Source organism: Mesoplodon mirus, assembly GCF_964341445.2.
Source record: "Mesoplodon mirus genome assembly, chromosome: 7".
Taxonomy (NCBI): domain Eukaryota; kingdom Metazoa; phylum Chordata; class Mammalia; order Artiodactyla; family Ziphiidae; genus Mesoplodon; species Mesoplodon mirus.
In genome coordinates, this window is record NC_138983.1 from 100,490,342 (window position 1) to 100,634,520 (window position 144,179).

Genomic DNA, 144,179 nt, shown 5'->3' on the forward strand with positions numbered 1-144,179 from the left:
TTCTTAACCACTGTGCCAGTAGGGAAGCCCCCTCTTAGGGTTTTGATGATTCGATTATTTAATACCCAGGGAACTCCAGGAACAGTGCTTGACTGTAAATTGCTTTAAAAGTGATTACTTTTTTAAAACATGCTTTTGAATCTGCAATTATGCAATTCAGGTATGCTAAGCAGGTTCGTTAATAGGACTTCCTGCTATAAAGAAACCCACAAAAAAAAATAGAATTTTTCTTTCTTGGTCGTAACTTCTTATTTCTGACTTACTATGTTATATGCATATGCCTTTTATGGTGGGCTGCCACAAATTTATGTTGGAAAGAGTGGAATTTAAATAAATCTTTGCAAATTTGATAGATTTTGATCATTCATTTCACTGGCATGGTATGATATGACCAGTAGCAGACTAAAATCTGAGTTCACTTCTGCCTCTGCCCCTAAATCCTGATGAGACCAATAGCTGGAAAGGCTTTTGGATATTATACTATGAATTAGTTATAATATTGACTCTGTTTGCTTAGGAAACCCTGGAGGAGTGCCTAAAGCAGTTAAAGGAGGTAAGAGTAATAAGACTGAAGGCTGATAGACGAGTCAGTGAGGTAAACACGTTTCATCTGCTTTTGAGAGTGTTTTGGTTTTATTTCGATTTGATTTTAAGCCATATACACATATTTTGTAAGCTTTAGAACTGTAATATGTTGCAAATTGGTGGTATCATATGGACTTTTGCATGTACTGGTATTTAGTGATCATATGATCTATATTCCAGAAAGCATGTTTTTAAAGATGTGAAAATCTGGTTTTGTGTATGTGTGTGTGTTTGTGTGTGCTTTTATATGACATTAGCTTATTTCCTGTTCATGATTCTTTGATTCAAGAAGGCACCTTCTGTGCATGTATTGTATATACAGTAACATAAAAGACATGATGAGACTCTCCTGGCAATGAATTAGGAAAGTGAATCATTGAAATAAATTTAAGATATTGGAAAACTTCTAAGAATGCAATGAAAGATAAAAATATATACTATGAGAATTACATTAGGTAATGTGCATGAAAGCAGGGCATAATCTAAAAAGTACTATCTAAATATAATTTATCACAGGGTGAGTGTAGGGAGGAATTTTTGAAAGTGCATCCATTGGATTGGCAGACACTCATTCAATAAATGTTGAGCACCTGCTCATGTAAGGCAAAAGGGGCATCATGAACATTAACGGCCTTTCTGAGAAATACGAGAGTTGAGCTTACAGGGGGTTTTAAGTGCGTAGATGATGAGCAGAAGGGGAAGAGTGCACGGGGGTGAATATGTTGAAGAAGCCAAAGAAAATATTGGTGATCGTACATTTAATAAATTGGGTTGGGTATGATTTAGGACTTTTAAACGTAAGCATTAGATATTTTACTCACTAAAGTTAATTCTTAACATTCAGCAGAGTTGTAATATGTTTTGTTCAAATCAGATTCTATAACTCACTTTCTAATTTAAGGGAAACTTAAAGCAGGTCATTTTCTAATGTGGAATGAGGCTCCATTATGAATTGAACCAGTTAGAAATGTGATCTTTTGTGAAAGATCATTAATAAAACGATAGCTTGGGTTTATTTATATACCACCTAAGTGTTATATAGGAAACTTTGTTGGGTGCCTGTGAGTTTTGGTTATTATGTGATAAGGTCTCTGTCTTTACTGGCGGAGGGTTACATTAATTATAAATTAATTACATTTTGAGTGTTTTAGTTTTGTTCCTTGAAACTAGGCAAGACTACTTTTTGTTTGTTTGTTTGTTGTTTTGGGGGGTTTTTTTTTGCGGTATGTGAGCCTCTCACTGTTGTGGCCTCTCCTGTTGCGGAGCACAGACTCCGGACGCACAGGCTCAGCGGCCATGGCTCACGGGCCCAGCCGCTACGCAGCATGTGGGATCTTCCCGGACTGGGGCACGAACCCGTGTCCCCTGCATCGGCAGGCGGACTCGCAACCACTGCGCCACCAGGGAAGCCCAAGGCAAGACTACTTTTGATGACAATGAGAAAAAATCATGTCAGACGTTTTCAGTCTTCTTGTATAGCTGGAACATGAAAATGCCCAGTTAAGAAACACAACTTTCTCTTTGTCTGAAGCCCTTCATGCCCACTCATTGACAAGCATGATCCTGGATGATGAAGGTGTTTTGGGCAGCACTGAGAATTCTCTTCAGAAGTTCCATGCTTTCCTGGTTCTCCTTAAAGATGCTGGGTTAGTTCATTTCTCTTCCTGGCATTCTTCTCTTTGCGACTCTAATGGTAGTTTGCTGAGGAACTGGAGCAATTTTCATCACTTACGTGGCTATATTTAGCCAAATTTAGTGTAATTATAGGTAATATAGTTGACGTTTTAAAATGAGGAATTAAATTTTTTAAGAAATGCAAATAGGGAGGCCTGCTTTGGTAGAGTGGGGAGCCCATTATAAAAGAGTAACCTGTAGACAGAGTAATTAGTAGGTATAGTTGTTTTGTAAAGACTAAATTAAAGGCAGTTTTCATTGAAAATATTCGGGAATGCATAAGAATTTTCCTATCTTTCACTTCTTTTGCTTGTTTGATAAGTTTGAATTAAAGTTATCTTTGCCTTAGACATAAAAATGATTATTAATCTGCAGGGGAGATATAGGTCAGTGGTTCTCAACCGGGAGCAATTTTGCTGAAAGAGGGAAGTGGAGATTGATAGTTGGTTGATGGAGTGGTGTTTTGTCAGTGAATGAATTGGTGTTGGTGTTGGGAAGGAAGGAACAAACACATTCTTGGAAACTGGAGGAAAGGTGGTAAAGAAGTGTGGGAATGGAGGTGTGACAGGCAGTGGACAGGGTGCACGGTACATATTGAAGCTGCTAGTGAGACAGTGGGATGTCTCCTAGAGGATGAATCTGGAAAGGGCTGAGGATTTGGGGGAGAGAGAGGCTTGTAGTCTGGAGTAGGATGTTGGCTTTTAAGATTTTAGAAGTAAGGCTTCCCTGGTGGCGGGGTGGTTGAGAGTCCGCCTGCCGATGCAGGGGCTAAGGGTTCGTGCCCCGGTCTGGGAGGATCCCGCATGGCGCGGAGCGGCTGGGCCTGTGGCCATGGCCGCTGAGCCTGCGCGTCCGGAGCCTGTGCTCCGCAACGGGAGAGGCCACAGGAGTGAGAGGCCCGCGTACCGGAGGAAAAAAAAAAAAAAAAAAAGATTTTAGAAGTATTTCATGATTGTAGGTCTGGGGAAATCTAAACTGCTCTTCTGTGATTATAATAACCTTTGTCTTTTCTCCTTTCCTCCTCTCGTCTAGGCTTGGGCAGTTGGCCACAATGGCTGGTATAGATCAGTCATATTTTCATTTACTAGGTCGTCCCCAGGTGAATTCTACTGTTAGTAGTCCACCTAAAGAAGAAAAGAAGGCACTTGAAGAGGAAAAATCAGAATCAAAGCAGAGTGCCCCATAACAAATGCAAAATATCCAAGTAAATGGACAGAACAGCACTTAATGATTCTAAGAGTGATTAGCAAAAAGGAAATGACCAAGTCAGGGAGAAAACAATAATGATCAGTCTCTAATAGTTCACATGCTCGGGAGCTAGAAGACTCTGGAGTCCTTTCCAAATCTGAGATTAGTAAATGTGTGCCCATTTCATGATACTGTACTTTTGTAAATAAGGAGACTGGAAGTTCTTTAGAAAATTTATGAGTTAAAGCAAACGATCCTTAATGAAGAAAGAAGACATTAGAGAAAATATTCCAGATTTTAAATTGTATAAATGTCTATTCTGTTCATATTTTATCTAGGTTTCTATTTGTATGCAGTCAGCTTACGATGAAGGAACACTAATGAAGGTACACATACTGATATAATTTTTAAAATAAGTAATCCAGACATAGCTAATAGGTAACATATTAGAGTGAATCACCTGGTTATGGGAATGGGAGGGGAAAACCTGTCAGCTTTTCCTCTAGCCTTACTTGGAGCCCCCATCAGCCAATCTCAGAGTGGCCTTGGGAACTGACAGCTTGAGAACACAGTCTGGTCACAAACTATATACGGTTTACATGTGCCTGGAGGATAGCAAAGAAATTAATTATCTTACAGAATAGGGTTTTATTTTTAGCGAGGGAAAGGAAATGGGTAATAACTACCCCAATCACCAAAGTCTGAAAACGTAGCGGACATAGCCTTGGATATAGCTAGGTTAAGCTGAGAATCACTTGGCAAGATATAATTACAAAAAAAACTGGCTCTGAAATCTTCTGATTAATCAATTGACTGTGTTAATAATAAGATTACAGAGTAACATTGAAGTTTTGAACTCTACTTTTTAATGGTTGGCTTTGTTCATCACTGAATTTTTGTCTTGTCTTTTGTCTTCCCCTCCACTTTCCGAAAATTACAGGTGATGCTAGGATTCCTTTGCCTCTCGACTCCTTCCGTGTCCCAGCGTCTACTCAGGAGGCCTTAGAAACTTCCAAAGACAACCTGGGGGTGCCAGTCACAGAGCAGCGGCAGGAGTCTTTTGAAGATTTCATTGCTAGAACATGTTCTCCTTCAGCAGATGTCATTTCTGGAACTGGAAGTCAAAGAAAAGAAGAGGAATTATCTAGAAATAGCAGGTCTTCTTCAGAGAAAATGAGCAAAGCAGGTGAATAGACCAAAAACTACTCTGCTAAGAAACAACCTGGGAAGGACCTGCATTCCTGCTCTGACTCACCTGTAAAGCAGAAAAGCAAAGGAATTGGGCAAAATAATTCTTTGGTTAATAAACCAATTAAAAGTGAGTCTTCGAAAAAACACATTTCTGTTAAGAAAGAGAGTAGAATAGTGACTGTTTCATCAAAGACAACTAAAAGTAAACTCAGTCTACTAGAACAGTCTGAAAGTGATACTCTTGGATCTGATTGTGAATTTCAAGAAAGCATCCATACTCTATCACGCCTAACATAGGTCTAAATCTTTTAAAATTATGTTTTTGCCTTCAAATTTTCATAAATTACTTATGTTTTTATTATAGCATATGGTGTTTTCAGTTACTTGACTGGAAGCCATTAGAGAAAGATTTTTTTATCTATACTTTTTTATTATAATGAAAGTTTGGGTGTACTTTTCCTTGTAACACTTTGCACCATTCATTCAGCTAGTGTTTACTGAGGGCTTCATATGTACAGTACTTTTCTGGGTGCTGTTGCTTTCAGCAGTGAACAAAATAAAGCCTTTACTCTCCTGGAACTAGCACTCTGTGGTGGGAGAAAACATAAACAACAAAGCAGGCTAAGGGTTAAAAAGAGATGGGAATAATGAATAGTTTTACCATTTGGTTAAACATCAAACTATTATAAATCACACGGCCAGAAGCCATTGACATATTTTAATTCATAATAACCAGAGAGCCTCAAACATTTACCAAGGCACTTAACCGTGTTTATGGATTACAGCAATGCTCTGAGGTAGGGAACTCTTACCATCCCCATTTTATAGATGAACAGTCTGAGGAGACATTATGTGGGTTGCCCAGAATTACACAGCTATAAGTAAGTGGGAAGTTGCAATGTGACCCGAACCCATGCTCTTTTTTTTTTTTTAATGTATGGACTTTATTATCTTTCATTTGTTTCTGATTTATGTGAATTTTTTCTTTAAAGATTTTTTCTGATGTCAACCATTTTTAAAGTGTTTATTGCATTTGTTACAGTATTGCTTCTGTTTTATATTTTGGTTTTTTGGCCTCAAGGCATGTGGGATCTTAGCTCCCCGACCAGGGATTGAACCCTCACCCCCTCCATTGGAAGGCGAAGTCTTAACCACTGGACCACCAGGGAAGTTCCCCTTATGTGACCATTTTTCTGGCATTTTTTTTTAATTTTATTTTTTATTGACATACACTTGAATTACAGTGTTGTGTTAATTACTGCTATACAGGAAAGTGACTCAGTTACACATTGATGTACATTCTTTTTCATATTCTTTTCCATTACGGTTTATCACAGGATATAGAATATAGTTCCCTGTGCTCTACAGTAGGACCTTTTTGGGGTTTTTTTAAATACATGCACTTTTTAAAAATAAATGTATGTATGTATGTATGTATGTATTTATTTTTGGCTGTGTTTGGCCTTTGTTGCTTCACGCGGGCTTCCTCTATTTGAGGGGCACATGCTTCTCATTGTGGTGGCTTCTCTTGTTGCAGAGCACGGGCTCTAGGTGCCTGGACTTCAGTAGTTGTGACATCCGGCTTAGTTGCTCTCTGGCATGTGGGATCTTCCCGGACCAGGGCTTGAACCCATGTCCCCTGCATTGGCAGGCATATGCTTAACCACTGCGCCACCAGGGAAGTCGCATGTAGGACCTTTTTGTTTCTCCATCCTGTATATACACCAGTTTGCATCTGCTGATCCCAAACTCCCAATCCAACCCTCTCCCACCCCCTCCTCCTTGGCAACCGCCAGTCTATTCTCTATGTCCTTGGCTATGTTTCTGTTCACACACAGGCTGTAACCAGGCTCTTAATTACTTTGTTATCCTGTTTCCTTGTTAAGAGAAGAAGGGTTTAAGGAAGGCACTGAGAGAAGCCAGTGACCACTAGAAGTGCAAAAACAGTGGGGCTGTCAGAAAGCACACCTGTCTCCTCCCCCATCTGAGCAGAATTTTTAAACGGCAGAGTATGTAAGAGTATGTGATGACACATCTCTGGATTAAATGATGTCTCCCTGGTAAAACATGTACAGATAAGTCTTTAGTTCAATCAGAGTGAAAGGTGAGATCAGAGAAAAGCTGGAGTGTCAGATTTCTGGTAGAAGGTCCTGCCTGATTGTTACTAAGAGGGCTACTACAGTACTAGTTAGTTCCTTAGTCATGGGTTGAGTGTTAGAGGAGTGAAACAACGAGCAAGATGTAGTGTTGGCCCTTTAGCAGTGGAGTGAGAGGGGAAGACGCACAGCAGATGTCTCATCCTGCACGTGACCTGCTGTGACGGGCATATTCAGGGCGTTTAGTCAGTGTTTGTGGAAGAAGAGGGGGAGCCGTGAGGCAAAGAAAAGTCATCAAAAGAGGCAGTCCCTAAGCTAAGTCTTAAAGGACTCATGAGAAACTGGTGAGTCAGCCGGTGAAAGGCAAGGATACTCAAGGCAGAGTGGACAGCGGAAGTCCAGAGCCGTGAGTGTGCGAGGGGTGTGTCACAGAGCCACAGGCACAGGCTCTGGAGGATCAGTGCAGTGTCCCCAGGCAGCGGCAAGTGCCCCTAAAGGAGGCAGCGAGGAGGAGGAGAGCGGGTCTTAACCACCCATGTGTGTGGAGCTGGTTTCCTCAGAAAATAGCTAAGAATGGAAGGGACAAGTTCAGGTGGCATTTTAGACCACTGACGTCAGTATGGATGAGGAATCTGAAGAAGCCTGGAGATAATTATGCCAGACTCTTCTGAGGAGCAGTGCTTTATATTTTCAAGTGGGATTTTCATGCTGCCACCTCCTCTCCTGTCCCTACTGAAAGGTTTATAGGCCGGCAGAAGGGAGAACCTGGCTTAAGTAAAGTTAATCAGGTTCCTTTACTGTACAGCTTTTCGGGGCTGCTGTAGGCTAATGTTCATTCTGGATCGTCACAGCAGGCGTATGGTACACAGCCATCCTCAAAGCTATTTGAGTCTAGAGTCCTTTTTTAATAGAATGTCTAACAACTGGTTCCACCAAACAGCAATTTCGTAACTTTTAGACCAGGTAACGGCAAGAAGAAAGGGGTCTGAAATAAGGTATAGATGAAGGGAGGAAATAAGTTCTAATTGTATTTAGGAAATTACCAGCAAGACTTGACCTTGGGAAGTAAGGAAGAAGTAGGAGGCGGAGGCTGAACCCCCATCTGTGTGACTAAGGTTGGGTGGTGGTATCATTGAGTTTGGAAATAGGGGATAAAGAACTGAAGTGGGGAAAAGACTTTAGTTCTGGACATGTAGAATTTGAAAGCACCTGTAGAATTCCGAAGACAAACTGGTAGATAACTGGACATGCACGTGAAGACATGGAAAGATAAAAATTTGAATGTCATCAGCACATAGCAGCCATTAAAATCATGAAAATGGATGAGATTTCAGAGAATTGTGAGTACTGACAACGTTTAAGTAATAAGCAGAGAAAGAATTCTGGGAAGGAGAGAGGTGATAGAGTTTCAAGAAGGAGGAAGTAGATGACAGTGTCATCCTTCAGAGAATGTAAGTGTCCATTGGATTTGGGCAGTTAGGTCCCCAGTGACCTTAGAGCAGTGCAGTGAAGTGGTGGACGAAAAGCCAGATGGCAATAAACTGAGGGTGTAGGGCTGCCTGTCGGGGCCAGGCGGGGCTAGTGAGGACAGTGGGAATAGGCTACTCTCAAGGAGTTTGGATGAAAAGAGAAAATAATTAGCAAAAAAGAATTTTTTAGAATGAGAAGGACTTCTATTTTATATGTTGAAATGAAGGAACCAATAAAGGAGATCCTGAAGATGTAGACAATAATTTAGAGAATTGGGGAAACATGGACATATGAATAAGAAAAAAAAAACCTTGCACAGTATATAAAAATCACTTGTATCCTTCGAGCTGGATGGATACTGGTAAGTTTGGGAGGAAATAAAGGTAAGAAGAGATAGAAGTTAAAGAAGTTTATACTGATAGCCTCAGTTTTCTTTGACACAGATTTTTCAGAGACACATATATACGCATACATAATTACCGTTTGAAAATTCTTTCATAGTTACATGTTTTATTAATCACGTCTGAGAAAAGTCACTGATTTTCATTTTGTACAGCATTATCTTGTAAGGACAAGATACAGTGACAACTTCCATGCTTTTTGCATATCAGAGCTGACACTGAAAGTATCTGCATAATTGAATTTTCACTTCTTATTTGTAATAAGTTTATCCTTAGGAGGATACTTTCATAGTGTTTGATCACAGATGAGTTTGGGCATTGCTATCACTCAATCATGTTAAGCATCTGTCAGGTTCTCTCCTATACTATATATTAATTTTTTGTCCCTTAAGCAAATATTTATTGGCGGCCTGTGGGAGTAAGATACACCTAGGTCCTCTTTGCTTGGTATATTCACAAAAGCCTCTGAAACTAAATTTCCAAGTCAGGCCATACTAAGGCCTGGCATAATAAGTTTTCATTGTTAACAGTTTTTTTGTGTTTGTGGGGGTTTTTTGTTTTTATTTTTTTGAAGCAAGGATAAGACACTGTCTTAACTCAGTAGTTGTCCATTCATTAATAAGTCAAAGAAGACATTGATGAAGCATGGTGTTTTGAATATCCTTTCCACAGAATAGGTAATGGGCCATCCTGAAACTCTGGTGAGATGCTTATCATTTTCAGATTTTGGAGTGGCTGAGAAAACCCTATTACACCTTGAATTATCACTAGAAACATGAATTCAGCCAAATAAAAACAGTGCCTCTGCCTACTGAGGTGGTCAATTTCCATCTCAACAAAAGTGACCATTTCTCCTTTAGATTAAAATCAAGAAAATCCCCTCTGTCCAGGATGCAATAATGGGGTGCACGAAAGAGGAAAACTGGAGCTATTCCCTCTTTACACCTGAACAGTGAATTCATTCTGATATCAAATATTTGTTATGATTCTGTTATGACCAGGTGCTTTATTGTTTAGAGATCAAGTTACTGTTCATTCTTGGTAAGTAAGAAAAATCCACGTTTTAGGACTCTGAATAGTAACTTTATATATATTATATATATATATATTAAAAATAAATATGTATATTATATGTAATATATATTCCACCTATTCAACAAAATTGTAACTTTCATCATCTCTTACGAATGATGAACTGTATTCACTCTTTGGAAAGGGCTTATAGGGAATTAAAGTCTCCATATACTTTTTATATAAGACCGTGGAAACCAAATTCTCAACTGGGAGCAAACTTAGGTTTTGCTATGAAGGCTTATGCTTGCCTGGCCTTAGAGTGGTAGGCCAGGAACTCAAGTTTTTTTCCTCTAAGTTACTTTCATTGATGCCACCCTGAAAAAATTTGGAGGGAGTATTTTTGAAATAGCTTTATCTCAGTAACCCTTTAAAAATGCTTCAGGGTATGGGGAACATAACTGTCAAAATGTTCAAGCAACTCTTGTTGATTTAAGTGTAACTGATCAGGAGCAATACAGGAAGGAGCTGGGTACAAAAGACAAAAGGCGTGAGGCTATTTCATGTATTGTTTTTGGCTTATTGTCCAAAACAGAGAAAGTCTCATACACTGGCGCAGCCAAGGTCCCCTACTGTTCTCTCCTTTTAGTAGAAATAAAAGAGAGCTCGTTTCTCAATAGCAGCATTCTATCCTTAAGTGAGTACACAGTGATATTCTGATGGTCTCTGGAGCAGAGAATAATTCCGTGGCAGCTCTGACCTCCAGTCACCGGGTCCTCTGTAACTTAGTCTTTCATGGCCAAGGACTATACTCATTATTTCGATTTATATTTAGCATCTCAAAATGGAAAGGATTCCATGGACAACAAAGCAGGAAGTGATTTCATGAAGTGTTTTAGTATGGATAAAACAATAAACTATAAAAATACAAATCATCAGTAAAGCTTTTTCTTTCCAGAGAACTATATTCAGAAATTAATGTAAGCCTCTAAGGTGCGCATGTGTGTTTTTTCACCCATGATCATGTCTGTATGTGTGTGCATTCCACTGCTACAGGAGACATGCACAATGATATCAGATTTGTACTGGTTTCTCCCAAGAACTGTGTGCTCGCAGGGTTCGTTCAGGAAGGTGAGTGCCCTACCACCACATCACAGTCATATCTCATCACCTTCGGCAGGAATAGTTTAAACTTTAACCTCATATGCAGGCTTATTAAATTAGTATTACTCATCAGAACTTGCTTACTAATAAAACAAGCTGAATTAGCCACTGCAGAATCATATTTGGAAATTCAATGAAAATTTTACATTTTTAATAAAGGCCCAGAAATATTATTTCAGAGCAGGTGGTACAGAAAACTGGTCAAATTTGACATTCATTCATCACTGAAGTGTGGAACGTGACAGGTGAAAATTGATATTGATTTCTTTCCTCTAATATTTGGAAGAGTTCTAACAGGTAAATCAAATGAGATAACAAGACATATCAAGTCTCACTCATTTCTATGATCACATCCTCCCCACATATCACTCCTTCGCCTGCCATGTTTTGAATAATTCAATGCCCATAGTCTTTCCAGTCCAGTGTATTATAAGACACACTCAAGCTGGGTTTCAATCATATCAGACTGAAAGCTGAACATTTTAGGAAGGATTATTTAAAACCAAATGCGTCTTGAGCCCAACAGCCTTTGAAACCAAACAATCCTGGGAGTTCAGTTGGATTCAGAAAATTCAGTAATCCTATTTGATGTATGTTAACTGTATCAATATTAACAACCTTCTGCTGGATTTCAGCACTGATTTGAGAGCTGAGTTACTACTGGTCTTGTATTTTACCTAGTTGTGAAAGCACTGAGAGAGTTGTTCTTGGGTTGAACTTGACCCGCCTCTGGGAATGCTCTCTGTTCTATCCATCTTGAAAAGCTTTATTCAAGTGCATTTCTCGGCCTTCCTTCTCTTCCCTTGCACCCCTTGGGAAAACGAAAGATGCTCAAATATAGATGTGAACACGGCAGGTGCTCTGCTTGGCAATGGTGTCTTTCAGCTTCCCAATAAAAAATTATATTGCTGACCACCCATTTGACTGAAAAGTGACGCATTTTACTGACAGATATCTGGATTGAGATGCCAAAAGAAATAGGTCATTTCAAATTTCCTTTTTAAGTCATAGCTTTGTGTTGCCACACTACTTGTTCAAAACTTAGATCATGAAGGTTCCTTCCTATGACCTGCGAATAATTAAAATGTTCTTCAACAGGCTCTATGAAAAGCAAGCAGAGGGGCTTCCCTGGTGGCACAGTGGTTGGGAGTCCGCCTGCCGATGCAGGGGACACGGGTTCGTGCCCCGGTCCGGGAGGATCCCACATGCCGCGGAGCGGCTGGGTCCGTGGGCCATGGCCGCTGGGCCCGCGCGTCCGGAGCCTGTGCTCCGCAACGGGAGAGGCCGCAGCAGTGAGAGGCCCGCGTACCGCAGCAACAACAACAAAAAAATAAAATAAAATAAAGCAAGCAGAATATTCCTAATTATCAATCTTTCTCTTGAGTCATATAGTTCTTGTAATTTCAAGGAAGAGAAACTCAAATGGAAAGTGTTACAATAGCCAAGCATACCAGCACTATTATCTAACCATTCAGCAATTTTCTCTGCCAAGTCACTCTGAACCTTAGACTACTGAGGATGTCTTCTTAATTAATTTTTAAAATTCTCCTCTTTTGAGTTAAAAATGGTCACAATTTTATAAGTAAAATTAAAGAAAAATACCAAATAGAACATCTGAGATGTTTCCATTAGGCATTATATATATATACATAAATTTAATAGATATACATATATAAATGCACTGGGATACATCTCCATCTTCTGTGTCAGTCGGACATAGGTCCATTTTCTTAGGAATAGGGAACTCCTTTCACAATGGAAGTGAGGAAATTGGCAAATGTACACCATATAAGTACTTTTGGATGGTAGTGACCAAGTTCTCAAAACACACACACACACACACACACACTAAAGAATATCAGAACACTTAACATTTCAAAGACACAGGAAGAGAAATGCAAGTTTCCCCTAGAAAGCCTTTTGTTTTTTTGAAGTCAGAATTCTGAAAAGACGTTTTTATCAAGCCAGCTTTTTCTAACTTAACTGCATATGCAATAAAAGAGTCCTATCTTAGTCATTTTTAGGGCAAGATTTTCTTTAAGTACCAAGAAAGTAAGCACTTGTAAATGTAAATTTTGTATGTACATAAACCTGGCCAGGATATCCGTTGGAAGCTGGAAATCTGTTGTTGTTCCTTTTCCTTTTGTATTGAAAGCTAAGTTCCCCATTCTGAATTCAGTTTGTGAAGATCACTTTTATTTTGACAAACTCTATTAAAGTAGCCAATTCAAGGAAGACACGTTAGTCTTCCACCTAATTACCCAGTCCAACTTTTACTCAGTGTCTTTCACCTGAGCAAAGTCTCCCCAGTCTTCCAACTGAGGATAAACCACGCAGTGTCTAAACTGAGCAAGATCTTCCCAGTGTCTTTTAAGTGAGGCTAACCCACTTGAGCAAAAGTCTTCCCAGTGTTTTTCTACCGAGGTTAAACTCTCAGTGTTTAAACTGAGTAAAAATCTTCCCAGTGTCTTTCACTGAGGATGACCCAGGTACTTCTTCTTGAAACCAAGTTTCAAGGATAACCTACTACTCAAGAGAAGAGTTTAACACCACTGAATAAAACTTAGGATCATCAACCAAAACTGGAGATCCAAGAACCAGGAGATACTCACCCAAATTCGTCTGGACTCTCGGAGAAAGCGGACAGGCCCAAGAAGCCTCTGCTGGTGCCAGGACTCTGGATCCTCATAGAGTTCAGGCAAAGAAGAAAAGTCTGCTCTGGGCCCCTTCATTGGTTGCCAAGACTGCTGACTGAAAAATATGCACAACCCAAAAGGAGAATTATGTTTTATTTGGCAGATTTTCTGAGGACTTAAGCCCAGAACACAGCCTGTCAGATCACTCTGAGGAACTGCTCAGAAGACCTAAGGGAGCAGTCAAGAAAAACCAGGTAGTCAGAACATCAAAAGATTACTATTAATTAAAGAAAACTAGACGTCTCAAGTTAAGGACTTTAGCATTTTTCTATGTATGAGAAGATGAAAGAATCTGGGCTCCGTGAAATCATTCCTTTGATATGCACCTTAACTCTAGAACCAGTACCCTGTTTTTCTCCATCCCGAATCCCCTCAAGGTGCACAGTTGAGGGTTCCTGCTTTGACGTCTGACTTGATGACTGCAACATCCTTTGTCTACTGATATGGCAGGGAACATTTTTCATCCACGGGTAAGAAATTGAGAAAATTAACATAATTCAAGATATAAAACCATTACAATACTAAAAATTCCCAAATGTCAAACAAACATAAGTACCCTTGACCTGTAAAATGGAAGATGCCAAAGAAGGGAAAAAAAGAAACAATAAAGAAAATGTAGAAAATAAAGCATAAAATAAGATGGCAGAAATCAATAACAGTAGAACAATAATTAAATAAATCAAGGTAAATGTTATCATAAGATTTTTAAATTTCAAAAAAAAAAACCCCATCAAACAAAACATATTGAAAATAAAGTAATAGAGAAAATTTAGAGAGCAAATATGAATGCAAGGAAGACCTGTTAGGTAGTTAGTCAGACATTAGCAGCAAGGAGGTGACAGTGGTGAGAAAGACAAGAAGAAGAAATTGAGTCACACCCAGCCATCTGGGGACTCTCCCTTGACTCCACCCAGAACGGGAGAAACTATGGTCGGGTGGTGGGCAGCTTATCCTGTTAAAGAGAGGCACAGTAACACAAGGGGACTTCTCCAGGCTGTGCATGCCCAGACCAGACAGGCGTATAACCTATAGTAAATCCAAACTCATTATACCATAATTACAATAAATTACATGTGGTTTTGCCCCTCCCCCCACCCAGTAGGCATTTCTTGGGGATTCAAGGATGAGAGCATGCGCAGCAGAAAACTTGTTCCATAGCTCAGGACTGTCAATCAAATAATGATCCTTGTCACTCACCCTCACCTCTCTGCAAAATGCTCCTTAAAAGCGCTCGTAAGCCTTTATAGGAATGCTGCTTTCAATTTGCAGAAACAGTACACCCATCCCGCCCCACCCCGAGAGTGTACCTTTGCTTCGATATACTTTGCTTTGGGCTTGCTTCACTTCGCTGAAATAGCCTGTTCTCAGAAACAGCCTGCTCTTTCTCTCTCCTTCTCTCTCTCCCTCTCTGAGAGTGTACCTATGCTTAACTAAACTTTGCTTTCTGCTTAAGCTTAACATGGGAGTTTGCGATCCTTTGCTTACTATCATGGAACCAAGATAGCTGGTCCAGGCCTTCCACTGACCTCCTCGGTTGAAGCTATTTTGTTACAAAGCATGTCCACATGGTGACAGACCTAAGTCTAAATTTTGATAAAAGGTGGAATTAAGGTGAGACTATCATATGGGAGGAAAAGACTGTAGGAAAAATAGTAGATGTAGGAGATATGTTTGTGAAAGTGCACATTCATGGCAATATAGCCAAATAAACTCACATGCCCACGTTCCCACTAAAACTGTATAAAATTATGACCAACAAGCAGAGAATACACATTATTTTAAAGCCCTCATGGGGCATTAAGACATATTTACCATGTGAATCCTTCAGTGAATCTTGTGTTACTGCTAAGGGGTAGGAAGTGGTGTCATAAGGGAGTTTTGTGTAAGACTCAAAGCTCCCTTTCTATATGGTTCAGGCTGGACTTGAAGCTTCAGGGGCCTGGGAGGATGGGGCAGGAAAGGCAAGGCACACTCAGAAAAGAGAATACATACATAACACACTAGGGATATCTGAAGAGGCTGCTCAAGACCTGGCTCAGCCCCAAGGGTTTGACCCCTAGTCCTACTCTTCACCCTACAGCCCTTTAGGGTCAGGACCTTGGCTCACCCTAACCCATTCCTAGCTTCCGGGTATAGAATGAGTGCACATATCTGAATGTTAGTGTTCTCTCAAAATTTACATGTTGAAATCCTACCTCTTAAAGATAGGAGGCCGGGCCATGCAAAAGTGCTTATGAGCTTTCATGAATGGCATTAGTGCCTTATAAAAGAGACTCCAGAGATATCTCTAGCCTCCTCCCATCATATGAGGATACAGAGAGAAGGCTCCAGCTGTGAACCAAGAAGAGAGCTCTCACTATGAGGTGGCCATACTGGTGACTTGATCTTGGGCTTCCCAGCCTCCAGAACTGTGATAATAAATGTCTGTTGTCTTTAATCTACCCAGTCTATGGTATATTGTTAGAGCAGCCCTAATGGATTAAGACCACATACTTCAAAATTTATCTGGAGAGTGGGGACTGTCTTATCATTGCAAACTAAGAAGTTGGGTTGAGACAACATATGAAAGATTTTTTTAAGTAGAAAATTATGGATTATTGGATTTGAAAGTACTAGATTGGTTAAGGAAAATGAGTACGTGTGTGTGTGCGTGTTTGCAGTGTGTCCCAAAAGTTTTTGTGCAGTTTAAAGATTTACTAACTCCAGAGTTATAAACACTACAAATTTACAGAAATATCATTTGAAGGTTTAACTGTTACCAGATGCAAGTCTGTGTGCCTGATGCACAGTGAGGCTAAATACTGAAACATCAGAGTTTGGAGCAGAGAAAGGTTTACACAGTGCCATGCAAGAAGACACGTGGCTCATGCCCAGGAAAAACCCCAAACTCCCTGAAGGCTTTCAGCAAAGCCTTTTTAAAGGCAAGGTGAGGGAGGGGCATGGCTAATTGTTGCAAATATCTTGGTGTTGGATCCTTTGTTCTAGCAGCTGGCCAGATGGGTCAGATCCTGGTCAGGTCACGTGTTCCTGTAAACCTCCAACAAAACAATTATTATTTTCTGTTCTGCAACTTTTTATCTCCAGGAATGGGCTCTTAAAAGTCAGAGCCTTAGAAATAGGCAATCCTGTATATTTCAGGCTCTAGGCAACATTGTTTTACAAAAAGTGCAGAGCCAGCCTGGGTCACAGGGATGGACAGAGTTACCTCAGGCAACAAAGCATAAAGATTAAAGTAAAAAAGATCTGATGTGGAGTCAGATTTGTTCTTCCCTATTATATAACTATTTATAATTCTTTCATACTTATGAATTTTGAAAAATAAATTATTTTAATTTTTGTGTGTAGTTCCCTCTGATAGAAAATGAGGCAAAACATACACTATTCAAAATTCACAAAACTAAATAAGTGTAAAAGAAATTCAAGTTCTATCCCTGGGTTTACACAAGACACAAACATGACGTGGGAAAGTTGGAGCTGAGGACAAAGGAAATCCTGAGTAAAAATGTCTGTGAAACAGCCAGTCTTCCAGGGTCAGCTTAAGATGTTCAAGAGTTATCAAGTTGGTGGGCCTCAAGTAAAGGTCTCTAATGGATGAAGGAACCAGGTTCCAGATGGAATGAACAGAAAATTGACTAAGGTCTCTCTGACAGGATGAGAGTAGTTGGAAGGAGGGATCTGGAAGCCCCAGGAGGGTGCAGGTGTCTGTGGGTCTGGATGGGAAGGAGGGGCAGTGATTCAGCCTCTTTCTCTTATTGCCCCTCCCCCACACTCAGGAGCCCTCTGTGACAAGGCCACAGCTCTGTGATGCAGGCCTGGGGTTCTGCCATCAAGTGAACTCCCAGTGCTCTGTTGCCTGAGGGCAGCAATGCAGTTCAGAAGATGGAGAATCTCTTTTCTTTGAAAAACACGGTTGCTATCTGGCTGAGATCCAGCCCAACTTCCTGGGTGATTGATATCATCCTTGGGTTCCTGTGTGGACTGGGGCTCTTCCTAATGTTACTCCCCTGCTTCCAGAGTAATCCATTCTTAGCACCACCTAGGAAACATAGAAACATCAGGAAGGTAAGAAACCTTTGGCTTAATCCCAGCAGAGATTATCTCTTTTTTTCTTATTCTTATTTCCACTTTTCTAAACCACCTAGAGAGACTCCTGAGATGGGAACTCTCAGAAAAGTAGAGAACATCACCCTTCTAGGGAAAAGCCAGGCCAGAGAGGGGTTAGAGTGGGCATGAGGATTTCTAGCCTAAGATCGTAGACCAGGAGTTCAGGTATGGTAGAGGGCTCCAGGGCAAGTCCCCAATGCAGTGACTAATGGTTAAGGACTGGATTACTAAGAGTTCAATCTCTGCAGGAAGGCTGACCCCTGAGCCCTGGTTCACCAGCCACCTTCCCACAGCGGGTGTCTCAAGTGAGACCTTCCTCTGTGTTGGGGCTGATCTAAGGGCAATGCTGAGCCCCTGAGAGCCTGAGAGAAGAGGCTGGAGTGGAGGTCTGGCCTTGGGAAGCAGAATCCTATCTGACAAAGCTCACGTGGGCATTTAGGTCTGAGAATGTGTGTGTTTCTTGATCAGAGGAACAGTGACAGAAGAAATCTATGGTGATTAAAACTTAAAAAATCCTTCTTGGGCTACCCTGGTGGTGCAGTGGTTGAGAGTCCGCCTGCCAATGCAGGGGACGTGGGTTCGTGCCCCGGTCCGGGAGGATCCCACATGCCGCGGCGCGGCTGGGCCCATGAGCCATGGCCGCTGGGCCTGTGCGTCCGGAGCCTGTGCTCCGCAACGGGAGAGGCCACAACAGTGAGAGGCCCGCGTACCGCAAAAAAAAAAAAAAAAAAAAAAAATCCTTCTTTGCACTCTTCAAAGAAGAAAAACTGAAAATATTTTTATCCACTTTACAAATAAGTAAAAGGGGAAAAAACCCCACAGAGTTTTAGTTAAATGTAGAAAGTCATGTTGTTCATGAACACAGCTTGCCTAGATAGATGACAGTGAGAGTTGGGTGTTAGCCCCTCATTTTTTCTTCTCTCTCAGCATCAAGTAGAGCTGAAGGGGAGGAGCAGGAGTAGGAAGAAAAGTGGATCTTTGAAAGGTGAGCCTTTGCCATTCAGTCCTGCGTGCCCCCGAGAGTTAGCTTCCATCTCTCCTAATCCTGAGGGCCCAGCTTCACGGTCTCTGAGGATGCCAGTGGCAGAGCTTATTCTTCAGGAAACAGAGCCTTGGGAAGGCTCGTTGGAAGGAGATCAGAGCCCAGATACTTCCCAAAAATTTGTGCTTAGAATGAAGCCATGAGGACCTAGAAATGGGGTGTGTGGACTGTGGTGGACCATTGGTGCCTGGGTTGGGAAGTGGGACCTCCAAGTCCAACTGTGGACAAGTTGTTTAACTTTGCTCAGATTCCTCTGTGTGATGACCACTGACCTTTCTCCCCTACACGGCAGTTGTAAGGGCTACAGGGGTTAATTAACGTGAAGGCACTTTGCAAAGGACAAACCCTTTTCAAGTGAGACTTAGCATCACTGTCAGGGACATGTGGCCTTGGACACTGATACTTGGGCTCCAGAGTCTAATCCTCCAAAGATTTCCCTTAAAGGGCCATTGCACTCAGCCTCCTGAAAGACTCTTAGGCCTCTGCCTTCACCACCATGACCCAGTCTCCTGATTTCCAGCTTGCAGAGATTGCCTGGAAGAACTGGAGGGGACTCACAACCTGGTTTCACTTCTGCAAAGGTAAAGAATCTTTCCCCTTCTCTCCTGGGTCGTCCTTCCTCCCAGAGCCTATAATGTGACCCCAGCCCTGGGAGGGGGAGCCATGGGAGGGCGTGGCTAAAGCCCTAGGGTGAGGGAGAGCAGGAGCATTATGAAGTCAGTGTGGGGGCAGAGGAGGGTTCTTGGGCTGCAGGTGCCCACCCCTGCCTGTCCTATCCAGCCATCCTGGCCCCATCTGCTCTCCTATAGCTGCCTGGGGAGGCTTCCTGGCAAGGGCAACTTTCATCAGCTCTCATGTCAAGACCCTCCTAGTGAGACGTGCAAAGCAGTGCCTGCTGGAGCCTGTGGAAGATACTGCTTGAAGGGTTGGGAACCCTGCATGAACACCTCCTGTAGGGTTTCCTTCCTTGATCCAGACACTCGAGAAGTGCTGGAAGCACACATTAGAAGGTTTTGGGTAAAGCACAGGTGGACCCTCCCCCTCAAGGTCCTCAAGCCCATAAATCTCTTGAAGCGGAAAAAGCTCCAACCCTCCACCGTTCTGCAGTTTGCCTCTTCCCCTTCAGCCACCTGTGTGTCTGGGTCCCACTCAACAGTCAAGTGTGCTGAGTTCCTGGAGAAACCTCCTCAGGCTCATTCAGGAGAGAAGGTGATAACAGAAGAGTCAGTTCCTACCCTGAAGAGGCCTCTCCTTGTCCCCTCAACTGTGTGTAAGGAAATCCAGAGTGCCCTGGGAGCGATTCCATCTGCTGACTACCATGGGCCCTCAAAGGCTTCTCTGACTGGACAGGAGGGCAGGCCACCTTCTCAGTCCCTCACACTCAGCCTTGTGGGCAGAACCTGGAAGAGTGAGACTGTGGAATGGGTCAAGAGGGACAGCCTAGAGCCAGGTCCAAGTTCAGCAATGGTCAGGAATGAGCCAACAGAGGAGAGTGGTGGTCAGGCCTCAGGAGACCCCTGCCATAGGGTAACAGTGATGGAGGTGAACTTAGGATCCCAATCTTTGAGAGGTGAAGAGGCCAGGGAGGCTGTGGAGGCCAAGGAGTCTCCTGCTCTTCAACCACAGTCTAGTGTTATCTTGGAAACCAAAGTGTTGACAAAATCCCAAACCACAAATGTACATATGAGGAGTTTAGAGGTGCCAGGGGCCAGTAAACGTTTCCTACTACCTAGAATGTCTGTTTTCCAACATCCAGGTGAGCCATGCCTTAACATGGGGGTTGCCAGTGAGTTTAACTCCAAAGTAAAGATACAGTCAGACAACCAGCTTCAGGACTTTCCCAAACACATGTTCCTTGCTGCAGACAACTTGGCTTCTCAGGTGCCTCAGTGCCATCCCCAGAGAGTCCCCACCAGAGACAGGTTAGCTTCCCAGGAGACAAGTGGCCTTATGGAAGCCCAAAGGAGCAACCTAGGGCAGCAGGAGCCCAAAACTTCAAAACTCCAAGACTCATGGAAGAGCCAGAGCAAGATGATTGCCCCTACTTACAAAAGAGAGGACTGTAGGAGGCATAAACCAGGCGAGCATGAAGAAAGGTTTAAAGAATTAGGGACCTCTCAAGCTGGAAGTATGAGCCACCCTGCCCAGGTCAGGGGAATAACAGACTCTATTGGGAGCAGATGTCTCCAGCTCATGCCAGAGAAGAAACATAGCCCTCCAGAAAGCCTCTTCAGAAAAAGGATGAGGCTATTTTTAAAGTGGATTTTCCCCAATAAAAAAGTCAATGGTCAAGATGCTCTGCAAAAATTCAAGCCCATATCAGCCACTGCCCAGAGTCACGGATCAGTCAAAAGCAGATCAATCTTGAAGAGTGAGACTGCTGAGGGTCAGGCACTCATGACAGCTGTTGGACAGATCCCAGAAGAAAAAAGAGCAATTCACCATGGACTTCATGCCACAAAGTTAAATGAACACAAACTGGAATTCCAAGTCCCAGTATGTGGGTGTTTCTGCTGCCATAGGCTTACCTCCTACCCAGAGCAACGGAGAATGATGGGTTATACAGCCTGCAGTCATAAAGCCACCTCCAAGGGCCAGAGTTGTTCTTTCAGGGAAAGGGAAGTCAGACACCAACATAGTTTGAAAAGTGTAAGGTTCGACGATGAGCAGCTGGGCCTAAGGTGCCTCCCATCCTTGCCCCCCAAGAAGAGTTTGTTTCCAGTTAGTACCTGCCAGTATGGGCCAAGGATTCCAGGTGCCCCAGCCCGCCATCAACACTGTCCAAGGCATTGTCATCTTTGGGGAGGTGTCTTGCCTGGTCGACAGTAAAATCCTTCTTTAGTCTTCCCTTTAGTAGGAAGACATGTCTCCAAGTAAACATTCAGTCCATGTAGAGAGAATGATTTTCTCCTTAGCACGTCCAAGGTATTTAATGTTCCCCAATACATGTATATATATATATATATATTTTTTTTTTTTTCTAATAAAAGCAGAGTGTAATGGCTGCTGCCTGTGCTGTGCACTTTGTCTTCTAGAAGAGGGGGGCATGGAGGGAGGTGGACAGTAGCATCACAAGCTTGCTCCTTGTCTCGTGTCCCTTCATTGCACCTTATGATACTGTCATTACACAGACCAAAATTACTCTAACAATGAGACGGGAAAAACCTATGCAACCCACACCCAAGGATCTGGTTCAACCAGTCTTTCTCCTCCTTCTATGCTACTTTGAACTTTATGCAACTGTAGTGGATAGGTTTACACGATAGGGCCGGACATTCCAATTCAGGCTCCAGGAAGTGTCAGAGCCAAGTGGATGGAAGTTTGGGGGGAATAGAGTATGGGCTCTGAGTTCAGAAACAGGAGAAATCTTGCCCCTGGATCTCTTGGTAGGGAATATACAACATCTGCTCTTAAGAGTTCCTTCTCTCTCTGATGAAGGTTGGGATTGAGGTATGCCCTATGAACCCCTTTTAGCTTAGCCATAATAAAAATGTACAGCATCACCCTCCCCCACCTCTGTTTTTCCTACACTTTAGAGCAGCAGCAAGGATGGCATTTCCAGCTCTGTGTGTGTAGGTGGGGGGAGTATCAGGGAGGCTGCTGAGGGCTGTGTTGAGTCCAGTCCCATATAAATGAATGGCTGCGTTCATGGGTCACCTACCTTCCACTCTATGTTAACCCCAGAGAAGGAGTTTTGGATGAATGGAATAGGGGTGTGACTGTGGGTAGTAACTATCTGATGGTCAAACACTGTGAATTTAGGGTGGGATGTAGGTGTAGAAAAATCATTGGATCCAAGGAAGGAGGCAAAGTGGTACCAGATTCCCATAAATTGCAGTTCTGAAAGAACAGCCCCCTGACATACAACCACCATCTAAAGGCCTAAAGGGGAGGAAAAGTTAAGGGTCCAGTAGCTCACCATGGCCCCACGCCAGGGTCTCTACTCTATTCCAACTCTAAGATCACAGACCTAGAGAAACCACCTTTAGGTCAAAACAGAAGGTCAAACTTAGAGAAGTAAAGCAAATCAGGGAAGGTGAATCTCTTAATACTATATTTAATAAGCTTACACATCATCACCTCTTGACTTTTAGAAAGGATAACTTAACAATAGGTGTAAAAGCCAGGACTAGGGAACTTGGGATGTGACTCCTAGTCTGGTGACCTTCACATAAACACATGGCCCAAGGACTGCTCCAGGGGAGAGGTGGGGACTGGCTTGTGATTGTGTAGTAAGCCTTGCCTGTCTCCCAGTCCTTGATCACCCCAGAGCCTGGCAGGTGAAGAAGCAATCAGACAGGATTCGTGGTGGTGTGGAGGTGACCTGTGCAAAGTGGATGGGGCAGGGTGCAATCCAGGAGTGTTCCACTGATCTGCTTCTGGCACAGCTTTTCTTGTCTCCTGACCCCCGTCCATATGGAAAAGCAGGGAGATGAGGAAGAATTTCTCTAGAGTGATTTGGTATTTTCTGCCATGTGCAGGGCGCATGGTGGACACAGCTCCAGGTGGTGTCTTTCTCATTGTGGAGATTTCGGTTCCAGCTGATGCCCCTGATCCAGATGACAACAGAAATGGACCCCATCCCCCATACCGGTCAGGTCCCTCAACACGTGGAAATGCTGTGACCTGGGGTGGAGGGGGCAGAGTGAGCACAGGACTGCTCACACCCCTGGTTTCTCCCTGGAGCCAGGCCCTACCTCTGGGCCCCGATTCCCAAGGCAGCCTCCAGAATGGGCAGAGCAGTGAGAGTGAAGCCAGGACTTGTGGGAGGGGTCGGTACCCAGAGGAGAGAGTTGACAGGGCTGGGACCTGAGCCTGGCTGCTGCTGGGTCCTCTCAGGGGCACCCAGAAGTGAGTTCTGGGAATATGGGGAAGCTGGACTTGGACCCCCCTGGCTCCTGCTGGGAGAGTGCCACAGACAGGTGATGCTGATGGAACAGCAAGAAAACAGAAAGAAGCAAGTCCCTTTGCCCTTCTCTTGCTGCTCCGTCTTCCATAAGGTACAGTAAGACAAGAAATTGAGAGACCAAAAGAAAAAAAGAAATGGAGAGACCCAGAGACAATACACAAAGACTTCACGGACACACCTCTCGAGAGACTTCTCACGCAAACACCTTTCTCAGAGATCACATACTGAGACCTCACACAGGGACCTCATGTTGCTTCACAGACCCTCAGACAGAAACCTAGCACAGATTTAACAGATTTCCCAGAGATACCTTCCAAAGGGACCTCATACAGAGACTTCACACAGAGATCTCACCCAGAGACAACACACAGAGACCTCACATCTATTCTTCAGTATCCATTGACAAGTTTTTCTTAGTGAATATGAAACCACTTAGCAAACTGGCAGCATGATAAATATATTATCAGTTGTGCCCCTCTGAGATCCACCAGACACTCACTGTCAGCATTACTCTAAAGGGGGAAATGTTGGAGAAGTTTTGTTCTTTTGGAATGTCACTGCCTCTGAACAAAAGAATTATACATTCCAAATGTAGATTTTCAAATTTCATTCTTAGGTGTTCATTAGCTTGAAGATCACATATTACATTATTTTATTTTTATTTATTTTAGAGGAATGAAGAAAATAATGTTTATTTCTTAGAAATGCATGTAGTACTCTATTTTTTTATTTTAAAAGATTTTTATTGGAGTATAGTTGAGTTACAAATTTGTGTTAGTTTCAGGTGTACAGCAAAGGGAGCCAGTTATACATATACATATGTCCACTTTTTTTTTTTTTTTTTTTTTATAAATTTATTTATTTATTTGGCTGTGTTGGGTCTTCATTTCTGTGTGAGGGCTTTCTCTAGTTGCGGCGAGCGGGGGCCACTCTTCATCGCGGTGCGCTGGCCTCTCACTGTCGTGGCCTCTCTTGTTGCGGAGCACAGGCTCTAGACGCGCAGGCTCAGTAGCTGTGGCTCACAGGCCCAGTTGCTCCACGGCATGTGGGATCCTCCCAGACCAGGGCTCGAACCCGTGTCCCCTGCATTGGCAGGCAGATTCTCAACCACTGCGCCACCAGGGAAGCCCTGTCCACTTTTTTTAAAGATTCTTTTCCCACAGAGGCCATTACAGAGTATTGAGTAGAGTTCCCCGTGCTATACAGTAGGTTATTATTACCTATTTTGTATATAGTAGTGTGTATATGTCAATCCCAATCTCCCAATTTATCCTTCCCCCCTTATCATCTCCTGGTAACCATAAGTTTTCATTTGTACTCTTTTTTTAGGAGAATCACAAATTTTAAGCACAGCTAAAACACTGTCAGTCTCCAGTGAGAGAAAATATTTGTCCAGTTTAGTTATCATCCAGTCAAATGGTATCTGGCACATTTTTTACTTTATTGAGGACAGAACTTAAACTTGAGATGGCTTACTTGTTTCCTTTGGAAACATAAGAAAAACCTGCAACAAAGGTACTCTAGGAATGAAATAAACCAAGAAAGAAGCATCCGGACTCACATTCACTTCCCAGAGGGCTGTGTAACTAGCACGTTATTTTGCACATAATAGCTTGCATCAGGTTTGTGGGGTTTGCTTTAGTTTTTAACAGGCCAATAATCATGTGAGGATTTTTCACAAGTCAAATTTCTGGTTTTAAATTTTACATTCTGGCAAAATTATGCTTCTGAATATTATTTTATTTCTTAAAATGTGGTAATGCCCTAAAATGATATTACACAATCATAACGTTCAGCTAACATACTTAAAAAGATGGGCTATTAAGGATTCATTCTTCAATAATTCTATGAAATGCACATTTTCTAAGACATGCAGTTAGGATCCATTTTATATTCATTATAGGGTTAACACATTGCTTTAAAAAGTTTTGAAAGATTATAAAATATATGACTTAGCCTATGCTTGACATTATACATGTTACCTCATAAAATTACTGAGGGAAGGATATCTTAATATCTGAATTGAAGGTAGTGTACATTTAATCTACATTTGGCTTATAACAATGAATAATGAAAGGCTTTCATTTATTATATAGCTCACACTTTCCAAAGGGTACACTTCTAAAAGACTACTGATTTCTCATTGCTAATAAGCAACCTATTGTCCTTGCCTTGGTAAAATCTATTTTAATGACAGCTGGTTCTCTCCCAGATTATCCATTGGTATTACAGTGCCACGGTCTTTTAAGAGGAGCAGGGCTGACACGAGGACTCTTTGGGCTTATTTCTACAAGAAATTTAGTTTTTCTATTCTCCTAATTAAAAAATGTATAATTATTAATTTTTCACTTTCTTATGTCGTTGAATCAGAAAACAATGGACTATGGTCATGTATGTCATCTAATACTCTATCAGATCACTTTTTTTAAAATAGTGCAGCTTACTCAGGTAAGTTTACTGATCAGAACAAAATGGAATCAATTAGGAAAAAGTTCATACAGGAAAATATCCTTTTCAAAGTTGACTATTTTAACACAGTTAAATAAGCGATTATTTTTTAATCCTTTGAGTTAAAATTGTTCAGGGTGGCCAAGAAAGTCTGGAAACATGAAAAATGTCCATAAAAGCACTTTATTACTATAATACATTGAATGTGTTGCTCCTCATTATTAATTCACAGTTCATTAAGCTGGGCAAAATTACAACGAACAATGTGCATTAAAGCAAAATTCCCATCAATCATTTTCCATCTGTCATACATTCTGTCAGATGATTTGTGTGTCTAATTTTCATGGAAAAACTTGTACCTTTACTCCAGAATAAGAAATCAAGGGGGATCAATCTATTAAAAAGATATTAATATTCCCAGACTCTGTGGCCTTCAGTATTTTCTTTTTAAGAAGATTCACCTAGTGCAAATCTTATAAATATTTTTACCATTTAATATGCCCAGACAAAATGGATACAAAAATTAGATAAAAGAGAAAACAACAAAAACAGATCCCCTTTGTTTCCAAAACATTTGATGTTTACATCAAAATATTTTGTTGAAAATGAAGTGATTTTTAATCTATAGTTAAAAGACACTATAATGATATTTAGAACATATTACAGATCCGGATTTTTACAAATAGATTTTTATTTAAAACAGGTCTCACACTGATATCAATAAACCAGGCACTCTAGAACAAAATGTGGAGAGATGGCAATTATGAGATGACTTCTTAATACTCCAAGGGAAAAAGATTTTTTCCAAAGTAGTCCATCTACAATATTAACCCTTAAGATCTACTCCCCTTGATAGGTTTCAATATTATTTTCTCTTTTATACACATTGACTTTATAATTAACTCCTACAGGAGGACATTTCTGGAAATGTTCCCAGATATCTACAGCCACACTTTCGGTCATGATCACACCATGGAAAAAGTAGGGAACATCCAGATCCTGATGATCCAGGGGTTTCATAATTACCCCTTTGAGGTCAGTCAGAATCATCATCATTCCCAGAACAGGGTCGGTCTTTACATTTGTGCCCCGAGACATGCAGATTGTAACACTACCCACCCAAAGGCAAGTTGTCTTCCTTACTCAGGTTTGCAGGGGCACCACTCACTGTGGTAGCTAGAAGAGTCCGTTGCCCCCAGCCCGGACCTGCATTCTGTACTCTCCACACACACATCGTACCACAGATATACCAGTGGTGCTGATGAAACTTCCAGAAAGCTATAAAATAATGCATGCCAGGCACGGTAGATGAGGATTCAGAAAATGCTAACATCTTCTCTAGGAAATAAAGGTGACATACCTATGTGGCTTTAAGCATTTTTGTGCATTAGCTGGCCCCCGGGATCTGGGAAAAAGCATCTGATTTTAAAGTTTCTCAGCCTCATTCTCTGCAGTGAAATCTGAAGCTCTTCCTTCCTTCTCTGAGTCCAGAAGCTGGAACTGATACAGTCTGCTCTCTGTGATTTGTCTCTACCATTTGTTTCCAGTGACCACTTCAACTCAGATATCTCTCAATTCAGGGATCACTCCTAAACTTCAGGACGAAGGTCACTGCCCTTTTTATTCCCACCACAATTTTATGCTAGTAACCCTTTACCGTGTCAATAAACTTATTTTGTAGAATGTGCCCCCTGGACTCCACCTGGTAAATCTGTTTTTTGGGCAAATCATTTGTTACTTAGCTAAACAAATTTTATAAAATCATATTTCATAAAATTGTATTTTATAAAATGTTACTTTCTTATTTTATAAAATTGGTAAATCCAGGGATTTAGGCTTAATTATTATTTTTAAAAATGTTGGTACTCATTTTGCCAATTTTTCTCTTTTTACATATATCAGAAAATATGTTAAGAACTCAACTGTGAAGATACCACTATTTTTATTTTTTCTCACTTTTTGTACACAGGAAACAAGAAAGTTTGTTCCTTGGAAAACATCAGTCCTAAGAACGTACTAAGTTAAAGCTTAGCATGTTAGATCTCCGAGTAGCCTTGTCTTTTTTTTTTTTTTTCTTTTCGGTACGCAGGCCTCTCACTGTTGTGGCCTCTCCCGTTGCAGAGCACAGGCTCCGGACACGCAGGCTCAGCGGTCATGGCTCATGGCTCCAGCCGCTCCGCGGCATGTGGGATCTTCCCGGACCAGGGCACGAACCCGTGTCCCCTGCATCGGCAGGCGGACTCTCAACCACTGCGTCACCAGGGACGCCCAACCTTGTCTTTTTTTTAATGATGCTTTTTTCTGAATTGGTTAAAAAAAAAAGAAAAAAGCCTTAAGGCTTAGGAACAGAAGCAAATTGAGAATTAAAATCCAAATCATTCAAATGAAGTTTGTCAGAACAGTTTGTGTGTGGAGAGGACAGCTTCTAGGCACTTCAGAGAAACCAGCAGGACAGAATTGAGAATAGCCAGCACCTTACAGGGCTTCTCACAGAAATGCTTTAATGCAAAGAGGTGACTGGATTTCACAGCGAGACCAGGGAGAGGATGCAGAGATAATTAAATCACATTCAAGCACCTGTTTACCTGGGAGGTAAGTTCCTTCATATTGTGGTCAGATGCTGTTTAGGGGGACACTGGTGCAGGGGAGGTGTTGGGAGGATGAACTCTTTTCTGAGTGATTTTGCAAGTGTGAAAATTCATCCAACAGAGATGCTAGAAAAATTTGCTCCTAGTAGCGAGCATCCAACATGATATTTTGGGACAAAAATGTGTATTTGGAAGAATTTTTCACAAAAGAGCAGTGATGGGAGGAAAAGATTCATATGGGCCTGGCTAGTAATATTCTTCCTTCACAATTTTCTTGTGGGTTCCTGAGGCCTGTTGTGACTGCTTGGAGACCTGGTCCCCAAGCAATGGCCCTCTTTGTCATACTCAGGGTAACCCAGGAAGTTGCTTGTCTGAAGCAGAAAAGGTTCTCCCTTCCACTCATGTCCTCTTGCTGATCAGATGAACACATGGCATCATCTACAGCTGAGAGGTGTTTGTTAACTACCTTTGTTTCATAGGACACAACTCATATATACTCTACAGTAATGTTTATCACTGTCTTTTATAATCTCAAGGTAAGAAGTAATCAGTGTTAAAATCATTCTACTGGAATAACAAAGCACATGATTTTTTTTCCCCTAATAGTGATTGTATTTGTTTGCTAGGGCTGCCATAACAAAAGACCACACTGGCTACTAGGTGGCTAAAACAACAAAATATATTTTCTCATAGTTCTAGAGGCTAGAAGTCCAAGATCAAAGTATCAAGTTTAGTTTCTTTGAGGTCTCTCTCCTTTGATGGCTACCTTCTCGCTGTGTCCTCACATGGTTGCCCCTCAGTCTGTGTTCTAATATTCCCCCCTTATAAAGATACAAGTCATATTGGATTAGAGTCCATCCATATGATCATTTTACCTTAATTTTCTCTTCCAAAGCAGTATTTCCAAGTAGAAGTTAAGCTTACTGGACAAGCAATCAGGTATTTAATAAGAGGCATTGCTATGGAGACAAAAAAAAAAAAGGTTAATAATTGAGGCAAATTTCATATCAGTTTTTGAGTTCTGAGGGTAGACAGTTGAGAAGATCTCTAAATGTCAGGGTTAAAGCATCTTTTGTAGTTTGAATGTCCATCAGATGTTCAGGTAAACTTTCTGAGTGGTCCATATAGCAACAGGAACGAAGAAGACTGTCTAAACATGAGCTGCTGTGGAGATTTCTCTGAAGTTTATATTAAGATATCTACCTTCAGTATGCAGGACTTCAGAAAAAAAGGCAGTTTTAGTTTCAATTATTCCAAGTCAAAAGGGTGGGAGAAAATTTGGAAACATTAGTTTGGAGAGTTGTAGTCAGGTAGTGGAGGAAACTAGAAAAATTCAGGATACAGCCCAGTTTTCAGGTAATTAACAAAACTTCAAGGAAAATTAATAGCACTAGAATCTAATATCCACAATATGTATTTTGGTTTCTATCGAAAGATAATTTTTCTCTCTAAAATCACCCTCATTTCTATCAAAGATAGCCAAATTAAGACAAATTTGTTTGCAAAATAAGTCTAGATTCAATAAACTTGGTCTTATTTATATAAGTATAGCAAGGATTGTGACTGACCATATAGGCTTATTTTTTATTTTTATTTTTTGCTTTTATTAAGAGAATTTATTGCCTCTCTCTCCTCCCAATAGCTCAAACATGAAGAAGCAACATCAGAGGAAGACAGATAAATGACTCTTTGAGTTTGTCCTGCTTGGCATTGGTGAAGGAAGAGGCAGCTTTCTCAAAGTTTTTATCTGCTTAATTGGATGTAGTAGAGAAAGGGAACAAGGAAAGTCAGAGGATAAGTGAACAGGCTCTGCACCTACCAAGGATGTGTTATCCTCCTAATCATCCCAGTAGGAATATTCCATTCATGTTCTTTGATCTGATCCTTGCATTGGAAGACACTTCTTTTTTAATCTCTCTTTTTTTTAATTTAAATTTTAATTTTATATTGAAGTATAGTTGATTTACAATGTTGAATTAGTTTCAGGTGTACAGCAAAATGATTCAGTTATATATATACACATATCCATTCTTTTTCAGATTCTTTTGCCATATAGGTTATTACAGAATATTGAGTAGAGTTCCCTTTGCTATACAGTAGGGTCTTGTTGATTATCTATTTTATATATAGTAGTGTGTATATGTGAATCCAAACTCCTAATTTATCCCTCCCCATACCTTTTCCCTTTAGTAACCATAAGTTTGTTTTTTAAGTCTGTGAGTCTGTTTCTCTTTTGTAATTAAGTTCATTTGTATCATTTTTTCAGATTCCACAGATAAGTGATATCATATGATATTTGTCTTTCTCTGAATGACTTCACTTAGTATGATAATCTCTATGTCAATTCATGTTACTGCAAATGGCATTATTTCATTCATTTTTATGGCTGAGTAATATTCCATTGTATATATGTACCACATCTTCTTTATCCATTCATCTGTCAATGGACGTTTAAATTGCTTTCATATCCTGGTTATTGTGAATAGTGCTGCACTGAACACTGGGGTGCATGTATCTTTTGGAAGTATAATTTTCTCCAGATACATGCCTAAGAGTAGGATTGCTGGATCATATGGTAGTTCTATTTTTTAGTTTTTTAAGGAATCCCATAATATTCTCCATAGTGGTTGAACCAATTTACATTCCCACCAACAGTGTAGGAGGACTCCTTTTCTCCACACCCTCTCCAACATTTTTGTGGTCTACAGTTTGTAGACGTTTTGATGATGGTTACTCTGACTGGTGTGAGGTGATACCTCATTGTAGTTTTGATTTGCATTTCTCTAATAATTAGCGAGGTTGAGCAGATTTTCATGTGCTTTTTGCCCATCAGTATGTCTTCTTTGGAGAAATGTCTGTTTAGATCTTCTGTCCATTTTTTGATTGGGTTGTTTGCTTTTTTGATATTGAGCTGCATGAGCTATTTGTATACTTTGGAGATTATTCCATTGTCAGTCTCATCATTTGCAAATATTTTCTCCCATTCTGTAGGTTGTCTTTTTGTTTTGTTTATGGTTTCCTTTGCTCTGCAAAAGCTTTTAAGTTTTATTAGGTCCCATTTGTTTATTTTAGTTTTTGTTTTCTTTCCTCTAGGAGGTGGATCCAAAAAGATATTGCTGCTGTGAAAGAGTGTTCTGCCTGGATTTTCCTCTAAGAGTTTTATAATATCCAGTCTTACACTTAGGTCTTTAATGCATTTTGAGTTTATTTTTGTCTGTGGTGTTAGAAAATTGTTCTAATTTCATTTTTTTACATGTAGCTGTCCAGTTTTCCCAGTACCACTTATTGGAGAGACTGTCTTTTCTCCATTGTATAGTCCTGCCTCCTTTGTCATAGATTAATTGACCATAGTTGTGTGGGTTTATTTCTGGGCTTTCTATTCTGTTCCATTGATCTATATTTCTGTTTTTGTGCAAGTACCATACTGATTACTGTAGCTTTGTAATATAGTCTGAAGACAGTGAGCCTGATTCCTCCAGCTCCATTTTTGCTTTCATAGTATGCTTTGGCTATTTGGGGGTTTGTGTTTCTATACAAATTTTAAATTTTTCTGTTCCAGTTCTGTGAAAAATGCCATTGGTGGGGGCTTCCCTGGTGGTCCGGTGGCTGGGACTTCACCTTCCAATGAGGAGGATGCAGGTTCGATCCCTGGTCAGGGAGTTGGGATCCCACATGCAATGCAACCAAAAAAAAAAAACCAAAAAAAACAAAAACAAAAACATAAAACAGAAGCAATATTGTAACAAATTCAATAAAGACTTTAAAAATGGTCCACATGAAAAAAATCTTAAAAAAAGAATTCCACTGGTAATTTAATAGGGATTGCATTGAATCTGTAGATTGCCTTAAGTAGTATAGTCATTTTGACAGTATTGATTCTTCCAATCCAAGCACATGGTCTGTCTCTCCATCTGTTTGTGTCACTTTCGATTTCTTTCATCAGCATCTTAGAGTTTTCAGAGTACAGGTCTTTTGTCTCCTTAGGTAGATTTATTCATAGGTATTTTTTCTTTTTGATGTGATGGTAAATGGGATTCCTTCCATAATTTCTCTTTCTGATCTTTTGTTTTTAGTGTATAGGAACGAAAGAGATTTCTGTGTATTAATTTTGTATTCTGTGACTTTACTGAATTCATTGATGTGGTGTATCACACTGATTGATATGAGCCTGTGAGCCATGGCCGCTGAGCCTGCGCGTCCGGAGCCTGTGCTCCGCAACGGGAGAGGCCACAACAGTGAGAGGCCCGCGTACCACGAAAAAAAAATCATAAAATGGGGCTTTCCTGGTGGCACAGTGTTTAAGAATCTGCCTGCCAGTGCAGGGGACATGGGTTCAAGCCCTGGTCCAGGAAGATCCCACATGCCGCAGAGCAACTAAGCCCACGTGCCACAACTACTGAGCCTGCGTTCTAGAGCCATTGAGCCACAACTACTAAAGCCCACGAGCCACAACTACTGAAGCCCATGCACCTAGAGCCCATGCTCTACAACAAGAGAAGCCACTGCAGTGAGAAGCCCATGCACCACAACAAAGAGTAGCTGCCATTTGCTGCAACTAGAGAAAGCCCACACACAGCAACAAAGACCCAATGCAGCCAAAAATAAATAAAATAAATAAATTTATTTTTAAAATCATAAAATATCATAACCATCTTCTTTAGTTTACTTAGTCCCATGTAATTAATTCTTGTTTTGGTTGATCTTTTGTTAGAAGTTTTATGAAACCATCAATTTCTCCATTAGGGTTTTGTAAATTCTTACTCAGTTCAGTGTAATGATTTGAAATTCATCAGAAACTTGTGTTCTAGAATACTTGTTAGATCCTTTTCCATGAATTTCTCTGAACATGAAACACATTTTCAGGAAGCTTTTGTCAAAGCATCTGAGTAAAACCATTGTCTAAGTAATAAAAGACAAATATCCATTACTAAAAATTTGATTCATTCTAATGGAATTGACAAGAAAATTTATCTCTGTGACACAAAACATTTAAGATAATAACTAGAATTATGACTGATAACATTATACTAGGACATATCCAATTTTAGGAATTTCATATACTTTCGAGAACATTTATATTAATAACATTCACCCTTATGATATAACCTAGAGTTTATGATCATTTATTTAGCAATGCTTCCCATGTAAGTAACATACCAAATAAGCCTAATGAGTTTCATAGCTCTCTTTTCTAATAAGATAAAACAAATCTTTTAAGGTGTTCCAAGGGGCCTCTGGAAAACCTGAACGTTATTTCCAGGTCAATAAAACTTCATTTAGAATTTGACTTGGGGGAAAATCTACTTTTTCAAAAATAAAAATGTTTTAAAACACTTTGTCAAATATGATCATATGTTACTGTGAATTAATATTTAGTTATCAATTTAATCAAAGTGACAAAGATTCACATGTAAATACAGATAGTTAAATAGTGTAAAAAGACAGCTCTTTTAATATTGAAAGCACTCAGTTTTTCTTCAAAATTATCAAAGATTCATAAAGACGAAATGTACAATATTTGTTTTGCTAGACAGATTAAATTGAATGTAAAAAAAAGTCTTTGTTTACAATTTCTCATTAAGAGCAGACCAATAATTAAGAAAATTTTGCAAAAAGAGAGAAAAAACAAATTTTAATTTTCTACCAGCTTACTTTGGATATTAAAACTCAATCACTTTATTAAATTCATTCCAATTTTAGACCTGACTACACATAAAATTCCTTTCTAAAGATTCCTTTTTAACAAACCTCTTACAACTTTCTCTGTCCATTTTGATTTGTCCCTTGTTCTCTTTCCCATTTAGAAGTTACCAGCTTTAGGACAAAAATCACTTAACAAAGTTTTTACATTAACAAAAACATCTCCATACCTTACACTTTTTCTTACCCCAAAATATATTCTAATTTCCTTATAATTCCTAGTAGCTTTAACCACATCTATTATTTACAATTCTTAATCCTTTGAAGCTTTAATTTTTTTGTAAAGATAAAGTTAAAAATTATGAACTGTGTAAGTATTTTGTGGCTTGGCAAACTTATAAATACATTTCATAATTTCTAGAAACATATTCTACTTCATAGTACAAGCTTTTAATGAAGCACAAGACATGTTTACTAATAGAACCAAACATATTTAGTGTGTAATAAGAGGTCAAAAGTAGGTAAACTTAGACTCGTTCAGCAATTAATATTTCAGTATTTTGTCTTAGTTGGAAATGATCTAGACATTCAATTCATTTAATTTAACTTAGCAAAACTCTAAGGGTACAATTTATCAAAGACATTTAGAAAACTATTTAAGTTGACATAGCAAAAACAATTATTGCTAAAAAAAGTTTACCTAAAAGAATTCTTATCTTATGTCTATTTAATTAATTTGTTCTTAACAATCACTCAGATTACTCATGACAATTTCATAAGATGTTAAAGTAGTGTTAGCCATCATCTTAAATTATTATTATTATTACTTTTTTCTGAGAAATTTTGTAAAAGAGATAACATGAGCTTATTTGACTTTTAGTAAAACTACATAGCATAAAGCTATTATACTTAATGCTGATAACTCTTAAGATATGTCTGTATTAATTAAACCATTAAACCTGAACTAGATTTTACTTACCAAAAATTATCCTAGATCATGTGAATTTGAAAAATATTTGTATTCGTTTTTGTTATATTTTTGAGAATTTTTATATTGCTTGTTGGAATAAATTAAGTTTACTCACTCAGATAGCTACAGCCTTTTATTATTTATGGAGAAGACTTTTAAGTCTTCTTGCCCTTTAAGTGTACTTGCCCTTGATAAACAATTCTAAGGAGACTGTGATTTAGAGTTTGAGCAAGAGAGGGTTTTTCTGGTGGTTTTTGTTTAAAAAAAAACCTCTTTCCTTTTTTTCTTTAAATTTTAGTTTCAGGTTCTAACAATTGAGATAATCTGGGCTCAGTCTCAGGCAATGTGGCTGTGTTTACATTTCAAAGACATGGTAAGATTTATAAGTTTAAGGGACAGAGAAAAAAGTGTAAATTTTCTTCTGTGAGTTTTGGAGTGTATTTTTCTATTATCATAAGTTTCAGGGTAATTATTATTTTAAAAACTTTTTCTTCTTAAGTACAGGACAATTTTGCTCCAATTATCCTCAACTTTTATAATATCTACAAGAATTTGAGAGGAATAGGTTTCAGGGTTGGTGAAGATAAATGGGCCTTGACTTGTTCCTAAGTTGCATTTCTGGTTTTGTAGAGATTTGGAAGACAAAGATAATTGTTTCTATTAGCTCTTGAATATTGGCTTCCAACTGATCTTTTCCTAATTATTTGTAGGAGGGCCTAAGGAATTGCTGAGGAGATGGGGCAATTTTTAAAATTTTTCTTAAAAAGGGGAATTCATGTTGGATCTTTAATTTCTGTTATTTCATCTTAATAACGATTCCCTAAGGCTAGCTGTTATACATGATTTTTCCTTTCAATTTGATCCTTCCATAAATATCAATATGACAGCTGTTTATGATGAGAGCTCTCAAAAAGGGAATCTTTTAAATACAGCAAATTTAAAGGATCCATCATCTGGCCATTGAGGAGTAAGACCTTTCATTAATTTCAAATAGTGACTCAAATCAGTAAGCCTTTTTATGGAACGACCCAGAGGTAACTTTTCAGGCTTAGAATAAATCCTTACCATGGATGAAATAAGCATACTTTCAGATGGAGAGGGCACGGATGATATAGCCCCTATAATGTGAAAATTCATTTCCAAGGATAATCTAAGAAAGCAAAGGCCTTCATTGCACAGGCAGTAAGGGTGGTATAATGCAAACTGTGTCCCTGGTCTCTCCTGGGAATTTGAGGCACCTCTGATCCCAAACCTACTAATCTGTGACATCAGGCACATGCTGCTGGAATGGGACTTTTCCAACACTAACAAGGCAATGAAGGTTGAAACAACAAAGGCCCCTTATGGACTGGGTCCCCTTAGGACAAACTCCTCTGACAGCTGGCACAACAAGACTAGAGTGTGCTGTTTATGACTTTGTGTCTCAGAACCCCAGTCGATTCAACTGGTTACCAGATGCACCCCAGTAAATACACCATCCAGATGGTGGAGACCAGAGAGAATATTCTCACTGGACAAAAAGTCAAACTCTCAGGACACAGAAAAATACAGAAGGAAAAATCTCATCCAGTTTTTATATAGAGGACTGACAGCAAAGTTTGTCTTAATAGGCACTGGACTGGAGAGAACTGGTAACTCACCAGTCTGTGAGGCTATCTCAAACAGCAGGCTTATAGGGCCTATGCCTGTATTCTGCCCTATGGTTCTTTCTTCTTATGAAACATGACTCAGGAGACAGAGACAAAGAAAAACAGTGACTGTCTCTGGGAGGAAAGGATTAAGAAAAACTGAGACGAGATTACTCGTTTCCAAAAACCAGATTTTCTATGTCACAAGGATCTTGCTCCATAAGTATTTTCTTCTGCTAATCTAAATTTAGAGATAGAGAAAAGGAGACTCTTAAGCACTTTCCCTCCCACCAGACCTTACAGGCCTGGGAAGTTGAGGAGAGAAGAAATTTTACCTTCTGCTGGCCTTTGTCATGTGTCCTAGGATCTCTCAGCTGCAGCAGTCTTGTGGTGGGAAGCAGGGTTTAGCCAGCCTCCTGGTTGTCTTGTCAGCTGTTGAGGAGGAAGAAATGTCCCTGCCAACCTTCTTGAGTTAAAGAAGTAACAAGGTTTATACAGCCTTCTTGACCCTGCATTCCCTATCTCTGGTGCTAATGATGTCTTTCTACCTCCTGGTACAGGGAGGGCACCATTCACATGAGATATTAATTTCCTGCTTTCATGGAGACAGATAGGAAGGTCAGTGTGTCTCTCTTGCATCAGTCATTTCTTCAGTAACTTTAATTCAAAGTAATATTCCACTGAGGCATATTTTGGAGCATCCTGCCCTGGGCACCAACAAAGTCAAATGGTTTAGAGAGAAAGCAAGTCCCTTTGTCAGCACTGACCTGTGCTCATGGTGATTGTTATTCCATCTCCACAATACCACTGGGCTGGGTGCTCAAGAAACAGAGCTGTGAAAACATGGCTCCTGTCTCTTATAATTTATAGTACCAATGTTTCAAAGAAAAAATTTTATTTAGTGCCTCCTTTGTGTTAGACAATAATGCTGGTATATTTTCAAGATATACAAATAATAGAAAGAGACATGTATGGTACTTGAATTGTAGTGAGACATTAAAAATTCCCCCCCCCAAAAAATCTTTTTCTTTATACTTATAAGGAAAAAAAATGTAGATTCATTTTGGATAAGATAAAGAAAATTTATGAAGTGATAAATCTAACCTGAGAAAGTAGAAAAGAACACAGTACACAGGCTCTGAGCATTCTACTCACAGAAAATATTGTCCTGTTCTTTTGCAATATGGACTTGTTCCCCTGTCCCTATGTCTGTCTCTTCCCCTCTCTGTTTCTGCCCCTCTTCTCTCTCTCCCTCACACATACACACATTCACCCCCCTACAAAAAAACCCATTGACTAAATGCTAATTGGCAGACACTGTGCTCAAACTGAGGCTACAGTGGTGAGTTAAAAACAGAGATAATTTTTCCATCCTCATCAAACGTATATTCCAAGATGGAGAAAGTGAATACTAACCAAAGAGTCACACAACCATAATATTGCAACCACAACGAACAACCATAACCGCTGAGTTAAGCTAAGCAAGCCACTATTGTCAGCTTTCTCTCAACCCTCAGTAGAGTGTGTTCCACTTAAAGGCCTTGAGTAAGTCACTATTCTGTTGAGAAAATCCAGGACATTTCTCAGTCTTCCACATCTGAAATTATGCAGTTTGGAATGTCAGGAACAAGAGTGAGGGGAAAGGTCATTCAGAACTGCAACTAACCAGTTTCTCTCTTTCTGACTGCTGCAATAACCTCCTGGTCTATCCTGTGTTTACTCCCATTCCTCTGGCCTGTTCACAGAGCTGCCAAAGTGGTCCCTTAAAATTTAAGCCCGATTGTGCCACTCTATACTCAAAATCATCCAGTGAATTCAATTTAATTACAATAAATCCAAAGTTCTCACCAAGGCCTCAAAGTCCTTTTTGATCTGTTCTCCCCTTCTCCCATGTCTCTCTTGGCCTCATTCCTACCACTCTCCCCCTTGTTTTCTGTAATCCAGCCAAACTTGCTTCTTCTCCAGCTTTTACTAAAACACTACTTAGTAGACAAACAATTTAATTTAAATTGGGCAAAAAATTTAATAAGACACTTAACCAAAGAAGATACAGGAATGGTAAATAAGCAACATTTAAAAATGTTCAGCATTATCAGTCATCAAAGAAAAATTAAAACCACAATGCAAATAACTTCACATCTACTAGAATGACTAAAATTAAAAAGATTGATAGCATCAAATGTTAGTAAGGATGGAGAACAACCAGAAGTCTCATACATTCCTGAAGAAAATGTGAAATGATGTACTACTTTGGAAAACAGTTCGGCATTAATACAACCCCCTAATTTCACCCCCTAGGAATTTAAATTAGAAAAATATGTCCACACAAAATTTGTACATGAACGTTCATAGAAACAACTTTATTCATGATTGTGAAACTGAGTAGGATCCTGTGGGGCCTTCCCAGTGACAGACTCCCAGTGTTCCCTGCTTCTTGTTTGTAGAACAAAGCTTTAGTCTCCTAGGCCTCCCTTGATTTCCAGAGAGCAGTTAATGATTACAGAACTGACAAAATTCAGAAACAAAGGAAAAGCAGTCAAGCAAGAAAAGTAACAATAGATTGAAAAACAGTGTTGTCTATATCCCTTTCTCCTCAAGGGATATAGATAACAGTCTGACACATATCCTTGATGTGGTGCTCCAAGGACAATGGTGCTTCAAGGACAAAGGACAACCCTTTCTGAAAAAGTGTCAGCGTTACACCCCTTATCAGACCCTTAATTGCCCTCCCCACCATGTTGTGATGGTTATGAAATTCCTGAGCCCAGCTGGGAGATGAGACCTGTCCCAAATAAGAAAAGGCATCTTCCCTGTCCCACTGCCACCCTATAGAAGGAAAGTATATGTGCCTCGACCAATTAGTAAACGAAATTTTCACCTTGGAGCATTCCTTTGTTTTCTGGCTATAAAAACTGATCAATAGCACATGTTTGGCGTCCACTCCCCCAGACTACTAGGAAGTCAGCCTGCTGTTCTGGCAGAGATACTTTCCTCTAATAAAGTCTATCTTCTTTACATTCTGCCTTGTGCCTGGAAATTCTTTTCCAACCCACGTATGGACCACGACACTTGAGCGTTTTTTGTAGACACTAAGGCTCTCCACCTGATGGAGGATTTGACTACATGCTGATCACAAGCATGTAGGTCCCAGACTGGTTGGAACAAGAAGGCTGATGATTAAGGTTCCCAAAATATCACCCTGTCACCTCTCCACCAACTAATCAAAAGAATGTCCATGAACTGATAATTCACCCTGAGACCCTCACTCCTAATGTTGTCTTTAGAAACACTTGCCCAAAAGTCTTCAGGGAGTTTGGGTCTTTTGAGCATTAGCTGCTTGTTATCCTTGCTTCGCATCCTGCAAATAAACACTGTACTTTCCTTCACCACAACTGGTATCAGTAGATTGGCTTTGCTCTGCATTGGGTGAGTGAATCTGTGTTTGGTTTGGCAATAATTTGGGCAACCATGAAGGGGCCACCATCCCTAGTGGGCATCTCAACCATAGCACACTGGCCCCTGACCAGTGGCAGCTCATGGATACTACTCAGCAGCTGCTTGAGCACCTTTGTCTCAGAGATGGCCCTGAACACTTGCCACTGACCAGGCATCATTGGCCCATGGCACTTTTGATTTCTGTGGTAAAGGGAAAAAGACACATGCTTTGCTGGTTGAGATTTCTCTAGTAAGTAGTGGAACTAGTGTGTGATAATACCAGGGTATTCATTCTCTTAGCCATTTGGGTCTGTCAGTGGCTAACCATTTGGTGGGATTTTCCCTTTTGGGCTGAGGAGTTTGAAACCCTGAGAGACTACATTTGTTTGTTTGTTTGAGATTTTAAGATTACCAGCCATAAACAACTGAGAATGGGTAATCAGAGCTCTGTTTCATCTTATATTCCCTACGGTGTATTTTGCAGAATCGGGAAATTCTTAGCTCTTAGTTTCATGGGCTCGTACCCATGAAAAGGAGAAGGTGATATTTTTCTAAAATCATGTGGTCACAGTATTCTTTAGGCTCTGGAGAATAATGACCCAGATGGGGCACTTTTTGACATTCTAAAACTTGTTTTTGCGAATGAAAAAGATGGCTTGTTAAAAGTATCTCTTCACTATTCTGACCAGAAGGAAACAAATCTTACTAGGAGGAACTTACATTTTTCCCCCTGTGCCTTTGAAATGTAAATGTTCTACCCTGGGCTCTAATGTACTCTCACTCACTCTTGTCTATACCATCGCCAATTCCTGAGACTGAGGGGGGAAAAAAAGGGAGAAGAGTCCTTTTTAAACTCAGGCAGGAAAACTGTGAGATCTCTGTTTGTCTGGAATGTATGTATGTCCATGTGTACATTATAAATATATCTCTTTTCCTTTGGATGGTATTATCAAAGTTAGTTTGTAAATGAGCTCTATTTAATTGACTTAAAGGAAATTAAGCACTTACAGAAATTCTCAGAAATATAAAAGAAACTAACTTGAATGAATTTCAGATTCATGTGATCTGAAAAATATTCAATATTAAATTTGGGATAATGGCTGACTTGGTCTAATGTCTCATAAAGTTTTCTTGGGTAATCTAAACATAATTTTTGAGAACAAGTGAATAAAATAGAGGTAAATGAGACAAGAGTTTTTAGGTGAACTCTGGGAATAATTATGTTTTAGGAATGCCTACTTAAAAATAGCTTTTCTGGACGTTTTAGTCACTTGAAATTTTAGAGTTTAACTAAATTAAGCTAAATGATGAGAATTCATTGAATATCGAGGTCTTTTCCAAATAAAATAATATACTGAAATATTAATTACTAAACATTGGCTTCCTTTTACAGAGAAAGTAAAGATATTTAAGACTATTAATAAATATGTTTGGTGTCACACTGAGACATTTTCCATAAGAAAGCACATATTTTTAGAAATTATAAATAGCATTTATTTATAAATTTGCCAATCTACAGAATGCTAATGTAAAGAACAGCTCATAATTGCTTACTTCTTAATTTTCACTAGGAATTTAGGTTTTTAAGACTTGAGAATTCTAATTAAATATGTAATTAAAGCCACTAGAAATAAGGAGAACATTTTAGTATACAGGGTAATAGGATGTGTGTTTTCATTAAAAGAAGGTATGAAGAATAGGAATTTATTTTGTTAAAGAAAAAGGAAGTAATTTTCTCTTAAAGTTGGTTATTTCTAAATAGGAAATAAAATAAAGGGCAAGTTAATATGAATATAGAAAGTTGTAGATTTCTGGGGAAAAAGTAATCTTTAGAAAGAAATTTTATGTGTTGTCAGGACTCACTAAGATTAGAATGAATTTAATTGAGTAAATGAATTTTAAGATTAAAAGTAAAGTGGTACAAAAACTTAAATTTTTTTTCTCTCTCTGTTAAGAGAAAAAAGTTTTCTTGGAATATTGATTTGCTTTTGATTACAGATGGTAAATTTTCTTTACCTTTTAAATAATCTGTTATAACTTTCTGTACTTGCTTTTAAAATCTTTCATTGTAACTTTAGTTAAATGGATAAGCATTGTTTCACAGTGATCTGTAATCCTATTTGACCAAGTGTCTTGAAACTTTTTAACATTTTGGATAAATTTCTCAAGGATAGAATCCTAATTAAAGATATTTTGACCTCTAGATAGCTTTGGGATGTTTCAGAGGACCCCTAAGTCATCTCAAAGAGAGATATTAAACTAATTAGGATTATTTGGTATGTTATGGGAGGCACTGTCAATTGATTAGGGATAAATGTATCTCCAACCTTCTTAGGTTATACATTTAGATTATACTAAATATCATTAATATAGATATTCTTAAGTTATATGAAATTAAATAAAATTTCTAAAATTTGAATATGTCAAATTTGTATGTTACAGAAGTAAACAAAAATTTTTTTGTCAATTGCATTTTAACCAGCTCTTTAACTGTGTCTTTTTAAGTCTTTTTATCATTCATAGATGCTTTTGCAAAAATGCTTCATCTTCAGGAAGATTCATACTAAAGACTTTCTGACAAGTGCAGGTTTCTGATAACTTTCAAATCATACCATTGAATTGGGTAAGAAATTAAAGAATTCTAATGGAAATCCCGATGGTTTCATAAAGGTTAAGGCTGCAAACTGTAAACAGCTCAAATGTTCATCATCAAGTGAATGAGTAATTCACATCAGCAATAAAGGGGAATGAAATATTAATATACATAACATGGATGAATCTCAAAACATGCTGAGTGAAAGAAAACAGGAACCAAATACACACTGTTAGATTCTATTTATGTAAATTTGAGAATGGGAAAACTATAGTCACTGAAAGCAAATCATCATATCACTTTTGTAGGAAGGTGAGGATTGACCACAAAGGAGCCTAAGGAAACTTTCTGGGTAATGGACATTTTCTGTATCATGATTGTGGTAGTGATTACACAACTGTATATATTTGTCAAAATTTATCTAACTGTGCTGTACACTTAACATGAGTGCTATCAGTTGTATGTAAATTGTACCCCAGTAGGGGTGATTAAAAGGAAATATATATTATGTATGACATATAAATATATGTTTACATATATTACATATACATCATGACAATAGAATAAAACATGTTCTTAGTGATTAAATTGCCATTTAGCCAACATCCAGAATGCCAAACATCCTTATTTTTTTCTTGTTTTTCCTTTCTCTAACCTTTCAAAAAGCATCATTTTTAATAGTCACATCAACATTGCTGATTAGATTTGCAGTAATTTGAAAACACAGAAGACATTCCTTTTAAAAATATAAACAAAAGCTTCTTTCATCTGCTCTCTAGATCTTTTTATTCTTATACCACATTCTTTACACCAGTTGACCAACTGAGTTAGGCACTCATTTACTTTTTCACAAATCTTTGTTGTGTTTCTGCTAGTTCTGCATTAGGGACTATTAAGGAGGAAAACCACTGACACAAAATGGTTTCATTTGTGCTGAAGCCCACGATACCACGCATATATTTAATACCTAACCTACTTGCAATTTCGACCTTCACCAGAAATGTTATCTTAATTCTGAAATCTGGAATCTTCTGGTCAGCACCAATGTGGTAATCTATCACAGGGGCCCTCTCCATCTCCCCCAACCCAAGAAGAAGAGGCAATCTGCAAGATAAAACTCAAGGCTTCCCTTCCCTACAAAGAGAAGATAGTACTGGTCCCAAATAACCTTTTTTTCTTTTGCTAATGACTTTCTTGCCCACCCTCCTTTCTATAAAAACCTTCCACTCTGTGTAACTTCTCAAAGTGCTCTTCTATTTACTAGATGAGATGCTGCCCAATTCATAAAGCATCAAATAAGGCCAATCAGATTTTCAAATTTACTCAGTTGAATTTTGTTTTTTAACAAGACATGACCTTAAACAAGATAAACATTGCCCCTGTTTTCATCTCAGGTGGCCTCAGCCTGCAGCTGCTTGAAGCAGGATTTGGGTTCCTGGCCAGAGATTGAAGTCAGGCCGGGGCAGTGAAAGCACTAAATCCTAGCCACTAGACCACCAGGGACTAGTGGCCAGTGACAAGGTCCTGGCCTGTCTGCTGTGTAGAAATGAATTTCCACAGAGATGGAAAGTAGTGAAACAAGTAAAGTGTTTATTAGGAGGACAAAGAATACATGTGGATAGACACATGGGCGGGCTCAGAGAGAGAGTTGCGCTCGCAGGGTAGTTTGAATCACTTTTATGGGGAATTTCTTCCAGGTTTCCTTTGACCAATCATCTTGCTTTGCCTGGTTCTGAGTCCATATTTGGTATACCTCAGGGTCCTCCCGTGTTCATGTGCATCTCTTAGCCAAGATGGATGCTAGCGAAGAGGCCTATGGGTAGTTGACATCACTTACTATGGGGTGGTGCCCTCTCCCTTTTTGACCTCCAAGGAACCCTTCTGCACATGTGTCGCTGGGAAGGTCTCCTTGACTACGAGAATGAGGAACATCTAGTCTTTTATCTCTTATCTGGGCAGGGCACAGCCTCCTTTCTCGATTGCCCTGTTATTGATATTTTGGAGTTTCTGTCCAGAGGGAATGAACTCCTGCTGCTTACCCTGGGGCCCATCTATCTCCTGCCTCACTTTCACAGAACTCACAATCTGCTGTGAGAGACAGTCAGAATATGAGCACACACACACACAAATAATTTTAAAGCCCGATAGATTTGAAGTCAATAGAAAAGACATTGAGGGTCTCCCTGGTGGCACAGTGGTTAAGAATCCGCCTGGCAGTGCAGGGGACACGGGTTCAAGCCCTGGTCCAGGAAGATCCCACATGTCGTGGAGCAACTAAGTCCGCGAGCCACAACTACTGAGCCCGCATGTTGCAACTACTGAAGCCCATGAGCCTAGAGCCCGTGCTGCGCAACAAGAGGAGCCACCACAATGAGAAGCCCTCACACCGCAACGAACAGAATCCCCTGCTTGCCGCAACTAGAGAAAGCCCACGCGCAGCAACGAAAACCCAATGCAGCCATAAATAAATAAATAAATAAATAATAAATATAAAAAAAAAAGAAAAGACATTGAAAAAGAAATGGGCCTCCTTTTGATAAGGAAGTCAGAGGTTTCTCTGTAACTTCTTTTGAGAACAATAAGCCATGTCTTTTCCTTCTTCTACATTTTCTCTCCCCACTGCTGACCCCAACAAAATGCTGAAGACAGAATTTGCACTCAATAGATTACCTTTTAAATTGATGTAAAAGTATAAAGTATATTTATGTGCATTAAAGTATGGAAGGGCATACATTTGGAGCATAAAAGCTCAGTACCTGCTGGAAATATCACATAATTGATGAATATAAAACTAATTATATAATAGGGAAATTAAAAAGAAATTTCAGGCTGTGTAGAGACTAAATTAAGAGAACAATATCATATATAATAGCTGAATATTTTGGCATTTGAAATTGGAATTTAAAAAATAGATAAGAGAGGAAGAAATAGGAGTCTTAATTAATAACTGAAGGACAAAGGGGGGATAGGTACCTTATTTAGCTTATTTCTGCCTTTTTAGTTGCAGAAAATATCAGTTTTGAAACCAGATATGGTTGCCATGTATTAGTTCTGCACAAAGTGCTAGGATGAGTTTCCCCACACCCACAGTTTGGGGATAGTGTTTACTCATAACTCATCTTTCATGCATTTGCCTAAATTCTTGTGGAATACAGCTGGACTTGCAGCTCATAAATGTGACCTTTGGATGTGTTTTAAACACTACTGAACTCCATTTTAATTTTACATAGTAAAGCCTCTGGGCTCTATTTACTCTTTCATTATATAACATTCATTTATCTTATGAAAAACGCTGTGATTCACTGTTGGTCTAGCTTTTTTTTTTTCACTTATTTGGATGATTTTTAGAATCCAAACTGTATTGTTATTTATCTTGGAAAACAGAAACACTTTCGGGAGTCAGTTCTCTGAGTCCCAAACCCCTCACCTGACACCCTCTTGTGGTGCTGTGCCCTGGGGGGAGGATACAGCAGGATCTGCAGGTGGAGAGGCCTAGAGAGCTGAGGGTATTATGTGTCTGGTTTATCGCCAAGATCAGTCAAGCCCCAAATTATAGTGTTGAGGGAGAAATTTTTCACGTAATGAGGTATGGGGAAGTCATTTAGGCTTATACATGGTTCAGTGTAAACTTTGTGTGAACTGAAAGAGCCTGTCAAGCACACAGAGCCCATCTGCTTTAACCATTAAGGAAAAGAAATGCCTGATTCAAAAAGAAGGATAAGTGACTCCCTTCTTACGATGCCCATGTTCACACCCTCTCGAAGACGAGGCTCCTTTCCCACGTGCCAGGATCCCACTGTCTCACTAGACAGGTCCTCAATCTGTCTCTTTTGAAATCTTCAAGGAATAGACCCCTGTCATGTTGGATGTATGTTCTTTGTTCTGATAAAGTACAAGACTACCATGCTTCAGTGGAGAAGCTCCTTAGAGCCTTTTGAGGGGCTGCCTCCCAGATTATAGCCCTCAGCTTGGCTCAAATAAAACTATTTTCTGTTCCTATTATAAATTCTTTATTATTTCCCTCCACAGTGTGTTATTCCTTATGAAGTCCAGCTGTTCTAGGCTGACACCAAGCCACCCTGAAGCAGCCATCGTGTCTTCATTGCCTCTTTCTCACATCTGGGTCCTTGAAGGTTGCTGAGATCACACTTGCTTGTCTGTGTCCATGGAACCCAGGGCAGAGCCCAGGTCCTCCCACCAGGGCCCTGGATTCTGGTACCAAACCCAGGAGAAGGTGTGCTCTAGTTATATCAGCCTCACCTGGCACCAAGGCCAAGATCGTCATGTGTTTTTTCCCAGACTTCTTCTGTGGGAAAGGGTTTTGGGACGTTTTGTTTTCCCTAGTTCACCCTAGAGAGATGCAAGGAGGAAGTCTGATGCAGACTTTCCAGCTTACAAACATCTGAGGGCTGTGTCTCAGGTCAGGATCAATGTTCCCTTTTCCATGGGCATTCAAGTCAGTGAGGCAGCCTGACTTGAGGGCCAGGACTCTGCCTCTGTAGTCCTGGAGGTGATGGCTGAGGGCTGGGGACAGGGGCGCTGCGGTTCTGCCCAAGGGGAATTAAAGGCCAGAAAGCCCTGGTTTCTGCAGGAGTCTGATCATCGCCTGGAATGTATGCCAGTTAACATATAATTTCTTTATCCTATTTATTCATTATTGTTATTTCTCATTGTACTTTGGGACTCAATTTTTTATTGTTATAGAAATCCAATGTTTTCAAAGATTCTCCCTCAAGGATTCTACTGTTAACATTTTTCATTAAGAGAAATGCCTGTCTATTCCAATCTTTCTTTCCCTCCATTATTTACTGTGTCTTTTCTAGGTCTTGTCCTTGTCTCCTGGGCCACAGTCAGTAATGTCTCCACTTATGTATTCTGAGTGTGTGATCATTTGGTCCAAGGGATTCTGCTGAATGAAGTATAAATTCTGATATCTTTCTCTTGCAAACTTTCAAAACCTACAAATAAAATGAAGATATGGGCAATACAAAATGAAAATATGATTTTCCATTCTTATTAATATCTATCTCTATATTTCAATAGAATTCAATTATTGGCCCCTGGTGACTATATTTTTCAAAAGAATTCCCTAAATAATTACCAGGAATTCACTACTCCAATGTAATGTAGAAGATATTCTTAGTGTATTCTTCAAATTCATGTTGATGGAATGCTCAAGTTCCCTATATCAAATTGAGCTCCTATATTCCCTCTGAATAATAAAACTAAGATATGTTTGCTAAAGATTGTTGAAAAACAACATTTTAGCTTGACATGGACAGTACAAATACAGTATCACTAAGGGTGAAAATTTAGTATATGTCCTGTGGACTACCAATTTCATGTTCCACAATCACAATCGAACCATTTAAATACAGAATTATTTCCTAATTCTCTATTATATAAATCTCATTATAAATAACAAGCATTTTAAAAGCTTTAAATTTTTAACTATAGCTCATAAATTTGTACCTTTTCTCCTCTATCAACAAAAATTGACTTTCATGGTTAACTCAGTTAAAAAATAAAACAGCACAATAGGAAAGAAGTAAAATATCTCCATTGCCTACAATATATAATAATATATATAAATATGCTGATGACAAAAACGTGGGTCTGCTCTCCCACGTGCAGTAAAGCAAATCTACTGACACCAGGTTATGGTGAAGGAAAGTGCAGCGTTTATTGCAGGTGCCAGGCAGGGAGTTCAGGTCAGCTAGTGCTCAAAACCCCTGAACCCCCTTTCCTGATGGGTTTCATGAAAGCATTTTTAAATACCAGGTGAGAGAGGGGAATCACAGGGTATGTGATCAGCTCCTGCACAATTCTTTGGTTGATGTGAGGTAACAGAGCAGTGTCACAGGGGTTAACGTTATCAATCCTCAGGCTCCAGTAAAAGATCTCCTACTTAAAACAGCTTTAAAAGTTAATAAAAATAAACACTAACTGAGTAGAGGGCAGGTGTCCTCAACTTCAGAACAGCGTAAAGTCAGCAAATATCACAGCTGGTACACCCCTCGAAGAGACTGATCTGGACTGGTTGCAAGTTTTAAGAAAACACATTTGGGTAAAATTAACTCTGCACTTAAAAAAACTGACTCACAGGTTTTAGGTTTTCTAAATGCTCTAAAAGTACTTATTTTTCCTTTCCAAGAAGGGACTTTCAACCTCCCCCAAAGTAAAAGGGCAGTGCCTCTTGGATTGCTTTCTCTCACTGAACACACCGAAGAAAAATTGCATCATGTTGGTGTCTATCTGAACAATGTGCTCAGGGCTCTCCCTGAGTCATTGCATGGTTCTCATTTGCACGTGGGAGCCAATGGGTCTAAGTGCAGGCCACCACAAGACGTGCCACTATGGCATGTGGATTATTTTGAGCTGAAAACAATCAAGGCCCAAGATTCAGGAAGAGCCTTTGAAATTCCCCCTTATTGCCTAAAATAATTTAAGACAGGAGGCCTGTCCCAGGAAGAAGCTATCACTAGAGATAAATGTGGTATAATATTAGGTGTGGTAGAACAGGAGGAACATTGAAAAGCCCATTTGATCAAAATCCTCTCTGTGGGGCTTCCCTGGTGGTGCAGTGGTTGAGAGCCCGCCTGCCGATGCCGGGGACACGGGTTCGTGTCCCGGTCCGGGAAGATCCCACGTGCCGCGGAGCGGCTGGGCCCATGAGCCAGGGCTGCTGGGCCTGTGCGTCCGGAGCCTGTGCTCCGCAACGGGAGAGGCCACAACAGTGAGAGGCACGTGTACCACAAAAAAAAAATTCTCTCTGTGTCTCATTGTCTTTGGATGGATCAGCAAACATTTGCTTACCAAACATTAACTCTTTTTAACTTCCTGTGAATTACCTTACTTCCCCTTGAAATTTCAGACCCATACCTCCTTCTGATGCCGAAATTTGGTCTCTGTGCACTGGTATGGAATCGAATTCGGGGGCAGAGTTTGGGTGAAGTAGAAAAGAATAGGTTTATTGTGTTGCCAGGCAAAGGGGGACACAGCAGGCTAATGCCCTCAAAACTATGTGTCCCAACCTGGGGGGATTTGGTGAGGAGTTTTATAGCAATGGTTCAAAGTCAGGGTTGCTGATAAGGATTATGGTGTGTTCAGGGCCTGCAATCCTTTAATCTGCCCTCAGGTGGTCTCCTGATGAGCTTCTATGCTTCTCAAGGTTATCAAACCGTGACCTTCTCTCTACAATGAAGGATGCTTCATCAAGTAGTTAACATCTTCCATTTGTTGGGGGTTTTAGTTCTGTAGAAGAGCTCAGTTATTGGTATATGTTTCCCTTGAGGCAGAACCAGGATCTTGTCCCAAAGCTGCACTATTGTTTCTTGGCAGTTCCTCCCTTGTCTCTGCAGCCCCTCCCTTCCCTGATTAGCAACTATTTGACCCTACCCTTTGGAATTCAGGGAAGGTTGTGGAGGCTGAAGCCTAGTCCCTGCAAACAAGAAATGGGGGACACAGAAAGACTTTAGTGCCCAGGAGCCCCACAGGGTCCTGCTCAGTTTCACTTCTCTTTAGTCAAGAATATATATATGTCACCTTGTCTTGCTGTCTTTGGAATTCTTCATACTTATGTGAATTCCCCATGTGCACATAATAATTTAATTTTCTCTTGTTAATCTGCCTTATGTCATTTTCATTGCCAGCCAAAGAGCTAATGTTACCCCAAAACCTGGGTTTGCCTCTTGGTGGGTGTCAAGCTGAAAGGCACAACATAAACAAAGATTGGGAGAAGAAAGGATTTGTTACTTGCAGCAAGTAAAGAGAACACCGGGGGTCTTTCCCAAAGCAGTGTCTTCCTGAACAGCAAAATTGGGGAATTTTTAAGCTAAGGGTATATGCATATTCATGAAGGGGTTTGGGTGGTCCACAGAGTCCAAGCTTTAGTGGACTGAAGTCACGAGGGTCAGAAAAGGTCAATATCATCATTCCTTATGTTCCCAGTTGATCAGGCTAATCTTTACCATTGAAAGAGAACTGGGAGTCTTTACAATTATCTTTGTTATTGTTACTTCTTTTACCTGAAAACAGTCCTTTGATTCTGCATTATTTTGTTCCCTTAAGATCATTAATTACTGAGACCCTTTCAACGGCAAGCATCCTGGCCAGGCTTACGTTGCAAAATGGCTTAGGCCAAAAATGACTCCTAGATATACATATTATTAAACTTTTGTTTTATTTTCTCCTGTTAATCAGTCTCACGTCAATTTAATTCTTAGACCAGCTAAAAGTGTTACCTGAAACACTTCTTTTGTTGAGCCAAAAGACACAACCAAGCCAAAGGGCAGGAGAAGGAAGGCTTTATTACTTGCAGCAAGTAAGGAGAACACCAGGGATTTTCCCAAAACGGTGGCTCCTTGAACAGCCAAATTGGGAAAGTTTTAAACTGTCAACTGAAAAAAAAAAAGCACAAACTGAGAGTTGTGAGTTAAGTTTTATTTGGGGCAAAATGAGGACTATAGCCAAGGAAACAGCCTCTCAGATAGCTCTGAGGAACTGCTCGAAAGAGTTAGGGGGAAGGTCAGCATGTATGTGATTTTGGTGAAGGGGGACACATGGAATAAGGGACACATTTTGGCAGAAATTTGCTGCTAGTCACAAAATGGTGGCTGCTAGTCACAAGGAGCAGATGTCTCCATGAATGATTTTAGTGCTTTTCTAGATATGAGAAGATAAAAGAAACTGGGCTCATAAAATCTTCTGAAACTATCTAACTATCTGAAGGCCTGTTCTGCCGGGTTTTCCCAGAGCATAGACTGCCTCATTCCTGATCTCTGTCCTGAATTCCATTCAGGGTGTGTTGAAGGTTGTGAAACAAAATTTATATTTTATGGCAAGACAAGAGAAATTTAAACATAAATTCTTCTCTGCCCTTTGGTCTCCTCTCTCCCCACACTGTGCATTGTGCATCTGCATTATACATTGACCAAACCTCCCCCATAGGCAGGGACACTTGCTCAACCATAAAGAGCAACATTCTCCTAACATCAACAAGACAACTCCCTCCTTAAGAGATAACATTTCTTCTTGACCTTGTAAGGGGTTACATGACCAGCAGGATGGCACTTAGATCTGAATTATGTAAACGTTCAATAACATGTCATTTGATGTACAGCCCTCGGTCTCAAAAAAAACTTATACACCTCCCTGGGTTTCTAATGGGCAGAACAGCTTTCAGAGTTTTCTGAGATGCTCTTCCCAGGTTATAATCCTCAAATTTGGCTCAAAGAAAAATTTCCAGTTCTCTTTTCGATCAAGTGATTACTTTTTTGTCAAGGTCAGAGACTACAGTGGCTAGTGACTTCATTCTTATAGAACCAGATGGTAAGGGACCATTTTATTTCACAAGATCATTAATTACTGAGACCTGTTCAAGAGCAAGCATCATGACCAGGCTGAGATCACAAATGATTTAGGCTTAAAATGGCTTCTCTTATGTCAAAAAGTTATATTTGATTCTTTTTCTTTGGGGACCCCCTGCTCCATTTGCCTACAGAAGGGCAGAGGAAAAGTTCTTCCTCTCTGACAGTCTTCATGACTGCCTGGAGAAACAATGATGGACTCAGGAGTTCTTCTCAGCCTCGATGTGCACAGAAATCTTTATGCCTATGGTAAAGGGGCATGGAAAGGAGAGGGTTCTCAATGTGTAGAAGTTCAGATGCTTTCAAAGGCAGGCAATGTGCCCTGCACTATAATGCCTGTTGGGCAGGAAGAAAGTTTCCTGTACCCTTCTAGATTTTTCTGGTTAGTCTAGGAATTAAATTGACATGAGACAGATTAAGATTAACAGGAGAAAATCAAACAAAATTTAATAATATGTATACATGGAAGAGACCCAGGAGAACTCAGTAAATCTCCCAAATGGCTGAAATCCTCACCTTAAATACCACTTTCAACTAAAGACAAACATGTTGGGTGTAGTGGTTTGGGACTTCAAAGGGGAGGAAGGCAATTCTTCCCCGGCCCTCATACCTGAGGTCACCATACCTCAAGGGGAAATTCAGCTTGCACTGCAACTTCAACTAAAGAACAGTTCTTCGTGTAACACTGCCGGATACTGGAAGATACACTGGCCCCTCGGCCGACCGAAGGCATTCCTTCATTGAGGCCGTTCGCTAGTCGCAGAACACCCTGCTTTAAAAAGTTGATTCAGTTTAGGGCACAGTGGGTAGCTTGTGTCTCTTTTACTTGTTAGAAAACACACGTATTTAGGCTGCGTGTCAATCTACACATGGCGTCTATAGCGAAAAGCCTGGTTTTCCCATTTTGAAAGCTCCATTCTTGCAGCCAGAAAAAACCTGAAAAACACTGTTGTTGCCGTGTTTCTAGTCCCTGCAGGCATGGCTCTGAGAAAAAAAAGAGTTTTCTCGAAAGAAAGAGGGTGCTTCCAGGTCCTGGGTGGCAGCTCTTCCTGCCCTGCTCTAGAGCTAAGGGGAATCTCAACGGGGGCCCTAGCCTCAACGTAAGGTCTTGATTTGGCATCCAGAAGGGTAGGCGTGAAGCAGGTTCCCTGAGGCCTTAGTCGCAGTTCTGCATTCGTTTAATGGCAGTAAGTGTCTAGAGACTCGTGGCCCCGTCGCGTCAGCGCCAGTTTCAGGACAAGAACTCTGAGGACCCGCCGGTTCCCCTGGGCTTGCTGGGCCACACTCAGACCCGTAGGCCCTTCAGGGTGCCCCAGGGTAGGCCGAGGGAAGGGTAACACACTGCAGTCTACCTTGGGGGAGCTAGATGTTGATGTTCCAACTACCGGGTTTGTTTTTTTTTTTGCAAAAACCCCTAAATATCCTGTGCCCTCCCTTACCTCTTCAGAACAGTCCCTCAGAGCTATCTGAGAGGCTGTCTCCTGACTTAAGTCCTCAGTATGTCCTCCAAATAAAACATAATTCTCAACTTTTAGGTTGTGCATTTTTTTTCAGTCAACATTTAATTGTATGGCTCATGTAGGTACTATGCCTACATGTAATGGGATGAGCTGTAAATTATTAAAACTAGATAAATTCTGTCAGCTCTACCACTAGCTGAGATCAGGCTTTCTTCTCTGGATACTTCTGTCATAGACCTTGGCAGATATGGGGTCTGTGTTGGTCTTAAAATTCTTCTTAGAATTGTGGGGACTCATTCATTCTTTCAACAAATTTTACTGCTTATATTCTATGTGTCAGTTACAGTGCTGGGTCTTGAAATACAGAAGTCAACACATGAAAATACAAGGATAAAACACATTTTCTACCATATTAACTTTTTTCATTCATTAATTCATCCTTAAGTCATTCAACACGCATCTTCTTATTGAATACTGATGAGGGATCAAATGCTATGCTAAACACTGAGTATATAACTGCAAATGAGATGGACAGGCCCTGATTTTGATGTCACTACTATCTTTTGTTGTGCCATATAGTGGGACAGCTTCATTATTCCCTTTACCGTAAGTTTTGGTTTTTTTGCGCTACGCGGGCCTCTCACTGTTGTGGCCTCTCCCGTTGCGGAGCACAGGCTCTGGACGCGCAGGCTCAGCGGCCATGGCTCATGGGCCCAGCCGCTCCGTGGTATGTGGGATCTTCCCAGACGGGGGCACGGACCCGTGTCCCCTGCATCGGCAGGCAGACTCTCAACCACTGCGCCACCAGGGAAGCCCTACCCTAAGTTTTTATCACAAATTGCTAATGAAAATAAAACTGTTAGTGGAGTTTCAACATGCATAGGTAAATGAGAACACAGAACTCCCCTTTCGCGTGCCCCATTCTCCTCCTTCTAACTCCCTATGTGAACTCACTTTGTGCCAAGACCAAGATGTGCCCCAATAAGAACCAAGCTGATTTCCTCACACTCACAGGGGCTATTGCTCACTTAGAAGACTTGATGCTTAAGTTTGATAAGCAACTAGAAGACCATGGAGACAACCTATAAAAATGATTTGTCTTGGGAGAAAATACTACAAAGGGTTAATGTGCTGTTCCACATGTCTAACCTCCTGGGATTAAACCACAGGCACCAAGGTCACCAAGGGTACTTGGCAACAATGAGCTAAAAATGAAAAGAAAAGCATCATACTGTTATTGTATTCATCTTCCCCCAAGGCACTCTCTGATAAACACCACAACCACTAAGGGAATTGAGAACAGCTTCCTTGTGGGGCAGGTTATATATGCATCTTTTTCCAAGAAGTTAAATCATATGCAGCTATCAGCACACCTTACTTAAGGTGATTGCAATGTATGAGATTAAATGTTCCTACCTGATTGGAAAACTTCTTGTCCTCAATTCATTGGCTATACTGGATTATTTTTCTTGGGTCAGACCTTCAGACTTCTACCAGAAATCGTTCCTTTGGGGAAACCAGGCCTTCCCAGAAACTCAGGAAACTGAAATGGAGACAGAAAGAGAGAAGGAAATTATTTGGACATATAGACCTCAATTGTTTGGTTTTAAGTAAACGTCCCAGCAAACATCTTCTAAATGGTATAATAACTTGAGGGAAATTCACAGTTTATAAGTTTGTGTACTCATAAACTGAACATATTATGATAAGAGTACAGGTTGCATTTTGTGTCTTCAACTCAAGCAAAGACTTCAAAGAAGTCCCAGTTATCCTTTGTTCATTAAGACACAAAGAAAGGGCAAAAAGGGCAAGTTTCTAAGTCTTTTTCTTTAAAATTTACTTCCTTTCTTCAGTCTTCATCAAGATCTTCAGGAAATTAACTTTACTAAAGTTAATTATTCATAAAATAAACATAGGAACCTGCAGAAGACTATTTCAAAGAGACCTGTAATGTACAATATTCATTGCATACATGCACCATGAGCTTGTCTTTTCTAGCACTGGCATACACAAAACTCTGTGTGTGTGTGCACATGTGTGTCTTTTTTTTGTGATGGAGCCATAGGGAGAAAATAAATCTATTGGCTGCAATTCAGTGATGTAGAAAGATTTAAGGGTAAAGGAAAAGGCTACATCAAGTGAAGCAATAAAGTCATGAGGTTGTGCTTCCATAATAATAACAATAGCAGTCTTCTGTAACCAAGGGAGCAGGCTCCTCAAATTATAGTCACACCTGTTAGACCATCTGCCCATAAATTTCACACTATCATTAATGGAAAACAAATGGCACTGTCTCTCCTTCCCTTTATCCATTGGCTATTCTCATATAAATGATTTTTCTCTTCAAGGTCGTGCTCTTTCCTATCTGTTTAAAAATATTAGGATTTAGGAGGGGTGATACATAATGTGCCATGCCTTGGTACTTGTACCAGTGATGGCTCTGTAAGGAGCACTGGATTGTTAGGAGGCTATAAATTGAATTCCCCTAGAAGCAGAACCTGAGGCAATAATTTGAATGCAAACTGTTCATCTGGGAGGTGCTTCCAGAAGACTCAGAAGTGGAGTGGGAATTGAGAATGGAGGCACGGAAGGAAGCCAACAGAGGTGCATTACTGAATAAATTACTCCTGCAGGAAACTGCTGCCAGTACTTCAGGGGAGTTCTGTGAAACTCTATAGAACATGTCTCAGAGTTATCCCAAGAATTGGTGAGAAACTTGAAGTACTTATCTTCCAGTCCCCTCTGTCCTTGGTTGAAAGCTACACCCAGATATATTAACTCCTGTACATTTCTGGCCTGCCCTAAGGTGGATAATTGCAGGTGGTAGCATGAGTCTATCAGCATATACTGGAATGATGAGTGCTGGGGAGATATGAGTGGAGCATTGAAACCATCTAATACAGTCGGGGCAGGAGATAATAATTATTGGCTTGCAAGTCCAAATGGGTAACCTTAAATTCCTGGGTTAATGGTTTTACTTTGAGGTATTTAAGCATGATGTATGAGTAAAAATTTCCTCTATTAAATCAAGTTGAAGATCCTAAGTCCCTAATCTTCTGGAAAACTGTGGGTATCTTTTTAACAGATTTTTGAAAAGTAACATGATTAAGATTTCAAACTGACCATCCATTCATTCATTCATTCACTCATTCAACAAACATTTATTGAACACCTAAAGTATGCCGTGGGTTAAAGTAGGCACCAGTGTTACTGTTACTAAAATCATTATCGTGCCACCTAGAAGTCAATGTATTGTGACACTCAAATAAGAAAATCCATAGTTACCGTAAAAATTATTACAGAGTGATATAGGAAGACACGGTAAGACCTTAATTCATGCTGTGGACAGTAGTATATGGGGGATATCAGTAGGGCTTCCTGTAGAAGGCAATTGAAATGGATATGTAACATGAAGGAAGGGTGAATTTTTGAGGAAAAGAGAAGATAAATTCATGTTTGCCAGAAAATGAATGGTTAAGGATCAGTCCAGAAAGGAGTTCCATTCATAATCAGTATAAGAAATGTCACTGGGGCTTCCCTGATGGCGAAGCGGTTGAGAGTCCGCCTGCCGACGCTGGGGACACGGGTTCGTGCCCCAGTCCGGGAAGATCCCACATGCCGCGGAGCGGCTGGGCCCGTGAGCCACGGCCGCTGAGCCTGCGCGTCCGGAGCCTGTGCTCCGCAACGGGAGAGGCCACAACAGGGAGAGGCCCGCGTACCGCAAAAAAAAAAAAAAGAAAGAAATGCTCACTGGAGTGTAAGAAAAGAAGACAATGGAGAGGGTGGTAGAAGCCAGACCATGAATGGTCCATGTATGTATACTAAGTGCTATGGTCTAGTCTTTGTGTTCCCCTCCAAATTTATACGTTGAAATCTTAATTTCCGGAGGTCATAGTAGTAGTAGGTGGGGCCTTTGGGAAATGATAAAGGTATTAGTGCTCTTATAAAAGAGACCCCACAGAGCTCCCTAAGCTCTTCTGCCATGTGAGGTTACAATGAGAAGTCTGTGACTCAGAAGAGGGCCCTCATCTGACCATACTGGCACCCTATTCTTGAACTTGCAGCCTCCAGAACTGTGAGAAAAAAATTCCTGTTGTTTATGAGCCACCCAACCTGCAGTATAATCTTACAGCAGCCCAAAAGGACAAAGAGAGTTGGGATGTGAGATTTTACTCCAAGAAAGATGGGAATCCATTGAAGGATTTTAACTGGTAACTTAGAAGAGAGAAAAGTTTCATAACACAATCAGGCATTTTTATAAGAAAAATTTGTTTCATTTTCAGAAAGATCACTCTGGAAATACTGTGACTAGATTTTTGGAGAAGGGTGATGGCAGTCTCGGATATAGAAACATGAGTTAGTAGTCCATTAATGTAAGTCAAACAAGAAAGTGGAGATAAAAAGTGTGAATTTGTGGCCGAGAGTTCTTTTCTTTTAGCACTTGAAAAATGTTACGTCAATGCTTCTGACTCCAGAGTTTTAGACAAGAAATATGCTGTCATTGGAATTGGTGTTTCTCAATAAGTAATGCATCGTTTCTTCCTGTCCACTTTCGAGATTTTTTTTGTCTCTACTTTTCAGAAGTTTAGTTATGACACGTCTTGGCAAGGATATCTTTGCGTTTTTCCTCTTTGGGTTTGTTCAGATTCTTGAATTTGTGTTTATGTCTTCTAAAAAATTGGGAACTTTTTAGCCATGATTTCTTTGAATACTTTGTCAGTCCTACTTGCTCTCTTTTTTCATTCTGGAACTTTGATGACATGAATGTTAGTGCTTTTGTTACTGTTCACAGGTTCTTGAGATCCTGTTCTTTCTCCCATCTTTACCCCTCAGTCTATTTTTCTCTGTACATTTGGTACATTGTATTGATCTCTTCTAAGTTCATGATTCTATGCTTTGTAATCTCCACTCTATTCTTTTTTTTTTTTTTTTTTTTGCGGTACGCAGGCCTCTCACTGTTGTGGCCTCTCCCATTGCGGAGCACAGGCTCCGGACACGCAGGCTCAGCGGCCATGGCTCACAAGCCCAGCCGCTCCGCGGCATGTGGGATCCTCCCGGACCGGGGCACGAACCCGTGTCCCCTGCATCCGCAGGCAGACTCTCAACCACAGCGCCACCAGGGAAGCCCTCCACTCTATTCTTGAGCAATGTTTTTTGATTGTTGTATTTTTTCAGTTCTACTGTTCTCATTTGTTTTTATTGTTATAGCTTCTAGTTCTTTGTTTACATTTTCTATTTTTCCCATTTCTGTCAAGGAACACATAATTGCTAATTGAAGCATTTATGTGACAGCTTATTTAAAATCCTTGTCTGATCATTTCAATGGATGTTTTATCTCAGTGTTGGTGTATGTTTATTGTCTTTTCTCATTTATTCTGTGATTTCCTGGTTCTTGGTGTCATGAGTATTTTTCCATTGTATTCTAAACATTGTGAGTTATTATATGACTCTGTAACCCATTTAATTTTATTATTACTTTTTAGAAGGAAGTCATCCTATTTGAGGCGTAGTATGAGGACTGGGGGGTTACGTACAGATTTCCATTGGGCCCTACTGACAATACCCCAGCAAAAGTGGGCACTTACATTGTCTCACTGCAGACAGATCAAGTAGAAGTTCAGCTATCCTATTGGCCCCTCTGACACCTTCCCCCAAAAGTGGGAACATTAATATCATTGTGTTGCCTTTTAGTAGGAGTGGAAGTTCATCTCCCCAGTAGATTTCTTGACACAGGGGAGGGGAGAAGCGAAGTGTTTGCTCTCCTTCCTCCCACTTCATTCCTTCTTGTTGACGCCGGGTGTGGGTAGAGGGTCAGCTCCCTGCTGGCCCCACTGACGCCAGGGTGAGAGGAAGAGAACTGACGACTCGCCCTGCTCGTGCCGTCTCATTCTGTCTTGTTGCCTCAGGGTGGTTCTGGGGATTCAGCACCCCAGTGGGTCTCACTGACACCATGTGTCGGGGGTTAGTGGGGTGCCTACTCCCGCCAACCTGTAACATCCTATTCTTATTGATGTCCGGGAGAGATGGACGCTAAGTCCCACCATTGGACCCCACGACTGTGTGAGGGCAGCCCAGTGTTAACAAGCCTGTCAGGCACCACTTTTTTTTTTTTTTTTAATAAGTAAATTTATTTATTTATTTGGCTGTGTTGGGTCTTCCTTTCTGTGCAAGGGCTTTCTCTAGTTGTGGCGAGCGGGTGCCACTGTTCATCGTGGTGTGCGGGCCTCTCACTGTTGCGGCCTCTCTTGTTGCGGAGCGCAGGCTCAGTAGCTGTGGCTCACGGGCCCAGCTGCTCCGCGGCATGTGGGATCTTCCCAGACCAGGGCTCGAACCTGTGTCCTCTGCATTGGCATGCAGATTCTCAACCACTGCGCCACCAGGGAAGCCCAGGCACCACCTTTTAAAGTCTGTTTGCTAATGGAAAGGGGTGGAGGCTCAGCTCACCACTGGACCACACTGAAACAACCCTGGTGAGGAATCAGAGCGCTGCCTCTTCTGGAGGGCAGGAGTGGGGTGGTGTGGAAGATCAAATCCTACCTTGGCCCAACTGAAACGACAGGACATAGGGGATGGGTGCAATATTCCACTGGCACTTGGCTCGAGTAGTGTGTATATTCCACTGGCACTTGGCTCGAGTAGTGTGTATATTATTGCCCAAATGGTCTTCTGTCTTTAGCAACCCCTTTCCTCATACTTTGGCTAGGGGGAACAGGGTTTTGTGTTTTTTTCTGAAGCTTTTTTGTCTGTTGTTCTGTTGGTGGTTATTGATTGGGGGTGCCTGTAATACCCTCTCCAGGATGTATGGGAAGCAACAGGAAACACAGGGGACTCATCACCATGTTATTCCTCAAGTCCCAAAGTCCCTAGTTAAGTCTGCCTTCTCATTTCCACCTTTCAGCGTCTTCCTATGTTTGTTTGTTGTTATGTTCAGGGTTTTAGTTTTAAGTGGGAGAACCTGGGAGAAATGGGCTACTTCATCTTCTTGGAAGCAGAGGTCTGGAGGCCTTTTGATGTTAAAAAGTACTGCTGACTGTAAATTAAAATTTGATGATATACACCTTGCCCTTTAAGAATTATTCTACTAGATGATGTGGCTTCCCAAAGTTGCTACAATTTGCTTTTCATACTTCTAAAAGCCAAGTGTTTTGCTGGAGTTGAAATTTAAAGATAAGCAAGAGATGAGGCTAAGATGATCTATGTGGTAACAGATTAAAGTTGGAAACATCAATATACATTCATGTTTAGCTTAATATTGCTTCATATTACCTTAATACACATGGCTATGTAGAGAGATACTTATAGATATGTGCGTATACATGGGTAATGTACACACATATTATCTCTTTGCTCTGTCAGCTGTGAAGATCTAGAAGCAATGACATCCGAGCAGCAATTAGCACACCCCACACCCAGATCCTGCTGTCTAATACCGTTCTCCACTAAAAAGACCTAGTTATCTTTGAAGAAATAGCTGATTCTAGGACTAGGGCAGTAAATATACAAGATTTATATACAAGACCATCTTATAGTGTCAGAAAGTAAGGAAGTTCCAAAAAAAAAAATACAGGATGGGGATACCTCAGAGTGGCACAAGAGCCAACTGAAAAGAGTTCACAAGGGTCAGGACTAGAGCAATTTGAGGAATAAAGTAACTAAAGTAGAATTAGATTATAACCCACAGTATAAAATAAAAATCCATGAGTTCTTCTGATATAAATAAATAATTGGATACATAAATGCAGGAGAATGGATAAATCTCCCGTGCAAAGGAATTCCAAATAGTTTATGTAGTACTCCATCTTAAGCATAACTCCCTATTCCTTAGTTGTGGGCTGAGCATATTGACTTCCTTCCAAAAAAGTACAGTATGAAAAAGGGAAGACAGTTATCTTACGATGGAGAAACCTGAAAAACACTACCTCAGCCTGGTGATCCAAGTCGACCTCAGCATTCATAATGCATATTCATACTTTGTACACTTGATGTGATCTGACAAAATAACCCTTCTACTCTGTGGTCTTCCTCCCCAAAACACATAATCCCAATATTATCATGAAAAATGCATCAAACAAATTCTAGTAGTGGGCATCCTACAAAACCCTAACTACTCAAAATTGTCAAGGTCATCCAAGGAAAATCTGAGAAGCTATCAAACCCAAGAGGAGCCTAAGGAAACATGGCAACTAAATGTAATGTGATGTTTTGGATGAAATCCTGGAATAGAAAAAGGACATTAGGTAAAAACTAAGGAACTGGACTAATGTATGGACTATAGTAAATGATAATGTATCAATATTTGTTAACTGATTGTAACAATGTAACATACTAATGTAAGTGGATCATCATAGAGGGAAATGGGTCTAGTGTATATGGAAACACTTCATACTATCTTCTCAATTTTTCTGTGAAATTAAAACACTTCTAAAAAATAAAGTCTATAAAAACGCTGTGTTTTCTTGTTTTATGATTATGTGCCTGTATTTCCTAATGAATATGTAAATTTGCTTTACCTTCCTTGATACTGATATTACAGAAAATACTAAGTAACTCTGAAAGAATTTGTAACTCCAATTCAACAAGCAATAATTCTTGTATTAACTTTTTGGAAGAACCCACTGAATAAATCAAAGCAAATTGTCCTTAAAGGCTGAATTTCTTTTCAGTGTTTAATCTTTTATATGATTAATGCATACCACAAGCAAGATTCTGTTTCAAAGGGCAGAAAACATTGATCGTAGGCGATGTCTAAAGTACAGTGGAATATTAATGCCTGATGCTATAACAACTTTAATGTATTTTATGTTTTCAAAATGATGAATTGTTATTTCAGTCAATAAAGTATTCACTTTTATACATTTCTTACCCATCTTTTCCCAAGACACCCACAAGGAAATGACACTATCATCTGACATTAGGTTCATCAATTTAAATTGGAGTTTTTGGTAGCTGTGGTTGCCAATGGTACTGGAATGTGTGATACTTTTACAAATCCTCTCCATGGCAAAATCTGATCCTCACAAGGTAAATCACAGTAGGTGCCTAAAGCCAAATGACATATAGCTTTGTAGCTAGATTACCAAGCATTTTACTTAGAGGCACAATAGAATGTAGAAAAGGCCATTTCTCTTTCTGTCTTTTTCTGCTCAAAGGTCACTCACCATCTTACTTTTTATCAGCCATTTCAGAAGTTTTCCATAAATTTAGACTATATAATGTCACTTAATGTGAATGTAGCTCAACATTCTGTTTTAGTACAGCTAATCTCACATTATTTTATTGGTGCTAAATATGTAAATCATCAGCAAATTTTTGTACTTAACTTTTTTTTTTTTTGGATGTGGACCACTTTTTAAAGTCTTTATTGAATTTGTTACAATACTGCTTCTGTTTTATGTTTTGGTTTCTTGGCTGTGAGGCATGTGGGACCATAGCTCCCCGACTAGGGATTGAACCCACACCCCCTGCATTGGAAGGTGAAGTCTTAACCACTGGACCGCCAGGGAAGTCCCTGCCTGTACTTAACTTTTTTTTTTTTTTTTGCGGTACACGGGCCTCTCACTGCTGCGGCCTCTCCCGTTGCGGAGCACAGGCTCCGGACGCGCAGGCTCAGCGGCCATGGCTCACGGGCCCAGCCGCTCTGCGGCATGTGGGATCTTCCCGGACCGGAGCACGAACCCGTTTCCCCTGCATCGGCGGGCGGACTCTCAATCACTGCGCAACCAGGGAAGCCCCCTGTACTTAACTTTTAAAAATAATTAAAATACGCTATTCAACACATTTTTCCTTAAAAAAAAAAAAAAAAGCAATTCTCCTTAGGCTGGCCCTGGGCACATATGTGACTTTGTCATTTTTTCCATGGACTATTTTCTTATCTGTTTTACGGTGTCACATTTGTTCTACCTTCGCAAAAAGAAGCATTTAAAAATTCATCTACGCGTTCATGCATTCATACATTTATTAAATAAATCTATTGAACACCTACAGACGGCACAGAAAAAAAGGCAGAAAAGTAATCTGGGTTGCACAGAAAGTAATGAACTCAGTTAAAATTTTTGGTGAAAATAGGTATTACTCAATCTACTGGAAATTACATTTCATTATGGGGACTCACAGACTCAAGGAAAACCAAGACCTAAATAATAATAAAGTAATAAAAGCACTAGCCATTTACTGAGTGCCTGCTTGTACCTGACACTGAAACTCTAGAATCATTACGGATGTTCTGATGATTGTCTGATATAATTGTAATCTCCATTTTACAGATGAAAATAACAAGGTTCAGAGACATTAGGTTACTTGCCTAAAGTGAAGTGGCCCAGAAACTACAGAACTGGAAATTGAACCTTAGACTTCATAATGCCAAAGTCTGTGCTTTTAATCACAATGTGTGTGTGAGAGAGAGAGATAGAGAGAGAGAAAGAGAGAGAGAGAGAAAGAGAGAGAATGTGTTTAATAGAGAACCTCTGAGAAATGGCAAGAAAACTGCCAGGTATCCATAAAACAATAATTTAGGAGCTTCTTACTATACAAGTAATTGTTAATCATATGGCTGAACTAAGGATCTCTCACTTTTGAACTAAGAAATCAAAAGCTTCCAGAAGTTGAGTCTAAATTTTACACTTACATAAGATACTTCATACAGAATGCTCAAGTATAATAACTAAAGAGCTCTGAAAATACTGGAAGCATTCATATAAGTATGATTTCATAATGTGGATAATAGAGGATTTAAGAAATTGGCAGATGCAACTGCAGACTCATTTGTTATCATTTCTGTGAAGGGCAAGATAAACGAATAAAATGAGAAAAATGAAAAAAGAATGGCTAGCAATTTTAGGTAGTTTGCTGAATCTCCATACTAGGAAAGACTAAGCAAAAAAAAAAATTCTCGAAATATTATTTTGAAAGCACCTACAAGTGTATATGGTCTTTGTATACCAAATAACTTGGAATTATGAACTGTCAAATAAGTCTAATCTTCTCTGATGATAAAATTGCTCACTTTATTTGAAACTATGGAATGAAAAATGAGGTAATAATCAGAAATTCTTAAGAAAAGGAGTAGAAAAAACAAAATTATAAGAGTTATGTTAAAAAATATTTTGAAACAAACATAAAATCCCCATTACTGGTACAGAGCTTTTAAAACTTTATTTTGGTTTTAAGTTTTAATAAATATTTATATGTTTACATAATTACTGTCATAAGGAAGACACAACTGTAGGTCAACTTTCTTCATTCTTTCTTTATTAAGCATTATTCTATTTTGCTCCATCATCTTGTAATTATAATATAGTAACTGTGTAACTTTCTACTAAGTGGATATTTCCTATACTGTTTTCCTATTGTTAACAATTAAAGGTGTTTCCAATTTTTTGTTATTACAAATGACATGACAATGAGCATCTTTATATAATAATTTTCTGGAGTATAAATTATTTATTGGCATAAGCTTCCAGAACTAGAATTAATGTGTAAAAAGCTATTAACATTTTTATCTTGCTAGACATTGCCAAATTACTTGTCAAAAGATGGAACCAAATTATATTGCAAAAATCTTTGCCAACGGAAGACATTATATATAATTTTTGATTTTGCTAAATTAATAAGTTGGAAACCTATGTTCCATTTCTTTGAATTCTTTGATAACAGAGTGCTGCTGGAGGCTGGGAGGGCAGCCATGTCCGTGAAGGCTCCCCAGAGTTGGAGCGGGGAAGTGGAAAAAGGTCAAAAAAAAATACTAATTGTATTTTCCCTCCATTGTTATCTCTCACTCTCTTCTGCCTCTGTGTAACTTATATCCAGGTAGCTGGAGAAAAATCATGTGGCAGGGCAAATTGGTATTCCAATAAATTAATAATCACCAGCTTCAAATGGATTTTCAAGACTGGAAATATTGCTCTGACTTACAGTAAGCTCTTTCTAATTCTCCTTAAGGACTATTTTCTTAGAAGCTTTACTTAACCTCCATCCTCTCTACTTCCTTCACTCTGAGCCGGTGAGGTGCTTCATAGCTCATTAAGAACACAGAGGTCAGTAAATAGTCCACTGCCAAATCCATTAATTCTTTAGCATTTGCGTTGACCTTTGTATTCCCTTTTACTACAGGAGTTAAAGTTACAAGGCCGTGTGCACTACAGAGAGCATTTCATTCTCCCTCATCTTCTCAAGTACTTCACAGCCCTGCATCTTCTACAGCCCATCTACTCCTTAGGAAGGATTCTTGCCAAAGTTCAACCTCATTCTAGACTAGTAACTCCACCTTAAAATGTTAAAAACTATACGTGTAACATGAAAGCCTCCCTCCTCCCCTAATCCCTGCATATCTTCTTTAGCCAATTCATGTCTGAACTTTTCAAAATTGTTATCTTCATATATTGTTTCCATTTCCTCACGTCCCATTTACTCTATAATTTCCACCCATCTGACTTCTCTCACCGTAATCTCACTGCCCACTGTCCTGAAATTTTACTTATGCAGGTCACCAGCGATCCCCATGTCAGTATAGCCAATGAATAGTTTTTGTCCTATTTCTAGGCTCTTTCCTTCTTTAAAAAAGAAAAAGAATAAGAAACACAAAAACCATTTTTTTCTTCTATGCTTTTACACTCTCATCAACTTCTGTCTTGGTATATTTTATTGGCTTTCTGTGTTTCATCTGCTTTCTAACATTCTATTCATTTCCTTTATCTCCAGTGGAATAAACCAGTATATGAAGGATTATTCTCAACAGGTAGTTCTCATAATAACGGTTCTAGTAGCAGCAGTCAACACTCTGTGATGCTTATCACGTGCCAGACACTATCCTAAGACACCGTTTAAACACATATATATAGACACACACACACACACACATATATGAGGGTTTCCTCATAGGCCTATGAAATAAGCCTATTATTATACCCATGTTACAAATGAGAAAACTGAGGCAATGAGAGGCCAAGGTCACAGGATCAGTACTTGGTGAAGCCCCGCCTGAGTTAATGCTGGAACTTTAGAGTAGACAAGTTAACAATGTCTCACAGATTGGCCTTAAATGTGAGCAACATTTAATTAATGACTTGTGAAGTATCAGAAAATAATGGAACATTTTAAATTCATTGGGAACTACTAAGTCATGTATCAGTAACTAAGAAGGACTCTTATTGAATGAAATTATTTTTCATTATTCTTTTGAAAGGAGAATATTCTTGTGTTAGTGTTTCAGTTTTTTTTCATTCACATATTTATTCATTTATTAGACACACATTTCCTACACACCTTCTATGTGCCAGTGTCTGCTGCAAGCCTTGGAAGATTCAGCGGTGAGCAAAAAATTACAAAGTCCTTGCTCTTAAGCAAATGTCCAGTGGTGGAGGAAGACAGAGTAAACATGTAAATAAATTTTGTACAGCGACAGAAATACGACTGGACAATGGGACGGAGAGGCAGTGAGGAGGCAGGTCTCTTTGGTCAAGATAGTAGTGGTGGCGTTTGAACCGAGACCTTAATGATCAGAGGGAAATTGGTCTGGGTAGAAGGATTAGCCAATCTAAAGCCGGGAGAGCAAGAAGTAGAGCTTGTTGCATCTGAGGGACTGAAAAAGACAACTGTGCCTCGAACCCCATGAAGGTCAGGGAAAGATGTAGTAAGTGACCAGAGCCCATGGTCCCTGTGAGCCTGGCTAAGTAGCTGAAAATTTAACCTCTTTACAATAGACAGCCTTTAGAGGTCAGAAGCAGTGCGATAATAGCATCTGATTTGTGCTTTTTAAAAGACTACTTTGACTGCTGAGTGTCCTACAAAAGCAAAACACTTGTGTCTCTATGAAGTGCAGATAGTAAATTTTAAAAAGCCCAATGAGCTCATAAGCAGTTGGTTTACTAAGTGTAATCATTTATCTTAACTAGACTTCATTAATATAAGCTTGGTGACCTTGGGGCCCTGGGACATATTAGATTAGGGAAACCCAACTATTTTCAAATAGTGTGATTTGAAAAAGTCTCGAAATTGTTCGGGTTCAGGAAGATTATTTTATTGCTGGGCCTGGATGGGAAGTTTAGAATAAGAAAAGAAAGTATGATGGCTGGCTTCCATCTATTCTCCCTTTCTGTGGGAGGAATATTGATGGGGTGACTACTTTGCTGTTGACCCAATGCTTAAATTTCAGAGCTAGTTCAATCCAGTAAATATTTGCTGAACAACTATTATATGTTAGGCACCTAGCTGAAACTGGGAATATAAAGAGAATAATTAATAATAAAAGCAGGTATTACTAACAAGAGACAGGCACTGTGCTAATGCTTAACATGCACCATCTCAAGTTACATTAATTTACACACTAACCATATGGGGTAGATGCATTTATTATACCATTTTCCGGGTGAGAAATCTAATCCCTTTAAGGATTAAGTTACTTCTCCAAGGTTACACAGCTAGTTAGGGGCATAGGCAGGATTTGAACTCAGGTCTGGTATCAGCACCAATTCTCTTAGCCATTATGCTCTATAAGGACCTTACTTGAGAAGTTCAGGATTATACATATATGGGTACAACCAACCCTAAGACCATCTGGCAAAACTGGCTGCTTGAGAAGTCCTGGATTTATGTAAGATGCTCTTGGAATGGAGAAGATCGTGAAGGAGGGTCCCCAAAACACACTCTCTATACTAAGGGGCAACAGAAGAGAAAAAGAATTAGCCTACAGCAGTATGATATTGAGGACGAAGAAACAGTGTTTTTCTCTTTTGTGAATAGTTATTAAATTATTTCTACTTCAAAATATCAGAAAGATATCACAGTACTATGGACAGTTTGCAGAGCCACCCTATCTTAGCGTGAATCCTAGCAGGTGTAGAGTTCATAGTATGACCCTGGCACCTAAGTGTAGTTAAGTAAGCTTTCATTTTTCTTTAGCCTTAAAGCAAAGTAGCTTTCTGATAGGTATAATTTAGGAAAGTCTTCAAAGAAAATATTTAAAGTCCACTATCTCAGAGAAAAGCAATTTTGCAAAAGATCTATCAGCAAAAGCAAGGCCAAACACACCAATTATTTAGTGAGACTTATATGGTTATACCATTGCTCATGTTGTTTCTTTATGCATTTACCTGGAAGAAGGCTTTTAATGTTCAACAATTCTCAAAGAGATAAAGACCCACACTGATGTGTCAGAAAGAGCTTTGCCCTGGAATTAGATCAGTTTAGGCTTGGCTACTTACTAGAATTAGGTAACATTCTTAATCTTTCTGAACCTGTTTCCTATCTGCAAATAGGGATAACACTATCTATTACAGAGGGATGTGGTTAAATTAAATGACACATGTAAATGAAATATATCCTTCCAGACTGAGAACATACCTAGTAAATGTTAAGTGATCTGCAAATATTCTGCTTTCTTGAAATGGATGAAACCTGTTATCATGTTCTTAACCAATGGTCTAAATATCAAGACAATATTTAGTTAAAAGTTATATTTGTTCTTTCACTGTCCATCTGCATTTTAACATATTCTAACATATTCTCCTTGATCAATTGTGTCAATATTAGTAACATTTGTCATTTAAGCTATTACTGTTCATATGTTTAAAATATTTCAATGAGATATAAGTCATTACTCAAAGGGTTGCCTAGCTGGCTTTGTCAAAGATTTACTTTAAGTAAAAATGAAAGACGCATTTTTCATTTTCACCAAGTTTTATTGAACAGTGTATTCATTAACTGTATGAACTTTGTGGCCAACCCAATACAGTAGCCAAGACATGGAAACAACCTCAGTGATTTTTGTGGATGAATGGATGAAGAAAATGGGGTGCATACAACCTACTATTATTCAGCCGTGATAAAGAAGGAAATCTGGCTATTTGTGACCACATGGGTGGATTTGGGGGGCATTATGCTAAATGAAATGTCAGACAGAGAAAGAGAAATACTTTAGGATCTCATATGTGAAATCTAAAATACTGAACTCACGATAGAAAGAATGGAATGATGGTTGCCAGAGCTGGGGGTTGGAGGTGAGGAAAATGAGTGAAGATGATCAAAAGATAAAAACTTCTAGTTATAAGATAAGTGAGTAATCGTGATGTCATGTACAGCTTGGTCGCTACAGTTAACAATACTGTATTTTATGTTTGAAAGTTGCTAAGAGAGTAGATCTTGAAAGTTCTCATCACAAAAATAAAATTTGTAATTATGTGAATTAAGGTTAACTAAACTTATTGTGGTAGTCATTTCACACTATATATATATATATATCAATCATCACATTGTACACCTTGGACAGATACAATATTATATATCAATTCAATCTCAATAAAACTGGAAAAATCTCATTTATAGTTTAGCATAAATATATCAAATGGGTTTCTTGACAAGATTAATAATAACTATAGATAAAAGGAAATAAGATATTGTTGTTGCTGTTGTTTGCTTTTCCAGAGTGCAAAACACTAAAAAGGGGGGAGGTGAGTATGGGCTTGCAAATGCTGCTTCATGGGCCCTAATGCTATGATACAGACATTTAGTCCAGATCTGAAAGAGAACTTGAGTCATTTCAACAAATCTGCAAAACAGTCATGTTCAAACATGAAGAGATATCAGTAAGTTCTTTTTCACACTGCAAGAAATCTGCCTTCAGCTTTCAGCAAAACCTCAGTTTTCGGGTTATGAGGGTAACAGTTCTTAAGCAAGCAGCACAATCCTTCCACCAGTGCTTTCTCCCTATGATGAATAAGTTTTCAGTCTCCCCACCAGTGCTCATCCCTTCTCCCCTTAATGTCTTGGCCAAAATTCAACCATCAGCCCAGAAAACTCCTTCCCAGTTTCATTGCCTGTACGTGACCACGTTATTTCAATCACCTTGGCACATTTATATTACCTACTTCCTAAGGTAGGTATTATATATATGAGATTTTAAATAAAAGAATGCCTGTAAAGTACTTAATGCCCAACTCCTAGCACAATATGAATATTCCGTAACTGCTGACCAGCATTATTATTATATCGTTTCCATTAAAACTAACCTGTACTTTCTTTCACACACCCATGTTCTTTGTCCCCAACTGGGGTAAAGGAAATAAATGAACATTTATTGATTATCTACAGTGAGAGTATAGAATGCAGTGTAGGCTATAGAATTAGTGGTGTTCAAGACTGAAACTGACCTGGATTTGAATTCCAGACCTCTCACTTACTTAGACTTTACGACGCCTCAGTTCCCTTACTGATAATTAGAGATAATAGACATTTTCAGGGACCACGGTAAGGATTAAAAATATTATAATGTTTGGATCCAGAAAGGGCATTCATTACCTCATTTAATGTAAACTCTTAGATAATCTGATTGAGTTTTGAGAATCTGATAACGGCTCTGCATCCTTTTGCTATTTGCTAACTATTCATAGCATTTTGCATATAATTCCAGGGCTTTGCTAATATGAAAATCAATCAAAGGCTTTAGTTGGCACAAAGAACTCAGAGAAATTGTTATGGGGCAAGAATTAGAATTCTTCTTGAAATACAGACTATCATCCTGGAGAAGAAAGAACAACATTTTAATGGGGTCAAATTTGGGTCAAAACTATGCACTTCCATAATGGTGTTTCTACCAGGTCTTGATTTGACTGGGATTGAAATTTCTGACATTACTGTCCCCATCACAGACTTGAAAACCTGGCAGACAATCAAGTGCAACCTACAGTTAAAGGTCGCTCATCTAAAAAAAAAAATGGGTATGTTACTACCATTCTGACAAGAGCATTATGAAGATTAAGAAAAAGCACAAATAAACTCTCCTAACACCTGACAGCCAAGTAATACATCTTTCAGCTCTTTCAATTCTTTTTCCTTCTTACCTGCCTTATTTCCTTCCTTGCTCTGAGTTCTCACTGTGTTTCATGTCCCACAATGCTGAAGTCATTGTAATGCTTTTACTCAGAAACCTCACTTAACATTTAGCATAGTAAATAAGAAAGCCTAAGAAGTGATTGAGGTAAACTGCCATTATTACATCATTCTGATAACCTGATTTGTCCAGAAATGTAACTATGTGATTCTCCTTTACTTCTAGTTGCTCACCATTCATGGGCACAAATTGAGTGTATATCAGATATATTAAATTCCTGCAAAATTCTCTGTGGTGTGATTTGGGGTTCTATTTGTGTACCACAGCTTTCCTAAAACTAAACTATTATCATTTCTACTCCTCTTCTGTCTGTACATCCTCAAAACATAATTTCTAATTAATAGTTATACTAATTTGCATTATAGTCATTCTTTTTTGCTTTTTCTCTGATTATAAGTATCTTCTGATGCTTAAGTCAATCAAATGGGTTCTCTACATATGAGGAAGTTCAAAGAGGAAAGTAGGAGGAGTAGGGTAAGAAGACATTCACACATAGAATTAGTGGAAGCCTTAGCAGTAACAAAGCTCGTGAAATTAGAGCTAATTAATTAGCAGTCAGGAAAATTTCATCATGTGTTGTCATTAATTGGTCAACGAGGGTAATTAGGCTTACAAACAATAGAAAGCAAAGAATGGAAAATCTATTGTTTCTGCCAGCTTCTCCTGCTTGTTATAAGCGTAATTTTCTCCTAGTTTATGAAACAATAACGGTTTGGTATTAGAATTTAAATGCCATCAATATAAGATATGGAGATATGTGAAGCCTACTACACTTGCTTCGTAAACTAGTAGTATAGCATCATAAATTCCACAGTAGAATGATTTAGTTGAAAGATAAAATTCATGCGGAGTACACTATTTGTTTAAACTTCAAAAGAATCAAAAAGGATTGCTATATCTTGGCACACTCTTCTTTGTAGAATATGTTAGAGCCGGCCTTTTTTTGATTAAGAGCTACTGTTCTGTAGAGAACACTTTTTTCATATTCATAATCATCAGGCAACTCAAGGATCTGACTTCCTTAGAATCAGTAAGTGTTTTTTTCCTCACTTCTTAAGAAAGAACAGAACAGCTGATAAGAAAACTAAAATACCTCTTTTTATTGATGTATAAATGATTTACGATATTATATTAGTTTCAGGTGTACAACATAGTGATTCAATATTTTTATAGATTATACTACATTTAATTATTATAAAATGATGGCTATATTTCCCTGTGCTGAACAATAAAATCCCTCTTTTGTTAAAAAAAATAGCAAATGATGGAATGTTAGAAAATTAATTTATTTCCCATGAATAATGATCAATAACTATGGGACACTGGCCCATGTAAATTAAGAGGCTTCTTTTTCCATGTGATTCTGAATACAAAATGTATCCATATTCAGGAATCGTTTTCAAAGTGAATTTTTTTTGGTACCTTAATAATCATAATGGGTAGTAAGATCAATTTGTTTTAACACTTATGTAGATAAGTGTTGAATATAAAATGATAAAACGTAGGGTCTTTTCACTTTTTAATTTTAACTCTGTATATGAGACAAAGAAAACGAACTGCTTTCTATCATACTGTAGTTTTTGCTCAACTACTACGACCAAAATCCTTGAAAGAGAGAATTACCTGTTTGTGTCCTTTCAGAACAACCCCCTTGCATACCAGGGCCATAAAAAAACAATAGCCTTGGGCTTCCCTGGTGGCACAGTGGTTGAGAGTCCGCCTGCCGATGCAGGGGACACGGGTTCGTGCCCCGGTCCGGGAAGATCCCACATGCCGCGGAGCGGCTGGGCCCGTGAGCCATGGCCGCTGAGCCTGCGCGTCCGGAGCCTGTGCTCCGCAACGGGAGAGGCCACAACAGTGAGAGGCCCGCGTACCGCAAAAAAAAAACAAAAAACAAAAAACAATAGCCTTGAGAGACCATTCAAGGAAATCATTGTTATTGATTCATCCCTCAAATAGGACCCAATTGAGCAACAAAATGATGCTGAAGTTTATCGTTTCTTCTCAGTGAATTTATAACTCTGGAAGATTTAAATGTCTTTTCCTAGATGACAGAGGTGGCTTCTATACACATACACAACGGACACATACACACAAATAACATCCTCATATCCATTTTACATCTGTAATTCCACTCTGAATTCTCCCTGCCATTAACCAACTCAAATGCCACATTATTCAACTCCTTTCCCTTGCTGGTTGGATTGGGTTCAGGAAACAGGGAGTAATTTTAATGTCCTCTTTAGTAAACCTACACCCTATTTATGAACTAAGAGGAAGTAGTTTTGGTTTCTATTTTCTGATATCTTGAGCCTTTCGTATGGTTGCATCTCTCCAACTATACAGCTTGCAGAATTAGTATTATGACTAGAGATGCAGAAAAGTTCTGATGCCTAAAAATGTCTTCTCATCTACTAACTGATGGTTGGCACTCAACTCTCATCCCTTTATCTCGGAATCTCATCCCTTTAGCTTAAATCTTTTTTTCCCATTAAAATTCAAATACTGGTTGTGCTTTAAGATCGTAGTCATTTTTACCTCAGCCTGAATGATCCAAAAGCAAGTTTTGATGATGTGCAAGAGGGAAGAGAACTTGAGGGCATAAGTGTTCTGCAGAGGGTATCAGGGAATAGAGAAGACAGAGCAATAAATAGACTCACAGGGGAAACTCAGAAAGTGGAGCTTGATGAAACAAGCAAACATCACGGTTTTGCTAAGGTCTATTCTAATTAGTTGTTATTCGTGTGTAAAAGTTTGCCTAAAAGGCAGAACCTATGGGGCCTCCCTGGTGGCGCAGTGGTTGAGAGTCCGCCTGCCGATGCAGGGGATACGGGTTCGTGCCCCGGTCTGGGAGGATCCCATATGCCGCGGAGCGGCTGGGCCCGTGAGCCATGGCCGCTGGGCCTGCGCATCCGGAGCCTGTGCTCCGCAACGGGAGAGGCCACAACAGTGAGAGGCCCGCATACCGCAAAAAGAAAAAAAAAGAAAAAAAAAAAAAAAAAAAAGCAGAACCTATGAGTGATTTGTGCCCCTGCATATTACGGATGTATAATATAATTCAAACAGTGCAAGGAACACACAGATTACCACATGGCCTCAGCCATGCTCCATTTTGTAGTCTGCCCACTTTGAGCATCAGAAAATGGATTGTAGAAATCTGGTTCATCTTATTTTAAACTTCTCATTCCCCAAATTTGAAATAGTATTTATTTAAAAACTAGGCTCTTTATAAAGATCGCAAAAACACTATAAAGTATTCATTGAAAAGAACCTAACATTTACTACTGTAGTACATTATGTACAATTTATTGACTATTTCTACTGAATATACATTTATGTATTACATAATCTAACGTTTATATTAAGTATAACTATAATATGATTCTTGTGTCAACCTTGACAAAGCTGGTGAAATCCTTTGCTACGAAAATATGTCTCTGCCTTCTATTTCTGTTTCAGTATTAGTTTCCACATTTGCCAGCAAGATACTTTTCATCCTACTAAACTAATAGGCCACTTAGTTGAATACTGGATAAAATACAAATTGCAGAGAATTCTCCATTTTTGTTTATAATTTTAAAAATTTCAACTAAAAGTGCAAAACTTTTATCAATTTCTGTAGCTTGCTCTCTTCCTAAACCTACTTGCTTCTTCCATCAATATTTAAGTTTCTGGTTTTAAATAACTGTGACTCTCCCTTAATGTGTTCTCTGTTAAAGGCTTTCTCTCCCTTTAGAATTGTTAGTAGAAGTGGTATTTTTGTGGGAAGAAAACTGCATCTTCTCTACTACTCAGCTGTCAGGACTATAGAGCTACATCCTCAGTTGTATAATCAAAAACCTGGCCTGGCATCAACTAGTGAGATTAAAAACCACTTTTTCAAATTCCTTGCAATTAAAATATTTACATCAACTTCTCTTGGTTTTAACAATAGCATATAGAACCCAGTGTGGGTGTGGCTCATGATTCTGCTTCTCTGACTCATGATCTTAGACTTCTTGCTTCCAACTTCCTAATGAATGTGCCCTTTAGCAATGGCTGGGGGCCAGGTTTGTTTACTGCTACTCCTTTCCAACAGTTCAAGGCCATGAGGCATCTCTTGAATGTATTTCTTTGCTACAAAGTATTTCTCTCCCCTGCCCTCACCCCACTCTCAGGTTCTGTTGCTTATTTAAGATTTGCATCTGTAAAGAGTCCTTTGGGTTTGTTTCCTTGGTGGACTGGCTGTCTTCCAAGATTTTGTTGTTAATATCGTCTGACATTTTAAAGATGACTTTTCGGTGTTGTTATAAAACTTCTCAAGGAAAGGAAAACAGAAGTGCTCATCTAACCCTCTTCTAAAGACTATGCAAAAAAAGCCAGTTGTTTTAAAACATTATGGCTGGTGATATAAATGCCTGCAGCATATTATATCTACACCTGCATGTTTTTAACTTCCAGAAACTAAAAATCACCTCTGCAACATGCAATCAGCCATGAAGAAAGAAAGAAACAAACAAAAACCCAGTATTGAAAATCTTCTGCCTGATACTTGAATGTATTGGCGAACAAGCCTGCTACTTCTAGTATTTACATAAAGACAGTAGTCAAATAACCAATGCAGTCAAACAAACAATTCTTCTGTGAGAAAAAAGAATGATGCTACTTAAGAGTTGATGGACATGAACTTTAGGAATTTTAGAGCTGAAAATAATCTTGGAGGCCTCCTTTTAGAGATGAGGAATATGAGGTCTATGGTGGTTAAGTGAATAATTGTCCAAGCCAGAGATGGGACTAGGGTCAAAGTTGAGGTCTTCTGCCAGGATGTTGAGCTTACTCTTTGAACTTGCTGGGTGTTTACATATTGCATCAACAGAGCCCAAATGTACTGGATTTTCTTCCATTTACTAATAGAAGGAAGTTAGTGCCTTTACAGGTATTGTTGTATAAAATCAGCCCATTCAGCCAAAAATTAGTCAATCTAGGAGTCCCAAAGAGACAATGCTTTGCAGGCTTTTTCTTTTCTTTTCTTTTCTTTTTTTTTCCACTGGAAATGGGAATTAGATAGATAATGCATGTTTGTGTGTATGTATGTATACATATATATATATACACTTATATCTTGTTCAAATTTAAAAGAATACAATTTTTATAGTCTACTTATGTATGACATAAAAATAGAACATCGTTAATCAAATACATTTGCAGTATTTATTTTTGTAACTTCCTTTCTTTATATATCTATACAGTTTTAAAGATAATGGGACGACACAGAAATATTATTCATTTTCAAGCTAACACTGATAAATAATGTTTTGTAAGTGCCCTAAATTATGTAAAGACTAAAAGTTCCATTGTTCTATCTATCCTATGGAAAGTGGTTGATGTTTAGCTATGAAATAATGTATCAATCTCAGGAAACAATTCTTAGGTTAAAAAACTCATTTTCCCTATGATGTCCTTTCACAAAGATTTAATTCAAAGAATTTGCCTTTGTAAGATCTCCATCACTTTTCACCATTGTTCCCATGCATGTTCCTGTTAAGAGTGCCTGATTCTGTTGCTAAGCAACCTTGCAGTCTTATTGGGTCATGATGGTGAACTAATAATTATTTAAAATGTGTGTTTGGATAGGGTCTTTTAAAGAATATCGTGATACTTTTGTGTAAGAGGCTGGGTAAGAGGGTTCTTCATTTCAACTTACAGTTCTACAGGAATATAAGTGATAGAATGATGTTTTCCAGAAGAGTTGGAAGAATGCCAAGAGTACACTAAAAAGCACTAGCTCTTACTTCCTCCTGTTATGCTTTTTTTCTAGAAAAGGGTAAAAGTCAGTCAGGTGATGTCAAGAAATTTAGCAAAGGATTTCAAAGAAATAAGAGGAACATCAATATTCCTTTTATTGACTAGATTAAATTATTGTTTTTCCTTCTCATCCCAAATTCTTAAGAAAAATTGTCAAGCCATATTATGTTGAAAAATAAGTCCCATGTAAGCGAGACATGGGTATTTGAATTTTATCAGGCTTCCAGATAAAACTAAATTGTTGATTAAATCCTCTCCATCCTGCTTGCTCTTGTCCCAGACATCCCTCTCCAGTTCAGGAATATCCTCCTTTAAATAGCTTATTTAACCATACGGGACTGATGCCAGTAGCCTTAATATTTTCTGTACGGTATACTGGGATATATAAGGGGACTACCATCATATCTCTAGCATGTAGTGAGAGTTGGTAAATAGCATTCCCAGTGTGTATCTGGAAAAACAAAAAGGTTGTTCCTTTAAACAATCTTTTTTGGTGATAAAGCAAAGAATCAAAGGTATTTCATTACTAAAGAATCAGAGAATGTCCTAACTCTAAGAGAAGAGCACTTCTAACGTCATCTCAATATCCATCCAATCCAGAAGCAGAGCTGATGGTGCCACCAAGAGACAGAGTCTCCTTGTGGTGACACCACCTTCAAAAGTTTTGGAAGGTACCCCCAAACATCACCCGTTTTCCTTACACCCTTGCTTGTCTCTAGTATTTAAAGATACATCTGATACTTATTGATTCTATTTATATTTTGAGGGTGATCCCTTCTTAGGGATATCATCTCATATGCAAAGTTAAAAGTATTGATCATTTTTCTCTCCTAAACTTAAACTATTATAATTTACGTTTAAGGCAGCCACGTTTAATAGCTTTATGACTTGGGGCCATAAAGGTGAGTGTTTCAATCTTGGTTCACTGTTCTGTAGGTGGTATATGGCCACTCCAGGAATCAGTTTTCTTACTTATAAAATAGGGTTTGCAGTGCTTTCTTCACAGATAAACGATTCAATTTGATATGCTAACATAGTGTCTACCATATAGTGTACATTAAATGTGAGCCCTCTTTCCTATCTCCACTGGGTGTGGCCAACTTCTAGTTTTCTAGGAGTTACTAGAAAATTTCACACCTTCTAGGAATATATGGCTTCTGATCATATTCCCTTACCATCTTCATTTTACTAAACTAAAGGCTCTTAATTTTTTTGTAATTCCCACATTCTTATTTCCTATCTCAGTTACTTTTCTGTTAATTTTATAGAATTCAGTTTATTTTAGCAGGCATTCATTGAGGTAAGGGGAATTACAGTAGGTCCTATGGTTACAAATGTAAACAGGATCCCTGTTCTCAGGTACCTTACAGTCTAGTGTCAAGAGTAGTAAACAGACAAAAAATTGCAATTTGACCCGATAAATTCTGTGATATTGGTAAGCCTGTGACAACACAAGTGAAAGACCTAAATCAGATTAGGGAGGATGGGAAATTAAAGGTAAAGGAGCTGGTCGTACTTGTAGGCTTTTCTCTAGAGTTGGCAAACATCTGTACCTGTGTTCAAGGTTTAGATTGACCAAGACAGCCTTAACATTCCTTTCAGCTTAATAAAACTTTAGACAGGTTTCTTCCTGACTTATAGGCCCTTGACCTCCCCTTATTGAGAACATTTACTCTAAAAAACATGCAAATTCTTTTTTCACCCCTTTGACACGTAAATCTTCTTCTAGTAATCTTGCCAGATTTACAACCCAGGAATGTCTTTCTCACGGACATGGGAGCCATTTTTCGAAATGTAATCATCAAGAAAGATAGCACCACATTCTCTGTGGGACGGCAAGAGTCTAACTTCAATAAGTGCTGATTAGCAAACACAGATGGCCTAATCACATTAACCAGTCTCCTCCTAATGTCCTCCAGTACCAGTCCACTAGCTCACTCCAGAATTGATAAACTGTCCCACCTTTTGTTTCAGCAGAGTTTAGTCCAATCTCTCTCTCCAACTGCAATCGTTTGCAATCAACTTTCCCTTGCCTGTTTAAGTCTGTCCTTGGACAGGATGCATCCAGGTTGTGTACAAGGGGAAAAAACGGATTTTTGCCCAATAATCTACTCACTGATGCCTGGCACTTGGTCAACTTTTGTAATTGCTGATTAAAATAAGTCCATCATGTCAATGTCTAGGGGGAAATGTTTTCAATGGCTCTAAACACTTTGAGCAGTGATAAATGAAATCTCTGAGTTCACTATCTTCTAACTGGAACTAGAATTATTTTTCCAAAAATATATTTCTTTACACTTATGCACAAAATGAGTCTCTGCCTCAAAGAGACTCTGAGCAGGCTCAAGTATCCACTCGTCCTAATAGCTTTATACTCATTCTTTTGGTACTTCAATTATCTCAAGTGTTCAGAATCATGAATAAAGTTGGGAGCAATTCGTGAGGATGTTAATCAAGTATAAATTACTCAACAAGGGCTCCCCTTATTATAGTCTCCATGAAGCTCTCTAGAGGATCAGCTCAGGTACTGGCCTCAGGCACAGTCTAGATTGAGAGAGGATTTCAAATAATTGATGGTTTTAGCCAAAATTTTGAACTCTAAAAATGGATGGAAATTTGGAAATTCTAAATCAGTCATAGCAAATTACAAATTATCATCAAGAAAGACTGCATAATAAAAATTTCTAAAGGTTACTGTAGAAATTAAGCTTAAATTCAAATTTCATTCTAAGGTAAATAAAAATATGTATTCCATTTTCTTTTTTCATTATAAAATTTATAAAACCAGAATTTTCCTTCTAATGTGCACATTTGGTGTACTTGCTTTTTATTTCCAAAAAAAGTTTCCCTAACTTAAGGACATATACAACATACGGTACCTTAGAATTAAGGAAATATGGGAGAATGATTTTGATTACCTCCTCATGCTACATGAAAATTCATTACTTCAAACTTTCTTGAACAGTTTTTTTAAAAGATGCCAGTTACCTAACTCATACAAACACCCATATACATATGTACATCTTTCTTGTTGGGGAACAGACTTATATTAGTGTAAATAAGTGGTCATTAAAGTTAATGTGTTCATTTTATATAGTTATAATTTAAGATATAGTAGAAATTCGTTTGAATATGATATATACCTTTTTAAAATATATTAGAGACTTATAGAACCACCTCACAGTGACTATATTTGTCCATTATGAGGTTTAGAATATACTTCACTACTTAAATGAGTTGAGTATGATATTTTATCATTATACCTTTGCTTTTATCATATATTGTGGATGTAGAGTCTTTGGTCAGAAACATACCCTCTATATTATAAAAACATCATTATAGAAAAATGTAGTATTCTTTTTTTTTTTTTTTTTTTCTTTTTGCGGTATGCGGGCCTCTCACTGTTGTGGCCTCTCCCGCTGCGGAGCACAGGCTCCGGACGCGCAGGCCCAGCGGCCATGGCTCACGGGCCCAGCCGCTCCGCGGCATATGGGATCCTCCCAGACCGGGGCACGAACCCGCATCCCCTGCATCGGCAGGCGGACTCTCAACCACTGCGCCACCAGGGAGGCCTGTAGTATTCTTTTAATATATAATTTAACATGAAACTAGGACAGATTTTCAGCAAAAGAAGGGAGCTGCATATAGTTGGCTTTTACTGGCAGGCCTCTTTCTGCCCAGTAATTACCCAGTCTTTACATACATGTTACAGTTAGTTCAGTGCTTTTAAGGAAATCCAGCTTTCTTTGCTCTCTGATCTTTTCTTCTCACAAAATACTTAGCAAACACATAGCTATTAGCTCCATAGGAACTGGTTGTATACATCAGTATTTTTCACAAGCCCACTTAACCAAGGTACCAAGTAATTTGACTAGAATCCAAACCAAATCAGTTGAAGAGCTAAGTGTGCAAAAAATCCTGTAACACACTAGATTCCAATGAGCCACAGTTTTATTAACACTGCATCACTTAGCAAACTCAGATGGGGTCTTTGGGTCTTCATGTTGAGTTTCTTTAATTGGCAAATGCTTAAGAGCACACTTTATTTATTTATTGATTGATTTATTAAAGACTCATCTTTTTTAAAAATTTATTTATTTTTGGCTGTGTTGGATCTTCGTTGCTGCACGTGGACTTTCTCTAGTTGCAGGGAGTGGGGGCTACTCTTCGTTGCGGTGCGCGGGCTTCTCATTGCGGTGCCTTCTCTTGTTGCAGAGCACGGGCTCTAGGCACGTGGGCATCAGTAGTTGTGGCGCATGGGCTTAGTTGCTCCACGGCATGTGGGATCCTCCCGGACCAGGGCTCGAACCTGTGTCCCCTGCATTGACAGGCGGATTCTTAACCACTGCGCCACCAGGGAAGTCCCTAACAGCCCACTTTAAATGCAGTTACACAATGACATCATGATAAGAAATGCTATAGGAATATAGGCATAGAAAAAAAATTATCATCACTCACATATGCCCTGAGCATTTTCTGCTGGAGAATCTGAACTTCATAATGAGGGTACTAATATATTACCTGCTTCTGATAGTAAGTTCTTATCACTTGAGAAATATCATTAAACGTTATATCTCTGCAGCTTAATCCTTCTTAACCTGAAATATACCTTTAGAAATAATATTTTAACAGTTTGAGAAAATTCAGCTATTACATAGCTATTTACCTAAATATTCAAGTGAGATAATTATGAAAGCATTCTATTAATAATTTTTGAAGACATTGTAATAACAATTTAGTCTTAGAATTTTAGAAAAAAAAATAAACCAATAAAGGTACTTCTTCTGGTTCAAACTGTACAAATGAAAATTCTGAAGCTAAGTAAATTGGGCAAAGTATGTTACTGTTTCATAAGTTAATGAAAGTAAATTTATTTATTAAATTTTTATTTATTTATATTTTCATGGGTTTATAACACATAAGGTTCATGTGTATAATATTATATTTTGACATTTATATAAACTACAGTGTGCTCACCACCAAAAGGTTGTCAACTGTCATCGTATTGTTGACCCCCTTTACCCATCTTGCCCTCACTCCACCCCCTTCTCCTCTGCTAACCACTACTCTGTTCTCTGTATCTACTTGTTTCAGTTTGGTTTCTTCATTCATTTTGTTTTGCTTGTTTTTATATGCCACATATGAGTTAAATCATATGGTATTGGTCTTTCTCCATCTGGTTTATTTCACTTAACGTAATACCCACATGGTCCATCCATGTTGTCCCAAATGCCAAGATTTCATCTTTTTATGGCTATTATTCCATTGTAAGTGTGTGTGTATCTTCTTTATCCATTCATCCATCAGTGGACACTTAGGTTGTCTCCATATCTTGTCTATTCTAAATAATGCTGTGATGAACACAGGGGTGCATATATCTTTTCAGATTAGTGTTTTTGTATTCCTTGGATAAACACCCACAAGTGGAATAGCTACATCACATGATAGTTCTATTCTTAATTTTTTGAGGAATCCCCATGTGATTTACCATAGTGGCTGCACTAATTTACATTCCCACCAAAAGTGCACAAGGGTTCCCTTTTCTTCACTTCCTCTCCAGCACTTATTTCTTGTCTTTTTGATAATAGCCATTCTAATGGGTGTGAAGTGATATCTCCCTGTGGTTTTGATTTACATTTCCTGATAATTAGTGATGTTGAACATTTTTCACATGCTTGTTGCCCATCTATATACCTTCTTTGGAAAAATATCTATTCAGTTTCTCTGCTCATTTTTTAATTGGATTGTTAGCTTTTTTGTTGTTGAGTTGCATGAATTCTTTATCTATTTTGGATATTAGATACATGATTTGCAAATATCTTCTCCCATTTGGTAGGTTTTCATTTTGTTGATGTTTCCTTTGTTGTACAGAAGCTTTTTAGTTTGATAATAGCCCCATTTGTTTAGTTATGCTTTTGTCTCCTTGCCTGAGGAGGCCTATGCAGAAAGATATTGCTAAAACCAAAGTCAAAGCGAATACTGCCTATGTTTTCTTCTAGGAGTTTTATTGTTTCAGATCTTACATTGGAGTCTCTAATCCATTTTGAGTTGATATCTATGTATGGTATAAGATAGTAGTCTAGTCTCATTCTTTTGCACGTGGCTATCCAGAAAAACTAAATTTAGATGCTCTCCATCCTTTCATCAAATTTTAAACCCATTCAGATTAATCTGCAAAACTTCATCAAGAGGTTTGAAGGTAGAGAACTTTTTACTGTCTAGCTGATTTTTAAGAGTGATTAGGGCAGAGTTATATATCAAATTACTGCAAAAAACGTTCTGGCTAGTCCTTGTCAGTCACTTTCCTAAATTTCAAGGTTATCGATTGCTCAACTTATCTTATGACTTTAAATTTGAAAGCCTCAAATTAGCAACAAGTTTTCATAGGATTCAAAGCAGTAGGGGTTTTACAGAATGATTCTATTAAATTAATCTTTTCCTCATTTGAAACATACATGATTAAGATACATATTAATTTATTCAGAAAAGTCATACATTTTTTCAATGGAAAAACTCTTCCCTTCTGTGCTCCCTAGGGCTATTTGTGTGCAAAATTTAACAAATATTGGTTCAACTCTTTTTTTTTTCTGATTCAAAACTTCAGCATGAGTGATGATTAGTTGGATGGCTAACGAGACAGTAATCTCCTCAAACATCTTTTAACCCACTTGTACATTCTACATGAAGCAGCAGCTCAGTAAATGTTGAATGAACGAGTGGACAGATCCCACTTACCCAGAAGACTGAATTCTTCTTTAAGAATCTGAGGTTTAATTTTGTGGTCAAATGTTTAGAAATGGAAATAGAACTCAAAGTTCCACTTGACTTATAACGTGACTTCTGTTCTCAGCAGATGGTTAGAAAGGTTAGTTCTACCAGTGGCTTCAGAAAACATACAAAAGGTGTTAGCAGAACCATGATATTTACGGTACATATTTGATTGTTTCAAGAACTGAGCGAACAGGTATCACTTGTAAGGGCGATCAGGTGCCAGTTTCAGTGATCAGGCCTGAACCGCAGGGGTTTCCCACTCCGCCCGCTGCTTGTGAATTCTGGCTTCACTCATTATGCCTCCTGATGCTGCCACACAGCTCCTTATTTTGAGGTCACAGGTGATCTGACTACGCTTTTTTGTTTGTTTGTTTTTCTAACGTTACACAGAAAGCTAGAGTCAAAAATGTGTGTGTAGTCTGAGAATGATACTTTGGATATATTGCTATTTATGATAAGCCCAGACTGACATGTTTACCTCGAACTGGAAAAAAATTGCTAACTAGAATATCCCCCGTAAAGGTAATTACTGACAATGTCTTCCTCCTTAACCACATGGACCTACATCAAGGCTGCTTATCTGTGCAAGATACCAAAGTTGTTACCACAGGACTATGCTATCAGAAGCAGATTTTCTGCCAGTGGGCTGGGCCAGCTTTTGCAAACTACAGGAAACCTGGGTTCATAAAATAACCTAAGGGACACTCCTGGTCTAAACTCAAACAGAATGGGCTTAATACATAAATCCTTGCAGGAAGTTTGGACACTGAAATGATCTCTCACTGAGGATGGCGATTCAGCTTAACAAATGAGGCAATGAGACTGATGGAATACGCCCTTTCCAAGGAAGAAGTTACAATGATTTCCGTTGATACTATCAGTATTTCCACAGTCCTGTTTCCAGGAGGTTATATATAGTATCACAGAAGAACCCTGAGAACAGATAATCAAGCCTTCATTATAAAGAATCAGAGAAATATATGAAATGTCTCTTAACAAGGAGAATTGAACTTTTTTACTTATAATAACCATTATTATCATTATAGAGTTATTATATTGTTCTTAATATTTTATTATTAAATAAATATTATCTGCATGGAAGGCAAATTGGCATCACATACGTGTTACGGCACTGAAAACTAATCAATACACACACACAAAATAATGTGCTAAGGCTACACTAGGGAGTCTCACTTCTGATCTCAAGGTTATGCCAGTTTATCCCAAGTTCTCAACAAAACTCTTTATCAAACTTATTGTATCTTATCCCTCACTGTATCAGAACTGTTTCAAAAGGGATCTTGTTAGTCATTTTCCTTAAAAAAAAAAAAAAGAGAAATCCAAGTCATGCCTTTTCTATGAAATCTTTGGAGGTTGCTATGACAATGTTATTTGTAGCTCAGCCCACAATTCATATTCTTCAGCTTTTACCCAAAGTAACCTGGTTCTGCTTGCTAGGTATCATCTTCTAAGTCTCCAAGAGATATTGCCAAAGTTTTCTCCAGAGACTGGGATTGGAAAAATGACGGCATTATTAAATGCTGCATTTTACAAAAATCATTTCTATTTTGAGCACCCTAACATAGTTATCTTCATTTTGATTAATCCTTTTTTTTAAACAAGGATGTACATTTTTACATGGTTGCAATTACAGCAAACACAGGGTTTTGTGTTATTCCTTCACTATTTCCAATAACTAAAGCATTTTTCATATATTACAATTGGGGGATTATTTTAACGTTAAAGAATATATGATATTTAATGGATACAATCTATATTTAATTTAATCAGATTCCTATTACTAGCCATTTGTCTTCATTTTTTCCTTATTACAGATAGATTCACAAATAACATTATTATTAATATTTTTTTCCTCTACAGAATTGTTTCTTTGAATGAGACAGGGGTTATGGTTGTTTGGCTTGTATCGACAGTATTTATAAAAGTGTAAATCTGAATGTGTTTAGGTGAGGCAAGTACAGTAACCTGTATTCCTATTGCCTTCCCCCCCAGGCCAACATGGCACATTTAGATTACTTGCTTGACCCTGAAAGCATGTGAATTTTTGACTCCTGGATTACTGGGTCAAAGGCGTAAGTGTCTTTATGACTTTCAATAACACTGATCATTTAACTCTTCTAAACCAGTTATACATGTATTTCAATGTCACCAACTTTCATTTATTTGAGTACTTTCCAAACCTTAGGTGCTGTATACGCATTGGGGACACAATGATGAAGACAATGAACAGGGAGTTACAATGCAGTCTGAATTAATAGAACTTAGAATAGGGTACTAAGGGAACCCATAAGAGGGGCAGAAACAAGTCTTCTCCAAATCGGGTCATTACATGGGGAAGTGGTGGCAAGTACAAGAACGGAGGAAGGAGAGAACTCCAGGCAAAGAGAGCACCACATGCAATGGCCTGGAAAACATAAGGCAAGCATATTTTAAGTATTATGAGAATGTAGAGGGTGAGGTTAGTGTTGAAAGACATGGATATATATGAAAAGGCATATATATATATGATTTTGTAACGTAGTCATCATTAGGCATCACTTAATAATTTTTTGTCAAATTTATTAACTATATAAACATGTTATACATGTAAAGTAGATTTAATATGCATCACATCTAAGAAAATCCAATTCCTGACATAATCAGCAGAATGAAAAGTGACAGAGATTAGAAAACTCCCCAGCACTTGAGAGAAGAGAGGTTTGTGCAGTTTGATGGCAGCACAGGCCCATGTGTAGGAGAAGGGGAGGTGATGGAGCAGCAGGGATAGGTTAGAACAGTTGGAGTGCCTGGAGGGCCAGGCCAAGGAGTTCACTTTGTATTAACTCAATGGTCAATGAAATTACATAGCAATTTTAGAGAAACAAAACTATAATTAAAACTGTAGAGGAAACACTAATTCGTTTCACTAAAGCAAAATTCAGAACATCCTGGTGTCAGCACTGGAAAACAATCTCCAGGTAATTGAAGCAGGAAAACCACATCCATTTAGGCGTTCTCTCATTTTCATTATGACTGCTACCACCATAGCAGCCTCTAGGCTTCCATTCTAACACTTTTGTCCAGGTATGGAGCAATCAAAAACATCTCGCTTTGTTTCACTTTAGTACAAATGATATAGAAAAGACATCAAAAGAATTTATTAAGTGATAAGAGAGAATAACTGGGAAACAGAGGGTGTATGAAATATATAAACAGTCTAGTTTACAAAGAACTACTTTATTCTTTAGAGAACATTGTTAGCCCATAGTCCATGTTATTCTACACTGGACACCAAGTATCTCTTAAACCTATGAAATAATATGTAAGACATTATGTGCATTTATATAGTCTTTGTATAAAGGATGTCATGGAAGAGGACCTCTACCAATAGATAGAAAAGAAATTCTTGCCATTGTCTGTTATGCAAGCCAAAAGCAGATGGGGTAATTTGCCAGAAATAATACTATAAGGGATATAAGTAATTTGGTCCAAGTACACCGCTCTCTGGGTTGCATTATTCAAGAGTAAATTTTAGAATGTCTGGAAGCAGAGGTCTTACCCAGTGTTTGAGACATATGAGGTCTCTGAGAATTTCTCTGAAATCACACTGAACATCTTGTGTACATGTATGTGTGTGTGTATATCTCCTGGGAAGTCTTTAAAAGGCTCATAAGCTCTTTTATGGCACTTCTTCATTTCACTTCTGTGCTGGGCCTCCCCATTTATGAAAGCAGAAGTTTCAGCCTCGAAGACTTTGGGCACAAGTCAGCAGGTGGTGACAGCTTTCTCTTCCAACACTGCATCTTTTAAGCATTCTTAAGAAAGCAAGCAGCCATCAGTTATGAACATCATTCAGGTGACGTTCTGTATGTATGAACGGCATTTGAGATTAAAAGACGGGGAAGAGATGGGAAGTGAGTAGACATGAGACTATTATAGGGCTCAGGAGAAAAGTGGCAGAATCTAATTACGATGGGATGAGTGGGAATACAGAAATGAGGATGGGCAGAGGATGCACATCTTGGTATTTGGTATATGCCGCAGGGTTTTTTTCACCAAGTTGTCATTCTGTGTTTGGAAAACAAAATTGGGGGAAAAATGAAATCAAAGAGTAAGTCAGTGCTTGGCATATAATAGGAATGTAATAAATTTTGGAAAGACTCACACTACCATGGTGAAACTTTTAGTATTAAACATATATTCATTTGCAGAACAGACAGTAGTTGGACTTTTATATTACTAATGCTTACAATACTTCAACTTCTGGTCATCTTATACAAGTTCATTAGACCACTGATCGTTGTTGCAGTAGAGTTCTGAAAGTTTAATTTTGAGACGTGAATGAGAAATGAGGTCATGGCATAGATGCAGACAGGCAATGAAACTATAAAATTGGTAAGCTTGGTCTATGAGAACCTATATGAGCAAAGAATCTGAAAAAGAATAGATATATGTATATGTATAACTGAATCACTTTGCTGTACACCTAAAACTAACACACTGTAAATCAACTATACTTCAATAAAATTAATTTATTTTAATTAATTAATTAAAATTAAAAAATGGTAAGCTTGGTGAACTGTAGTTGACCTCGTTCAGGAAAGTAGAAGTGGGCACTGGTTCTGGAGGATACAGGAGTGGTTTGCATAGAGAGAGGGCCAACTTTACTTCCTAACAGTAAGTTAAAATTAGGGGAATGCAGAGATCATACAATAATAATCAGAAAGTGGCAGAAATGTAAGAAGCAGCCTGGCTCTTCTTATACTAGAGAAACAGAGAGGTAAATTTGTGGTGGAGATGGTAGGGGAATCATTTGAAACAATCCAGATTTCAATTGAAGTGAAGAGGTCAGAAAATATTAAGGATAAATAAAGCTTAGTTTATTCATTAGGAACATGGAAGTTAGAGTTAGTAAAAACCAGTCTCAAAATGATAATTCTCTAATTTGATAATTCTGAACTAATCAGAAAAAAATATGAACTATAGTGCACATTAAGTCAATGTTGAGGAAAACGATGTATTTATTTGAGTACAATTCAGTTGTTATTTTACAATGCTTTAACAAAAGTACACGTTAAATACATCGAATTTTATATATACTGTAAGTATACTTTTTAGCATAGAAAATTACAAAATTATCTAATCACTTAAAAGAAAATAGCATTATCCTTCTCACAAAGTTCTGAAATTAAAGAAAAAAATTATGAAGATATCAACTATTCACTGAAGCTTCTGAAATAATCAGAAAGCTTGAATCAAAGAGAGATTACATTTAAGGAGGATGTGTTATTGTTTAATTCAGTGGTTAAAGAAATAGAAAAATTAAATGGGAGCACTTTTCTGTTAAACTTTCCCCTCTGGAGGCTGGTATAAATAAGGGAGCTAGTATGGACCCTCCATTTCCCTTGAACAGGTGTTAACTTCTTCCTAGAGGGTTTAACTTCATGGTTAAGAGCATGGCCTCTGGGCTCAAATCTTTTGTGCCTGAATCCTAGACATGTCACTTGTTAAGTTTGCAACTTTTGGCAAGTTTCTAACTTTCTCTAAGTCTCAGTATTTAACTGTGTAATGTGGATAATATTTGTGAGGGTTAAATGCCACTGACAAACGGTAATTGGTATACATTTAAGCGCTCAATAAATTTGTCTATCAGGAGGAGTTTGGACATAGAGGGAGATGGTAGATAGATTCTGAAGGGAAATGTGAGAATTCGTTTAGAATGAACAGTTTCGAGGAAGACAACAACTGAAACGGGGGTCCTCCTTCCTATTCAGCTGCTAGAAAAAGAGGTGTGTTTAACAGGACAGAGAAAACAGGTTGAAAACTGGTGGCCCTGTGGGCACTGGAGTAGGGGAAACAGGTTAGAAGTGTTTCACACACAGACTGAAGAAGCTAAATACTACACATGCAACAGAGCTGCGGATATCTATTTCAGTATGTCTGTGGGTCTATCTGTACAATGTTTCTCTTGAAAAGTCAGCAAGCGCTGTGAAGACAGAGCTCCAATCCTCTCTGACACTTGTTTAGGGGAGGGTCAGCAGCAGAGAAATCTCAGAGTGGAAGACAACCTACAAATACCTGCAGGGACATACATGACTACTTGCCACTTTCCTCCTGGCATCAGAGCTCTCAAAGTAGTTTATCCCCTTTCATTGCCTTATTCATTCCCTTCATGCATCTTCCACAATCAGGCTTCTGTTTCACATTTTTTACTTCATTTTCCTCTGTAATGTTGTCATTGCAAAAATGAAGTGAACTTGCCTCAGTCCTCTTCCTTCTTGTCCTCAATAAACTATGAACTGGTAAATATATATCTTCTCTTTCTCTTATCGAGAAATCCACCCTTTAGGGCGTGAAATCCTACAATGTGTAAGACAAAATTGTTCTCTTATACTTAACTGTGTATATATAAACCTTCGCATTCATTATATACATTTATTATATTCAGTTGTTATTCATAATATATTTATTATATTCATATATATATATATATAATGAATGTGAACATCAATATCCCCTTAAATTTAAGCCCTCCAGGTAATAAATATTTTTGTCTTTATGAGCTACATAGGTCTGTAACACATATTCTTTCTTTTTTTCCTTTTTTCTTGTTCTTTTCTTACAACCTTTTCAAAATGTAATAACCATTCTTAGCTCAAGAAGAGATTTCACCTTTAGGCCATAGTTTGCTTACTGATGCTTTAAAATAAATAACTCTGAATTTGAGAAAAATACAACAAAACTCAATAATCAGTTATTGATGTTGGCTATGGTCCACTTTAATGCAAGTGAGCGACAACAAGTACTACGGTGAGAATATGCTTATCAGTTCCCAACACATCTGAGGAGTGAAGGTAAGTTGTGTGAAAGGAAAATAGAAATGGAGTCATTACTGGTAGGGAGAGCTCTCTCACATGGAGCCTCTGAGGAAGCCACTGAGGAAGTGTGACTTAGGCACATCTCAGCCGAGATGGAATCTGAACTTTGACTACCTATTGCTTTGACACAGGCATCCAGAGCATCTGTCCACGTTCCAGAAACTCAAGATACTTACCGGACTCTTACCCTAAAATAACTTGTGACAGAGAATCCCTTAAGGACAAATATTTCCTTTCCTGCGTCACAGTCAATCATAATCCCTGACAGACAGCTTTAACAACCTTGTACCTTTTATCTTTATAAGTCCCTGACTCTTTCTCTTCCACAGAGCATCTCTGGGTTTTACCTGAATCTGTGTCTCCCGGATTGCAATTATCAAGACCCTAAATAAAACTTTGTTCTCTGCAGCCTCGATACTGATTATTGTTCGACAGTTGGGCCCCATAGTTTACGAACAAGTGAGACAAGTTCTTATCTCTTGGTTCATGCCTCTGATCTCCTTTTACTTGTTCAATTTAAATGTTATTTCCTAAGAATGACTGCCTCCTTATATTGAGATAAAGTTCTAATTTTCACCTTAGATCTAGTCATGTGACAAAGGAATTATTTTATTCCTTTGTCACATGACAAAGGAATGAGAAAATATACTCATTTTCTCAATCTCTTACGGATTGCTTTCACTTTGATACAGCAAAAATGTTACTGTTGAGAAAATTGTTTCTTTTGCCTGTTAATTTGATCCCCTCAACCTTTTCTTGTACATTTTCTATGCTACATTTAATCAATTTAAATTACTGACAGTTGATTTCCAGGCCTACCAATATACCACTTCTGCCTTTCAATACTCACTCACCTTGTTTCTTTGCACTTCTCTTTTGTCATTTTTGCTCCAAATTGCTCATATTTAAAAAGTCCTCTTGCAATATCATGCATAATTCACTCACAGATGTGAGGAGGAACAGCTGGAACATCTTTCTGCCAAGGCATACACTCATTCACAATGCCCAGTGGTTTCTCAGTTGTGTGTAGGATTTTTCTGCTGGGATGGGTCTTTTATCATCTTCAAACATGCATGACTCAGCCACACATACTAGCTTCACAGAGTCTTCCCAGCTATAAAGTTTAGAACAAGCTTCGACTCCCAAGTATCTGCTATGGTCTGAATGTTTTATACATTGAATTCCTATGTTGAAATTCCTATGTTGAAACCCTAATGCCCAATGTGATAGTATTAGTAGGTGGACCTTTGGGAAGTGCTTGAGTCGTAACAGTGGAACCATCATGAATGAAATTAATGCCTTACAAGAGGCTCCAGAGAGATCCCCTGCCCTTCCTACCATGTGAGGACACAGGGAGGTGGTGTCAGCTTATGAACCAGGAGGAAGGTCCTCACCAGAAGGCAAACATGCTAGTCTTGGACTTCCCAGCCTCCAGGACTGTGAGCAATAGTTGCTGTTGTTATAATCTACCAGTTGGTGGTATTTTGTTATAGCAACACGACTGGAGTAAGATCGCATCTTTCTACCCTAGAGGAATAATTCCTAGACTAATTACCTAGTAAAATTTGTGCATTACCTCAACATACACCAAGTGATGCTGGATGAGGTAAAATCCAGAAACAAGGTTGCTGAAGAGTTCTGTCATGATCTACTCTCACATACTATCACATACCTCAGAGATACTACATACTTACTCGTGTTAGGAGCTTCACATGGCAGTGGTTTTCTCCATGGCAGTGTGAACACCAGCATCACTGCTACTTGCTACTCCTAAAGGAGCTTGAATGCCTCACTCCTCTTCCTTGTTTGAGAGCTATTCCACTTTTCACTTGGCTGACCTTCAAGCTACTTATCATAAGTGCCCATTCTCTTGATTTTCAGGAACACTCATTACTATTATATCCCTCGGGGCAATTTTAGAAGTTTAAAGCAAGGAAGAGTAGCTTCTTGTGATAAGAAAAAGAATAAGGTGGATTGTTGTTCATTTATTGATCATTTATGAGTAGCTGTCATATGCCAGGCATTGGCGCATTGTGCTTTTGATGTCAGAAGCAGTCCCTGCTTTCAAGTGGTCTCTGGTAAAGCTGGAAGGAGTTTCAACTGGACAGAATAGTATAACATAATGAGTAGGTAAGTGCCAGGACAGGGTGCCAGGGTGGGAAGGAGGACACAGAGAAAGAACAAGTTTATCATGAAATCTTTTTGAAGAACAGGACACCTGATTTGTGTTTTGAAGGAAATGTAGAAGTGTGAAAGACAACAAAAAAGTTTCAGAAATGAACAGCCTAGGCAGAGGCTACAGCAAGATTTAAAAAGCAAGAGGGCACAAACCACAGAGCTGATCTCCCTGTGCTATGCGGCTGCTTCCCACTAGCTATCTATTTCACATTTGGTAGTGAGTGTATATATGTCCTGTGACCACCTAGAGGGGTGGGATAAGGAGGGTGGGAGGGAGACGCAAGAGGGAAGAGATATGGGGATATATGTATATGTATGGCTGATTCACTTTGTTATAAAGCAGAAACTAACACACCATTGTAAAGCAATTATACTCCAATAAAGATGTTAAAAAATAAAATAAAATTTTAAAAAAGACACGAGGGCATACAGAGCAATGGTGGTCCTAAACAACTGCCAATAGGTACGTATGACTGGAGTATAAGATCATTTGAGCAAGTAATGCAAAAGATACCAAAATTGGCAGTGGATAATCTAAGGTCAGGATATATCACCTTTCTTTTTTTCACTCTAGAAATATTTACTGAGTGACTCTTATGTGCCAATGATTGTTGTAGGTTCTGCAGTGAAAAAAATCATGACTCTACCTGCACAGAATTTGCATTCTACCTAGGGAAGAGACCGAAAATAAACCAATACCAAAATATTGATATATTGTTTGGCAGACGGGAACAAACATATGGAGAAAACGATATCAGAGATGGCATGGAGCATGTGTAGGTTAATGTGTGCACCTGCATGGGGATGCACAACAGCTGTTTTTTATAGGATGATCAAGGTCTCCCTGATGTGGTGACATCTGACCAGAGACTTGAAGGTAGTCATATCCTATCTATTATCATAACCTCTAGTATCATATTCTATTTATATGTGTATGGATTACTTTTCTAGAACATTTCCAGAAGATGAAATCGTAAATGCAAGGGCCTTTGGATGGGAGAACGTTGAGTGTTGAAAGTACAAACTAAGAGGCTGGTGTTCCTGGTGTGGCAAGAGTGAGAAGAGCAGTGGATAAACTGGAGAGCTGGTGGTGGCGAAGGGGGTGCAGAAAAGATAGGGCTTTTTAGAGTCTCTTTAAGTACTTGTTCCCGTGTGGCTCCCCACCTCTTAGACAGAATCAAGGAAATGTCTAGCCCCAGGCAGTGGAGAATAGGCATTTGGTAGTTTTTGCTAAAGAGTTAAGCTTAAAAGCCTAAAATCTTTATGGACAGAGAGAAATTTTGCTAAATTTCTTCTTTACTACATCAGAGTAATAGATGGATAAATCCAAAGAATTTTCCACAAAGGAAAAGCACCATCAGGATTTGCATAGTTTTTGTTTTGTCTTGTTTTTTAACAAGAGGGAAGGGAAATCACCATTACTAGTTTGAATCTGAGAAAGACTGGGGTAAAGAGAGGTTAAATGGCTCATTCACGGCAAACCTGGGCTTAAGAGTAGGACAGTCAAGAGTATTCTACATGATGCCCTCGGCCAATCACTTACTCAGAGGAAGGCCAATTATTATTTTTTTAATTAAATTAAATTTATTTATTTATACAGCAAGTTCTTATTAGTTATCTATTTTCTACATATTAGTGTATACATGTCAATCCCAATCTCCCAATTCATCCCACCACCACCACCCTTGCCCCGCTTTCCCCCCGTGGTGTCCATACGTTTTTTCTCTACATCCATGTCTCTATTTCTGCCTTGCAAACCGGTTCATCTATACCATTTTTCTAGATTCTACATATATGTGTTAATTTACGATATTTGTTTTTCTCTTTCTGACTTACTTCACTCTGTATGACAGTCTCTAGGTCCATCCACATCTCTACAAATGACCCAAGTTCATTCCATTTTATATATGTACTATGTCTTTTTTATCCATTCGTCTGTCAATGGGCATTTAGGTTGCTTCCATGACCTGGCTATTGTAAATAGTGCTGCAGTGAACATTGGGGTGCATGTGTCTTTTTGAATTATGGTTTTCTCTGGGTATGTGCCAGCAGTAGTGGGATTGCTGGGTCATATGGTAGTTCTATTTCTAGTTTTTTAAGGAACCTCCATACTGTTCTCCATAGTGGTTGTATCAATTTACATTCCCACCAACAGTGCAAGAGGATTCCCTTTTCTCCACACCCTCTCCAGCATTTGTTGCTTGTAGATTTTCTGATGATGCCCATTCTAATTGGTGTGACTTTCAATACGCTTCCCTGGGGCAGTAGTGATTATCTTCCCAATAGCGTGGGCAGCTTGGTGAAGAAGATCAGAAGCTGACTTCAGCTTTTCATAGCTCTCCATCTTTCTACTTCCTAAATTCCCATTCCGTTTACTTGAGCAGTGGTTCATCAAATATGTAACAGCAGCAGAAGTTTCTCCTAGAAACTTGTTAGAAATGCAAATTCCCAGCTGAGGCTCCGGAAATCATTGTTTTGACAAGCCTTCTGATTCTCACTAAAGCTTTAGACCCCTTGCTCTCCTTCTGATCTGAGAGAGAGGGAGAGGGGGAAAGAGAGAGAAAGCCCAGGAAAGAATGCTGGAAAGTAAATTCAGAGAGCTTTTTATAGGGGCTTTTTACTGTGGTAACTCACAAATGGTTGAAAAAACCCCACAAATTGAAACATGTAGCTACTTTAAGCACTCTTTAGCAGAAATCAATCTTATTCCTGATCTATTACTTACTAGGTCATTTCCTCATAGGGATGACTAACAGCAATTCATCAGAAAATGCTTTTTATATTTAAATAACACTTTCTGTTCCAAGATGTCAAAATGTTTGACAAGTGGGCAAAATGCAGCTCACTAATATTCTCAACCCCATGGTAGTAAATAACCCACATCTACCATCACTGCTGTTTACTGGTGATTGCTTGTCTGGGAAAGTTGAAGCGCCTTTGTTATCTCTGTAGAAAGTCAATCACTAAAGGAGAAAACGTCCTTCATCTTGGTTCCCATAGGAAACCAAATTGATAAATTACTCACTGACTTCTATTATTGCATCTCAAGGATAGTTAACAATGCTCATCAAGGAAAAATCCCTAAGAACACTCTTGCCCTATCTCTGATTAAACCTGATTTGGGAAAATCATCTGGCTCAATCTACATTGAATTACAATATGAATGCTACTTAATTCCCTATTACTTCTGATTACACAGGATCAGTGCCTCTTGAAGAGTAAGAAGCAAAGGTTCACTACATTGGGGTCTCCTTGACAGCCAAGCCTGTGCCTTAGTCATTTTGACTCCCTAGTGACCAGCCTGGTATGTGGAATAGTATATGCGATCAGTAATTATTTCTTGAATGTATGATGTAGGAAGGAGTCAAGATATTTTTAGAGTTGGAGTCATGGATCAAGAGGAGAAAACGTGGTTTAAAAGAAACTACTACAGGGCTTCCCTGGTGGCACAGTGGTTGAGAGTCCGCCTGTCGATGCAGGGGACGCGGGTTCGTGCCCCGGTACGGGAGGATCCCACGTGCCGCCGAGTGGCTGGGCCCGTGAGCCATGGCCGCTGGGCCTGCGCGTCCGGAGCCTGTGCTCCGCAACGGGAGGGGCCACAACAGTGAGAGGCTCGCGTACCGCAAAAATAAACACAAAAAACAAAAAAACTACTACATTCTCAGAAGCCGGTGCTGCAATGAATGCTAATAACAACTTGACAATGTCCTCTGTCATTGCAAATAATGTGATACCAACATCTACTAATCAATCAAAAAAAAGACTTTCAGAATTCAAAATTGGATAGGATTTTGAGCTGGGGATTCCTCTCACCCACCTTTTCTTAGGATAAAACTTGGAACTGTAGTGTCAACAGATAATATGCCAGTTTTCCACTTAAAATTGGAAAATTTAATCTAGTTTCGGAGGCATGAAATAAAAACTGATGGGCAAATATTAGAATTTCCATCAATGAAAAAGCTTAATTTCTAAAATGCTGAAGGTTAGTTTATCAAAATACTGAAATTGCCTCATATCACAAGTCAAAGCACCCTCTCTTTACTAAATAAGGAGCTATAAAGTTGCACAATTACTGTCCATTTTTTTACTTGGTTTGAAAAAAGGTTGCTTGTTTTAAATAAAACAAAGTTCAACTGAAGTGACTATAATATCATCAGTCTTGTAAAACTCCTTGTGTTAGATTTCTTCTATCCCCAAGATGCCAACCATGCATATTAAACTGACTCTTGTTTTTTGCGTATGATTTCTGTACATCTTTCCTATTGGAATTTTCATGTTAAGTACCCTTGCTTAGAGTGTGGATTGTAACCACTCTGTTTAACACTCTATCACCAGTACCTAGAACAGTGCCTGCCACATAAGAAACACTTCATAAAATTTCTAAATTATCTTGATTAAAATCCATACTCATCCTAGCTTTAAGCACATGAAGACAGAAATAGGTTCCAACTGCATAAGAACACGTGAATAATCCAGAGAAAATGTTAACTATAAGTACAAATTATCTGTTGATTAAAATACAGAACATGTCTGAGATTTGGAATTACTTCCTAATAACCCTGAGTCAGAGCTGTGGTAAGGGCTTACTGGGGGCATGTTACCATTTTCTGAGTACACACTCAGAAAAGGAAGAAGTTGATGAGAGAGCATGCAAGATTTTCCAGGCTCAAAATGGAACTTGACTCATCTGCATGGAACCATCCGGCGAAACACAGAAGAGCTCACTCTTCTGCTGGATTAAGCTCACCCTGGTGGAACGGAATGGAACAGAAATGAGAGACTGAGGTCTAGGTTTTGAGGATCTTCACTCCACTTACCTGCTTTCACAGGACCAGGCAACGGACAAGAAGAAATGTGCAACTGTTGCTGTGTACCTCTAAACAAATACAGTCACCCTATGTAATAGAATGTGTCCTAAATCTGACCAATTAGAATAATTCCTCCATTCTTAGTGGAGTAGCTCTGATAGAAATGGACAGAGCTGGGCTCGGGGTGGGAAGGGGGTGGTTTCCTTCTGTTACAAGCTCTAAACTTTCTTCAATTTTCCTATGATTTAAGCCTAACTAAAATTTATGGACTTTTGAAAAAAAGTAGGTACTAAAATTAAATAAGCTGAGAGTGTTGAGGGTGAAAAAAACGATAACAAATTTAAGAAAATGTAGAATTATTACTATGAGAATTACCAGAACTGTGTTTGTTCCAAATACGAGCCTGCTGTAGCATTTTAATTATGAATAGAATTAAACAGAAATTCACTTGCTATCACCATCTGATAATATTACCAGAGACTTCCCTTAAGGAAATTTAAAATTATTTATTCTATGTAAATCTCTGCAAGTCCTTAATTTCAACCTTATTATAAGAAATAACACACAGTATCAACAAGCTGGCAGAATTTTGACAATTCTCCTGCCTCCCTCCATTCTGCCTGCTTTTCCTCTTTCCCTCCCTCCCTTTCCCTCCTCTTCCCTCACTCCCTTTCTTTCCACAAAGCAAGGAAATGGGTATATAGCAAATAGTAGGGATCACACGCTTTCATCACAGGGCTTGGGAATGTGGACTCTCACAAAAACAGACTTGATTTTAAATACTGTATCTGTGCCTTACTAGCTGTGTGACCATGAATAATTTAATCATTCTGTGCCTCAGTTTGTCTGGCTGTAAAATAGGTGCAAACAGTACCTACCTCTTAGGATTGTTGTGAGGGGGGATTCCAACCGGTTTTAAAATAGTATTTAGCACAGAGGAAGCATAATAATTATTATTTTTCACTTCTCTGAATATATAACATTTAGTATTGGGATTCATAGTCTCAAAATCTAACACTCACTGATGTGAATATCTGATTAGCTAAATGGAGAAAAACATTGTTATAGTAATTATTTCTTTAGTTTCTCGTTTTGTTTTTTTAACTGAAAACCAGAATCACAATTTCTTGTTATTATCTGTTATCAATGAACAGTATAAGACTATAATATTATTTTTGACAAGGCACTGAATATTTGAAATGAAGAAAACTAAGAAATAGTAGTAAATAAAACTTTTCTTGTGCTAATCCCAAGTGAAAGATGAAATTAATGATGATATATATGTGGAAACTCTGGAGAAGTCATACAGAGAGAACCTCAAGTACTTGAGGCACACTTGAAATTCAAATGACACTAAATGACTAAGTCTTAAATCAAGAACCCTTCACTAAAATTAAAAACACAAATGCTTTCTTTTTCTTGATTTCTTGTAGGAAGTGAAAGAGTACTTGGTAGGTGTCAGACTATTTTAAAAAGCAGGTTATAGAGATGATATTTCAGGAGTGTAAAAATACTAAGGCGGATCTCATAAATGATTGGTATATTATTTAATTCAGGTTAGCATCAGAACTGTCAATGTTTGTTTATTAAGCAATGCAATCCTTTAGGTAGGAAGCATGGTTCTTTGGAGAAGTTGATAGACACAAGATACACAAACTGGAATATGGTGAAAAAACACACAGTATAGATTTTTTAAAATTAAACCTAGGAATTATTTAACATGGCCATTTCTTTGGGTTGAAGAAAGAAATTCATATAGATTTTCCTGGTTCAGGCTCCAGTGAGGTCTATAGGCAAATTTGCAACTAGAGCAAGATTCAGACCTATTTCCATTTTTGTGCTTACGTCTTAAATATGTCCAGTTCCTAGAGCATAGAGGAAAGCACTAGATTGGCCATGGCATGAAACAGGTTAGAATTCTGGCCCTGCCACTTAATAACTGTGTACGGCTTAAATGGGCAATTTGCTAAACTTCATGAATTTCAATTCCCACCCTCCAACCCCCACCCTGGGCAAAATGAGTCTAATCCTTTTTCTACCAACTCTAGAGAGTTAGGATGGTCTGAGGAGAAAATGTACATAAAAGTGCTTTGAAAATTATTTAATGCTTTAAAAATATTATTTATCATTATTATTTCAAGATGAGGGAAAACTCCCCCTCCGCTAATATATTCAGTTTTTTATGGCCAGCTAGATCTTCCAGAAAGCTACATAAAAACTGAACATTTTAACAATACTCGGCAATGTTTAGATGTTAAAAAAAAATTATCCAAACTGGGACATTTCTTCTTAAACGGTTCTAAAAGTAATACATATATATTGCAATGAATTTGGAACTACAGAATGAGAACGGGAGGAAGTAAAGGTCACCCTGACTCTCTTATTTCTTGAGTTAACCATTGATAAATAATTTTTAAATTTTCTTTGGGTCTTTTTTCTCTATGTGTGTGATATTCAAAACCAAGTTGTGAATATGCTATATTTATTATTTAACATTCTTCTCTTCTCACTTGATATTTTACAAAAAACAATTTTAATTTGTTAGTTTCTGTATTGTTTCCGATTCTAAGCATCATAAAATACTTAATAGTGAAGGTTACCTATGAGCTATTATGTAAAAAAAAGTTCAGCATATATAACCTAAATAAATATATTAGAAATTCATATACTTTAAAGCAGTGATCCCCAACTGTTTTGGAGCTAGGGACCGGTTTCCCGGAAGACAATTTTTCCACCAACAGGGTGGGCGGGGGAGGATAGTTGGTTCAAGCTGTAATGGGAGCGATGGCGAGCCATGGGGAGCAGCAGATGAAACTTCGCTCGCTCGCCTCCTGCTGTGCGGCCCAGTTCCTAACACAGCCAGGGGGTTGGGGACCCCTGCTTTAAAGGATATCCCTATGTTTTTATGTGATTCACCATTTCAAAAGTTTCATAGACAATTCCAATATTTATATTTAATTAAAGACCATGAAACTTTTTTTTAGTATTTTAAAATAAAAGACAGTTAAAGATTACTTCATTTAAAAGCTAATAACAAACCTCTAGAACACTTCCTTCTACTTAAGTGAGGTGTTAGATTAAAAAAGCACTATAGAAATATAGATTATACTTGACTTTAAATAAAAATCTGAATAAATACTATAGAATTGTTATCTCCCCTTTATTCTGTTAATAATTGGTAATAGGAATATTATGGAGAATGATTGAAGCTTAATAGTCATATGTCAATTACCAAGATCACATTTGTGTGGTACAATGAATTTGCAAAGGTAGACTATCAAATATATTTTATTGTCAAAGGTGGTCTGCCAACTGGCAAGTCATTTAGTAAGTTATGCTCTAAAATATATCATTTACTGATACCCAAGAGACATCTCGGTATGTCATTAATAGTGCAGAAACTCGAAGCCAGGGATATTTTTGTCTTTATAATTAATTTGAGACAGCAGCTAAGAAAAACCAGAATAATAACAGTAATAACCTTCAAATTAATTTTGACCCTAAGCTATAGCAATTTCAACGGAAGTTAGTATATTTACATACAAATTAAAATTCCTAAACTTGTATTACAATTGATGCAATGTTTTTATGAAATACTACCTGTATAATATTTCATTAAAATAATAAAATGAGAACAATATAGAAATGTCATAAATGTTTGTGTCCTAGAAAGTATTTAGAGGGAATTTCTGGTAGTATAAATTAATACATGATTATTATTATTAATCATATTACTTTTATTTATAAAGCATCCAAACATACACATCTGTAATCTTATATGTCTTTACCATCAAGAGAAATATATTCCAGAATTAATTTTAAAAACACTGCTTTTACTGTGCTTATGTTTTCTAGTTGAGAAGTCTGGACCTTAAGCATTTTTAAATTATAGAACTAATCAGAAAGCAGGAGGAAACCAACAATACAACTGATGGCATTTGTTAATATAAACCTTTGTGTAAAAATGTTATGAAACTAAGAATGGAAAAAGAATAGAATTATTCATCAACAAATGGCTATTTTTAAAAATCTAGTTAATAGTATACTACCTGGGTTATTCTCTTACTTGAAAAACTTACAGTATATTAGGTTGTCCTAATTTGGAACTATGTAACTGCCACTCTCATGTTTCTAGTTTTACTAGAAGAGTGCATTTTTTTGGTATAAGCGTAAGAAAAAAAAAAAAAAACTGGAACATTCCATAGTGCAGTTTCCTTCCTCCCTTTCCCCAACAGAAAAAATAAGAAATACTGTACCTAACCAACAGATCTGATGATTCCAAAAGGGACAAGTCTCTATTCTGAAACACTATTCAAGTCAGAACATTCCAAATTACGATTTTGCGAGACACTGGAAAATTATGGCATGAAAAAGAGAAGAATATTTCTAATGCACTATAAAATGTATTCCTCAAAGCAAAAGAGCTAATGGAAGGCCAGAGCACTTAATGGATAAAATATAATCAAATGAAACAGAAGCGTGTTCCAAGCTGAAAGGCAACAATATCACTCTTCTCACATAATTGGATAGTAGACATAACCCAGTAAGATCAGGTTTAAAAACATTTAAATATATATAAATACACATATGTATAAATAACATATATAGCACCTGAAGTAAATACATATTCGTATTCATATATTAAAGAATCACTTTGAAATTTAAAAATATTTTTTTAACTATTGAAAAATAAACAGCTAGTGAAAAAATAAGTTTTCTTTGCAAAACTTGACTCTGGAAACAAAGATTCTTCAAATGCTTCTCCAAGAACTTGTCTCTTTATTTTAAATATAACCAAATAAAAAAATAAAAAATATAATCAAATATTTGAAACAGAAGGCAAATGTTCATGAAAGCAGACATATATACATGCACATATATGCATATATATATTTATACACATAATTGGATAATATAATTAATCTATATAATACACATAAAACACACATCTTCCTGAACTTACTATGGCATTGCATCCTGATAAACCCATCATCAATTGAAAATATCATAAATTGTAAATGCTTATAGTACACCCAATCTACCAACCGTCATAGTTTAGCCTAGTCTACCTTAAATGTGCTCAGAACACTCACATTAGCCTAAAGTTGGGCAAAATCATCTAACACAAAGCCTATTTTATAATAATCTGTTGAATATCTCATTTGTTTTATTGAATACTGTACTGAAGGTGAAAACCAGAACGGTTGTAAGTGTGTCAGTTGTGATCGAGTCGCTGAGTGGGAGGAGTGGCTTGCTGCTGCTGCCCAGCATCACAAGAGAACATCATGCTGCATATCAGTAGTCTGGGAAAAGTATAGTTTCTACTCTAAATTCAAAGTAGACTTTGAAAAAATGAAAAAATTCAAACTATAGTTTCTACTAAACGAGTATCACTTTCACACCATGGTAAAGTTGAAAAATCGCTAAGTCGAACCATTGTAATTCGGGAAATGTCTGTCTATAAATTTTTGTATAATATATGTGTATACGTGTATGCACATGTATATTTCAAACAGGAATTTAGACTGTTTGCTACATCTCTTCTTAGAAGCAGACTATGCCCAAAATCTATGCCTCAAGCCTTTGGTGAATAGCTAATGAATTCAGTATTCAAACAGGGATTAAAAATATTGACTTGGAAATTCAGGACAAACTTACTACTAAAAAGGTTTTACACTTTTTACTTAAAAGAACATAGTTAGGTACACATGATTAGACTCTACCAACTGAAATAAATTATTGCCGATTTGGCTAGAGTTGTTGATCACCACAAAATTCTCTCTTGTGGACAACTATGGCTTACATATTAAATGGAAGGCTTTAGGCAGTTTTTGTACTTGTTTCCTTAGACCTAAATGGTCCACATAATGATAAAAAGTCAAATAAGAAAAAAAATGTAAAATGATGTGCTTTTCAAGCCCAACAAAATTTTTTTGTTTTTTTTTTGCATTACGCGGGCCTCTCACTGTTGTGGCCTCTCCCGTTGCGGAGCACAGGCTCTGGACGCGCAGGCCCAGCGGCCATGGCTCACGGGCCCAGCCGCTCCGCGGCATGTGGGATCCTCCCGGACAGGGGCACGAACCCGCGTCCCCTGCATCGGCAGGCGGACTCTCAACCACTGCGCCACCAGGGAGGCCCCAAAACTGTTCTCATACTAAAGCTCATCTGTGTGCTAACAGTGCAGTTTCCATAGGCAGGTGTTTCTGGTACTAAAGTTTTCACGTTAACTGAGGCTCTATTTCTGATTTCAGTTTAAAGGTGTCGCTAGTGATTGAATCTACTCAGTAGTGCACGTTTATGAATAAGACTCTGAATGTTAAAATTCTTACATGTACTCTCTAAATTCATTGAGATTCAGTCAAATAGAAAGATATCATATACCAAGAAGATTCCTTTGTATATGACGTACAATGGAGTAACAGATTAATTTTCCTTTCTGGACAACTTAATGATACTGATTAACATTAAAAAACTTCAACAGTTACATATTTAAAAAAAAAGACTGGGGTACAAGGCAGATAATTAGTAGTATTACCTTTAAAGGCTTTTGTTAGAGGAAGTGAATGTTAACAACTCTTCATAAATTAAAGTTGCCCTCTCCCAGGAACTTCAATACTGTATCAGAAAAAAATAAAATAAAATTGTCAACTATTGCTTTGAAGAAAGGGAACAATTCCCATTTTCTATAACATTACTTCTGAAATCAACACCCTTATTCAACAACCTTGATATCATTTCTGATAATGAGTCAGTGAAAAGAGTGATTAGACAAATGGTACAATTCAGAAAGAAAATAAGATGCAGAAAGAAATTCAGAAAGAAAATAAGATGCCACGTGAGTTCTCCCGGGTCATCCAATCAACTCCTGGAAGAGTTAAAAATAGAAGCTAAGACTAATTCCCACAGCTACTGCCAGATCAGAGCCTGACAACTTTGCATTGTGGTAGCTTCAACCTCTCCTGCTACTGGGATTACCTGCATTGAGACATCTTCCTATGAGGTTCAGTCATTTCAAGGTTTGCTTTAAAATGGAGAGGGGTGGGAAAAGGTTCATAATTTTAGGGAAAATCTGTGGTAATGAGATCTCATTGTAAACTGCTCACGAGAATTAGAAAGATAAAAACTGGAAATGTTTACTAACCCTTACTATGTCTCAAACACTGCAATAAGTTCCCTTTTATGTTATCTTCTTTAATCTTCGCAACAACCCTGTGATTTTCCTGTTTTAAATATCCAGAAACAATTCACAGTGGTTAAGTAACTTACCCTAAGTCATAGAGATAGAAAACAATAGAGGTAGGATTCAACTAGGTGAGGTTCAAAGTTCAAATTCACTTCCTGAAAAACATGATTAGAACATAAATGGTAGCCAAAACTCCCCAAAATAAACTAAAAGATTAAAAGAAAGAGAGAAAGGAGGGGAGGAGGGCCTTGTGAGCTGCATACCTTAAAAATAATGTTTAGACTTTTCGATTGATCTTAAAAATGACCAAAAGCTAGCTGCCTGAGAGCTCTAAGAATAAAATTATTAACAAACTAAACAAAAAACATTGATTTTTATACTCACTTTGAGATCAACCCAATTGCTTTCCTTTCATAACACTGTACTGCCATTTTATTTCATTTTCTATTATATTTATTAAGGGCTATTTTAAAGACAAGTATTTTGCCTAACAGGTTAATGATTTTTTTTTCTTCTAAACAATGACCAAGATGCCAATCCTCCTCCCCTTATTCAATGGACTAATTAGTGTCAGATCATTTTAGGGTCATATTTAATTTTTGTGGTGAAATAGTGATTTCACAAACCCTGTGAAGATGTTACACATCCACTATAACATGCATGCAGGTGGAAAAAATTTTCAACTGATGTAGATTTTGCTTTCTCTCTGAGTGTATTCTTCACAATCAATGAGATAGAAAAAGACATAGAGATAAGAGAACTGTTGACTAATATTTTCTTATTAAAGTCGGTATCTTGGGCTTCCCTGGTGGCGCAGTGGTTAAGAATCTACCTGCCAATGCAGGAGACATGGGTTCGAACCCTGGTCTGGGAAGATCCCACATGCCGCAAAGCAACTAAGCCCATGCGCCACAACTACTGACCCTGTGCTCTAGAGCCCGCAAGCCACAACTACTGAGACCGTGCGTCGCAACTACTGCAGCCGGTGTGCCCTAGAGCCCATGCTCTGCAACAAGAGAAGCCACCGCAATGTGAAGCCCGCGCCGCAATGAAGAGTAGCCCCAGCTCCCCACAACTAGACAAAGCCCATGCACAGCAACGAAGAACCAACACCACCAGAAATAAATAAATAAATAAATTACTTAAAAACAATAAAATCTGTATCTTGCATTTTCAATTTTCTAAAAGTTCAAATCCATTGTGGTTGAAAAAAGAAGAGTAATGTCATATGTTTTCTTGTCCTGGGAAAATGGACTGTGCTTGGTTGAGTGTGTTTATTTATTTATTTATTTTATTGCCAAAATTTATTTTTTATTATTTTTATATCTACTAGTACTTACTTGAATTCTACTCACTGTTTTTTTTTTCATCTTTGTTGGAATACAATTGCTTTACAATGGTGTGTTAGTTTCTGGTTTATAACAAAATGAATCAGTTATACATATGTTCCCATATCTCTTCCCTCTTGCATCTCCCTCCCTCCCACCCTCCTTTTCCGACGCCTCTAGGTGGTCCCAAAGCACTGAGCTGATCTCCCTGTGCTATGCGGCTGCTTCCCACTAGCTTCTATTTTACGTTTGGTATATATGTCCATGCCACTCTCTCACTTTGTCACAGCTTACCCTTCTCCCTCTCCATATCCTCAAGGCCATTCTCTAGTAGGTCTGTGTCTTTATTCCCGTCTTACCCTTAAGTTCTTCATGACATTTTTTTTTCTTAGATTCCATATATATGTGTTAGCATATGGTATTTGTCTTTCTCTTTCTGACTTACTGGTTGAGTGTCTTGAACTGCTCAAACTTTAAGGTCCATCACCTCTAATTTGCACCTTACCAAAACCTCAGGCAAGAAACAGGAGAAAGGGTAGTGCCATCCATAATTCATTCCCACCACACTTACAAAAATAGTCACAAGGAACTTGTGCAGAATACCAATTCTTTTGTATTAGGAAGGCAGTTTTCAAAATTAACTGGTATTGGTTCATTCCGTTGTTTAATAAATATCTTGCAAATGCCTATAATATATATGCCTATAATATAAAGCCAAATACCAAACTGACCATTTAAGTTGCAGGAATTTTTACGGTCTTGATAGTTTACTATTTTAAAGTAACAGTTTACATTTGAGTGCTCACCACAATATATAATACCAATGAGCTCCCTAGAAATCTAAACGTTTATAGAATACACCAAATGCTACTGTCTCATGCCTTGCTTTGCAATCCTGGATTGCTTTCTCCTAGGGAGATGATGTAAGAAATATAAGCTAGAAATCTCTTCTACGGGATCACCAGCCATGTCTCAACTAACTTTTATCAGTGGAGACTCTCAATACATACATATTTATTTATTATAAAACTCTTCGGTACTGATCATTAGGTAATTCTGGTAAATGTGGGCACGTAATAATAGTTAAGAATGTCAGCCCCATTTCATTTCAGCTTGATCCACTGCAGAAAAGCACAAATTAGATGAAAGCAATTTCCCCAAGAACAACTCACTTCCTTGAGATGAGAGATAGATAAACTTGGGTGAACAATGATTTGTCACAATTTATTTTTGAGGGTAGTGGTTTAAAAAAAGTGCTAATGTAATCTTTTCAGAATGAATCCTTTTAAAAATGCATTAATTCTCCAGTGAATATAGCTTATAATTAAAAAGCTAAACATGTAATTTTACTTTTCTAAATTTTTACATATGACCATATATAAGAAATATTGAAATCTTAAAATCTTCATTATCTTTAAAATTTGATGGCCTTTAAATCTGAATTTGGATTTGGTGAGTCTGACGGATTATTCTTAGTGACTCTATTGGGTACCACCAATTCAGATTCGACATATTTCTGCAAGTGTCAGAAGCATTAAGTTGTGTGAGTGGATAGAGGGTATTAGCATCCTGGTGGTCTTTCACTACCCTGAGATGACCAGAGAACCTGAGTGTGAAAGAGCATGGAGGGGAGTGTAAGGAATGGCCTAACGGTATCACTGGCTTCTCTCTATGCTCAGACTCCGCAGTGCACAACAGAGGGAACAAAGCAGGTCGTGTTGCTGCCACTGTTGCAATGACCAAGCATCCTCAGTCTCATCGCCATTGCAGTCCAATGTTTAAGATGTGAGCTTGTTGGTGCTTATTCGGCAAAAGTCAGAATGCTTATTTGTTTTATGTCTGTTTTTTAATGAGGGTTTGATGAGACAGCAATAAAGACAAAAGTAAATAGGAGAAATGTTTATTAATAGGTCCCTCCATCCCTATCAACCAAAGAAAAGGCATACCTTAAAATATTGTTGTGAAATGTCGAGGGTGTGTCTCTCTGTGTTCTTGCAACCCTTCACCTGTAAGTAGCTTTGCAAAAATATGTTATAAACATGTTGCTTCATCCTTGCCCTTTTAGCCTGTTAATGTCTAATTTAAGTAAAGCAGGATGCAATCCCCAGCAAGTTATCTGTTTCTCCTTTCTTGGACCATGCAAATCAAAACAGTCTTCTTCTATGGAGGGTAGTGAAAAGTTGTGCCAATTGTGTTCATACTTCAGCTATTCCAACATTCTTTAGTTTAGCTTAAATGAGACATTCTCATCTTTGGGCTTTAATTATTCTGTTTAAAAATAAATTTTAAAAGATACTCTAAAGAGAAACTAAGAAAAAAAAACAACAAGATAAAAGATTTACCATAATGCAGGTACATAAATATGAACTAAAAATAGTTTTAGATTAAAAATTAATCTTTTTTATTTTAAAAATTAATCTAATTAAAATTTCAGATTAGGCTGGATAGAAATGATCCATTGCTGAAGCTTAAAAAAAAACTAGCTATAAATGTTACTAGTTTTCTACACTGTTGTTACAAGACTTGACTGACATCCGTGATGTACTCCGCAATATTTTTGAAATGATGAAATGTGTGATCCAGAGACTTGAAATATTTCAATACTTGGGTATAGGAATTTTCTTCCATGAACTAGAAATGAAAAAAGTGAGAATGTTTCCTTGCTCAAATCACACGAAGTGGATTCCCTTATATTACTTGCATTCATTTTTAAGATGGTCATAAATGGTTACATAAATTACAGGAATATTATCTGTTGAAGAAGTTGATGGTTTTTATAGTAAATGTATGTATTCAAATGATAAATGTTTCTGCATAATCTCTGACCTAACAATACCATTCCATGCCACTCCAAGAATTCTTCCGTCAAAAGTAAAAGCTCCAACACATAAAGACATGAACCTCTATGTCCATTACCACATTTCTTGAAATCATAAAACTGTTTGGAACTTAATAAATGTTTATCAATGGGTTTTGACTGAATGAAATTATGGCTCACTCATAGTACACATTACTGGGCATCTACTAAAGGTAATATGGTAGTGATATAGGCTAGATATCATTAATATAATAGAAACACAATGTACTAAAAGTGTTTTGCAACTAAAAATCACTATACATTGTATGGCTTTAAAAAGGAATGAAATGCTGCTACATGCTATAACATGGATACACTTTGAAAACACTATGTTAAGTGAAAGAAGCCAGACACAAAAGGACAACTATTGTATGATTCCACTTATATGAGGTAGTTAGAATAGGCAAATTATAAACCCAGAAAACAGAATAGAGTTAACCAGAGGCTAAGGGGCGGGGAGAAATAAGGGGTTATTGTTTAGTGAGTACAGTTTCTGTTGGGGATAATAAGAAAGGTCTTAAAATGGATAATGGTCATGGTGGCTCAACATTGTGAATGTACTTAATACCAATAAATGATACACTTAAAAATGGTTAAAATGGTAAATTTTACATTATGGGACATTTTACCAAAATAAAAAATAAAAATATACTATAAAATAAAGTAAAAATTTACCTCCTACTAGGCATTCTATGAAGTTTGCATAAAATTGCACTTATTTTAGGAGCTTATATGGTTATTATCATATCTGGGGACATGTAAAGAAAGCAACAGCTTAAGTAGTCCTCTTGAGTTCTTTCTCTCCATCTTTCCAACCCAGTTTCTTCCAGATTAATGGTTTTGTCATGCCTCTCTTTGAATGCTAGCATCAGTAGGAATGCTAGCTAGTACTGGTTTCCTTAAGTATCAGCGAAAAATTTTAATGTATTTTTATGCTGGTAATTGTTTTAGAACCTGGGAGGGATGTCATTGTTTTCTTAACTTGGCAAAAGCAAATATATTACTGTAGACAGCATTACTAGAAAGAAATAGTAACTTTGAAGTAGACATATGTCCATCCTAAGAAAACTGAATATATTTCAAAGCAGACCACACCACTCAACTGCTGGCAATGTTCTTCCACGTACTTGGCAGTATACTACTCTAAGTCTGAGAACTGTTTCTTTTTTGTAAAAATGATTTTGATTGGAAAACCCTGAATAAATCCTTTGGAATGTGTAACGTTTAGAGCTCCTTCTGGGATTCCTTTTCCATGAATCAAGGTTCTTTGATTCACTATCCTCCTTGGCACTTGCTTCCTAGTCATCTCAGCAGCCTTTGTGCCAGTGCTAAGGAAGAGCTCCCATTTTAGGTCCTAAAGCAGGGAGAACAATAAAAGGAGAACCTCATTTCAAGTACCAGAAATGTCTGGGCTATAAAGAACACACATATTGTCAAGGTAAGCCCAGAGTGGGGTGACATCACCAAGGTCATTCCTGGCTCCGCGTCCCCCCCAACCCGGAGGAACAACTAACAATTATTTGGAAACAGGACACTAGTTGAGAGAATCCTAGAACGTGGAGGTGAGGCTGAAGCACCCCCGTGCACCACAGAGACCAAGACAGACTGCATTCGAAGGGTGAGAGAAGGGGCTACACGTTGACCACGCTGCCCCTCCCCCAGGCCAGTGGAGCACCATGGGTGAGGCCTCCCGTGAACCTCTGGTTCCTCCAGTAGGAGAAGAGAACTGGGGGACGGCAAGCTCCACCACTAGCATCGGGGCTGCTTTGTGGGAGCCACTGCTCTAACCTGCTCCACTGGGGCTGCAGGGGAGTCTGCAGGGCTTGACCACTACAAGTCGGGCTGTGATGAAGGGGGAAGGGGCATGCAGCAGCCAGCACGTGGATTGTGACCGATGGAATTCATACCTGCAGTGCCCAAGTGGGGATCACAACGGGCATCTTTGCTTATCTACAGAGCCAGGTCGGCGGGGCACTACAACCAGGGAACTCAGGCTACAGATCCACCTGATACGCATCTGGCCCTTGAACCTGGTTTGCCCATAGCCAGGGAAAGAGCAGAGTCACAGCCCACCCACTGTGGACAGTGTCTTCTGGCCATCTGACCAAAAGGGCTGGCAATAAATCCTGGAAGCTATTTGGCCCAGTCGTGCTCCAGCCAAGAGGCAGGCAGCCAGAGCTCATCACTGGCTCTGGTACAAAGCAGAGCCAGTATCAGGTGTGGAGGGATCCGGTACCATGCACAGGCACGGAGATTAATTCATATCCAAGGCTGAGAGGAGCTCCCAGCTCCTCCCAACTGGGGAGCCTGTTTGAGAAATTAAGAGTAGCCTAGAGCGGCCCCTCCTCATCCCACCCAGGCAAAGGAACTGGGACTAGCCCCATCCCATCTGCTGTGGAGAGTGTCTTCCTGGCCCAGCTGACTAGAAGGATTGGTGACAACTCCTAGAAACTGTGCAGCCCAGCAGTGCTCAAGCCTAGAGAAGGGCAGGCAGAGCTGATAGTCTGCAAAGCCAAGCCAGTGGCCTTGTTCAGCCACAGAACGTGGAGTGTGGATCAGCTTGAGTTAAGACAACAAAGAGCTTTACTGGCTTTAGAGCTGCTTCTCCTGCTGCACCCAGGCAGGAAATCTAATTCATAGCCCTACTCATCACTGAATACAGCCTTCAGCATGTCCAACTGGGGAACCTAACCAGAGAACATGGGAAGCTGTACAGCCCATTAAACAGCCCTAGATACAGTGGCACTTGAACACACAGCACAGCCTGTGGCCTCCCCCATCTGCAGGGCAAAACCAGTGCCCTCACCTGACCAGGGAATTAAGTGCACACTCTGGCCTGATTTGGGTTCCCAAACAATGAACTATACAGGCTCTGGGTCCTGTCCAGAGCCAGGTCCTATACAAGCTCTGATTCTCTGCCAGGAAACTACTTCATAGCCCCATCTACTACTACTACTGAATATAATACCCAGTAAAGTCTGGAGGAAGAGCCCAATTACTCAGATATGCAGATACCAAAGTAAGGAATCAAGGATCACAAAAATTAGGCAAATATGACACCACCAAAGGAAACTAATAAAACTCCAATAACTGACCTTAAAAAAATAAAGATCTGGGCTTCCCTGGTGGCGCAGTGGTTGAGAGTCTGCTTGCCGATGCAGGGGACGCGGGTTCGTGCCCCGGTCCGGGAGGATCCCACATGCCACAGAGCGGGCTGGACCCGTGAGCCATGGCCGCTGAGCCTGCACGTCCGGAGCCTGTGCTCCGCAACGGGAGAGGCCACAACAGTGAGAGGCCCACACACCGCAAAAAAAAAAAAAAAAAAAAAAAGAGTATCTATGAACTGTCAAAGAATTCAGAATAATCCTCCTAAGGAAGTTTAGTGAACTACAAGAAAGCACAGACAGCTAAGTGAAATTAGGAAAACAATGCATGAACAAGACAAGAAGTTTGACAAGGAAATAGCAACATCAAAAAAACAGGAGCACTAGATTTTAAAAATACAATAACTGAACTGAAGAATTCAATAGAAAGTTTCAAAGGTAGATTCGACCATGCAGAAGAAAGAATCAGCAAACTGGAGGATAGAACTTTAGAAATTACCCAGTGAAAGGAACAAAAAGGAAAAGAATAAAAAGAGTGAAGAAAGCCTATGGAAATTATGGGACACAACAAAGTAAACAATGTTCATGTTATGGGAATTCCAGAAAAAGAAAAGAGAGAGAGAAAGGGAAAAAAAGTATATTTAAAGCAATAATGGATGAAACCTTCCCAAACCTAGGATGAGAAATGGACATCCATATCCATGAAGCCCAAACAAGCCCAAACAGGTTGAACTCAAATAGGGCTACTCTGAGACACATTGCAATTAAATCACCAAAAGTCAAAAACAAAGAAAGAATTTTAAGACCAGCAAGAGAAAAGAGAGAAGTTACATACGAGGGAACCCTGGGATAATTGGATATTCACATGTAAAAGAATGAAATTGGACCAATATCTTATACCACTCACAAAACTAACTTGAATTGGATTAAAGACTCAAATGTAAGACCTGAAACTATGCAACTGCCAGAAGAAAACATAGGAATAAAGCTCATTACATGGGTTTGGTAATGACTTTTTGGATATGACACTGAAAACACAAACGACAAAATAAAAAATAAACAAATGGAACTACATCAAACTAAAAAGCTTCTGCACAGCAAGCAAAAACAAAAACAAATCAACAAACTGATTGAAAAAACAACCTATAGAATGGGAAAAACGTGTTTGTAAACCATATATCTGATAATGGTTAATATCCAAAATAAATTAAAAATTCATACAAATCAATAGCAAAAAAGCCTGGAGGGGTGGGATGGGGAGGGTGGGAGGGAGGGAGATGCATGAGGGAAGGGATGTGGGAACAGATGTATGTGTATGACTGATTCACTTTGTTATAAAGCAGAAACTAATAAAAAATTAAAAAAAAAAATTAAGAACATTTTAAACTGTAGATACTGCCAAATGTTCTTCTAAATGTTGTACCAATTACATTACCACTTATATTATGAGTGACATTTCCTCCTTAAATACACTGGATGTCAATTTGCCAAACCTCTTTTATTAAAAAAATGAATTAAAAAAAAAAATCTAGAAACAATAAATGCTGGAGAGGGTGTGGAAAAAAAAATAGCAAAAAAAAAAAAAATTACCCAATTAAAAAAATGAGCAAAGGACCCGAATAGACATTCCTCCAAAGAAGACACACGAAAAGCCAACAGGTACATGAAAAGATGCTCAATACCACTAGTCATTAGGGAAATGCACATTAAAACCACATTGAGATATTACTTCACACCTGTTAGAACGGTCATCCTCAAAAATGTCAAGAGATAACAAATGCTCGTGAGGATGTGGAGAAAAGGGAAGCCTTGTGCTGTTGGTGGGATTGTAGATTGGTAAAGCCAGTATGGAAAACAGTATGGAGGAGCCTCAAAAATTAACACTAGAACTACATATATCTAGCAACTCCACTTCTAGGAATATATCCAAAGAAAATGAAAACACTAACTCAAAAAGATATCTGCACCCCCATGTTCATAGCAGCATTATTTATAATAGCCAAGACATGGAAACAATCTAAGTGCCCATTGATGGACAAGTGGGTAAAGAGGTTGTTTTATATATTTATAGGTATATACATATTATAGGTATACACACACACACACACACTGAAATATTATTCATCTGTAAGAAAACAAAGAAATGCTACCAGTTGAGACAACAGAAATGGACCTTGAAGGCTTTATGCTAAGTTAAATAAGTCAGAGAAAGAAAGGCAAACACTATATGATCTCACTTATGTGTGGAACCTAAAAAAAAAGAAAACAATCATAGAAAAAGAGATCAGACCTGTGGTTACAGGAGACAGAGGGTCAGGGGAGGGGAAGTTGGAGGAAGACGGTCAAAGGTACAAGCTTCCAATTGTAAGATAAATACATACTATGGACATAATGTACAACATGATGACTATAGCTAACGCTGACGTGTGATATATAGAAAAATAGTTAAGAATAAATTCTAAGCATTCTCTTCACAGAAAAGTATTATTTGATCTCATTTATAAATGTGTGTGTTTGTGTGAGAGAGGACAGAATACAAAAATGCAAAAAGAAAAGTTGTAAAGTACGAAGCTGCTTAGGTTTATACCTCAACTATAACAGATAATAATTTGTTTAATTTTAATAGGTACAAAAATAAATGTTAAGCATAGAACAAGCAAAAAGAAAAACTGAGCCCAGCGTAGATGTCCTTAAAGCATTTGCAAAGGAGGGCTTTATTAGGTCCGCAAACACCTGCAATTACAGGCAAAATTCTGTGTGTGTGTGTTGTGTATGTACTTGGGGAGTGGATGCATAGCCTTTATTGAATTATTAAAGGGGATGTTAAGACCCAAAAGTTTAAAAAGCACTGGAAAGCCTGATCACAAAACCATTTTAAACTACTCTGATTATGTTTTATAGTTTTCCTTCACTCGTTAACACTTCAAAGAACAGCATGTGAATGTGGAAAGAATCTCTGCCATTTAGGTAAGATCTCTGAGTCTCAGCATAAAATTAGCATATAGTAGCAGGATGAAATTATACACCATAGATGAAAGTACCTAGCAGAGCGCTTTAAGACTAGTACTTACTTATGCAAGACATCTTCCCCTGCTTACTTGTTTTCAGTAGAATGAAAGCATACTGAAAGCTGGTACAATGTCTTCTTTGAAGTTTTCTTTTGTAATGCTTACTATGCTTTTTGATACGGATGAGCCAATATCCACTTAAGGGCATGTAAGCTCACAATAACTTTTGTTGAATATAACTGTTTGAATGTACTTTCACTATATTATTATATAGGGATTTTAAACTAAAATGTACTTGCACACATTATTTAGAGCCTAACTTGGATATCAGAGTAGGTGGATATACACCCCTGGAAAATAATAGCTAATTTCTTCACTAACATCAAACTGCTGAACATCTACTTTGCATATACATAGCTAGGCACTGTATTATGAGTTGCAGGTAATAAAAAGTCGTTAGTCAAAGACTCTGCTCTCTAGGGTTATTTTACAACAGCAAATCATGTTCAAACTAAAGGATAGACCAAAATAGGAAGTGCCATAGGAATTTAGACAAGGGAGAAACACATCTGAAATGAGAAGGAAGGTGGGTATGGGGAAGGGTTCATGGAAGAGGCAGTGTATGCTGTGAGCAAGGTTGCAACGTGTAGCAGGGTGAGTGAAAGGAACAAATGAAGACATATAGTCATGATATCATGAGGCACAAACTAGAAATAAACAGCACTTGTTTTAGGCTGGTCATGAGGTAATTTAAGGGGATTAGTGAGAAACTAGATAAAGAGATATCTCTTTATATATTACTTATTAACAATACTTTTGAACACAAGTATTTAATTTAAAAAAAAGAACAATATAGGGATAGGAGATTAGGAGGTACAAACTATTATTATAAAATGAGCTATAAGGATATATTGCATAGCACAGAAAATATAGCCAATATTTTAGAATAACTATAAATGGAGTATAACCTTTGAACATTGTGAGTCACTATATTTTACACCTGTAACTTATATAATATTACACATCAACTCTACTTCAATTAAAAATGCTATTTTAGTGAATAAAACACTAAGCAGTAAAATTTTTAAAAAAGAACTTAGAAGAGAACTTAAAAATAAAGACATAAAGAGCAGGTTGAAACAGCGCAGAAATCTGGCAATTAAGAGGCCATTGATAACTTTCAAAATAGCACTTTTTCTACCTATTCTCAGTGGAGGCAAAGCCTTATTAATCCTACTATCTTTTTTTCTGTTTTTCAAAATCTCAGGATAAGTCTATTTCAATTGTAGCTAATGGCAGTAATGCAGCACCAGAAAATGCCTTTTGTAAGGAGAAGCAACTTTGAATCCTAAATCGGTACTCAAGTCTTAAATTACTGATAACACTGACCACCCACCAGACTAAATGTTTTTTTTTTTACGTGATTGGAAAGCAACAGATTGATTTCAATTCTATCTTGTCAAATCTACAAAAAAGTTCCCACAGTTCATTTAGCAACTAATAGCGTACATCCTTCTATTTGGTATTACTCCTCCTCCTTAACACCGGGCAATTAATTTTGCCTTTCTCTGGGAAACGTTTTTAACAAAGGAAATAGAGTCATAAATCAGTTTCGGATAGGAAATCATACAACTATTTCTACCTAGGGCTTTGAATTTAGAAAATTTCCTCAGAAATTATTGAAATATAACAAAGTCCAAACTCAGAAACAACTTAAATTTAATTATCTTAGTTGCACTAAAATAACAAATTCTATTTTCTATCTTGTTTTCTTTCTTCCCCAGAAGGCTTCTCCAACCCTAATCCATAACTTAATGCATTCATCTCACCTATAAAATCACTGGCAGGTATGATGCCGGCTTTGGCGGCTCCAGTCCCCTAATCCTGACCCATTTCTTGCCAAAGAATTCAGTTTCTTCAGAAACCAAGTAACAGACATTTCAATTTCTAACCATCATTAGCATATTTTCATGTACTAATACTCAACATAAAAACACCTTTTAAAATTACAGAAATTTTTACTGTACTTAAGATCAATTGCACTAACCTGTATTTCATAAACCTTGGGCTACTTTCTTAAAAATGAATTATTATTTTAATATGTTTTTCACTTATTATTCAGAATAATTATTCATATAATTAAATATTTTACAATTAGGTAAGAAAGGTGGAAAATAGTTTTGCTATTCTTGTTCTTTGTTCTCTCTTCTACTTGGTGTGCCTGAGTCAAAATTTTAGAATATTGAAAATTTAATCTTTCAAACCCAAACCAAATTTAAAGGTAATAATAACAACCAGCCAAAACAATTTCGGTCCAGAGCTTTGCATGGTCCGGGGAACAGTTCTCTGAGTGGGCCATTTGGAGTGGGATTTGCCCACCCGCCTCCACTCCTTCTGCCTCATATACTGAAGATAGAGACAAAGAAACCAACTCAAGTCTTTCCAAAGTGTATTTATAAATAGAGAATTTGTAATCAGAAAAACAATAACGATATATAATAGAAGTAACATGATTCTTCAGAACCAGTATCTTGTTCTAAAGCAATATTTAAAAAAGAAGGTAAGGGGCTTCCCTGGTGGCGTAGTGGTTGAGAGTCCGTCTGCCGATGCAGGGGACACGGGTTCGTGCCCCAGGCCGGGGAAATCCCACATGCCGCGGAGCGACTGGGCCCGTGAGGGGACACGGGTTCGTGCCCCAGTCCGGGGAAATCCCACATGCCGCGGAGCGACTGGGCCCGTGAGCCATGGCCGCTGAGCCTGCGCGTCCGGAGCCTGTGCTCCGCAACCGGAGAGGCCACAACAGGGAGAGGCCCGCATACCGAAAAAAAAAACCCTAAGAAGGTTAGCTATAAACCCTGGCCCTCTTTTTTATTGATCTCCTATTTTAATTTGTTAAAATAAAATCCATGGCCTTTTGAGTCAAACCGTCTCTTTAATTTCAGATTTAAAGATAACAAGCCTCTTTTTAAATGGAATATTGGCACACAGACACCACACAGTCTGGCTTATTACAACTGTTCTCTGTTGGTGAAGTGGCACATTTGCAATCCCCACCATAGCAATCTTCACCATTTCACAGAATATCATTCAATTGTACATCCCTAGGTGAGCAACAAGAATGGGCACTTGAGCTCAGGAGCAAAGCGTTTGTGGGGAAATCCTAGGTCAGAACCCCTAAAAGGGGAGACTAACTTGAGGATGCCCAAATAACCTGAGGTTTACCTTGGCCACCACCCGTGGCTTTCTGACTGCCTGTGGGAAAAGTCTCTCTGGAAACTCTTTTGAGGTTATTGGGGGAATCCTAGGACAAACACACTGCTTGCTTTTGCAGGAGGGCTTGCCCCATACCCTACCCAGCTAGGTGTCTCACAAGCTAGCTGGACTAAAAAACCTTCAAGAAAAACGGGATAGACTGACATTTGCATTTCTACTTCCACCTATTCTTATGCACAAAATATGTAGGTAGAGCCCTCTTTCTCACACCCCAATAGATTCTGCTGTCCTTGAAACCCATCTGGTAGCTGCAGTGACTACAATGAAGGGAGTTATCGGAAACCATATTGGTACTGGGCTTAAAGGATTTTTCATGCCATGCATTTTGGGGAAGGACACAGATAACAGTCCAAACGTGGTATAAGGCAATGCCCTTTCTGGGTCCTTGAAAAATCAGTCACGGAACACAGGTGGTGGACAGGAGCTGACAAGAGCTGGTTTGTTAATGAGCACAGCATCCCCGGCGGGGGTGGGGGTGGGGGGAAATCAATGAAATGATTGACAAGAGAAGATGGTAAATGAAGGGAGAAGTGGGGACAAGTGCTGCTCAACCCAAGCTGAACTCCAGGAGGTAAATTTCTCCTCTAATTTGAGATTCTTTCTAAAGGTTCAGTATTGAAGTGGATGTTTGACGTTGAAATGTGCAGACCCATTCTGATAACTGGAAAGGGAGGAGGCTGAGGAACGCAAAAGGAGAAGGAAGATTTCCGATTACTTCCCCAGGCTGCTGACAAGAACCTGCTGCTCGCAAACCACAAATTAACCAAGCGAAAGTTGAAGGTAGCAACGTCGGAATCCTCTTCAATATCTAAGCGAGTGTAGCACAGCAATGGTTGATTATCTTAAGATTACAGAGGCTGACCGCCTTCTTTGTTTGCCCAGTAACACCGCTCCTCCAATAATCTCAAGCACTTGGCTGATTAACATTTCAATTTCAGTTGTTGCTCCTTTTCCCATTGCAGAAGGCGGCAGGGATATTCCCCTTCTTCCCTCTGTATTACAAACCCCATTACTAACCAAGCAGAAAGCACCGCGCAGTGTGGCCGAGGCTAATAATAGCCGGGCTGCTTACCTTCTCCGGAGGGATCGAATCAGCGCATGTCCCCGGCGCCGGCTGCCCGGGGGCCGCAGCGCCGCCGCGCCGCGTCTGTGTGTGGTCAGCTCGGCCGGCCCCCACCCCACCTGCCAGCTGCAGCACCTGCTCCCGGCGCTGAGCTCCGGCCGCCGGAAGTCATCCCCCGCCCCTGGCCGGATCGCCACATTCCGCGCCAGCCGCGGGGGGAGAGGGGCCTCTCCCGGCACCGGCTCCTGGAAACTGCGCTCAACGATCGCTACCGTTCCCGGTTGTAGGGTTATTTTCTAGGAATGCTTTTACAGAAGAAGCGTCGCCGGCTGGTGGACCGAGAGAGAAGAGCCAGAGTGACTTTCCCTGCAGAGCGCCTTTCCTCTGAGCGCTCCCCTGTCACTCCCGCGGCATGGACGGCTCCATTCCGCTGTGTGGGTTTTCCACCCTCTTCATCTTCCTTATCTGTATTGTTCATTTCGCTGAATTTGAGAGTGGGATTAGCTCTTAAGATATTCAAACACTCCGAAAATATTTTAAATTGGCGACTAGTTTTTCTAAGCCCCTTGTAGCGAGCTCCACTTCCCCCCACCACACACACACAGTTACTCGCACGTACACACCCAGCCAAACCACTCACAATTAGGAAAGCTGGGACCTCTCGCCCTCTTGCTTACGTAATGGAACAGGAAACTCCCAAAGGAGTGGGGAAGTAGGACCGGCTAGCGAAAGCACTCGAGGAAAGAGAGAGGGGTCGCCCCAAGATTTTGTTGCTGTTTAGTGGTGTCCTTAGTGGACAGATGTTCCCCCTCTAACCCCCTGGCCTCGCCCCAAGTGGAATGGCTGGTCTGGTGACAGCTGTAACATCTGAAAACAAAGAAGCTGAAGCCACATTAACAGATGGCTGCATCTCTTTCTTTCCCGAAGGATTGATCAGAATTGGCTTTAAGAATCATATTAGCATATACGTATATAATAAGCCCTTTCCTTCTCTCTTTAAATTGGCACCAGCTATTAACAGGTTTCTCTCTCTCTCTCATCTTCCTCCCTCCCTCTTTCCCTCCCTCCCTCTCCTAAACTGACCAGATCATCAGTTTCCGGATTTAAGGGGGAAAAAAGGCCAAGGATGTGCTCTCTTTACAGCTGAACCAGGGTTTATTTTCCCAGTGTTGAGCCATTCCCAAGTAGAGAGGCTCTTTGACACTAGGGTTCTCTGTGAGTGAACTTCTCACATTCAGCTTGCTTTTGGAATTGCCCATCACTAGGTCCAGGCCAGTTTTATCCTTGGATTTGTCCAGCAACCTAAACAGTATAATTGCACAAGGCCAAGGCAGTACTTTTACTCTAGGAAGCCTTCCCAACTCTCTGTTTAGCAGTTCCAAAATTAGGAGGTAGTGTAGCAAACAGTTTCAACAAGGCTCAGTAAGAATTCTTGACCCTAGAATGCGGGCTTTTTAAAAGCTGGAACAACCTAATTCATCTCTCTGTGTTTCACTTTCATAAAATTAGACCTCACCAAAGAGCAGGGGATTCTTAATATGTATCAAAGTGTATGTGGAATCTGGATGGGAATATTACATCTTTAATTTCACTAACCTCTAACTGCAATTTAGTATTTAGCATGTCCTTTAAATCTAAATGCAGACAACAAACCACAATAATATTAGGAGTACCTGTGCCTATATCCCCAGCAGATATCACAGACAATTTCCTAAGGCAGTTTTATAGATATCTCAAAGTATCACTACTCTGATGTCACAATCAAATCATCATTACCTTTTTTGTTTTATCTAACAGACTATATCTATTTTAGAATGGTTTTAGATATACAGAAAAATTAAGGGGATAATACAGAGTTCTTATATATCTCATTCCCAATTTGCTCTATTATTGACACCATACACTAGTGTGGTACCTTTTTTACAATTAATGAGCCAATATTAATAAAATAATATTAACCAGAGTCTGTACTTTATTCAGATTTCCTTGGCTTTTGCCTAGTGTCCTTAATTCCATTTCAGGCTTCCATCCAGGACACCACATTACATTTAGTTATCAAGCCCTCTTAGGCTCCTCTGGGCTGTGGTAGTTTCTCAGGCTTTTCTTGTTTTTGATAACCTTGACACTTTTTATTTATTTATTTATTTATTTATTTATTTATGGCTGTGTTGGGTGTTGGTTGCTGCGCGCGGGCTTTCTCTAGTTGCAGAGAGCGGGGGTTACTCTTTGTTGCAGTGCGCCGGCCTCTGATTGAAGTGGCCTCTCTCGTTGTGGAGCACGGGCTGTAGGCGCCTGGGCCTCCGTAGTTGCAGCACATGGGCTCAGTAGTTGTGGCTCACGGGTTTAGTTGCCCCCTGGCATGTGGGATCTTCCCAGGCCAGTGCTCGAACCCGTGTCCCCTGCATTGGCAGGTGGACTCTCAACCACTGCGCCACCAGGGAAGCCCCAACCTTGACGGTTTTGAGGAGCAGTGATCAAGTGTTTTGTAGCATACCTCACTAATGTAAACTGTCCAATGCTTTTCTCATGGTAAGGCTGGGATTATGGTTTATTGGGAGGACAACCAGATAAAGTGCCTTTTTTATAACATCTTATCAAGGGTCCATGCTATCCACGTGATTTGACTGTTGATGTTGACCTTGATAACCTGGCTGAGGTCGTGTCTCAGATTTCTCCACTGGAAAGTCACTCCTCCACCCCTTCCACACTACACTTGTTGGAAGGAAGTCACTATGTGAAGCACAAACCCAAAGAGTGGAGAGTTATGATCCACCTCCTTGAGGACAGAGTATGTACATAAAGTATTTGGAATTCTTCCACACAGAGTTGTCTATTTCCCCCCAAATATTAATTTATTCAATTATTGATATTTATTTATATCAGTATAGACTCGTGGATATCTATTTTATCCTTTGGGTTATAATCCAATACTACTTTATTTTGTTGTTTGAATTGTTCCAGCTCTGGCCATTGGGAGCTTTTGCTTTTGGCGCCTGTGCTCCTTTGACATACTCCCTTTGGGGTGTGTGAGTTTGTGTGTGTCTGTGTATCTGTGTGTATATGTGTTTAGCATGCATGTGTGTGTGTGTGTTTAACACTTCCTGACTTTCTGGTACCACAAGGTGCTCCAGGCTCATTTTGTGTATTTCCTGCCCCAGTCCTAGAACCAGTCATTTCTCTGAGGAGCCCTGATTCCTTCTATTGGAGAGTAGTAATAGAAACCAAGAGCTGGGCTCTAGATGTGCTGTTGCTAATGGGGTATTATTTGATTAGGCTCTCTTAACTGAGAGAACAAAGAAATAGATACGTATAGTAACCCATGTATATACACATATCAGTAAACATTTCTATATATAACTATCGATATCTATATTGAGCTGAGTGTATACTGATGTCTGCAACTATAATCCATTAATGCTGAGATTAGTTTAGCTTTCTCCTCGTTTATCTGTAAATTCATACTTCAATATTGAGAAATGTGGCTACCACCATCCACCATCTATTTATTTAATTGTTCAATTTCAGTACACATGTATCAGAATTGTTAACCCATCACCCCAACATCACTATTTTTAAGTATAGTAGTTAGTAGAGTCTCTGTTATAGCTTGCTATTTAATGAGTTTAAATACCCATTCGTTTCTATATCACAAATTTGCTTTTTAAAATATTCTAATGACTGCATTTAAAACATAGTAACTAGTTTCTTTTGAGATTCTATGTATTATATTTTATGAAGTTAAAAGTGTTATTTTAAGACTATTTAAATGGGCTACTCCATATTGTCAAAGGATCCACAGTAAAAAGAAGGTGAGGATCTCAACCTCACAAGGATTATTGTCAGTTTATAAGGAGATGATGTGAAATTGCCTGGTGCAAATGTTGGGAGCTCATGCTTGATAGGTGTTAGCTTTGTCCACTTGGGCAGGCTTCTTTCTCCTTTAAAGTTCTAAATACCTTGGAAGAGAGAACATGCTAAACCTTATGGTTAATAATTTATAATGTAGTGGAAGGATTTGCTAGGTATCAGTGTTGGAGGTAAAGGTCCATATAAGGTTGACAGAGGATGAGAAGAAGACAAGGATGACCCTGAAGGTCAGGGGTTTTGTAGTTGAACAGACTGGGGATTGGATCCTTCCATTCACAGCCTGACTTTGTCTCATTTTTGAAATAAGGAGAACAATGGCTATTACATAGGCTTGTCCTTAAGAGTGAAAGTAGATGTTTAATCTTTTCTTTCAATTTGTTTGAGACAGTGGGGATTAAGTGTGGCGATTTGGGACAGTTACATAACATATTGGATTGTCCTTCCTTGTATAGTTTTCACTCTGTGAAGCCAGACTCACTGGAGGTATAGATAGTTTCTCATGATAATTCAGGCTCCTTCATCCATGAAAGTACTCTTGCCAGGTGCTTTTTACTCATAGAAGACAATCAATGTTGATGGTGCTTGGGATAAAACAAAAATTAAAGATATTAAATGGCAGGAATTAACTGCTTCAGATGCTATACCATGGCGAGAGACATAGGGGAAAGAGAAAGAAAAGAAATGAAATGAGAAATGTCTTACGTCAACATGTACGGTTTGAATCTATCTGCTTGGAACTTGACATACACCAGTATGCCAGATAATTTAATTTAATGAATAGTGGCTAGGGTGAGGTGAAATAGATCAGTTTTTTAATCTATGACTTTTCATTGAAGAACCCTTTTTGAAAAAACAATCTTCGGATCATGACTTTGAGGTCTGCAGTAATTCCTTTCTGATATTCTGGAATTACAGATCAAATGGCCTCATGATATCATGCGTCTCCGCAAAGGACAATATGAAAACCTGAGCCAGAGGCCCTGGGTGCCTGAAGCTGTCAGCATTAGAACCACTCCTTTGGTTTAAGGAGTCCTTCCAGAAAGGACTCATTTAAATGCAAATATACTATCAAGAGGGGTAACCATGCATCCAGTATCTGATTAGCAGCCATTAACAATTTAGCAGAGATTAGCTTCTCAGATTTATTATGGAGAGGAGTTGTCAGGGTGATTTGGCCCAGGCATCTGTCATCCACTGACTGCCAGGTCTCCTGCCCTCTTCACTACATAGGGATCTGCCTAAAGCTGGGAATTTAGTTTACTAGGAAAGAATTGGGCACTCACCGCATGACAATCAATATTGTTTTACATAATTTTGACTTATGAGAAAGGGTAGGAGGAGAATTTCTATAATAATAGTACCTTTGTGTGTGTGTGTGTGTGTGTGTGTGTGTGTGTGTGTGTGTGTGTGGTAGCTGCTCAGCTTAGGTTGATTAATCATACTCTACAGAAATCTTAAAATTTTATGATAATCATCTACCCTTTCAATGAGGCCAGAAATTATATCATGTAAAATATGCACAAATGTAGTCTAGGGATGGCAAAGCTATAGTAATAGAAATAGAATTGCGTTCAAGTAATTATAGCTGGACTAAAAATTTCCTGCATTAATATGAAAGCACGGATACAAGAGTACAAGAAAATGATCATTCATATGAAGATTGATATTTCATATTGAATATCTGTAACAGAAATAGGAAAATGGAAGAAGGGAAATGACTACAAACAGAACAGTAACTGTTTCTTTAGACATCGCTAAGAATTCACCTTGTTTTTACTGGTAAGGAGTTCACATATAATACCAGACCTATAGAATACAGGTAGTATTCTATAATTGGAAGCCTAGATTTAATTGAGAAATGTATGTGTACTTAAGTGAGATGCTTGGTAAATGGCATATGATACATTCAATAGTGTGGTGTAAGTAATTCTCAAATAAACCCTTTTAAAAATAAATCATCATGTAGAAGTCATGAAATAAAACAATGTACTTAGGCATTGCTCTTTAAATTTTTTAACCTTAAGTTTTTAAACAATCTAAGAGAAGACGCGGAGATCACCTTCCTCCCCACGGATACACCAGAAATACAGCTACACGTGGAACAACTCCTACAGAACACCTACTGAACGCTGGCAGAAGACCCCAGACCTCCCAAAAGGCAAGAAACTCCCCACATACCTGGGTAGGGCAAAGCGGAGAGATCCCCACACAGAGGATCGGTGCCGAGCAGCACTCACCAGCCCGAGAGGCTTGTCTGCTCGCCCGCCGGGGCACGCAGCGCTGGAAGCTGAGGCTCGGGCTTCGGTCAGAGCGCAGGGAGAGGACTGGGGCTGGCGGCGAGAACTCAGCCTGAAGGGGGCTAATGTGCCACAGCTAGCCGGGAGGGAGTCCGGGAAGACTCTGGAGCTGCCGAAGAGGCAAGAGACTTTTTCTTCCCTCTTGGTTTCCTGGTGCGCGAGGAGAGGGGATTAAGAGCGCTGCTTAAAGGGGCTCCACAGACGGGCGCGAGTCGCGACTGAAAGCGCGGAGCCCAGAGACGGGCGTGGGACGCTGGGGCTGCTGCTGCCGCCGCCAAGAAGCCTGTGTGCGAGCGCAGGTCACTGCCCACACCGCCCTTCCGGGAGCCTGTGCAGCCCGCCACTGCCGGGGTCCCGGGATCCAGGGGCGGCTTCCCTGGGGGAACGCACGGCGCGCCTCGGACTGGTGCAAAGTCACGCCGACCTTTGCCGCTGCAGGCTCGCCCCGCACTCCGTTCCCCTCCCTCCCGCCCGGTCTGAGTGAGCCAGAGTCCCCGAAGAGGCTGCTCCTTTAACCCTGTCCTGCCTGAGCGAAGAACAGACGCCCTCCGGCGACCTACACGCAGAGGCGGGGCCAAATCCAAAGCTGAGACCCAGGAGCTGTGAGAACAAAGAAGAGAAAGGGAAACCTCTCCCAGCAGCCTCAGAAGCAGCGGATTAAAGCTCCACAATCAACTTGATGTACTCTGCATCTGTGGAATACATGAATAGACAACACATCATCCCAAATTGAGGAGCCAGGAGTCAGTGCTGTGCCTCTGAGGTGGGAGAGCCAACTTCAGGACACTGGTCCACAAGAGACCTCCCAGCTCCACATAATATCAAACGGCAAAAATCTTCCAGAGATCTCCATCTCAACACCAGCACCCAGCTTCACTCAACGACCAGCAAGCTACAGTGCTGGACACCCTATGCCAAACAACTAGCAAGACAGGAACACAACGCCACCCATTAGCAGAGAGGTGGCCTAAACTCATAAAAAGTCTGCAGACACCCCAAAACACACCACCAGACGTGGACCTGCCCACCAGAAAGACAAGATCCAGCCTCATCCACCAGAACACAGGCACTAGTCCCCTCCACCAGGAAGCCTACACAACCCACTAAACCAACCTTAGCCACTGGGGACAGACACCAAAAACAACGGGAACTACGAACCTGCAGCCTGCAAAAAGGAGACCCCAAACACAGTAACATAAGCAAAATGAGAAGACAGAAAAACACACAGCAGGAGAAGGAGCAAGATAAAAACCCACCAGATCTAACAAATGAAGAGGTAATAGGCAGTCTACCTGAAAAAGAATTCAGAATAATGATGGTAAAGATGATCCAAGATTCTATTTCCCAGATCCAAAATCTTGGAAATAGAATAGACAAAATGCAAGAAACAGCTAACAAGGACATAGAAGAACTAAAGATGAATCAAGCATCGATTAAAAACACAATACATGAAATAAAAAATACTCTAGATGGGATCAATAGCAGAATAACTGAGGCAGAAGAACGGATAAGTGAGGTGGAAGATAAAATAGTGGAAATAACTGCTGCAGAGCAAAATAAAGAAAAAAGAATGAAAAGAACAGAGGACAGTCTCAGAGACCTCTGGGACAACATTAAACGCACCAACATTCGAATTATAGGGGTTCCAGAAGAAGAAGAGAAAAAGAAAGGGACTGAGAAAATATTTGAAGAGATTATAGTTGAAAACTTCCCTAATATGGGAAAGGAAATAGTTCATCAAGTCCAGGAGGCACAGAGAGTCCCATACAGAATAAATCCAAGGAGAAATACGCCAAGACACATATTAATCAAACTGTCAAAAATTAAACACAAAGAAATCATATTAAAAGCAGCAAGGCAAAAACAACAAATAACACACAAGGGAATCCCCATCAGGATAACAGCTGATCTCTCAGCAGAAACACTACAAGCCAGAAGGGAGTGGCAGGACATAATTAAAGTGATGAAGGAGAAAAACCTGCAACCAAGATTACTCTACCCAGCAAGGATCTCATTCAGATTTGATGGAGAAATTAAAACCTTTACAGACAAGCAAAAGCTGAGAGAGTTCAGCACCACCAAACCAGCTTTACAACAAATGCTAAAGGAACTTCTTTAGGCAAGAAACACAACAGAAGGAAAAGACCTACAATAACGAACCCAAAACAATTAAGAAAATGGGAACAGGAACATACATATCAATAATTACCTTAAATGTAAATGGACTAAATGCTCCCACCAAAAGACACAGATTGGCTGAATGGATACAAAAACAAGACCCATATATATGCTGTCTACAAGAGACCCACTTCAGACCTAGAGACACATACAGACTGAAAGTAAGGGGATGGAAAAAGATATTCCATGCAAATGGAAACCAAAAGAAAGCTGGAGTAGCAATTCTCATATCAGACAAAATAGACTTTAAAATAAAGACTACTAGAAGAGACAAAGAAGGACACTACATAATGATCAAGGGATCGATCCAAGAAGAAGATATAACAATTGTAAATATTTATGCACCCAACATAGGAGCACCTCAATACATAAGGCAAATACTAACAGCCATAAAAGGAGAAATCGACAGTAACACACTCATAGTAGGGGACTTTAACACCCCACTTTCACCAATGGACAGATCATCCAAAATGAAAATAAATAAGGAAACACAAGCTTTAAATGATACATTAAACAAGATGGACTTAATTGATATTTATAGGACATTCCATCCAAAAACAACAGAATACACATTTTTCTCAAGTGCTCATGGAACATTCTCCAGGATAGATCATATCTTGGGTCACAAATCAAGCCTTGGTAAATTTAAGAAAATTGAAATTGTATCAAGTATCTTTTCCGACCACAATGCTATGAGACTAGATATCAATTACAGGAAAAGAGCTGTAAAAAATACAAACACATGGAGGCTAAACAATACACTACTGAATAATGAAGTGATCACTGAAGAAATCAAAGAGGAAATTAAAAAATACCTAGAAACAAATGACAATGGAGACACGACGACCCAAAACCTATGGGATGCAGCAAAAGCAGTTCTAAGAGGGAAGTTTATAGCAATACAATCCCACCTTAAGAAACAGGAAACATCTCGAATAAACAACCTAACCTTGCACCTAAAGCAATTAGAGAAAGAAGAACAAAAACATCCCAAAGTTAGCAGAAGGAAAGAAATCATAAAAATCAGATCAGAAATAAATGAAAAAGAAATGAAGGAAACGATAGCAAAGATCAATAAAACTAAAAGCTGGTTCTTTGAGAAGATAAACAAAATTGATAAACCATTAGCCAGACTCATCAAGGAAAAAACGGGAGAAGACTCAAATCAATAGAATTAGAAATGAAAAAGGAGAAGTAACAACTGACACTGCAGAAATACAAAAGATCATGAGAGATTACTATAAGCAACTCTATGCCCATAAAATGGACAACCTGGAAGAAATGGACAAATTCTTAGAAATGCACAACCTGCCAAGACTGAATCAGGAAGAAATAGAAAATACGAACAGACCAATCACAAGCACTGAAATTGAAACTGTGATAAAAAATCTTCCAACAAACAAAAGCCCAGGACCAGATGGCTTCACAGGCGAATTCTATCAAGCATTTAGAGAAGAGCTAACACCTATCCTTCTCAAACTCTTCCAAAATATAGCAGAGGGAGGAACACTCCCAAACTCATTCTACGAGGCCACCATCACCTTGATACCAAAACCAGACAAGGATGTCACAAAGAAAGAAAACTACAGGCCAATATCACTGATGAACATAGATGCAAAAATCCTCAACAAAATACTAGCAAACAGAATGCAACAGCACATTAAAAGGATCATACACCATGATCAAGTGGGGTTTATTCCAGGAATGCAAGGATTCTTCAATATACGCAAATCAATCAACGTGATACACCATATTAACAAATTGAAGGAGAAAAACCATATGATCATCTCAATAGATGCAGAGAAAGCTTTTGACAAAATTCAACACCCATTTATGATAAAAACCCTGCAGAAAGTAGGCATAGAGGGAACTTTCCTCAACATAATAAAGGCCATATATGACAAACCCACAGCCAGCATCGTCCTCAATGGTGAAAAACTGAAACCATTTCCACTAAGATCAGGAACAAGACAAGGCTGCCCACTCTCACCACTCTTATTCAACCTAGTTTTGGAAGTTTTAGCCACAGCAATCAGAGAAGAAAAGGAAATAAAAGGAATCCAAATCGGAAAAGAAGAAGTAAAGCTGTCACTGTTTGCAGATGACATGATACTATACATAGAGAATCCTAAAGATGCTACCAGAAAACTACTAGAGTTAATCAATGAATTTGGTCAAGTTGCAGGATACAAAATTAATGCACAGAAATCTCTGGCATTCCTATATACTAATGATGAAAAATCTGAAAGTGAAATCAAGGAAACACTCCCATTTACCATTGCAACAAAAAGAATAAAATATCTAGGAATAAACCTACCTAAGGAGACAAAAGACCTGTATGCAGAAAATTATAAGACACTGATGAAAGAAATTAAAGATGATACAAATAGATGGAGAGATGTACCATGTTCTTGGATTGGAAGAATCAACATTGTGAAAATGACTCTACTACCCAAAGCAATCTACAGATTCAATGCAATCCCTATCAAACTACCACTGGCATTTTTCACAGAACTAGAACAAAAAATTTCACAATTTGTATGGAAACACAAAAGACCCCGAATAGCCAAAGCAATCTTGAGAACGAAAAATGGAGCTGGAGGAATCAGGCTCCCTGACTTCAGACTATACTACAAAGCTACAGTAATCAAGACAGTATGGTACTGGCACAAAAACAGAAAGATAGATCAATGGAACAGGATAGAAAGCCCAGAGTTAAACCCACGGACATATGGTCACCTTATCTTTGATAAAGGAGGCAGGAATGTACAGTGGAGAAAGGACAGTCTCTTCAATAAGTGGTGCTGGGAAAACTGGATAGGGACATGTAAAAGTATGAGACTAGATCACTCCCTAACACCATACACAAAAATAAGCTCAAAATGGATTAAAGACCTAAATGTAAGGCCAGACACTATCAAACTCTTAGAGGAAAACATAGGCAGAACACTCTATGACATAAATCACAGCAAGATCCTTTTGGACCCACCTCCTAGAGAAATGGAAATAAAGACAAAAATAAACACATGGGACCTAATGAAACTTCAAAGCTTTTGCACAGCAAAGGAAACCATAAACAAGACCAAAAGACAACCCTCAGAATGGGAGAAAATATTTGCAAATGAAGCAACTGACAGAGGATTAATCTCCAAAATTTATAAGCAGCTCATGCAGCTCAATAACAAAAAAACAAACAACCCAATCCAAAAATGGGCAGAAGACCTAAATAGACATTTCTCCACAGAAGATATACAGACTGCCAACAAACACATGAAAGGATGCTCAACATCTTTACTCATTAGAGAAATGCAAATCAAAACTACAATGAGATATCATCTCACACCAGTCAGAATGGCCATCATCAAAAAATCTAGAAACAATAAATGCTGGAGAGGGTGTGGAAAAAAGGGAACACTCTTGCACTGCTGGTGGGAATGTGAATTGGTACAGCCGTTATGGAGAACGGTATGGAGGTTCCTTAAAAATCTACGAATAGAACTACCATATGACCCAGCAATCCCACTACTGGGCATATACCCTGAGAAAACCATAATTCAAAAAGAGACATGTACCAAAATGTTCATAGCAGCCCTATTTACAATAGCCCGGAGATGGAAACAACCTAAGTGTCCATCATCGGATGAATGGATAAAGAAGATGTGGCACATATATACAATGGAATATTACTCAGCCATAAAAAGAAATGAAATTGAGCTATTTGTAATGAGGTGGATAGACCTAGAGTCTGTCATACAGAGTGAAGTAAGTCAGAAAGAGAAAGACAAATACTGTATGCTAACACATATATATGGAATTTAAGAAAAAAAATGTCATGAAGAACATAGGGGTAAGACAGGAATAAAGACACAGACCTACTAGAGAATGGACTTGAGGATATGGGGAGGGGGAAGGGTAAGCTGTGACAAAGTGAAAGAGCGGCATGGACATATATACACTACCAAACGTAAGGTAGATAGCTAGTGGGAAGCAGCCGCATAGCACAGGGAGATCAGCTCGGTGCTTTGTGACCGCCTGGAGGGGTGGGATAGGGAGGGTGGGAGGGAGACGCAAAAGGGAGGGGATATGGAAACATATGTATATGTATAACTGATTAAATTTGTTATAAGGCAAAAAATTAAAAAAAAAAAAAGAAAAAAAAAAGAATATATATATATATATATATAACTGAGTCACTTTGCCGTACACCTGAAAATGACACAATCTTATAAATCAACTGTACATCAATAAAAATTTTTTTAAAAAGAAAAAAAAAAAAAAGAATCTAAGAAAACCAAAAAATCCCTTCTGGAGAAAGGTATACTTCGAATAAAACTTTTGCATTGTTATGAATAGATTATTAAATAGTATTTATAAAGAATTATGTCTCTATAATTATTCATTTTTTAACAAAAATGAATATTCAACTTTTCAAATCAAATTTAAGCTTATAAGAAGAGGAAATTGAAATCTGATTAAAAAGTAAGTTTCAATGAACTGTGTTTGGTCATCAGGCAAGTGGATGTTCATCCATTCAGCAGATATTGATGGAGTGTCTAATATGTGCCGCTGTTCTAGGCACTAGAGCAGTAGGCTCTAGGAGTGAACAAATAAATCTCTTCTTTATGGATCTTATGTTCCAGTGGAAGGAGACCACCATAAATACATAAATATAGCATGTTAGTGGAAGGACCACGAAGGAGCAGCGTAATGATGCAAGGTTTAGGGCAAGTATATAGGGTGGTCAGGGAACATTTGAGCAGAGATTTGAAAGAAGTATGGGAGCAAACCGTATGAATACACTGAAAGAGAGGCTTGGTGTATGCAGGTGGGTGGGCTTATACTTTATGTGTTCCAAAGACTAGGAGGTTAGTTGGTTTGTAGTGAAATGATCAAAGGGGAAATTGTTAGAAGGTAAGGTTAGAAAGCTAGGTTAGCGAAAAATCACTTAGGGTCTTTTAGGCGATGGTCAAGAGAGAACTTTAGAGGATTAAGAATTTGTTTTTGGACATACTAAATTTGTGATGGCATGTGTGGACATGTGAAGTAGACAACTGGATATACTAGTCTGAATTTCAGCAGCAAGAGATTATCATGGCTGTAGATGAAAATTGGTAAATCATCATGGTATTTAAAGTCTCTAGATTTAAAGATGAAATCACTTTATAAGTAGGCATAGGCAGAGAATACATGATGTTGAAGGACTGAGCCAGGAGACACTCCATCCTCTAGAGGATTCGGCAAAGGATATAAGAAGTGAGCAGGGAGATAAGACGAACTGTCTCATGAGCCAAGTGGTAGGTGTTAGAAGGAAGAGGGAGTTATTATTAATCCTACTGGTAGATTAAGATGAGAACTGATCACTTAATCTAGGACTTGGCAACATATAATAGATATCACTAATAACCTTAAGAAGAGTAGTTTCTGTGTAGTGGAGAGGACAAAAATAGGTAAGTGGGAGATAAGGAAATGAAACGTTAAGTAGAGCTGTGTTGTTTGAGTCGTTTTGCTCTAAAGAGGAGCAGAGCAATGGGGCAATGGTTAGAATTGGACATGGGAAGAGAGGAAGACGTTTTCCCTTTAAGAGGAGAGGTATTAGACCTTTGCATGCTAATGAAAGCATCTGGTAGAGAGCAAATAATGGAAGATACAGGGAAGAGGAGACACAGTAGAAGAGAAATCCCTGATTCGGCCAGAAGGGAGGGATCCAGTGCAGAGTAGAGGGTTCGGCCTTAGAACAGAGGACAAACATTTCTTCTACCAAAGGAAGAAGGAAGGCAGCACACGTGGTTTCAGATAGATCCAGGTAGGATGGTAGACTTGGTGTTTGGAGTTCACGGATATTCTATTTTGATCCCTCCTGTATTCTCAGTGAATTAGGAAGCAGCTGAGAATTTAGAGGAAGACATGTTATAGACGTAAAGAAAGAGGAGTTATGAAATTGTTCTCTAGGACAGAAGAAAAGAGAATTGATTCAGCAATCAGTTTTCTAGTAAGTACTAAGAGTTCACATGGGGTAAAATGATTATGAATTTAAATGAGGCAAATTAGAAAGGTTGCTCATTTTTTTCTCCAGCCATGTTTAGTTGTTTGGCCCAAACGCTGAATTGGCATAAGTTCTATTTCACTAGGGCTGGCATTTTGCACTGCCAATATGACTAAGAGTGAGGGCCAAGGGACTTCACAGTGTCTCTGCAAAAGAGTGATTCTAATGACAGACCATGGGCTCTAATCAGGGTAAGCAGAGAACTGAGGAATTACGCCTTGAGCGCTACACTTGATTTTAACTGCAGGTTGGAACACAAAACTGAAAATCTTGACTGATAATGGTAATGGTAAGGGCAAACACAGCTAGAACCTCCACATTTCACTCTGTTACACAGGAATTCTCCATGTTTCTTTCAGCTGAATTCCTGTCTCTCATTTCTTGATCCTTAATTCAGTGACATTATCTGAGGGGAGGTATGCATTTTTGATAAAGTCTTTCAGAAATGCATTTTACAAGACTACTTTTAATTTTAAAGTTGTTAGACTAGAAATAAGTTTAACAGAACTTGCAATGTTTTCAAGTGCTTTTCTTTTCTCTAAAGAGACATTTGTTTGACTATTACACCGAGCACCATCCTTCAGGTGTTCTTCCTCTGGCATTGAAAATAGGAGTAAAATGTAACAATTAAACAAACATCTTATCTTCAAACAGATATGGATCACTGTTTTCTTTCTAATATGGGCCAAATCTTGCTATTGACACCATGTCCATTTTTTCCCCAGTGTAACTAGTTTTCCCTTCATTGTGTGTATGAGACATGTTTGCCCCCTCATGGATGAATCTGGAACTGTCACCGTGAACTTTTTCTTGTTTTTATAGGGAAAAATAGACTGAAAGTATAGATATTGTGGTCAATGGGAATTATTTTTGAAGGAAATGTTGAGGCTGACCAAAAGAGGTTGAAATCACTAGATGTTTAACCTTCAATTAGTTTCAGAACTTGGGATTATGTTAAGAACCACACTTTAAGTGAATCTGGAAGAAGATGATAGACAAAAAAGTTTAAATTTTGACATCCTTTTAAAATATGAGAACACAGAATTGTGAAGAAAGCTAGTCTCACTCTTATTTAAATATTAAAATGCTTAATGTTTGTAACTTAACTCAGAAGGATGAGATGGCTTTTCTTAAATTAGTTTAAGATTATATAAATATAAATGAAGGAAAACCTGCCATTGATTAATCTTCACTTGCTACATATAGAATTATACAAGTTATGAGAAAGTCCATTCTTAGGACTGTGGGAACAACAATGAATCTGACTTTCCCTTAAGTGTTTTCCCTAACATTCTAGAAAAAATAACTTCAATGTGCCGATTTAGACATTTATGACTTATTTGCTTGTCACTGTTTTCGTTTCTAGGAATAAGACCCAGTTTCTTTCCTCAAAAGAGTTGCAAGTTGATATAGAGCCAAAAATTGCAATAAAGTGTAATCAATTCCACTGCAGAAGTTTGTACTTGATATAAATTAATAGAAGTGCAAGCAATGTATTTTAAGTTCATTCTAGAGGAGTAGTTCAGAACAGCTTCATAGAGGAGAAGACCTGAGCTATCTTGGGAGATGTTTAGACAGATGAGGAGTGGAGCCGGAGTTGGGAAGGCAAAGGCAGTGTAGCCTTAGAATGCAAATGTTCACAGACATGATCTTGTGGCTTATTCACCATTCTTACCGACCTAAGAAGGACACCTGCTGGTAGCTTCATCATCATCATCATCACCATCATGTTAATAAAGAATGGATATTTTTGTCAGGTAGTCAAACAAGCTCTTTACATGTAGCACCTAGATGTTTTCTACGATCCACCTTATGAGTTCAATCATTGTAATTATTCTCATTTTTCACATACAAAAATGAAGACTCAGAGAGATTAAGTAATTTGTTCAAATCTTGGTGTGTGCCCTTTCAACTCCATGCTCTGTACCTCTGTGCTTAACAGGCTAGGATGATTTGCCCATATTAAGGGCTCAGATATTGGTTGATAAGTATAATAATCTCATAAAAGGTAAAGTGAAGTAATCTGCTTTGATGTTTATGATGCAGTTTGGTGAATGCACTTAAGTGCCAATAGATGAATAATAAAAGTTAGAAACACACAAAACATAGAGAATAAAAATTCATATATGTATGTCTGTTGGGAACAAAAAATCCTCTTGAATGTCTAACTTCTTAGTAAATATCAGGATATCACATACACATCATTAGGCAGCATCAATGGAGTATCCTCTGTACCCTGCAAGAGGGCACTGTTACAGATGCACAGAAAGAAAATTCATATTTCCTGCACATTATAAATAAGGACATACTATGATCACTCTTTAAGAATGAAGTAATTTGAATTTTTAACTTTTCCTTATCAATTGGTGTATATGAATCATGTTAGGTGAAGAATTATTGGTTGATTGGACATTTTATGTTTTAATTCTTTTCAGAAAACAGTAAACAAATCCCTTTAGGATCAAAATATCACATTCAGCAAATGAGCTATTATACTGAAGAAAGTGATGAATTCAGTAAAGTGTCTGCAATCTAAAATATTGTTATAGAAGAAGTAATTGAAGGAACTGGGAATAGATGACATGAAGCAAGACCAGGAGAGAAGTAGGTGGTCGCTCTAAACTATTTTAGGAGTTGTCCTATGAAAAAGGGTTTAGACTGTCCCACACTGAAGATTTTAGACCAAGTAGACAGGTTTAGGTTGATAAAAGGATGAATATTTTGACAAGTAGAACCTTTCAACTCTAAAATGGACCGACTGCATTTTAAACTCAAGAACTCGCTGTTACTGAAGTGCTTTAACAGAGGTTGAAGTTAAGCAGTTGGAAAAGGAAGAGCCTTTACAGTGAGAAAATTCTATGATTCTATGGTTTTCAACTCATAAATTTGTGTAGTTCATCCATTTTATTCATTGTATACACTTAAGTATATTGTTCCTTGAAATGGCCATTCAAAGTTGTTTCCTGTGCCACACACTATGAATGCTAGGGTTGGTCCTGTGTAAATCTTACCCCCATTGAATTAGTATTAACCCTAAACAAGCAGCTTTCTTCCATAAGGAAACAAGAAAAGAGGTTCAGAAATGTCCAAACTAAGTTTCTATAAAACGGTGTTATCGAATCTTATTTATCAAAAAACTTCAAACAGGGGCTTCCCTGGTGGCGCAGTGGTTGAAAGTCCACCTGCCGATGCAGGGGACACGGGTTCGTGCCCTGGTCCGGGAAGATCCCACATGCCGCGTAGCGGCTAGGCCCGTGAGCCATGGCCGCTGAGCCTGCACGTCCGGAGCTTGTGCTCCACAACGGAAGAGGCCACAACAGTGAGAGGCCCGCGTACCGCAAAAAAAAAAAAAAAAAAAGGGAAGATGCAGACCTGTGTGCTTCAGGATTTTCTCACCAAAACCCCACACAATTTCTTTACTATTCCAGCCAAGTATGGCCTAGCCCTACCCTCATCCCTGTTTTTCTTGGTTTAGTAATAAAGAAAGAGATGGAAATAAAGAAGAGATATTAGGTAGAAAGATATAAAATAGTGGGGAAAATAATATAAGTGAAGTCATGTACCACCACCATTTACTAGAAGTGGACTTTCAGCACCAACATTAATATTTTTTCCTGTTATATCTGTAAATGATAATAACTAATATGTGCATAACAATTTTCAATTTAATCAAATCTTATTTTTATAACTAACTACTTCGCAACAAGTAACACGCTAAGGCAACATCAATAGATGAAAAAAGGTAGTCCCTGGCCCCAAGGAATGTTGCCCAGGACAACACAGATATATGTAAAAAATACAATCACAATACAGTGTAGCGAGTGCAACAACCAGGAACGAAGAAGTGCAAGGGTAGCAAAAAGGAGCGTGTGATCACAACACTAAAAAGAAGACTGCACAAAAGACATAATATGTAAACTGAGGTTTGAAAAATGAAGTGGGTTGCCCAGGTACCCCATAGGGAGAAAGGAATTCTTGGAGGAGGGAAAAGCATAAATGAAGACAGTGAATTGTTCATATAATCCAGAAGTGAAGTAGGCAATGGCAGGAGAAATGATTGGACACAGGCGTCATGAATACTTGCAGGTCTGCATTTTAGCAAGTCCATTCTAAAGGAAACTATGAGGATCAACTCGGGGGTGGGGGGCCGCGGTGGGGACAGAACTAGTCATTCCTGCCAGAAACACTGGAACCAGTTTCTACCAACCCACCAAAATAACGACTTCAAAGGCAACATGGTATCACAGAAAGGGTTTGTTTTTTTGTTTGTTTGTTTTTAGTTCATTAGGCCTCACTTAAAATTCTGATTCCACAATGCGTTTGCTTTGGGATCTTGAACAACACTCATAACCTCTGCAAGTCTCAGTATAGTAAGTTTATGTGATTACCTTCATCTGTAATATCTCTGCGATGCAATTTTAATGGAAACTCAAGTTCAGGTCAAAGACAAGTTTCTCTGTGACTTCTCCTCCGAATTGATTCAAAAGCCGTCTCTCCCGTCCTCATTTGGCTTCTCTTATGGAATCTCATAAAAACTTCTAAGACCTCTTTGGGTTTTTTTTGTTGTTGTCTGTTTGTTTGTTTTTTAATTTAAGTATAGTTGATTTACAATGTTGTGTTACTTTCAGGTGTACAGCACAGTGATTCCTTTTTCACATTCTTTTCCCTTATAAGTTATTACAGAATATTGAGTAGAGTTCCCTGTGCCATAGAGGAGATCCTTGTTGTATCTATTCTACGCCTTCTTTGAATGACCGTAGCACTTGTTGTCTGTATCAGTTTTATGTCTCTGGTTGCTTTGTGACTGAAAATGAAAAATTTCTATTTGTTCATGTCCTGGCCCTTCCTTAAAAATCTGTTCATTTATGTATTTCATATTTATTGACTGCATCTTAGACACCGTGTTAACTGCTGGTTCTAGATGTTAGTAAAATATAGACCTTCCTGCTCAAAAGGTCACAGTATTTGTGGGAAAACAAAAAAATGAACAACCTATGTCTCAAAGAGCTTTGTACTTCCCAAAGAGAACACACCTAGTAGGTACAATAAATACATGTATCATACATAAATGTATAAATAGTTAATGGGATTAAAAAATAGAGATAACTGCTTTTCGATTCTGAGGAAATGATGATTATATTTCACCAGGAGCTCAACACCACTCTGAGAATGAGGGCTTAACCTCCGTCCTGACTCACTGCATCGCGTTTCTGTATAAAAACACACGTCTGTACATACGCTCTAGAAAAAGGCTTATCTGGCATGAATTTCAGATAGCAAGAAGAAAACTTCAAGAGGTTCAGAGAAGCATCCGGAAGCTCACATGATTATCTGGCACTAATATAACTTGCTTGACAGGAAAATAGAGCTGTAAATCTCACAAAATTAGATCATCTTTGAAGAATTTCAAAACCTCCTGCTATTAATTGGAAATCCTAGAAGAACCGCTTCTTTTAAAGCACACTGATAATATGCTTTACAGCTTAATATTCAGAAGCCTATGTTTTGGCTAAGTGAGCTTCAGGAAAGAAGGAAACTTGAGGTTCAGTTCCATCTACTCTGGAACCTCTGGTCAAGACATCTACTTCTGTGCTCAGCCATCTTATCACCTGTAAAATGGAGGCAACTCTAAGAACACATAGTTACACAGATGTTGCACAGTTTCATGTGTCATTGTCCTCATTTGTTTCAGAAAAACCAGTAACATCTAAGCTACGACTGCAAAGAGTGCAGTGTTCCTTGGGGTCATCTAGTGCAGCTCTGTCAAAGGAAAGAAAAGGAAAGGGGCCTAGAATAACTATAATTTTCCCAAGAGGACACTATTATTTTATGGTAAATCTGAGTCAAGAACCCTGATCTCTTTGATGACATTCCATTGTTCTTTCATTGGGTTGTGAACAACCCAGAGAAAGAAAGAGAAATAAAACTCCTATGTGCTGTGTCACTGGTACAGGACGTGACAAGATTGGAATTGGAGAACTACATATTAACAGGTATTTGGGAAATTCTTCAAACTAATTAAGATGTATACCAGGTCCATAAAAAACAGTATGTTTTCTCAAGATGATTCTGTGGAATGAACAGAACTGGTAACTGAAGGTGTCTGTGTGCTGCAGTTCCAAACAGGATGGGTGAATGCTTGTTTTCTGGCACCTTGAAGACTCCACCCCAACATACACATTAAAATAAAATTAACATTTCAACTGGGTCATATTTAATTCTGCATGTTCTTGTAAGTCAGCAAAATATTTCATATATCATTTAAGTTGTCACTCAGTTTTTTTTTTTGTGGTACGCGGGCCTCTCAGTGTTGTGGCCTCTCCCGCTGTGGAGCACAGGCTCCGGACATGCAGGCTTAGCGGCCATGGCTCACTGGCCTAGCCGCTCCGTGGCATGTGGGATCTTCCCGGACCGGGGCACGAACCCGTGTCCCCTGCATCGGCAGGCAGACTCTCAACCACTGTGCCACCAGGGAAGCCCCATATCTGATTTTTGTATTAGGACTCGTCTAATTTTTTATATACATTGGAAAATAACTCTTGTCTTTCTAAGGTGTATATCTTTGATTATATTTTCTATTTTCATAAAGCTTCTTGTATTCTCTACTCAAAACAGGTATAAATAATGGCTGCATATAACTAATCAATAATCAGCCATTTTGTCCAGATTTTCAAATGTGTTGGTATAAAGCTACCATAGTATTCTTTTATAATTAAAAAAAACTCTGTTTTATAGCTAGTCCCATCTCTATCATATTTGCCAAATATTGCTTATTTTATTGATCTTTGTAAAGAACAAGCTTTTGGTTTTATTTGTCAAGTTTACTGCTTTTCTTCTCTATTTTTGACTTTCCTCTTGATTAATTTTGTCCTTCCACTCTTTGGGATTTACCTTGTCCTTTTTCTATGTCTACTGTCCATTTCCTGTAGCTTCAAGAGCCATTTTCAACAACTCAACGAGCTCTGCCGGCTGTGTCATGGCCACTTCATCATACGCCATTAAAACTTAATCTCATACACTGGGTGAAGACTCAGCAGTCTTATTTTGTTTTCAAAATTGTTCTATGGCCTTGGATCCTTCTTCTTCTCCTAAATTAGCACTATCATTAGGGAAAATTCTAGTGGGCCTAGAATTCTAGGCTTGCCTTTCCTGCAGTTTCATAATCAAAGAAAAAACATTTCCACTCTTTTTTTGATGTTGATCGAAAATTTAGCAACACTTCTTTGCACTGTATTCAAATCCCAAAATATAAGCAAGCCTTCATGCACACAGGCTCACTGAAATGTCATAATTTTAAACTACGTATGACCTTGAACAATGACCTTTCCAGATACTCCACACTCTTCCTAGGTGTTCAGACTTTTTCATTCCTACAACATCTTTTACACATGGTCGATTTGTGTCATAAGTTCCTCCTCACTCCCACTTCTGAGTATGTATCCAAAGGAAACATCATCATGATTTGAAGAGATATCTGTACTCCCATGTTCATTGTAGCATTATGCACAAGAGCCAAGGTATGGAAACAACCTAAGTGTCCATAGTAGATTAATGGATAAAGGAAATATGGTATAGATATACAATAGAATATTATTCAACCTTAAAAAAGAAGAAAATCCTATCATTTAAGTCAAAATGGATAAAACTGGAGGACACTAGGCTAAGTGAAATAAGACAAAGACAAGTAGTGCATGATGTCACTTATATGCGGACTCTAAAAAAATAATGAAATAAATCAACTCTTCCCTACCTGGACATTTTCCTCAGCAGAATCTAGCAGCCTCTATTATGAGTCTTATCTTTTTTTTTATTGTTTGTACCAGATCACAATCCCAGGGAACCTATGTATTTACCGATGTGTATCTACATTATAGTTTACCATTGTTCTTTTTCTTTGTAATTCATTCCTTCCACTTCTGGCATCAGAACCTTATTTTTACTTTGGAGAAGTCTTCGTGATTCAGGTAGGCTGTGTGTCTCCTCCCTAGGCTGTGTGACTTGCGGCTAGCTAGACACAGTGTTTCACATATACTCTATATGTCTTAAGTACCTACTTCTCTGTTTTCCATCATTTTCCCTCCAAATTTCTGTGTAGTTATTTTTTAATTGACATTTGTATTCCTTTCTTTTGTTTGACTAAGGTACTCTTCAACCTATCTTCTGAGTGCTTAATTTCAACTTTTTTAATTCTAGAAGTTTCTTTTGGTTGCATTTCAGATAATTTTTTGCTTAAATTGTACATGTTCTCCATTTTTTAATAATTAATCATAATTTTAAATAATAGTTTCATTGAGATATAATTTACTTTCCATATTATTTAAAGTGTACAATTTAGTGTGTATGCATCTACCACCACAATCAATTTTAGAACTTTCATCCACCCTCAAAAAGAAAAAGAATCTATTATAGGTCACTCACTCCCCCATTTCTCCAAACCCTAGGCAGCCACTAATAAACTTTGTCTCTACAGATTTGTCTAGACTGGACATTGCATACAAATGGAATCATACAATTACTTAGCATGTTTTCAAGGTTCATCCATGTTGTAGCATGCATCAGTACTTGATGTCTTTTTATGGCTGAATAATATTCCATGGTGTGGATATTACTATGTTTCATTTATCCATTCACAGTAAATGGCCATTTGGTTATTTCCACTTTGGGGCTCTTATGAATAATAATGCTGCTGTGGTTGGATTTATGTGCAAGTTTTGTATGCAGGTCTAGATTTGTTTTTTAAATTAACAGACTATTTAGGAGAAGTTTCTGGTTTACAGAAAAATTAAGCAGAAAGGACAGAGTTCTCATACCTCCTTACCTCTCTAGCCAGTTTCCCCTATTATTAACATCTTACATTAGCGTAAGACATTTGTTATAGTTAATGAACCAATATTGATACATTATTACTAACTAATGTCCATGGTTTACTTTAGACTTCACTCTTTGTTTTGTACATTATATGATTTTTGACAAATGTGCAATAACCTGTATCCACCATTACAAAACCATACACAGGAATTTCTTTGCCTTTACAATTCCATGCTTCACCCATCCTTTTCTCCCTCCCCACAACCTCTGCCAACCACTGATCTTTTGACTGTCTCCACACTTTGGCCTTTTCCTAAATTTCATATAGCTGCAATCATATAATATGCATATAGCCTTTGCAGATTGGCTTTTTTTCACTTAGCAATATGCATTTAAGCTTCTTCCATGTCTTTTCATGGCTTCATAGCCTTTTCTCTTTATTGCTCAATGCTATTCTTTTGTACCGATATACCATAGTTTGTTTATCCATTCACCTACTGAAAAACATCTTGGTTGATTTCAAGTTTTGGCAATTATGAAAGAAACTGTTATAAACATCCATGTGCAGGTTTTTATGCAGACATAACTTTTCAGTTCCTATGGGTAAATACCAAAGAGCAGGATTACTAGATCACTGTATGGTAAAAGTACGTTTATTTTGTAAGAAACTGCCAAGTATCCCACTAGCCACAAATGAGAATTCCAATTGTTCTGCATCATCACCAACTTCGGTATTTCAGTTTTGGGATTTTAGCCATTTAAATAGGTGTGTAGTGGTATCTCATTATCGTTCTAATTCAAAATTCACTGATGACATGGAATGTGTAGCATCTTTTCATATGCTTATTTGCCATGTGTCTGTTTTGTTTTGTTTTTTAACCAACGCCTACTAACTCTTGTCCTCCTGTGTCTATTTATATTGTCTTTTTTCTTTCTTTCCTTCGAGCTTTTGATCATTTAGTCTTTTTCCTGGTATGTCCAATTATTTTGTATATTAAAATTGGGCTGGGCTTCCCTGGTGGCGCAGTGGTTGAGAGTCTGCCTGCCGATGCAGGGGACACGGGTTCGTGCCCCGATCCCGGAAGATCCCACATGCCGCGGAGCGGCTGGGCCCGCGAGCCATGGCCGCGGAGCCTGTGTGTCCGGAGCCTGTGCTCCGCAACGGGAGAGGCCACAGCAGTGAGAGGCCCGCGTACAGCAAAAAAAAAA

At 38.8% G+C, this 144,179-nt stretch overlaps 1 protein-coding gene and 1 long non-coding RNA gene across 3 annotated transcripts; one reads left to right on the plus strand and one right to left on the minus strand.

The window, feature by feature from the left end:
* Positions 1–4,126: 4,126 nt before the first annotated feature.
* On the minus strand, positions 4,127–119,917 carry LOC309807246. 2 transcript variants are annotated; one of them, XR_014294537.1, is made up of 4 exons: positions 119,787–119,917; positions 55,078–55,204; positions 13,393–13,531; positions 4,127–4,561 (listed from the first exon to the last, which is right to left on the minus strand). It is a non-coding gene; the product is annotated as an uncharacterized lncRNA (long non-coding RNA). The 2 variants fall into 2 exon arrangements; XR_014294538.1 differs by lacking the exons at positions 4,127–4,561; positions 13,393–13,531 and adding an exon at positions 46,704–47,791.
* LOC309808087 (spermatogenesis-associated protein 31A6-like) lies at positions 18,776–21,485 on the plus strand (the record flags this gene model as incomplete). Its single annotated transcript, XM_082628090.1, has 3 exons — positions 18,776–18,780; positions 19,495–20,252; positions 20,379–21,485. 3 exons carry the CDS (start codon positions 18,776–18,778, stop codon positions 21,449–21,451), a joined length of 1,836 nt encoding a protein of 611 aa, XP_082484216.1. The 3' UTR covers positions 21,452–21,485.
* Positions 119,918–144,179: the final 24,262 nt, after the last annotated feature.